Source organism: Nothobranchius furzeri, chromosome 8, assembly GCF_043380555.1.
Source record: "Nothobranchius furzeri strain GRZ-AD chromosome 8, NfurGRZ-RIMD1, whole genome shotgun sequence".
NCBI lineage: Eukaryota > Metazoa > Chordata > Actinopteri > Cyprinodontiformes > Nothobranchiidae > Nothobranchius > Nothobranchius furzeri.
The window spans coordinates 66,564,263-66,708,441 of NC_091748.1; the positions used below are offsets into that span (position 1 = coordinate 66,564,263).

General features: G+C 43.3%; 2 protein-coding genes and 2 long non-coding RNA genes across 7 annotated transcripts in view; all 4 read left to right on the forward strand.

Moving 5' to 3' along the window:
- The first annotated feature begins 10,227 nt into the window (after window positions 1-10,227).
- Window positions 10,228-11,419, forward strand: LOC139071462 (uncharacterized). The gene is made up of 3 exons (XR_011521342.1): window positions 10,228-10,357; window positions 10,429-10,500; window positions 11,204-11,419. It is a non-coding gene; the product is annotated as an uncharacterized lncRNA (long non-coding RNA).
- A 31,061-nt stretch (window positions 11,420-42,480) lies between these two features.
- Window positions 42,481-93,483, forward strand: LOC139071571 (uncharacterized). Its single transcript, XR_011521415.1, has 3 exons — window positions 42,481-42,624; window positions 42,992-43,093; window positions 91,407-93,483. It is a non-coding gene; the product is annotated as an uncharacterized lncRNA (long non-coding RNA).
- Window positions 93,484-100,685: 7,202 nt separating this feature from the next.
- On the forward strand, window positions 100,686-106,512 carry LOC139071463 (neurofilament heavy polypeptide-like). Its single transcript, XM_070553963.1, has 2 exons — window positions 100,686-102,676; window positions 105,472-106,512. Exon 1 carries the CDS (start codon window positions 100,935-100,937, stop codon window positions 101,826-101,828), a length of 894 nt encoding a protein of 297 aa, XP_070410064.1. The 5' UTR covers window positions 100,686-100,934; the 3' UTR covers window positions 101,829-102,676; window positions 105,472-106,512.
- A 30,699-nt stretch (window positions 106,513-137,211) lies between these two features.
- The window catches only part of ptprc (protein tyrosine phosphatase receptor type C), a 27,589-nt gene continuing 20,621 nt past the window's right edge, over window positions 137,212-144,179 (forward strand). The window contains exons 1-3 of one of the 4 annotated variants that reach the window (XM_070554236.1): window positions 137,212-137,530; window positions 143,725-143,742; window positions 144,081-144,098. In XM_070554236.1, the coding sequence (XP_070410337.1) occupies window positions 137,467-137,530; window positions 143,725-143,742; window positions 144,081-144,098 (100 nt within the window). In that variant the 5' untranslated portion in view covers window positions 137,212-137,466. Of the gene's footprint in view, window positions 137,531-141,783; window positions 143,463-143,724; window positions 143,743-144,080; window positions 144,099-144,179 lie in introns of those variants that run through there. The other 3 variants (XM_070554235.1, XM_070554234.1, XM_070554237.1) reach the window with 3 other exon arrangements.

Here is a 144,179-nt window from a genome sequence, read left to right on the forward strand (position 1 = left end):
AATTATGAAATAGAGAATTAAACATTAGACATAGTTATTACTGTAAAACTAAAGCTTTTAATAAAAAATGCATTTTAATTAATCAAATGTCACTGTGTGATTTGAAACAAGACCCAAATCAACTAAAATTTATAATTACAAATAGAAAACACCTGCAAAGGGTTCCTGAGCCTTTAAATAGTCTCTCTGTGTAGTTGAATGACTGAAATAAATTTGACTTTGCACCAGATTCTAATTTTTCCAGTTTCACTTGTTTGTATAATTGGGAGTTTTTATTAGCATTTCTACTCATAATGTAGTAAAAACACACACATAAATAATAATCCTTCAAAATGACAGTAGAACAGGCACAAATATGATCTAGGACTTAAATGTACTAACTTTTAACACAGGCGTGACATATTCTGAGAATGATCAGGAACACTAACTGGTTCCAGTTGGATGACTGGAGGTTGATGGGAAGATAAAAGATCATGGCGAGGAAATAATGATCTGACGAACAGGTGAGCGGACCTTCCTTACATGGGAATCCTGATGTCACGTTAAGAAGGGGATGCTGCAGACCCGCAGATTCACGCCTGCTGCAGTGAATCTGGTGTGATCTCCAGCCTGATCACAATTTTCTCGTTCCTCGCTGCCCCTGATGCACTTAAGCATCCGCCCCTTAGCTGATGACAGCTTCAACACACCTCGCTGCTTAATGATAGTAATGCATGTGATGTTTAGACAGAGACTCGTCTCAGAAACGTATAACTCCCCGACAGATTTGTTTAGAAAATCATCAGAAAAGAACTTAAACTTCTGTTTTCAACTTTAAGACACGTTGTTTGTGATTGTTTACAGAGTAGTGAGAACACGGAGCGTTCTCCCGGCGGCAGACCGCGGTCAGCGGCAGCCAGGTGCCTCTCGTTTGTCTGACTACTTTCATAAACTACTGTTAGGGCAAAGAATTATTCTGTCTGGTGCTTTCAGCGCTGCACAGATGTTACGTAAATGTTAAAAATATAGCTTACCGCAACTTTTGTAAAGTTTCCTGTGCCACCGGGCAGCTGCAGCAGCAGAGATGATCTCTGAAAAATGTCCGCGACACGGACTCCGTTGTTGTCTGGAAGTTCGTTTTTTTCAAGTTAAGAAAAGAGGCAGACGGGTTTCCTAAATCCTGCATCAGTCCAAGCAAGGCAACTTCTTTCTGTTTTTATTCCGTTAGTAGCCATTAGCACTGTGCGTTGTTGTGTGCGTCAGTGATATTCTGTCTACGAGGAAGTCGTGCAATGACAAAGGTTCCGCCGTGCTCGAAATGCAAGCTGCGATTAAATGCGTGGAATTTTTTTAACGTGTCATTTTTTTTCTAATTAATCATAATAACGCGTTAAAGTCCCAGCCCTAAAAAAACTCAAAATGATAGGGGGGCTTGTGATTATTTTAGGGGGGCTGAAGCCCCCCTAAAACGGACCTAACGACGTCAGCGGGACTAACCCATCTTGACTCACAACGGGAAAGGCTGTTGTTGGTTTAGTGTCCGTAATCAGCGAAGAACGTCTCTTTCAACAGAAGCTAACCGCTAGCATTAGCTACTCGTTCATGCGGCAGAAGCCCCTTCAAGCTTGTTATGTGTGGAGATAAAACATCCATGTCCCTGAGCAGTAAGTGGTAGTCTCGTTGCTTTTATCCAAACCGAGGCAAGACATCTAAATATCAGGAAATAAGACTCCAAATCCTCTCGTTTGAAGCACAGCTCTGTTGTTGCAGACTTGGTCCTGCTGAGCCAGGGGTTTGTGGGCTTTTTTGAACCCTGAGTACTGCCTGTAAGGCATTGTTTCATACAAGAGACCGCTGCAAATGCATTGATTAAAAGAGTAAACCACCCCTTTAAGGCAATCCTGTTAGAGCTATTGGGATTTTGAGTAACAGCCCAAATGGACAGGGGAACTCAAAGAAAGAAGACCCCTCCTTATCTCCGTAAACGGGGACAAATTGGGTACAAATGTGTTTTAACATTGGCATTTGTCTGAACCAGTAGTTGTTTTTATTTATGCAGACTTTTCATTAGTTTAGTAAAGATCCTGAGAAGTTTTGACGTTATTTCCACTTCCACAGACCAACTTAAGTTAAATTCTCTTGAACTGCTTCGTCTTCATCACATTAAGTTTTCAGTTTCTTTTTTAATTGATGGTGATATGGCATTTTGAAAGGTTGTGAATGTAGGGAAAGTGTGCAAGCACAACTCAAACCCCCAGGGTCCCTTCTCCTAGATGCCTGGTGTGTGTGTGTGTGTGTGTGTGTGTGTGTGTGTTGGGTTGGGGGGTGTTCTTCACACAGCCTGCTCATTGACACACTTAGCTGGCTCCTCGGGGATCATACAGCTGCCTTAAATGCAGCTCTGTTTTTGCATACTTTACACAGGATTTTGTCTTTCCTCATACAGTCAGCAGTTTGTCAATACGGCGTGTTTGTTCTCTGTGATTGACAGGATGAATTAGCTTTGCCTGGTAATAGGTGCAGGGAGAGAAAGAGAGAACCATGGCTGGAGGTCTCCTTTCGACTGGTACCATGGCTGTCTGTCACTCTTCTTTTATCATTGAAATTGGAGTTTATCTTTTACAAGCTTGAGTAGAATGTTTTTGTTTTTCAAGTGTTTATTAGCATCCTCCTTAGCTGCCATCTTTGGCTGATGAAACGAGCACATCAAATGGTGTTTTGCGCTAACAAAGCAGCGCGGGCTGGCTGGCTCCAACCTTTGCAGCGCGGCACCTGCTGAAGTGACAGACCTGCAACAAAAAGCCCCGTGCCACAAGAGAGCCGTCAGCCCCGCAGCAGAGAGGGTTGGACAAAAGAGCGGAGAAGTGGCCAGGGCTTTTAGCCACGTGCCAGCTTGTATCAAAAGCACAGCGGAGCAGCGGAGCATAGTGGAGCATGACGTGGAGGACGTGGGAAGGACAAGAGGAAGGGAGATGCAGAGAGAAGGAGTGTGTGTGGAGGGGGGATGACACCTGTTTGTGCTTGAGCTCTTTTCTCAACACGGAACAGCCTTGCCAACGACATTATAGAGGAGGGATCCTAACATGCAGGTGTGCATTCAGTCAGAGAAAGAATAGTGTGGTATTAATGGGACTCATCCATGGAAGGTCAGGTGGTTACACGGATGTGTTTAATAAAGGGGTGAAATCTACTCTCACTAAAACAGAATTACACCATCTTATTAGCACAGTTAGAGAGTAAATCAACCCTGGCCTCATGTTTAACCAGGGCTAATTATGCTGTGCTGTTTACTTCTACGGCAAAATAATCATGATTCTGTAAAACATCTGAAAGTGAAAAATGTCCAGAAAAGCTGTAAATAATGAGCAAGCAGCGTTACGGATTGGTGGTATTGCATTGTCTTAGTAGACTTCTGAATTTGCCTTAAACTTGTTTAATTCTTGCTTTCTTCACTCTGGAAACACACACTGAGACACTGTATATATTTCTTAGGGGTGTATCAGTACTTGTGGTCAGATTTGTTGGTACGGGACAGGGGAGCACCGAGTAACTGTCTTGCATTTTAGCTAAAATCATACGGCTGTGTCCAAAGTCAGGGCTGCATCCTTCAGAGGACCCGGTCTATTTTTATGCTTCAATTGTTCAGTCTGGTTTTTCAGTTGCAGCTGAGAAAACCAAACATACTCAAACTGTTCCCTCACTGCAGAAAATGAATGGAAACGTGAAATTAAAACCAAGGTGTGTGTCGAACCTGGATTTTACCGTTACACCCCTGATATGCATATAAGTGATTTTATGACCCGCCGCTCCTCCACATTGAGAGTAACCAGTTGAAGTGGCTCAAGCATCTAATTGGGACGCCTCCTGGACGCGTCTCTGGTGGGGTTTTCTGGGCCAGACCCAGGACACGCTGGAGGCAACATGTCTCTTGACTGGCCGGGGGACGCTTTGGGATTCCCCTGGAGGAGCTGGCCCAAGTGGCTGGGAAGAGGCTACTGCCCCAGCCACCCGACTCCGGACAAGCGGACAAAAATGGATGAACAATTTTCTGCCTTTTATTTATGTTTTTGTAGTGTTGAACATTTACTCAGTTAATTACAATCTAAATTGTGACCTGGCAGCACAGAGTGAATGCTGGGAAAAGCAATAAGCTACGCTGAGTTTCATCAGATACCTTAATGTGTTCCTCCCGTTCTCAGTAAACAGACACGTAGACACTTGGAGTCTGAAAGTGACTCAACTTTGACTCTTGCAGTGTTCAGGCTTTTCCTTTCTAATGAATTTAGTTGGTCGTTATTGTTCTGGAGGTTTTCTGACTGTTCTGTGTTAGTCGAGTTGGCCCCTGACTAACTTTGTCCCGTGTTTAGATTTTAGCGCACAAAGACTTTGGGACTTTGTGATGCGTTTTGCAAAACTTGTTTCAAAGGTTCTTCTTGTTCTTTTTTGTATTTATTGAGAGACAGTAAAACGTCCTCTCTTCATTTTCTATTCTGTCAAGTCTTGGACCATCTAACCAAAAGTCCTCCAAAACAGGCTCTCATGCTGAGTTGTAATTGGTGTCTGCCCCTCTCAGTCTCCCTCTCAGCTCACGGCCCAGTGAACACGGGTGCTTGCACATTTGGGCTAATGATTTTGAATAGTGATTAAAATGAATAGAAAAGTGTGCTGCTTCTGTAGTATCCGGACCCCGCCATCATTAGAGACTTTCTTCCTCTCTCTTCGTCCTTTTCACTTTCTGTATCATCAGCGTTAGTCGAGCAGAGCTATGGGAGAAGGCCTGGGGTAGGCTTTTATGAGCACGAGCTCAAAGGTTTCTCCATTTCTTGTAATCATGGACACCACTCTTGTAGCACTTTCTGTGTCGTCTTCTGGCTCCTCAAAGGTGCCTTTGATTCTGTCCCATAGCACACCCAGGCCAGATAGTGTCACATTGCATTTTTCCTCGCTCTTCTTCACCCCCTTTACTTGCCCTCCACTCTTTCTCCTCCTCCTAACCAGAGCTTTTCAGCTGCTTTTTTTCATATTTACTGTCATCAAATGGTGACCTGATTTAGCTCTCTCTCCTACGACCAGGATGGTTTTCCCTCTCCCCTCCACCTCACAGGTAGCCTTGATCCCCTTTTTGTGATCAACTGTTTTTTTCTTCTTCTCTTTTTTTAAATGAATATTGCAGAAGGCAGGAAACGGGGATTGAAGAGGATCTAAAGCCAGTGCCAAAGTCTGGTTCACAGCTCCACACCGTCTCTCTCAGGATCACAAACACATCAGGGCTACGGGCGAACCCCTTTTCCTCCACTGGAGGTTTTCTAAGTTGTCCATCTGTTGCCCTCTGTCCTTCACCATTCCTGCTGTGCCCTGCAACTTTTTTATTTCCAAGTGCGTTTCCTATCAAAGCAGGGAAAATTGTGTTCCGCCACCGAGTCCTGCAACTCAGAAGCTGTGAAATAACAAGTGAAATGTTACATATTTGGTGAAGTAAATATTGGAGCTTTGCTCTTTAGTTTATCTTCTTTTATAATCTTTAGTATTTATCGCAAAAAGCCAACAATTATTGGATGTTTAGCACAAAAATAATAGCAAACACTAATATTAATTTAACAAGTAATGTAATGAAAATGATCATCTTAAAGGTGTGGATCACTGGTTTAATCAAAACATTTTCAGTGGTCTCTAGTGGGAATGATTGCCTTGTAAGTCCTTCTCTGGGGGAAATAGCTCTGACGCACCATTTTCAGGAACTAGAATTGAGCCACATCAGAGTTGAGCTTCAGACGGCAGGATTCGGAGTGTTATTTCCTGATATTTGGACATGTCACCTCTGATTGGATAACAGCAACACAACTTTACCACTGACTCTGCTTGCTTTGCTACATTGCAGTTTTATCACCACCAATAACACAAGCCAGAAAGAGTTCTGCTGTGTGGTGGAGTTGCTAATTCTAACAATTAGCTTCTGCTAACAGAGACGTTCTCTGTGGTCTCCTAGATGCTACACTAACAACACCCTTCCCAATCACGAGTCAAGATGGGTGAGTCCATGAATGTTAAGTGACTGTGTGATGTAGATCTGTCCGGCTTTTCAAACCCTAGAATTTAACCGTCTATTTTCTATCAGAAGCTAAAGCAGGAAGTAGGTGTGGGAGACTATTCTCATGTTTAGCCTGCATGATGAACTTAGAGTGATCAATTTTAATCAGAAATAATCATTAAAAAATGCTTTTTTCCAGTGTAGCATACCAAAAGGCCAAGTATTTCCTCTAAATGACCATAAGTTTACTTTTAACTCACATGCCCAAACGACTTCTTCATACGGGTCAATCTGACGCCGTGGTGCCAATACGGCAAGATGAACTGGTGTGCCACAACCTATCTGTGTGGTCTTCAAACCAGAAAAGCACAGCTCAAAGACCTTGTTCCTGAATAAAGGAGCCATAATAAGCCCTTCTCCTAGCTCCTTATCTTAGCTGGAAACCCAAGGCCTCATGCAGAAGACAAGACTTTTACTCTCTGAATGAAGCTTATCTTTCTTGACATAAACGACTTTAAAACTCCATATAATCATATTATGCTGAATGAACAAGATGTTTAAAACCAAAGTGTATAAATAATGTGTGCATTAATCAATGATGGGTTGAAATGAATATTTTTTCTGTAATGATTCATTTCAGATCTTAAACTACACCAGATCAGTAATTGTTGATTCTAGTAATTTAATCTGTCAGTATGAACACAATAACATCTCTATATTACTATTAATATTTTAACATTCACTTCACAGTAATGTGTAATAACATTTTCACTTCACACTAGGAGTTAACCTCTAAGTATCTGAGTGAAGGAGGGATTCTCTGAGGTCTTTGGTAATGCCCTTTAAACCTGTCGATTTCCTATTTGTCAAAATGTGTCAACAGTAAAGTTAATAAAGGTTAGAACACTTCCTGATCCAGCCAGTTCTCCGGCCGCCTCTCGACTAGGCCGATCGGGTGAGAGAGCATTTGGAACCATTCTCTCTTTTGACCAAGGTCACAGTCGCTCTGCAACTCTTGCGGGTTGCCAGAGGTCCACTCGACCGGCAGTGACCACCTCGAACTCTTGACCCCCTGGATCGCACGGGAACCTTCAACACAAAGGGTGCGTAGACTCGGCACAAATGGCGTTGAATTTCACATAACTTTTCCTTGAGAAGTTACATGCTCAGTACAGCCTACCTATTGAGCTCACCTTCACGAGGGAGCTCAGAAAAATGGCAGGTAATATCTTCTGGAGGACTAAAACAACTGGTACGTGCCCCAACAGCACTTCAGTCCTGGCAGTGGGGCCTGCTCCCTCCACGCTGCATCTTGAAGGGACACCTGAGCCTGGGACTCATAAAGGTCACAACCGTTCCACTCAACACTTACGGCCTGGAGCAATCTCACAGGGCCAGAAGTCCAATAAGCCATTTAAGCCCCAGGGTTTCCCCAATAATAGGTCCCAAGGTTTCACCAAAGCTCAGAGCTCTCCACCAGCAGGTGACGGGTACCAAAAGTCACCTGCTCGTGGTCAATACTGAGTCTCTTTTAAAGACAAGGGGGGTTCTCAGTACTCCTCCAGGAGGGAATCGTCTCGCTCAGGTGAAGGCCGCCCTCGCCTTGAACGGTTTTCACGGCGCAATAAATGCACGGGCCACAGACCTGCCCCAAGGCCAAGATCTGATTCTGCATTTGTGTCCCTTGAAGCCCACTCCAGGTACCAATCCAATCCAATCCAATCCAATCCAATTTTATTGATAAAGCGCATTCACAAGGCATTACAACCAGACAAGGCGCTGTACACTAAAAATGTTGGTTAGTTAAACAGGCGTTATATAAACATGTCGAACACAGATAAAAGATAAAAAGGAAATACAACAAAATTCCCAAAAATAACAGCTAAAAATCAATAAGACACAGGGTGAATAAAAATTAGAAAAAACATTTTAAAAAGAACCTCAATAGTACGGAAGTCGATAATTGTGGAGTCCATTTTTAAACAGTGCAGATGTAAGTGAGGTTCATAATTATGTGGTATACGCTAGGTTGAAGTAGTGAGTTTTCAGGCGTGATTTAAAAATGCTAGCTGCTGGTGCTTGCCTCACTAGCAGTGGTAATGTGTTCCACAGCTTCGGTGCACAGACAGAGAAAGCCCTTTCTCCACGGCTTTTTAAACGAGCATTCGGAACAGCTAGGAGGAGCTTATCTTCAGACCTGAGAGCACGCGGCGGGTTGTAGTAATGGACAAGTTCACACAGATATGGAGGAGCTTGATGGTTCAAGGATTTGTAAGTCAGAAGCATAATTTTGAAGTTTATCCTGAACTGCACGGGCAACCAGTGGAGAGATTTCAGAATTGGAGAAATGTGTTGTCTTCTGTCAGCTCCAGTCAGCAACCTAGCTGCTGAATTCTGGACCAGCTGAAGTCTAGAAAGAGCTGCTTTACTGATGCTGTATAAGCAGGAGTTGGAGTAATCCAGCCTTGAAGTGATAAAAGTGTGGACCACCGATTTCAGAAGACGTACACTCAGGATGTGCTTTAGTTTCGAGATGCGTCTTAGTTGGTAAAAACATGATTTAACTGTGTTATTGACCTGGGCATCCATCTTCAGAGCCTGGTCCATTTTTACTCCAAGGTTGGAGATTACAGAGGATACATTAGGTGAGAGATAGTTGAGGTCAGGTTGATGAGTCGCCGTGGTACTGTTAGGACTGAAAACGATTAAGTCAGTTTTGGAGTCATTAAGATGGAGGAAGTTGTCAGCTAGCCATTGCTTGACCTCAAGGATACAATCAGACAGAACTTTCGTTGATTGAGTTGGCTTAAATGAAAAGTAGATTTGACAGTCGTCAGCGTAAAGATGGTATGAGACAGCATGCTTTCTGAAAATGGCTCCTAAGAGCAGTATATAGAGGTTGAACAGTAACGGGCCGAGAATTGAACCTTGTGGGACACCCCAACGTAGAGGCTGTGACTCTGATGAACAGCCGTCCAACATGACCCTAGCAGACCTGTTACAAAAGTAAGACCTAAACCAATCCAGGGCTGTGCCTGAAATGCCAGCCCAAGTGTGAAGTCTTGTGATCAAAATGTCATGATCGATCGTGTCGAATGCTGCAGATAGATCCAAAAGTACCAGAACCACATGGAAACCTGAATCTAAAGCCAGAAAAATGTCATTAAACACCCGAACGTGAGCAGTTTCAGTGCTGTGCTGTTGTCTAAAACCAGACTGACAGGTGTCCATTACCTGATATTCATTTAGATGTTTCATCAGAAGTACAGAAGTGTTTCCTCCCTGAGTTTCTCTCACTTGCTAATACCACTGGTTCTCTTTTTAATTTGGGCTTCTCATCCGTCAACTCCATCAAGATCAACACTGTTCAAGGTCATGTCGCCAAGCTCAACAGGGAATTCCCTTCCCTGCGTAAGTTGGCGCTTCACCAACGGCGTGCGTTAAAGCTGCTAGGCATCTCTGGACATGGTATTCCTCAACACGCACAGCGACATGTTACATAAAACTACTTCCACGGTGAATGCACTCTGTTCCTTCGTCTCAGTCGATTATGCTCAAATTTAGATTCTGACCACTTGGCTGTCTGACTACATTCGAGACATTAGCGCTTCTATAGCTGCCCTCCTCATGGGGAGGATCCCTCCATACCTAGTTTCCCTGGACATCGTCCGAGTCGAGCTGAACCCTCTCAGGCTCAAAATAAGTTTTAACAAAAGGAGGAACAACTAAGTCCTTCATGGGTACGTCTGAGTTAAAAAAATGCTCATGAAATACGTATGTGGAGTAACCAGGTAGGTAGGTTTTAACGTTGCTAATCTACAACGCCTGCCTCCAGAGGGCTAATAAAGCTTGGTTTATGCTTGATGCATTCACTTTCCGCGCGGTGATGCGGCTCGCGGATGGAACGCGCTTCACAACTTGCAGCGATTATGGTTCATGCGGCTTGTCTCTGCGGTGAACCAATATTCTCCCAAACTGTGGGGGGCAGCATGGAGCTCTACAGCATGCATCCAACACTACACCATAGTAGAAGTAAAAATTACTGTTTACAACATGGCATTCCAGCATTTATAACAGCGTCCTCGTCTTTTCCGACAGTGCGAGCTATTTCTCTCCAAGAATTATTAACAACAAGTTGATCGCGGTGATCTCTGAGAGCTGAATCATACAAATGTCTGTGTAACCCATGAGAAGTATTGGGCTACTAAACCTGTTTATGTTGTCTGAACTGTAATACCACAAATGCCCACCAGGGTGCAGGTTACACCTTCTGAAACCTGAGCTATAGACGTGCAACATACTCACTTTTCGCCTCCAAGCATATGCGTGGCTGTGCACTGAACGGAGCGAGTAAGTAGCAGAAAATAGTGATGTATGAATCAATATTATTGGATATTTTATTTATAATATACTGTGAACAGGCTGGAACCTTGTGAGTCATCTGTGAGCAACGGGAGTAACCGTTTGTTGAGAGCTAGCTTGTGGAGATCCCGGTGAGTGAAAAGTTAGTTGGCCTGCCTTAGCTTTCGGCTAATGTGTTATTTTGGCATAAATTACTGACTTTTATTTAAAATAAAACCAATCGGGAGTTTTATGGACACTGTCCCAATCTTTTAAATGCTTTGATGTACTCCACATCATCGTAACGTGTGAGAGATTTGTTTAAAAGAAATGCTAACGCTAATGCTAGCACTAGTGGCTACCGCTAGTTCCAGTCTTTTACAATGGAGTAATTAGCACTGTAGCAAGAGGGCTCGTGCTCTCTGCATACCAACTGATTCATTTGTTAGAACGGCAACGGTTAATTGTGAGCCGTGTTAAGTTAGGCTATACTGTTGGTTTTAGTAAATAAATGTTTGTACAAAGTTGATAAGCAATTAATTTAATCTACCAGGTTACAAGGATTAAAAAGATAAAAAATTGTTTTAAAAGTGATGAATATTGCAGTTATATCATATAAATATGATTAAGTCATAAGATGTTCAATTAATTTATGTTTAACATAAGGTTGCTGCTAAACAGCAGGAAAACTGTACACAAATTACAGTTTGAAGTTAAAGCTAAGCATTTCAGTTGTTTTGATAAGGTTTTCCTAAACCGTTGGATAACTACTAGTGATGCTCTTTTAAGTTAGATCTGAGGTCTCATAGGGATAGAAAAATGAACAGAATGATTTACTTTCTGCATTCTATGTAGATTGGTTTTATAGTGACTCTGCATTCTTGACGTGATGGCGAGCCGAGCCCAGATGGACTGCGGACAGGTGTAAACGGTGTGGCCAGCCGAGACATCCTTTCGCAGAGGAACCTTCACGAACTGGAAAAATCCATACAGATCTACAGATAAGACACAAACACTACCCGGGTAGCAACGTTGCTCAAGAACTGAATCCTAAAGATCAACATCTATATTTATTTTTATTTTTTTGGGGAAAAAGAGCTCTCTTATTTTGGGTATTGTATTTGATTTTAAAAATATTGTAACCACACATTCTCTTTTTATTTTATTTATTTTTTTTATATGCTGGGTGGAAGCAATAAATCACCGTTGTTCAACTTTCGGATGGTTTTCCTAATTCTCTTTGTAGATAGAGCCTAGTAGATGTCTAGTACCTGACTAAAACTAGTCCCCTCTATAGGTGCTACACAAATCTTGGCGAGCCAGCCAGGAGCCAAGTAGGAAATATAAATATTTCTGAACATTCTGAGCAACTGGTTTATTGCTTCACCTGTAACCTTTTGAAAGTAACCACCATCGAGAATGGAAGTTATTGAAACACAAAACATTAAAGTGCCCAACTCTGTTTTAGTGAAACCTATTACTGGTGCTGTGCTAGACAATGAGGTACTTGAGTATTTAGCACAGATTGGTTCTGTAGAAAGGGTTGTTAAAGTAACCAGTCACGATGTACTATTTAAAGATTCTGCCATTGTCGAATTCAAATCAGGTGAACCCATTGAATTCTTACTGGATACTTTACCATGTGATAGACCCAGCAGCGATCCCAATGTTTTCCATCACATTGAGTTGTTGTCGAAATGGTATACTACGGGCAGAGGTTCTAGCCTTACTAGTTACTACCTCACTGAGCTTCAAAGTATGGCTAAACGTGGTGGTGTTAGTTTTGAAGACGTCTTGCTAGAGGAGCTAGCTCGAATCCAAAAGTCTACTACTAATCCTGGGGTCATAAGTGACTCAGCTGCAGTTCAAGAACCACAGCCCTCTAACAATGTAGCTTTACTAGGACAGGACATAAATGAAAGCCTTCTTTCTAGAGGTGATGACATTTCAAACAACCTACCTTTTAACAACATGCCGCTGTCCACTACAAGCGCAGGAGCATCTGCTTCTCCTAGGAAACGGACAGTACATTTGACTTCTGAACAGCTCGTTACTCCAGAAGTCCAAAGGGTAGTCGTGGAGCATGTTATAAACAATCCAGACTCACCTTCACATGGGCATGTCAAACTTCGACCTTTTTCAGGAAAAATTCCATGTCCCTATCCTGAATCTGATTATGACACATGGCGCAGCAATGTTGCATTTTACCTTGCTGATCCCAATGTATCTAACCAGCAAAAAGTCAGAAAGATTATTGAGAGCCTTGCCCCACCCGCTGCTAACATTGTAAGACACCTTGGGCCAAATTCAACTCCTCACGAATACATATGCCTCCTCGATTCAGCATTTGAAACAGTCGACGATGGAGATGAACTTTTCGCAAAATTTTTAAACACCAATCAAAATCCAGGAGAAAAGCCATCCGAGTACTTACAACGTTTACAAATAGCCCTGAATAAAGTAGTGAAAAGAGGTGGCATGGTTGCCAGTGACTCAGATCGACAACTGCTCAAACAATTCTGCAGAGGCTGTTGGGATAACAGTATTATTACTAGTCTGCAGCTTGAGCAGAGGAAAAACAAACCCCCATCATTTCCTGACTTACTTCTAATGCTCAGAGTAGAAGAGGACAAACACGTGACTAAGTCTAACCGAATGAAACAACATTTTGGCACCTTTAAAAGCAAAGTTCAGACAAACTCACTAAAGGTAGATGAAGCAGCGCAGTGCAACCAGTGGCATAATGACGAGACAAAGCCCTCTACTCTTACTGAAAAGCCACCCACCCCTAAAGCTGACACTCAGAAACTTGAAAAACAGCTTGCCAAGCTACAAGTCCAGATGGCTTCTCTTAAAGCATCCCTGTCCGGTGCCACTAATAAGTCCTCTACGAAACCCAGTAAAAAGACCAAACATCTAGTTGATCCAAACCCTGGCTACTTACCTGGAAGTAAACCTTTAAAGAAACCCCGCCCAGGGTACTGCTTCAGATGCGGTGAGGATGGCCACATAGCGCCTTCATGTAGCAATGACCCAAACCCACAACTTGTTGGAACTAAACAGAGAGAGTTCAAGCAAAAACAACAAGCATACGAGGAACAAAGTAAACTGTCTTTAAACTGACCTCAGTTCCTGTAGAGGGACATACAGGGACTGGACCCATTCAAGAGCATCCCACCACAGATTCAGAACCAACAATGGGTACCAAAACACTCATTCACTCCTATTCTACAGATGATGATCAGATACAGCTACCAAAAAGCTTAGTAGGTCAGAAATGTACTGCTAGCGTCACAGTTGCAGGAGTTAAGTGTAACTGTCTCCTAGACTCTGGGTCTCAAGTGACCACTGTGTCATCATCGTTCTATCATGCAAACCTCTCAGATTATCCCATTCACCCCATTGCATGTTTAGAAGTAGAAGCTGCCAGTGGTCAGAACATCCCATACCTGGGTTATGTAGAGCTAAGCTTAAAATTTCCCAAAGACTTTGTCGAGGCAGAGCCTGAAGTCTCGACCTTAGCTTTGGTTGTTCCAGACGTACGATCAAACGGTGATCTACCAGTCCTTATTGGTACCAATGTACTTGATGTAGTTTATGATGAGTATTGTAATGGAAAAAATGCAAATGAACTTTCTCCAGTCTATGGCTATAGGCAAATCCTCCGAACTCTCAAACTGAGGAACACAAAGGATTCCACTGGAAGAGTTGGCTTAATGACACTGAGAGGAAAATTACAACATGTTGTCCCTGCTCAAGGGAGAATGCCCCTAGAATGCTACATCAAAGCTAATCACGCTGGCAAATGTGTGATCATCGAGCAGCCATCTTCTTCTACCCTACCGGGTGGAATCTTTGTAGAATGCTGTCTTGTGAACTTACCTGAGCAGCACCCTCAGAAGTTACCGGTCTGGGTTAGGAACGAGACAGAGCATGACATTACACTTCCCAATGGTTGTGTTATAGCAGAACTGCACACCCCAGAACATATTCATGACTTACCTGCACAAACTAGTGGGAGAGATACCATCCAATGTTGTGCTGCAACCACTCAACCTGCCAATCCGAGTTCCCAACCAAAACTAACCTTCCAATTTGGTGAGTCTCCTCTCCCAAATGAGTGGAAAGAAAGAATTACAAATAAACTGAACGAATATGGAGATGTTTTTGCCTGCCATGATCTAGATTTTGGCCATGCAACAAAAGTGAAACATCACATAAACTTGAACGACAACACACCTTTCAAACAACGATCTCGGCCAATTCACCCAAATGACTACGAGGCTGTAAGACGACACCTGCAAACCCTACTGGAGGCTAACATTATTCGGGAATCAGAATCCTCATACTCCTCCCCAATAGTAGTGGTACGGAAAAAGAATGGGGAGGTCCGCTTATGTATTGACTACCGTAAGCTGAACACCCTGACAATACGTGATGCATATGCACTCCCCAATCTTGAAGAAGCCTTTTCCGCCTTATCCGGCTCAAAATGGTTTTCAGTAATGGACCTTAAATCAGGCTATTACCAAATAGAGATGGAAGAACGTGATAAGCCGAAGACCGCCTTTGTCTGTCCATTGGGGTTTTATGAGTTTAATCGCATGCCCCAGGGCATTACCAACGCCCCTAGTACCTTCCAAAGAGTAATGGAAAAGTGTATGGGCAACCTACACCTCAAGGAAGTACTAGTCTTTTTGGATGACATCATAGTGTTTTCAAGCTCACTAGAAGAACATGAGTCCAGGCTTATACACGTCCTCCAACAACTAAGAGAAAATGGGTTAAAACTTTCACCTTCTAAATGTCGGTTCTTTCAGACCTCGGTGAGGTATTTAGGCCACATTGTTTCTAACCAAGGAGTTGAAACTGACCCCGAAAAGGTTGCTGCCATTCGCACCTGGCCAAAACCTCAGACACTCAAGGAGCTCAAGTCATTTTTGGGCTTTGCGGGGTATTATCGCCGATTTGTCCAGGACTACTCAAAAATAGTGAAGCCCCTAAATGATCTTACTGGAGGTTATCCACCATTCAGGAAGGGCAGAAAAGTTAGTCCTTGCCAGAACGAATACTACAACCCTAAAGAGCCCCTAACAAATCGGTGGACTCCTGAATGTCAACAGGCTTTTGAGTTAATCATTGAAAAACTCTGTACCGCCCCGGTACTTGGATTTGCTAACACCAAGTTACCGTATGTCCTTCACACTGATGCAAGTACCTCTGGTTTAGGGGCAGCCCTTTACCAGGAACAGGATGGTGAAATGCGAGTCATCGCTTACGCTAGCCGAGGGCTTTCACCCAGCGAAAAGCGATATCCTGCCCATAAGCTAGAATTTTTAGCTTTAAAGTGGTCAGTGGTAGAAAAGTTCCAAGACTACCTTTATGGAACAACATTCACAGTCATAACGGATAACAACCCGTTGACCTATATTCTGAAGTCAGCAAAGTTAGATGCAGCCAGTTACCGCTGGCTTGCTGCTCTCTCAACATTCAACTTCAACATCAAATACCGCACCGGCAAGAGTAACCAGGATGCCGATGGTCTTTCTAGATGTCCTCGGGAAACGCTAAGCGATGACCATGCATCTCTAGAAGAGAGGGAAAGAGTGAAGCAGTTTGCATCTCATCATTTGGCAACATCTCCCAGCCAAGAAGTTCTCTCAGCAGAGACTATCCATGTTTTGGGTCACCGACATCTTTTAAACCAAAACCAGGATGATCCACCCGCAGTTACTTTTGTAGAATCCCTTGCCATTCATTCCGATGCTGTTCCTGACCTTTATGCAAGTGAAGAAATGTTAGGTTGTACGACCTTACCTGCTTACACTGAAGCTGAACTCCAGCAGCTTCAACAATCTGATCCAATCATTAAAACTGTTGTCAATCTCCTCGAAACTCGGGAAGAACCTGTTGTTGACTCTCACTCTGACTCTCTTGAACTCAGGCTCATGCTAAAAGAGTGGACACGGCTTACCACAAGGAATGGTCTGCTTTACCACGTTCGTCAAGCTGATGGAGACCTCTGTTACCAGTTTGTGGTTCCCTCTTCTCTTAGAACTACAGTCCTCACGTGTCTCCATGATGATATGGGACACATGGGCCTTGAAAGAACAATAGACCTTGTTCGATCCAGGTTCTATTGGCCTAAGATGATGCAGAGTGTTGAACACAAAATAAAGACATGCGGGAGGTGTGTTCGAAGGAAGACACCTCCCGAGAAAAGTGCTCCTCTCATAAATATTCAAACCTCTCGGCCTATGGAACTTGTATGCATGGACTATTTGTCCCTAGAGCCAGATAGCCACAACACCAAAGACATCTTGGTCATAACAGATCACTTTACAAAATATGCTGTGGCTATACCCACCAAAGACCAAAAAGCTATAACCGTTGCAAAGAATCTATGGGAGCAGTTTTTTGTGCACTATGGGTTCCCGGAACGTCTATTAAGTGATCAAGGCAGAGACTTCGAGTCTCAACTTATTAAAGAACTGTGCATTTTGGTTGGCAGTACAAAAGTCCGCACCAGTCCTTATCACCCAAGGGGAAATCCGGTTGAAAGGTTCAACCGGACCCTTCTTTCCATGCTGGGAACCCTCAAGAACAAGGACAAAAGTCATTGGCGTGACTACGTGAAACCATTAACACACGCCTACAATTGCACAAAAAATGAAGTGACAGGGTACAGCCCCTACGAGCTGATGTTTGGGCGCCAGCCCAGGCTCCCAATTGACATCTCCTTCAACTTACCTGCCAAGGGTGGCTCTCCCAAATCTCACTCTCAATATGTGAAAAACCTGAAAGCACACCTTGAGGAGAGTTATCAAGTAGCCACCCAGAACTCAAAGAGGGTTGCTGATCGAAATAAGCGTCGCTTTGATAAGGCAGTGAGAGAATCAGTTTTGGAAACCGGTGATAAGGTCCTGGTCAGAAACCTTCGTCTCCGTAACAAACATAAACTCACAGACAAGTGGGAGTCAACAGTATACAAAGTTCTTACCAAAGTGTCAGACCTACCTGTGTACAAGGTAGAACCCATCAGTGGAGATGGTCCCATTCGAACCTTGCACAGGGATCACTTGCTTGCTTGTGGTGACCTGTGTGAAGAGGAGGAAACTAAACAACCTGAACCCAGACCTTGTAGGCCAAAAACCAGGCCTAAGCCACCTCACCCTCGTGAGGAATATTCTGACGCTGATGATGATCTACCTTACACTCATTTACCTCTTTCCCATGATGGAAGGTTTACCCATCTATGCAGTATTCCAAAACTGCTACCTGTAAGTCATCCAAGCTCTGAAACTCAGTTTTCCCGCCCCGAGTCTCAAGTCTCTAACTTACCTGATCCTATGCAAACAGCTCCTGGAATATCTGAGCGAGGGCCACACAGTCCGACAGTTAATCAAAACCTAAGTGAAGGAAATCAACGGAACATGGGAAATGAAAACCCACTGGATGTGATGAACCAAACTGGAACTGACAATCTACTGGATGTGATAAATCAAACTGGAAACGGCAACCTACCGGATACAATGAACAACAAAATGCAAGAGAACACTGAATCAGATAGTGCACTTACCTGTGAAAACAATGTGAATAAATCAGAAAGTAAAACACTTACAGATAAAGACACGGTCCGAAGGTCAGAAAGGTCACGGCGGCCACCCGACCGTTTTTACTACTCTCAGATGGGTAAACCTTTAATCTCTTTTGCCCAAAGTTTTCTTGGCAGTTTTAACGAAGCACTTGATGCATTCAGTAACAATGACAACTATCTTACTCACCAACAAGAGCATGAAGGGACTCAAGCCAAGTCAAGGGGGGAGAGTGTAACCCATGAGAAGTATTGGGCTACTAAACCTGTTTATGTTGTCTGAACTGTAATACCACAAATGCCCACCAGGGTGCAGGTTACACCTTCTGAAACCTGAGCTATAGACGTGCAACATACTCACTTTTCGCCTCCAAGCATATGCGTGGCTGTGCACTGAACGGAGCGAGTAAGTAGCAGAAAATAGTGATGTATGAATCAATATTATTGGATATTTTATTTATAATATACTGTGAACAGGCTGGAACCTTGTGAGTCATCTGTGAGCAACGGGAGTAACCGTTTGTTGAGAGCTAGCTTGTGGAGATCCCGGTGAGTGAAAAGTTAGTTGGCCTGCCTTAGCTTTCGGCTAATGTGTTATTTTGGCATAAATTACTGACTTTTATTTAAAATAAAACCAATCGGGAGTTTTATGGACACTGTCCCAATCTTTTAAATGCTTTGATGTACTCCACATCATCGTAACGTGTGAGAGATTTGTTTAAAAGAAATGCTAACGCTAATGCTAGCACTAGTGGCTACCGCTAGTTCCAGTCTTTTACAATGGAGTAATTAGCACTGTAGCAAGAGGGCTCGTGCTCTCTGCATACCAACTGATTCATTTGTTAGAACGGCAACGGTTGATTGTGAGCCGTGTTAAGTTAGGCTATACTGTTGGTTTTAGTAAATAAATGTTTGTACAAAGTTGATAAGCAATTAATTTAATCTACCAGGTTACAAGGATTAAAAAGATAAAAAATTGTTTTAAAAGTGATGAATATTGCAGTTATATCATATAAATATGATTAAGTCATAAGATGTTCAATTAATTTATGTTTAACATAAGGTTGCTGCTAAACAGCAGGAAAACTGTACACAAATTACAGTTTGAAGTTAAAGCTAAGCATTTCAGTTGTTTTGATAAGGTTTTCCTAAACCGTTGGATAACTACTAGTGATGCTCTTTTAAGTTAGATCTGAGGTCTCATAGGGATAGAAAAATGAACAGAATGATTTACTTTCTGCATTCTATGTAGATTGGTTTTATAGTGACTCTGCATTCTTGACGTGATGGCGAGCCGAGCCCAGATGGACTGCGGACAGGTGTAAACGGTGTGGCCAGCCGAGACATCCTTTCGCAGAGGAACCTTCACGAACTGGAAAAATCCATACAGATCTACAGATAAGACACAAACACTACCCGGGTAGCAACGTTGCTCAAGAACTGAATCCTAAAGATCAACATCTATATTTATTTTTATTTTTTTGGGGAAAAAGAGCTCTCTTATTTTGGGTATTGTATTTGATTTTAAAAATATTGTAACCACACATTCTCTTTTTATTTTATTTATTTTTTTTATATGCTGGGTGAAGCAATAAATCACCGTTGTTCAACTTTCGGATGGTTTTCCTAATTCTCTTTGTAGATAGAGCCTAGTAGATGTCTAGTACCTGACTAAAACTAGTCCCCTCTATAGGTGCTACATCTGTATTTACGAACCTCTGCCATACTAGTTCTTGCCGGTCCGCCATGTTTTTCCGCGTCCGACCGTCCGCGTGGTTAGAAAATTTCCTAGGTGCGCGTTGCGGACATTTTGGGCCGTGCGGAGACACGGTGGAGGGGCGTGGTTGTTAAAATGACGCACTTTTGCCGCGCGGAGCCGTGCGGACCTCGCGGACGCGTCAAGCATAAACCAACCTTAAGTCTACGAAGGGTGATGTGACTGACCTTCTGACTCGCCTAGCTTTCATTTAGGCAGTGCTATTCTGCTTCGGGTCAACCCAGCTGCTAGAGAGCTAACGTGCATCAGTGTTCCACACCTTTAAACATCTTAAACATTTCTGTCTAGAGCTTTTCATCCCAAAAATAAACAATAGAATAATTACTTTCAGTTATTAACAACATTAGGATTTTACATCAGATACCAGGAGACTGGAGCTCATGTTTGGTTATCTCAGTTGGCTGTAAAGGGTTTGTCGGTGTGAAAGTTTGGTTTTCATCCGTTTTATTGGTCAGCCGGTGTCTTTGATATTTTTTGTGTATTTTGGGCAATCGTGAGAAAAAAGTAACTGGAGGTCAGATAAAGTACAACTAGAAAACAATGCTTGTTTACACTGAGTCACTGGTGGCCGGGAAGAAATGTTTCTCCTGTTCACTTAAAATTCTTGTTTATTAGATAAATATAGAGAGGGTTTTTAAAAAGTTCAATTCCCTGTGTTGTGAAAGTGTCTGCAAGTTTTTTTTTTATTATTATTATAGAGAAGTCTGAGGATTCATTTGCATAATCTCACTGTAATGTAAAATGTGAGAATACGTGTGAGCATTGTGCATTTTTTAAATTTTGTATGTGACCCTAAAAACTGTCAGAATAATTATTTTTTACATTTGAGCTGAAAAAAGTAACAATTTCTCACCCAGATAACAGAGATTTTATTGTGTTTTTGATGCTAGAAAAAGACAGTAGGGGCAGCAGTAGCTCAACAGGTTGAGCGGGTTATCTAGTAATTGGAAGGTTGCAGGTTCGATCCCGGCTCTGCTGTTGTGTCCTTGGGCAAGACACTTAACCCACCTTGCTTGCTGGTGGTGGTCGAAGGGACTGATGGCGCCTGTGCTCGGCAGCCTCGCCTCTGTCAGTGCGCACCAGGGCAGCTGTGGCTACATTGTAGCTCATCCCCACCAGCGTGTGAATGTGTGTGTGAATGGATGAATGATGCACTGTAGTGTAAAGCGCTTTGGAGTCCTTACTCTGAGAGGTACTATACAAGTGTGGGTCATTTATCGTTTATCATAAGACATTTTTGGGAGCAGAGGCTGAGACAGCCAAGAATTAGCTAAGAAGTTTAAATGCAGGGTTACAGATTTTGTCTTTGATTTGTTTTTTAAACTAGTTTTAGAACAGGAGCCATCAGAGTTTAAGCATGTCTGCATTGCTCTTTGTTTTTGTGTTACAGAAAACATCAGGTTCACAGAGAAACCTTTTTTTTCTAACTTATTGTTAAAAATTATCCATCACTCCGAGTTCAACATACAGGCTGAATGTGAAAACAGTCCTCTACCCCCAGTCCTCAATTGCCCCTCAGGGATGATTAAAGTTATTTTGAATTGAATTGAATACCCCGATTTCCTGCATTAGCTTCCGAAAATAGATGTAAAATTGCTTTTTTCAGAAAAGCCCAACGTGACCAGGACCAATGACATGGTGGTTACATCCCTGACCAGACCAATCAAACAAACTATCGCTTATTAGTTTGAGGTGGCAGGTGTTATTTTCTGTTTGCTGGGGGAACATTTCAGAGATGCCAGCAGAATGAAGTCTTTAAAAAGTTTTATCGGGAACAAGCTGGATACGTTTGAGTCACCGAGGGACAGAAAGTCACACCACTGTCCATCAAAGATCATCCACCCACCTTCTTCAGGGCATCCTGCAGGGACAGTGGAGCTCTAACAGATTAATAAAGCTCTGTTTTCATAAAAATCATTTCAGAAAAATCTTTTATTCCATTTTCTGTCCGAGTGCGTTACATTTCATCTATAACTGATGAATGTCCCTCTGCCCAACAACTTGAAACTTGAAACCTATTCCTATTTGTAGCATCGTCTCTCTCCTTCCCTCTGTTTTTTGGATAATGCACATTTCTTTGTCTAATGTCTTAAGGGACCGACAAACATGACACATCCTGTGACACACCGTTGCTGATGCTTCTGTGTTGTTCATGATGAAATCAGTGCTGTTTGACCTTGTTTCTGTGGCATTTGCATTGCATCCTGGAATGAAACATGATTCCTGAGCACCTGTCTAAAAATACGTTATTCCCAAAGAGATACATACAGTGTAAATGGTAATTAAGTCAATTGCATGCGTAAATTTAATTTTTGCATCATGCCTCTTTCCTTAAAACATGTGAATTATTAATTTCAAGCAACATTTTATATTAGAGCACTGGCTATTTAAAGTGCTGTTGTAAAATAAGCAACTGGTTATGGCGCATAGAGTTTCCAACTAGGTCACATGTCTTAGCATGCAGTTAATAGTTTTGGCTGCTAATGACTATTTCTATATGGATTCGGTTGGCATATTTTTTAATTAAATTAAATTAAATTAAATTTAGTGGGAGGACCCAAGGGAAGACCCAGGACACGCTGGAGGGACTACGTCTCACGGCTGGCCAGGGAATGCCTTGGGATTCTCCTGGAAGAGCTGGCTCAAGTAGCTAGGGTGAAGAAAGTCTGGACATCTCGGCTTAGGCTGTTGCCCCCGCGACCCGACTCCGGATAAGCGGCTGAAAACGGATGGATGGATTAAATAAAATAATAAAACAAAATAAAATAAAATAAAATAAAAAACTAAAATTTTAATTCATTTCAATTGAATTAAATTCTTCTTTGTAACCAAGAAAAACGGAACCCTGAGACCCTGTATTGATTATCCAGGGTTAAAGCAAATAAGAGTTAAAAACAAATACCCCCTGCCACTACTCTCGCCCACATTTGAACCTGTCCAAAACACCTGTATCTTCTCCAAGCTGGATCTCCGTAATGCCTATCACCTTGTCAGAATCCGGGAGGGCGATGAATGGAAAACTGCTTTCAAAACACCCCTTGGTCACTACGAATACTTGGTCATGCCATTTGGTTTAACAAATGCCCCGCAGTATTTCAGTCACTGGTTAACTCTGTTTTGAATGATTTTCTCAACAAATTTGTTACCGTTTACTTAGATGACATCCTCATTTTCTCCAAAAACCAAGAAGATCACATCCAACACGTCCGAGCTGTACTCCAACACCTGCTAGAAAACAGACTATTTGTCAAAGCAGAAAAGCGTGAGTTCCATTCCACTTCTGTCAAATTTCTGGGTTTCATTCTAGAGAGCGGGCGACTGAAGACGGATCCCGATAAGACCAACGCAGTGCTCTCCTGGCCTACTTCATCTACCCGTAAGCAGCTTCAACGTTTCCCTGGCTTTGCCAACTTCTATCGTCGATTAATAAAAAACTACAGTCAAACGTCAGGACCCCTCACACAACTCACATCCACCAATAAACCTTTTGTTTGGTCCCCAGCTGCTGAGCAACGTTTAAATCCCCGTCAATCCCGTTGGTCCCTGTTTTTCTCCCGTTTTAACTTCACAATCTCTTACAGACCCGGTTCTAAGAATATCAAGCCTGATGCTCTCTCCAGCCAGTACTCGGCCGACAAGGACCTGGAACGTGCTACCATATTGCCTCCAGCCTGCATCGTCTGAGCTGTGACCTGGGACATTACTAGCAAGGTCCTCGAGGCACAACAGAATGAACTGGACCCAGGTAACAGCCCCCCTCACAGACTCTATGTGCCCACCAGCATGAGAGGCCAGCTCATACATTGGGCACACACGGCCAAATTCTCCATCCACCCCGGAGTGGGTAGGACTCTCAGTCTCATCCGCGGATCGTTCTGGTGGCCGTCCCTCTACAAGGATGTCCGAGAGTACGTACAATGCCTGTCAGGTTTGTGCCCGCAATAAACAATCACCCTCCTTTTCTCCGTTTGGTCTCCTCCATCCACTTCCTGTTCCCACTCGGCCCTGGTCTCACATCGCTCTAGACTTCATTACTGGTCTGCCACCTTCCAAAGGATTTACAGTAATACTAACTATTGTAGACCGTTTTTCAAAATCCTGCCACCTTGTTCCGTTCAAAGCGCTACCCTCATCTGTAAGACAGCTAGCCTGCTTATTAAACATGTGTTCCACCTCCACGGTATCCCAACAGAGATCCTCTCCGGCCGTGGTCTCCAGTTCCTGTCACGTTTCTGGAAAGAGTTCGCTGCCATCCTGGGGGCCCGAGTCGCTCTCACCTCAGGCTTCCACCCAAAATCCAACGGGCAGTGTGAAAGAATAAATCAGACCCTGGAAGCCATGCTCTGCTGCATATGCTCCTTAAACCTCTCAGTGTGGAGCTCACAACTTGCTTGGACTGAATATGCACACAATGCTCACACCTCCTCTTCCTCAGGGAAGTCTCCATTCGAAGTCACCTTGGGATACCAACCACCTTTATTCCCTTCAGATCCAGTACCCGAAACCTCTGGGCTCCAATTCATCCGCCGGGCAAGACAGCTCTGGACCCAAACCACAGCAGCTCTCCAACGAACCGCAGACCGCAATCGCCGCCTAGCGGACCGGCACAGACGCCCAGCCCCGGTCTACGCCCCGGGTCAAAAGGTTTGGCTGCCAACTAGGGATGCCAAGCTCTGCAACACCACTAGGAAACTGACCCAGGTTCATGGCCCCTACACCATCACCGATGTCATCAGTCCCATCACGGTCCACCTGTCTCTGCCTTCCTCTATGAAGATACACCCTGTTTTTCACATCTCCCTGCTCAAACTGGTCTCCTCCAGTCCTCTGTGCCCACCTCCTGTTCCGCCTCCCCCTGCCCGGCTCATCGGGGGTGGCCTGGTGTACCAGGTCCGTAGACTCCTAGACGTTCGCCGCCGGGGTGTCCAGTACCTGGTGGATTGGGAGGGGTAAGGACCCGAGGACCGGTCATGGATTCCTCGGTCCTTCATCGAGGATCCTGCCCTCATCGGGAACAGCAATTTTCTAGGGGTGGCCATGACCACCCCTGGCCACCCCTTGGGGGCGCCTTTGACAGGGAGGGCACTTAACTCCTCTGCCATCGTCACCCACATTATGATCTCAGTTCTCAAACATAACATCGTGCATCTCTAGCTATGACCGACTCTGCACTGACCCAAAGACTGAGTGGAGATGTGAAAGTGAATGAAACAAGTTCTGACATGTTCTTTATATATTATAAGACTGCTTCTGCTTATTTAAAGCACCCCAACCTCTTCACACTTCATATGAAATATTCAGTGTTAACACCCTTCCCCATGTCAGTCGAGATGTGCCCTTCAGTTCGATCGTCCGACAGCCAGAATGTGAGATGGACAGCAGTGGGTGAATGCTGAGTTGTTAGTATTGATTAGGGCCTTCCTGCATCCCTCCTCTTATTCTGTACAGTTCTAGCTTGTTGGGTGCAGAACTGGTCATTGTTGGGTTTTAATATTGCCCTCGAACATCAAGCACATTGATTTCTTTACAGAAGGATGTTTTTGCCTCCATAAGTATTGAATAGACTTTAAACAAAAAGGATTATCCATGTGCCCCAGAGTAAATACGGATTCTTTTTGGCAAAAATAAAGGAAGAAAATACAACAATGCTAAAAATATGCTGTTATTGGTTTAGTTTGTGTGTGTTTGCGGATGTGGGTAAAAGGACATGACAACATTAACATTGGAATTACCAAGGGGTTCGTTTATTCTAAGACTGTAATTGTAAAATTAAAGATAATTGGGCTGCACACAGAAGAGCTACAGATAAAAGCTCTAATAATTAATTTGACATGGGCAACACTTCCCCCACGCACGCATGCACGCATGCACACACACACACACACACAGACGCATGCATGCACGCACACACGCACGCACGCACGCACGCACACACACACACACACACACACACACACCCACACACACACACACACACACACACACACAGATCTCCCAGCAGTTATTATTATGTTTTATTGTTCTGCCTTAATGATTTCTTCCCTGGTTTTCAATCTATTTCTACCAGTTTACATCAGTGTGAATGCCAAACTCTCCTCTTTTTTTTGTCAAGGTACGGGAAGCACAGTGAACTTTCCATGTTGCATCATGGATATTTTTTTTCACCTACACAGAGCATGTTTGAACCAATTTCGCATTCAATAGGAGATCGAGAGAGAGGGAGAGAGAGAGGGAAAAAGTTAGATTATGTAGATGGCTGTCTAACCAGCATCCAGATGGGTGTCTTTCAACAAGTCCTGTATCTATTCCACATTTTTATAAGCTTCAGTTTGCTAGGCAGCCTAGACGAAGAAGAAAAAAGTGTCAGCCTCCTCCTGAGGAAATCTGAATTGTATATGTGATGAAGGATACTCCAGATCGCTTGCAATATAATTTCTCTTGGTCCCGGAGGTATGATGCATATGCATTAGTTAAACGAGATGAGATGGTAAGATGTGCATTTTTAATGGTGCATTTGCTCTGGAGTGAGTGGGAGGGTTTCTGAGAAGGCCCCTTCAGATCAGATTTCGACCGTCGCTGCACAGTTTGACAGACGCAGATCTGTCTGGAAGTACTGAGACAAGGCGGTGCGGTTGTGGAGCCGATTGGGAAGAAGAGATTGAGAAGCACCTTTGGGGTGAATCCCGCTGCTCTCGCTGCCTGGCTCACTGGCTGAGGATGAATATTGCATGGTGCCTGCTCAAGGGGGCTGGTGACTGGTGAGGGTGGGTGTTACCCCCTCCCTCGCTGCCAGTTGCTGTCTACATCTCCCCTTGTATCTGACTCTGGATCTCTTGGAAAAAATCCAAATTGATTCAAGGTTTTTTTTATTTTATTACTTTGAAAACAGCTTTGATGTAAATGCTGCCATCCCACCAGTGTTAAGATGATTTTTGTCAGAAGTAGATTTACAGTGAAAACCTGAAGCACCAGTATAAATGGTCATTTCTTGCCCCTCATTAGCTTTTGTTCACCACATAAATGCTCTCTTTATCCACGTCCTCTCGTGTAGCTGCAGCGATAGCTAGTGTCTGCAGGATCTTATTTATGCCACTGTCCCACATTAAGCAGACATTTTGCTTTTATTCTGTACTTGAAAGATTTGTGGAGAAGGTTATGAATAATTTTGAAAAGTGTAGCACACTTCTAGTTTAAACATACATATGATCTCATCAAATACATTCTTCTGATTGTGTTTCAGTGCGTTTTATGTGTTATAATCTATAGAGCTTTCATATTTTTAATAACATGTTAGGGCACAAAGTTATTTTTCCTTATATTAGATATTTTTCTGAAGTTATAGGCACATTATGAAAAACTTATTTAGTTATTTAAGGTTTTTATGTCATTTGTAAAATCAATTGCAGTGGTTTAAGAAACTTTGTTTTGTGAACGTTTTACGTATAATTTTCTTTTTGACTATGGTTTTTCTGCTGAAAACTTCATTCTTGTGCTCAACAGTAAAATCTCTGTCTTCAGCCTTTTACTTTTTTTTTACTCTGTCGCCTACCTCTTTTTTGTGTCACATTTTGTAGCCTCATAGAAACTTGAGTGGGTAGTTAGCGTTCAAATTTAGCCCCGCTTTTTTACGGCTGTGCTTTGAGTTTCTGGCCCTCCTGCACGAGACAGCGCCTCTGGTGCCGCTGGCCCCTGTGTGGCAGCCGTTGGCACTACTGGGATGTCACATCACAATCTCTCCCCTCTGGTGCATGTCTCCCAGCACCCCCCACTCCATTTCCTTTCCCCTGTCTTCTGCATCCCCCTCGTCCTCTCTCCATGTGTCTTGTCAGTTGTGTTTGGCAATGGTGTCATTATTGGGCAGCCCATATCACACTTCTACAATGAGCTGTCTGTCTGCTCCCTCTCTGTTTCCCACTATACTTATACTCGCTTTCAATCCCCCTGCCTGGGCCTTACCCACGGTGGACGTGTGTCACCTTCCTCACAGACGTTACCCACAATGCCTTGCAGAACAACCACTTAATCCTAATCCACCACAGCTTGTTCCCAACCAGAACGATGTGAAATGGATAAAAGGTAATAAATAGATGTGTCAATTAACATTAGAAGACAGTATTGTGTGTATTTTAGCTCAGCTTTTGTAAGTTTACCCAAGTACATAAACAGCAGGGAGATCAAAGCATTTTTATCAGTAATGGTTTCTCTAAGTGAGCTATTGACTCCTAAGTTCCCACCACATGTTAATGTCAACTCAAGTATTTAATTCATGCAAAGACATCTGAACATTAAAGTCCATAACTTGAGCTATGTATAATAAAAAGAATAGAGAGAGAGAGAGAGAGAGAGTGTGTGTGTGTATGCACCAAAGTATGCATGCATGTGTGTGTGTGTGTGTGTGTGTGTATGTGCACGTACAACATTTTAAACTACAACTTGGCTTTGTACTCACAGATATATAATTGCTCGTATGTCCAGTTGATGTTGTTGGTTTTAAACACATATCTGTTTTTGTGAGTTATCCAGTAATCAGAAGGTTGCAGGTTCAATCCCGGCTTCGGACAGAGAATTCTGCTGCTGTGTCCTTGGGCAAGACTTAACCCCCCTTTGCTTGCTGGTGGTGGTCGAAGGGACTGATGGCGCCTGTGCTCAGCAGTCTCGCCTCTGTCAGAGTGCCCCAGGGCAGCTGTGGCTGCATCTTAGCTCACAACCAGCGTGTGAATGTGTGTGTGTGAATGGGTGAATGATACACTTTAGTGTAAAGCGCTTTGGGGTCCTCTGACTCTGAAAGGCACTATACAAGTGCAGGTTATTTGTCATTTATCATAAAAACACTAAAAGGCATGGGATTCTGGCTGTAGTCTCTTTTTTACAACATGGCTTTTTGGGGACAAACATTTTTTGCTGGTTAGCTGGATGGTGTCCTAAGATTTACCAACCAAACAGAAACTTCTGACTAGTCTTGTGCTTGGCAGGTGTTAATTTCACACCTTGAGCAACTCCTCATCTTTGATCTCTTCCAGCATGGAGCTCAAATCATTAAAATTGGTCTGCATGCCCATCTCTTTCTGATTTATCCAGACTCTGACCCCTGCATCATTCAGGGTCATTACTCTGTGATTTCCTTTAATATGTCTTTACGTATGTGAGTGTGTGTGTTTGCCATGGCCTTGTCTTTCAGCTGGGAGCTTTTGAGTGTGTGACACTCATGTGCGACAGATGAGACGGCCTGTCACTCAGCTCTGGCCTGGCTGCCCTTTGAAGGCCAGGCCAGGGGGCGAAGAGGTGCCGCAAATGGCCTGTGAAGTTTACATACACTGCCCACTGCTAAACAGATTAGCTCTAATGAAGTGTCTAATGTCGGGGCCGCTGGCTGACATAATCCTGCCTGGCAGCTCGGCCCCTTGGCTGCCAGAAAAGCCGCCCTCCCTCCAGCCTTCTCTTCCGCCCTCGCATGGCCTCTGCTGCCACCCAGGGCGACTCCACACGGGGAGGTGCCCACTGTTAATCATGCTGGACAGTGTGCGATCTGACATGCAAATGTAGGTCATTGCATATGTAAATGTGTAATTACGAAGCTGGCATGCCAAGACACATTAGCGAGACTGTGCTCTCAGCAGGCGGTTGTCACAGCGCTTTAGAGGCTCATGCTAACATTTGTCAAGCTACCACGCAGCGAATGAAAGCAATGCCTTCTTGTCCTCTCTGTCTCGCTGTTGCCCTCTCTCTTTTCTTGCATTTCTAAATCTTGATCTGTCTATCGTGCATGGAGGTTTCCTATATATCCTCAAAAGTTATTGCAAAATATTGCTTCACCATCGTCGAGACACACTTTTTGGACCCTTGCAGACTTCTTATTTCTGTTCTACGTCATTCACGACTACGCCTTCCGTAGATTTCTTTGTGTTCTCCGTTGAAAGCCTTTCTGCGTGGCCTTGCAGTGAGACACTGCAGCTGCGATAGAGATGTAATGTAGAGGTGAACGGGGGGTTGCGGAGCAGCGTCTGATGCTGGCTGTCAGTAACTCTTACACAGCTTCAGATGATGGTGGTGTCATGCTGAAAAATGCACACACCTCGGTGGTGTTAATTGGACAGGGCATCTGATTGGTTCACGCCTCTTGGTTTGGCTGTCAAGCTTAAACAACAAGAATGCTTGCTTCAGTGTATACCCCCCCCCCCCCAACACACACACACACACACACACACACACACACACACACACACACACACACACACACACTCTTCCCCACCCCCCAGTTGTCCATCCCAACATGAACTGTGAGCTTCACCTTGCCCCACTTTCACTGCCTGTGTCTTTGCACTTTAATAGTACATTTTTATAGTTTAGTGATTATTACAGAACATAAATTGCTCTACTTCCAAGTTAATAGTTTTAACGTATCTGTTTTAAATGCTTAATGGACAATTATCCTGTAGTTTACCACTAGTCCCGAGAGAACGTTTAAATAATTAATTTGTTTATCAAGAAAAAAAAGTCCCAACTGAATCAAAATTGCAACACATTACTTCTAACTGTTTGTACAACGGCCTCCATCAGTTGACTTGACACATTTCTATCAAAAAAATCTGTTTGTACTGATTTTTTCACTCTGAATTTTATTCTAATTGTTCTTTTGACTGTAAACAACCTGAAGGAAAGAAGTAGGGCTGAACAATGTGGAAAAATGCCTAAACTGGTTGATATCGATGTATGATGACATTTTTTTTAAATCACAATTTTTGTACGTCTTTAGTGTTCCCTGGTACTAGATGATATCAGAATGTCATTTTTGATTTTAAAGAACAAGTCACCCCCCTACCAGAGTCCACCTACATTACGCTTCCTTTGCACCAAAAGGAGGCGTTGCCTGGTAGGCCGACACATTCACTGACAGCATGCCCCCCCCCCCCCCCCCCCCCGTGTGCTCTCTGTGAGTTTCTCCGTCTGAGAAATGAGCCCCCTTGCAGCAGTTCTTCTAGCAGTAATCTGAAATTACCTTCTCCAGATAGCATGCCGAACTTTTGCTTACCTGTCAAGCAGAAATCCAGCGACAGAGGTATCTGTGGGGAGCCCAACCTTCGCCTTGCGCATGTGCAGGAAGTGAAAACTACCCAGCAAAGAGCACGTACGGCGACAGTCTTGTGTGAATGGTTCGCCAGAATAATTGACAGTTATGTGGACCAATGGTTCAGATGATCCACCTGGAAGAAAAAGATCCTCCACTATACCTTTACCAACCTGAAGGCACAGTAATGATGGTCCTCTACCGGAGGCCTGGGAGCTTGAGGGTGTCATGTCCTGTGTCCTTTCCATATCCCCTCTCCCTTTGTCTCCCCAGCATGTATTTTAGCTCTGCTCGTCATGTGTCCTTGGCCTCTTAATAATAATAATAATAATAATAATAATAATAATAATACATTTTATTTAAAAGCGCCTTTCTGGTCACTCAAGGACACTGTACAGAATAAAAACACATACGTAAACATGAACAAGAAAGGCACTCTTAAATTCAAAGCTGATATGTGGTTATGAAGAGGTGAGTTTTGAGTTGTTTTTTGAATTCTGTGAATGAGTTAATGTTCTTGATGAGAGGAGGAAGGGAGTTCCAGAGTTTGTACATATATCATCTTTGAGAATATAAGCAATAATAAATTAATAAAAGAAACACAAACAGTTGTTTATAATCTCTGTGCTAAACGAAGGAAAAAAAATCCAAACGATAAAATTGACAACATTTTGTCTCAGAATGATCTTTTATTGCACCTTTTTATCAACCCTTTCTTTTTTATTGCTTCACACATCTGTGTATGCATGTTTATTGTTAATGAATTATCGTCCAGCCCTAGTCTGCAAAAATCCAGTAACAAGACCAAACGTGAGGACGCTCCTCTTCTAGATTTCCTAAATAGATGAATAGGTGACCTCCCTCCTGATCCTCCGTCCCTTACTCCTAACTTTCTTTGCCCCTGAGCTGCTCCCACGGCCATGCTGGCAGAAGTGCTGGTGACATGTGGTATTCTGATATCTGTCACCTTTTGTTTGCTCTCACCGACGCCTTTTACGAGCTAACCATTAGGCTGGAAAGGTCACAGAGTCTGCTCGCTGCACTTTTCACACATCATATCAAAAGGGCTAATTCTGGGTTATTTTGGAGTGTATTTTTAAAATAAATAATTATGGAAGGTAAGTTTCTCCTCCAGCCCAGCTACTCATGTGGCGAGGCAAACTGAGGAGACTTTTTTTTGTGGACCAGTGCCAAACTTTTGGTGATACAGGTTGGCAGCAAAGGCAGAGAGCTCTGAATCCTCCGTAAAGCTATAACTCTTACATGGGATGATTTGAAGTCTACAATCATTTGAAAAAAAAATGTTGTATACGTTTCTTTGAAAAATAGGTGTTTTTGTCAGTAAAATACATAAAAGGGAAAGAAAGGCTTGTTCCTTCAAACTTTAGTCAAATAAATGAGGATAAAACAATTTTTAAATGATTTTTCACTGTTTTTGTCACAAGTTTATATGAGATACTTTGTGTGTTTTTTTTAACAATGTAGAAGTTTTCAAATCTGTGATAAAAAGTGTGATTACTTAAGAACAAAACTTAGCTTTAGACTAAGTTGAACTATTTTTAGAAGAGGCCTGCGGACACCTTCTAGGGTTCCTGGGGGCACCAGGTCGGTGACCCCTGGATTAGACGCATCGACTGGTTGCTTGTGAGTTTTCAGCTGATCAGTAAAAATATATAAGCCTCCACCTTCTAGCTGCTGTTTGTGAGCCTGTTTTAAATAACAAAAGTGGCATCAGTATTAAGCTAGAGTTAAGTGTTGTCACATTCCTGTGGCACATCAGCCTAATGACAGTCTGATCAGCAGCAGCCTAAAGCAGCCTCTCAGCAAAACAAACCAGAGAAACCAGGCCTCATTCAGCCTCACCTGTATCCTCTAGCCCTCATCATGTCTTCAGAGATGTGGAGGTAGATGCACTTAAATACCTATATCTGGTTTGTTCCACACCTGTGTGTAAACATTTTTCCTGTTGTATAAAGTTAGGATGTGTGTTTGTGTATTTTCTGACTGTAAAGCTGCATGTTTGAGCCTGTAGGTGTTAGGGGGTTTCTTTCCATCTTTCAGAAACCACTGCAGCCAGATTTGGGTTATAATTTGTTGGCTTCCTTCATGATTGAGAAGATCGGACTTGGCCAGTTCAGTGAGGTGTACCTGCTGGAATACACGCCAGTGGCCTTGAAGAAAGTCCAGGTAATTTGCTAAAAATACAAGTTTCAGGCACGGTGAAAATATCCAAAGTTCAGATTGTCCAAAGGTCAGCAGGAGTATATTAGTAATTTGTTCTGTCAACAGCAGTGGCGGATTTAGCAATTTGGGGGCCCAAGGCGAACACAGACATGGGGCCCCCTTACACAAAATTTTCTACAATCTTATCTTTAACTGGATTTGCGAAACTCCTCTCCTGACATGAGTTATTTTCACTTTTTATTAGTCCTTCTATTTTTTCCTGTCTTCCTCTTCCTTTTAGTGCCTTCAATATTTGCTCTGCTTTCATCTTCTTGTCAGTGCTCCTGTGCTTTTGCCTTTCTTTATTTTTCTTCTATTTTCCATTTTGTTCTATGTTTTCCTCCCTTTAAACATTTTCCATTTTCTTTCCTTTTCTGCTTCCTTTTGACGTTTACATAGAAAAATTATGTCACTCTTGGAAGTGAAGACAAAAGCTTTTTTAAAGCAAGCTGCTTCTTTATCTTATTGGAGCCACTATAGGATAACTTCATTTCATGATTAATGTTTTGACTACTGCTTCGAATTTGTCACGAACGCTCCCGCCTCTCTTCTTCTTTTTCTGCGTTTTGATGCTGCGTCAATGAGGTGATACACCGCAGCACATGATGAGTGGAGCGCGTCAGGCATGATTAAAAGACAGAGTACCGGGGGATATAAACAGATATGAACGATCATGTGTTAATAATAATGTTTTGTTGCGCCACCTTGAGAATGTATTGTTCGTCGGACGCGGCGGGCGCACCAACGATCAGCGCTCTACGTCCTCTCCGCTCAACAGAATCCCGCTATGCTGAGAGTCCACAAATATTGTAATATAGGTAGAAACTGGATCTTTCCCTGAAAGATATCTAGCCCCCCCATAATTCGATCCCTGCTCCTGGATGAAAAATCTGACCTTTTGATCAATGTAGGAATTCAGATATCAGCCTAATAGCTACAATCAGTTTACTGACATTTAAACTTGAAATGTACCCCCGAAGTAGCTGCTGGCTCCAGATCCGCCATCCTTTTGAAAAAAAACGCAAAGTATTATGGGAAATCTTTGACCAAGGCTAGGCTACAAGACACCTCCCCTGATTCCTTGCTGAGCTAGCTAAACGACGGTAGAACATGAACATTGAAACACGCCTTGGTGGTTCCTGATGACGTATCTCCAAGGCAACCGGGGTGGGACCAAAACATCAAGGCAAGGTTCCTTGGCATTGAGAAACACCCCCCACGTTTCCCTCTGGCTGGCACAGTGTCCTGCACCTGTTGATAACAGCACACTAGATGATTGGCTGAATGTACGACTTACGTAAGTTTCTACTCATGCTAAAAAAACATTTAGGCAGTAAGAAACATAAATTTAATAACATAGCTGCTAAACTCTTACCAAACCCTATGTGAAAGAACAGAATAGAAAAAGAGACACAATATATCTTGACCGAGCGGTATTGCCATAGTATGATGACGTCATTGGCAAGCGCAGGACCCTGAGCAGATCCGGAAACTACAGCGCCAGAAAACTACAATCAGCACTGTGTTCTCTCAAAGTCTGAGGAGCCACGCTAGGGTCACATGCTTTCTGTTCCACAGGTAACATTTACTGTAATGTTCTTTTAAACCTAGCAACAGTCAGGGTGATATGTTAATTTACCTTGAAATGTATGTATGTACTGCCCCCTACTGGCAGAAAACTACCCACTGCCACTTTAAATAGCTCTGTTTTGATGAAAAAGAAAAACTTTTGCTGGTATTTTATCAATTCTGAGTGAACCAGATATCATACAAATAAAATGAAATATTTTATTATTTTAGTAATAAACCAGACTTAATTAGTTGCAGGTCTTTTTTTTCTTACTTTAGCATAACACAGCGAATGTTGCCATGAGCTAACAGAATACGATTCTGCACCAAACGCTGTCCTCGTCCTCCTGTACTTGATAAAACGGACTTTCTGTTATAACTGCCAATAACACACTTGAAAAGTACACAAGAACATACTAGCAAACTTAACTTAGTATTGTTATATAAAAAGCCAGTGTTAAAACAATCACCTGCTGCTAAAACTTCATTTTGCAAGAATTTTACGTGTCAGCAATATTTGTAAAAATGCGGTCAATAGAGAATCTGTTTAGTCATTAAATTTGCTTCCAACAATAACCTCTGTTAGGTTGTCCAAGAAAGGTCTATTGGGAGCATCATCATGTACACCAGGGGCATTCAATTCTGGTCCTGGATGGCTGGTACGCATCACGTTTTAGTGGGTTCTCTGCTCCAACACACGTGATTCAGTGAATCACCTGTACAGCTGTGCAGGAGGCTCTGCAGAAAACAGAGACTAGAAAGAGAGGCAGAAACCTGTCAATTACCTGCTGATTGAAATCAGGTGTGTTGAAACAGAGTTCAAACTAAAACATGCTGGAAACCAGCCTTTAAAAAATAAAAAAAAAATAAAAAAAATTATGAGTAAAAATTGTGAGTAAGGGGGATGAGAAACTGAATAAGAAAGAAGGCAAGGCAGCTTTATTTATACACCCAGAGGCAATTCTGTGTGCTTTCCATTAGTAAGAATAGCAAGAATATTAAACTCAACATGACAGAAAATCCAATTTTTAATGAAAAATTAACAAAGTTAAAGGGTGAGCGAGTACAGTGCAGAATGTGCAGCATGTAAGAAACTTTGGTTCAAAGGCTGATGAAAACATGAAGGTTTTCAACTGTGACTTAAAAGTTTCTAGAGTTGGGGCACATCCGAGGTCATAAGGAAGCTGATTCCATCTGTATGCTGCATAGTAGCCAAAAGCTTTTTCACCCAGTTTGGTTCTGACCCGGTTCTACCAGCTGACTGTTTCCTAAGGATCTCAGAGCCCTGCTGGATGTAAATACAGGAAGGAGATCCGGCATGTATTTTGCCCCCATGCCGTTGAGTGATTTATAAACTAGTAGAAGTACTTTGAAATTGATTCTGTAGTTTACTGGTAACCAGTGCAGAGCTTTGAGAACAAGAGTGATGTGCTCGGTTCTCTTGGATCTTGTTAAGACTCTAGCAGCAGCGTTCTGAATAAGCTGCAGTTGCTTCACAGCTTTTCCTTAAAAACCAGTCAAAGACCATTGCAGTAGTCCAGCCTGCAGGAGATGAACACATGAATGAGTTTCTCTAGGTCTGGTCTGGACATGAGACCCCTGAGTCGTGATATTTGATGAAGATGGTAAAACGCTGATCTAGTTATAGCCTTAATGCGACCAGTGAAGCTCAGGTCTGAATCTATTATGACACCAAGATTCCTAACCTGGGGTTTTCCCCTGAGAGCATGGTTCCCCCGATTAGTCAAAAACTTGATCATCTTCTTCTGCCGTCAAGACAAGCTTAAGGAATTTGGGTGTTGTTTTTGACCAATCAATGTCTTTGACTTTGGAATGATCTTCCTTTGCCCTTACGTAGCATCGACAGTCTGGACAATTAGAAAAACTGCTGAAGACCTTTTTATTTATGTTTATGTTTATGTATTTAGCAGGGGCTTTTGTGCAAAGCAACTTACAAGTGATAATCGTCATGTTGCCCTTGAGGCTGACAACAACAACAGTAACAACAATAACTTGACATCAATCATGGAGAAGAGGGAACAAGGAGTGGACCGTATGGGGGGGGGGGGGGGGGTGCAGGCAAGGTGCTAGTTAAGAAGATGCTCTCTGAAGAGCAGGATCTTCAGGAGTTTTTTTAAAATTGAAAAGGAAGCCACTGTTCTGGTAGTGCTTGGAAGGTCATTCCACATTTGTGGAACGATGCATGAGAAGAGTCTGGATTGTTCTGAGCGTGGTGTAGGCACCGCTAGCCGACGATCCTGTGATGACCGGAGCGCCCGGGTTGAGACGTAAGCTGTTTAAAGCTATTTTTACCTAAATCTTTAATTTTCTCATTTTAAACTCAAATTAGTAATAAACTTTCATTTGTTTAATGGTATTTTATAATTTCATGACTTTATTTTTTCTGATGTTAATCAAAGTCATTATGATTTTATGACTTTATGTTTTATGTGAAGCACTTTGTGATTCTGTGTCTGTGATTAGTTCTACATAAATAACATTTACTTACTACTTACTATGGTGTGCATAACAATTTCATGTTCAGAGCGGACATCAGAAAGGAAGAGCAAACAAGAGATTTGACATGACAATCCAGGATGAGAGCTGGGTCAAAGGTCACACCAAGATTCCTGACAGGGTTTGGCGTGAGAAGCAAGCAGAGTTTTGGCAGTAAGAAAAAGAATGGTTTCATTTATGATAGAGTACCTTCACTGAGAAACACATTTTTACTTATTATTTTTGAAAAATCACTCTGAGTTTTTCATGCAGCATGAACGTAGTCTTCTACACCAATCTGCTGCATTAGCTTCTGATTGGGAAAATCTGGGATTTGAAAATCCTGACAGAACTACGTCACACTGTCACCAAACATTCATGGACTCACCCATCTTGACTCACAACGGGGAAGGCTCTTGTTGGTTTAGCATCCAGGAAACAGCAGAGAACGTCTCAACTATAGAAGCTAACTGTTAGCATTAGCAATTTCAACACACAGCAGAACTCCTCCAGGCTTGTGTTATTTGTGGAGGTAAAATATCAGTGTAGTGTTGTGTTGCTGTTATCCAATCAGAGGTGTGATGTCCAAAAACCAGGAAATAAAAGTCCAAATCCAGCCGCCTGAAGCTACTTTCTCCTCCAGCTGATCATCCATGCTGAAACAGTCACGCCGGAGCTTTTCTCCTCACAACACGACTTATAAGGCATTCATTCCTACTGGAGACCACAGCAAAGGTATTAAGTCATAAGTATAGTTCCTCTTTAAAATCTTCTATATTTTGTTGGCTAACTGCGGCTAGAACATTTCCCGTGAGCCTTTGCTGCTGATGCTGCAGTGATGATTTGTTTACTTGTGATGAGAAACTGACTGATGGTTTATTTTTGTCAAAAGTTAAGCAGCACTAGCTTAAAACTTGATAGATTTTCCACTTTTGTTTAACAACTAATCAGGTGCGTCAGGCTGGCTGCAGTTTACCTTTAAAAATTAAGTAAATGTAAATAACCCTCTCCATGTTTATTTGCACATCATAAGACTGCCTTAATAGTAAGATCTACAGTTGTGTGTTTGCAGATGCATACAGATTCCTGCAGGATGTGCTGACTTGTGCACACCTACGTACTCTAACAGGAAGGCGTGCTTCTTATTGAGCCCATATACAGGTACACCTTACACAGGAATATGTGCGTGTAACTCAGACGTAAAACACCTGTAGTCACTCCAGTGCCACCCTCCAGATAACAGCAACCATGTTCTGTTTTGTGATTCTTTTTTCCCCTTCTAGTTTCTCCTCATTTCTCAATCTTACATTTTTTTTGAATACGTCAAAACACCCCTCTGTCCTCCCTTACTTCCTCCCCTTTTGATCTCTTGATAGATATTCGACTTGATGGATGCCAAAGCTCGGCAAGATTGCATCAAAGAGATAGATCTCCTTAAGGTAAAGAAGCAGAGAGAAGGGAGACGGCCCCGTACGCTGTGCTCTGTTCTCTTAAGGTGCCTCAGCTGAGACCCACCACCAGAGGAAAACAATTGATCTGCACCAACAGTGTGTGTGTGTGTGTGTGTGTGTGTGTGTGTGTGTGTGTGTGTGTGTGTGTGTGTCCTAGTATGGTTACAAATGCAGGGGGCTGTTGTGCACATAAATGAGAATATGAATGAGTATGGGTGTGACTGTACTGTGTGTGTGTGTGTGTGTGTGTGTGTGTGTGTGTGTGTGTGTGTGTGTGTGTGTGTGTTACACCCCTCCAGGCTCCCATTGGCTTCTTTTGGAATGCCTGAAGTATTGTTTCTTCATTTTCTCTCAACTCTTTTAAAATGTTTTAAACCAAGCATCAGTGCAGCAGCATGGAAATGTAGTAGCATCTCTCATGTGTCTCCTTCTATTCTGTTCCTGCTTTGCTTTGCCTTTTTACTTTCATTGAAGTGAATTTATTTGTTAAACTACTTTTAACGTGTCACAAGTGCTGCTTAAACACCAATAAACAAACCAGTGACAGTTTCAATATGTCTGCCTGCCTGGAAGATCCTGACTTTATATCAGAGCTATTGTCCTGGGTCTCTGTTTTTCTGAGAGTTCACTTGTGTGTGTAAACTGTCACGTGTACTTGTTATAGGTAAAAGAAGCTTTTTGCATCATTGAAACATTTCACTGAAGCTCCTAGAATTCTGAAGACCAATCAAAAACAGAGACTCGGATGCAGACAGCATCCTGCTAAGCAGGCGTGTCCTTGAGGGTCACCATCCAGGATGTTTTTGTTGTTTCTCTGCTCAAACACATCTGGTTCAATGGTTTAATCACCTGCTCAGCTGGTCATTAAGCTCTGCAGATGCAGATGCCTGTTAATCATCCACGATTAAAAATAATGAATGTTAAAGCGGAGAAACCACTTTTCTAAGCTTCGATACACCTGCTACCCCTGCATCTGAACCCAAACACACATGGTTGGTTGAGTAGAGCTCCACAGACACTGCTGCAGACAGAGGTAATGCTGGTATGAATGAACAGTTACCGTTCATAACAACCTTCCATCTCCCATTTTTGTTTTCCGTCTGCCTGAGGGTCTGGATGAGTGCTCAGAGATCATAATAATAGACTGGGGTCACGTCCACGAGACTGGCCAATGAAGAGAGGTACTTCATTACCCATCACAAGGCCCCGCCCACAAAGTTTTCATTGCAAACTAAAAATAGGTCACCGAGCATCTACTTGAGTCGCACAACCAAAATTTACAGTTTTAAAAAGATCTGTTTTTCCTTTTGGAAGCTAAACTTTTGGATTCCAATAACAAATATTATTCTGTTTGTAATGTACTGCAACATGTGGGCTGCCACCCACGCAAAATAAAACTGGAGCAATATCACGTTATAGCATCATATAATATAATATTCACATTCTTACAATATGTTATCACGTTAGTACAATATACTATCTTGTTCTAACAATACTATTTTCATAATGTAAGAACATGGTATTATATCGTTTAAACAATAAACTGATGTTATTATGTGATATTGTTGGCCTACGCTTCCATAGAAAGTCTTCCTTTTATCCTAAATCAAAGTTTTAAGTACATTTTCATGTTTTTTTTTCAGTGACCGACAACAACAAAAAAAGCTAAGATACAGAACTCGATGAGTCGTTTAATCATTGAATCAGGTGTGTTGGAGCAGGAAAACAAGTAAAACATGCTGGACAGGGGTCGTAGAGGAGCAGTGGAGTGTTCATTTGAGCAGGCGATTGTTGATGTGATGGCGTGGGACAGCAGGGTCGAAGAGTTTATACTTCTGACCCCAGAAAGAGGTCAGGACAGGGTTAAATGTCACTGACGGTTTAGAGTTTTTTTTATCCTTTAAACACATCTGCTACACTTTCCTGTCAGTATATACGGATCCTCTGCTCGTTTTATATCGCCTATTCTTCCTCCTTTACTTGTTCCTATCCTCCCTATCTGTGCTTCTTTGGACATTTTCTATGTTTTTATATCCATCTCTTCTCTGTCTTCAACCCTTTGCCTCATTTCCCCTCCTCAGAGCTTTTCTCTCCCCTTTTTCTTCCTGCAAGCTGATTGCTAGTGAACATAGAAGCTATGTCTGGCACCGCGCTGCCCAGCCAGCCTGATAATAAACGACTGAATGTGAGAGAGTCAGTCCTTCTGCCTTATCCTCCACTAGACAGGCCAACGGAAGACACAGCAAAATCAGAATAATGAGACGCACACTGGCATGGGACGACTGGAATGACACACATAGTCGCCTGTGAACACAGACACACACTCTTACACACAGGCGTACTCAGTCATGGCCACTCAACAGTATGCCTATTTGTTTGTTTGTCTGCCCGTGTTTATGTCTGCTCATTCATCTGGATTTTCTTGCCTTGGCATGATGATTTCAACTTGAGAAATCTCACTTCTCACCTCCTATTCTTGTTGGTACGGTTGTTTCTTACAGAAACGCCTTCCACATGCTAGTCTGCAAATTTTTCCGTTTTTTAAAAATCCTCTCACTCCTGGATATTATGATGCCTGTATTTTGTGACTAATTATCTCCCCTAATCAGCAGTGAAACGCTGGAATGAGATTATTTGTTTATCTGTGCTTTGTCTGTGTGAAAGTGTGTGGTAAGTGTGCGTATTTCTGTCTGTCCGTGAGTGTATCCATGCCTGGATTTTACATTCGATTAGGTTATAGCTGTGCTTTCCTGGAGAGACAGATAACTGACATGAACCAGCTTCATTTAAGCTGATACTCATACAGCATATTCAGAAGCTTTGTTTCTCTGTCTTTTCTGTGCAGGATGTTTGTTCTGTACTCACATTTAAACCACATGCTTTATTTTGCACTCCTCTTTTCTTAAAGATCATTTGAAAAAAGATCTCATGCAACACAAGGAGTTCATTTCTGCAGGGCATTGGCAGTAGATGCTGCTTTTGTTTTAATTTCTGACCCCTTCAGATTTAACAGGAAGTCTTCTGAACCATTAAGGATCATGCTTTTGCTTGCTACTTTCCCTTTTGGTAGAAGAACACAAACGCTGCAATTTACTAGTAATGCTTAATTGTGTGCCATCCAATTGCATTAGTCTGGATCTCTTTTTTCTTTGAAGCCCATCACCAGCTAAACAAATGTATCACATAGTGTCTTGCATGATTAAGTAATTACACACGCTGTTGGGTCTCAGCCAGCATGTGTAATTACATAATCATGCAAGACTCCATCCAATATTTCCTTATGAATGATTGTTGTATTTGTAGCAGGGTCCCATCCATCATTTACATAAACATCTGCATGCTAGCGTATCTCTTCGTTCCTCTGAATCTTTTGCCTGAGGTCTAAGTTGTGGAAGAGCAGTGGTGTGGTGGTGGGGGGGTTGTCATCACTCTGGCTGTGCTGCAGTGTGGAGCTGTGCAGACTGCCACTCTGAGCCAAAAATACATCTGGCAAGAAAGGACAAGGGAGGGAGAAGGAAAGATGGAGACACGAGGAGGATACACGGAGAGTGAATGAGGAAGAGGTTTGCAGAAAGATGCAGGGATGGAGTGGAGGGTGTAGTGTACTGTACTGTACTGTGCTCTCCTTTCCCCTCTCTTCTCGGCATCATCCAGTGCATGAACATTTCTTTAATCACAGCAGAGAAGGCATAGCAGCGCCGAGCGGAGGACGTGTGTCACACCCCTCCGTCTGCTCACATCACGGCTCCAACTATCCACATATCATCTCTCCACTTTCCCTTCCCCCTTCTTTCTAACTCGGGCTGTCTTATCCCTCTTCTGTTCTGTTTTCCATCCTTGCCTTTATTCCTTTCCTCTACTTCCTTCAATTTATCCTATCTCTGTTCCCTTTCCTCGTCCATGTCACTGTCACTTGTTTCCTTCATTTTCCCTTCATCGTGTCCCCCCCCCCCCCCCCCCCCCGTCTATTACTCTGGATGATAAAACTTTTTGTTTACTACAGGTAACACTGTTCCTGCCTTATTGACCAACCAATAGAGAAGAATCTCCTGAGGATGGGAAGCCTGCTTCCTGACTGCCAGCCATGTCAGCCTGTCACAAGTGTGTGTGAGTGTGTGTGTGCGCACGTTCATGCATGTGTGTCCCTCTCACTCGTTGTTGTCATCACAGACAGGGGTTTGTTGTGACATTCCACCCAGCTTTGTCATACCTGAGGACAAAACCGTCTCATTAAGCCCACCCGTAGCAGAATATACATTGCATGTATGGTTTCAGCCACTTTATTCTACCTGGTTGTGAAATTACAGAGAGATGCACACGACTTTAAGCTCTGATTTTCCGGAAAACCTTGTGTTGATAACTGTGGAAAAGCTTGAAGAAGCTGAGCAATGTTACCAAGGCTGCCCATCTGACAGCATGTCTGCTGTTTCCCCCTCCTCAGTGACACGCTTTCTTTACTTTCCAACAGCGACTGATCCACCCCAATGCGATGAAGTACCACACATCTTTTATCGAGGACCGTGAGCCGTGAGTTGGCAGATGTTGTGGACCTCTCACTCATATGATCAAGGTAATAAACGTCGAGCTTGTAGAAAGAAACAGTTGATAGGTGGTAAAATACTGAGCGTGTAATTCCATCCTTTGGTAAATGATGATGTGAGGTTGTGGTTTGGTATTTAGTTTTATTGTTTTAATTGCTGCTTTATGTGAAGACGTGGTCAAAACTGTGCAATTAAAGTTAAACTAGTTTCATACAGTGTTTTATAGAAAAATCTGCATTTTTTATCCAAGCCCATGCCCAAGAGATCTATATAAGACAAAAATCGTAGCCAGCGTGTTTCAGTTCAGCCGTTTTGAGCACACAAGCAACAAACTGGAGACATGGCCAGTGTCAGAAGCCCCAAAATAGTCAGGCCTCCTGGAGCTGAGTTATTTTTTAAATGCCATCAGCTACTGAGTTTCATATGCTGGTTGAATGAGAAAATAGTGTTCCACCCCTTTTTCCTGTATTAGCCACCAAGACAAATATGGACGGATATGGATCTACATCAAACTGAAAATATGCATTATTAGCAATAAACCCATCTTTGCTCACGATGGGGAAGGCTTAAGTTATTTAGCATCTAGGAGAGAGCAGAGAATGTCCTAGCTAGTAGAAGCTAACCATTAGCATTAGCTACCCCACCACACAGCGGAACTCCTTCAGGCTTGTGTTGGGGAGACAGTGGCACAAGAGTTAAGTGCTCGCCCCGTAATCGGAAGGTTGCAGGTTTGAGCCCCACTCAGTCTGTCGCTGTCGTTGTGTCCTTGGGCAAGACACTTAACCCACGTTGCCTGCTGGTGGTGGTCGGAGGGACCAGTGGCGCCAGTGGCACCAGTGCTCGGCAGCCTCGCCTCTGTCAGTGCGCCCCAGGGCAGCTGTGGCTACATCGTAGCTCATCCCCACCAGTGTGTGAATGTGTGTGTGAATCGATGAATGACTGATTGTGTTGTAAAGCGCCTTGGGGGGTCCCAGGACTCTAGAAGGCGCTATATCAAATACAGGCCATTTACCATTTACCATTTGTGTTATTTGTGGAGATAAAACATCCGTCACAGAGCAAACAGAGTCGGTGGTAGATTCGTGTTGCTGTCAGCCAATCAGAGGTGAGGTGTCAGAATATCAAGAAATAAAACTCCAAAAACCCGGCCGTCTGAAGCTCTCTACCTCCTGAAACAGGAGCTTGGGAGCTTTTGCCTCACAAGGCATTCATTTATAACAGAGACCACTGCAAATGTGTTCATTAAAACAGTGAAACTCAGGGCCATAAATGGTCATAAAACTCAATGTAATCACAAGCTACAAGTTATGATTAGGTTTCTGTTATAAAATGTGTTGTCAGAATTCTGCACAGAACGTTTCTTTGCCTTTTGTTGGTATTAGATTTTAAAATCAAAATAATATTAGAGCTGTCATACACTCATTTTTTCTGTTAATTTGCAGAGGTCTGCAGAATGAATGAATGCCTTGTGAGTCATTTTCTGTGGAAAAAAAGCTCTGGTGTTCTTTTTTCAGTGGGTGGAAGTTAGAGGAGAGGGTTGGCAGGAAACAACAGGATTTCTCAATAATATTCATGGTACTCAAGCATCTCGCCTCTGATTGGCTAGCAGCAACACGATTCTTTCTCCACCATTATTTGCTCTTCTTTCTTGGGTTAAAAAAATGCAGCACTGATGTTTTATCTTGCCGTATAACACAAGCTTCCACCGTGTTGTGGATTTGCAAACGGTTAGCTTCTGCTAGCCGAGACTCAGCCCCCTCCTGGCTGCTAAATCAACACAGCCAAGGTGGGCGGGGCCATAAATACTCATTTTCCCTGTGACATGGAAGAGACTAGCCTTTTCTGACCCCATCGTTTTCCTATCTTCATGCTTTCTGTGGCTAACGCAGGCAATGGGGGTGATGAACATTTTTAGCTTCAGCATGCATGTGTGACTCAGACTGAATGATTTTTAAAACAAGTCTTACACATTTTTTTCAGTGAATGAAACCTTTAAGTTGTATCTAATATATTAATGATAATTAGACAATGTATACCACCTAAATATCTCAGGGCAACCATTAAATCCCCTTTTAGTAAGTTGTTATTTCACCGATTTTGTTTAAATTGGACCAAAAATAAAAAACATGAACGTTTTTTTTACAGCAGTAGCAGTTTTTATCCGTGGCTCACTTTGTTTTTCATCTGAGTTAGACCGACACCCCGGTTATTATAAAAACCTGCCAGTATAGCAAATTAGGGGTGTGCATGTAAAAAGCCTGGTCTTCTCCCATGCATAAATGATGCTGCAGCAATGTATCAGCACAGCTCGACAAGCTGTTTCCAGTCATACTCAGCAGCTCCACATCTGCACAGTTCAACACAGCAAATTAGGAGAGGCGAGGATTAGTGGTACAAGAGAGTGAACATGGCAGGCTTGGCACGCACGCGCGTACCCCCACACACAAACACTCACACACACATACACCTTACATATACATAACGTGCACTTGGTAAGCAGAGAATGTGCAGACACAGCCATCGAAGCACACATTCAAGCAAATGTTCTGGGTTGCATTTTACAAAGATGGAACATGGCAGGTAACATGGAGGAAGGATAACAAACCTCTGAGTGTCACTGCTATCTTAGCTAAGCTACCAAAGATGCTGGGTGTATTCAGGTTGTGTCACACCCATATGGATGCTGACATACACACTCATACAGACACACACACTCCCATACACACACGCGTCATTTTCTTTTCCAGTACAACAGCGTTAATCCAGATGTTTTCACACAGTTCAATCACGCCTTTTCTATTTACAGTTTGCAGTAAATACATGTATACAGCATGTCACATGTAAAACAGAGCACCCTTAATAAATTAATTCAATGTCATTTTTATTCTTTTTGATTTCTCCTCCTCTTTTCCTCATTTTCCTCTCTGGCCATCTCAGGATTCAGATGAAATCAGATGGTCCATGATTTGCATGCGCTTACAGAATATTGCATGTGCGGTGTTTGCTGTTAAAGGCGCAATAAAGGGTGTCGGTGGGTGTCTATGTGCTTCCCCATTGACATCAAACGGTCCTCTGATATGGAAATGGGAGGGCAAAGAGAGAATGGCTCCTCACTGAGGCTTTGTTTGGATGTAGGCCAAGGTCTATTCCTCCTTTTCTTCATCTTTTGGTTGATTTCTATCCCTTTCTTTCTCTCTCACCTTCACCGTTTCCTCTTGTGCTTCTGCTGTTTAACTATTTTCTGTCTCACCTACCTGTCTCATATTTAACGTGGCTTAACCAAAAACGGTCACTCTTGGAACTACTTTAACTATTATGATTATAATAGTTTAATTTAGCTGATTTAGGATGCCTCCTGGATGCCTCCCTGATGAGGGTTTCTGGGCACGTCCAACCAGGAGAAAGCCCAAAGGAAGACCCAGGACATGCTGGAGAGACTATGTCTATCGGCTGGCCAGGGAATTTTCCCAGAGGAGCTGGCCCACATGGCTGGGGAGAGGGAAGTCTGGGCCTCCCTGCTTAAGCTTGGTTTATGCTTGACTCATTCACTTTCCGCGCGGTGATGCGGCTCGCGGATGGAACGCGCTTCACAACTCGCAACGTTTATGGTTTCTGCGGCTTGTCTCTGCGGTGAGCCAATATTCTCCCAAACTGAACGAGGCAGCATGGAGCTCTACAGCATGCATCCAACACTACACCATAGTAGAAGTAGAAATTACTGTTTACAACATGGCATTTCAGCATTTATAACAGCGTCCTCGTCTTTTCCGACAGTGCGAGCTATTTCTCTCCAAGAATTATTAACGACATGTTGATCACGGTGATCTCTGAGAGCTGAATCATACAAATGTCTGTATTTACGAACCTCTGCCATACTAGTTCTTGCAGGTCCGCCATGTTTTTCCGCGTCCGTCCGTCCGTCCGCGTGGTTAGAAATTTTCCGAGGTGCGCGTTGCGGAAATCTTGGGCCGTGCGGAGACGCGGTGGAGGGGCGTGGTTGTTAAAATGACGCAAAATGATGCAACTTTTCCGCGCGGAGCCGTGCGGACCTCGCGGACGCGTCAAGCATAAACCAACCTTTAGGCTACTGCCCCCGCGACCCGACTCCGGGTAAGTGGACGAAAATGGATGGATGATTTAATGAATATCCAGCATCGGGGAAAGCAATCCAGGATTCCTGGAGATCAAATCGTAAGAGTAGTTTAGGAATCATGAGACTAGTTTCTACATGGATGGGTCACCACAAGTCTGAGACTGAGGGTCTTTGGAATGTTCTGGAGCAGGAGTAAGCAATGCTGGTCCTGGTGTGTTTTAGTTTTTTCCCTGTTCCAACACATCTGATTTAAATCAGTAGGTGGTTAACAGGTTTCTGCAGAGCTTAACAACTTGGTGAACAGTTAAATCAACCACTCAGTTAGGTGCGATAGAGCTAAAACCGGTGTCTTGGCTGCTGCCGTGGATCTGTTGCTGCCAGGGCAGATGGCTCCGCTGATGATGTGTCGTTCATTACCTGACCCATCTGAACTCAGCCTATTGTTTACTCTGGTGTTCACGAGTGTGTGTGTGTGTGCATGGACGAGTGTGCAGGTGATTGTATTCTACTTTTGTTTTATACTTGGGGAGGGGGCCTGGGATGGGAATGTGGGATCTATGGGGCCATTTTAATCTGTAAAGCACTTTGAGTTGCATTTTTTTTTGTATGAAAAGTGCTATATAAATCAAGTTGATTTGATTTGATTTGATAAAACACACTGGATAGCGGCACTCCAGGACCAAGGTTGCTTTTCCCTGTTCTGGAGAAATCAGTTTTCTAAAAGCATGACATAAACATCATTTCACCTCTGATTAGCAATGAATGTTGCTTTATGCAGGGTTTGCAAAACAATGACAAATCAAATGTGTCATAATTAAAACTTCCAATTAGAGCTCTCAATGGGCCCAAAAACCTAACCCGAAACCAAAATGAGCCAATGGCCTTGAAGCCTGAAACCGGCTCGCCCGACATAATCACATACAACACTCGGTCTGAGACCAGCTCAAGCTGAGGTTAGTGCTTCTTTACAAAACACCATGGAGGAATAAAGATACCCTTCCTCTGCTGTCCAAGCTCGACTTGGCCATAACTTGATAGTGACGCATTTACACAATGGTCAGCTTGGTCTGGTCCTGGTAGAATCATTGCATTGGCACTGTCCATGTGTGGTCCATGCCGAGCCGACCGTTTTATCGGTCCTGCTTTGCTTCAGTTCTTTTGTGCTGAGCCAATCATACACACCTACCTATGGACTGATTAATCAGCTGATGTCATGTCACTCTTGTGCCTACCTACTAGCGGGAGCCTCTAATTGGTGCAAATCAGACAGCCTTCCTACATGGGCATTTCATTAGGAATTGGCTGTAGTGGTGTAAAGGTCTTCTCTGACTGCACCTCGGACTGGGCACGGCTGCAGGGGCAGTGCGAGGACTGACTGTCCGCTGTGCTGTTGGAAGACTCCACGGTAGCAGCGCTACACAGTGAGAGAGTAGAAAGCTGCGTGCTTTATGTCAGAGTCTCCAAAAGCAACACTGCTCATGCCCGCTTTTGATTATTAACTTGTGGTGCTTAGGAATGACACACAGGCTTCTCCATGCCACTTAAGCGAATCCCGCTTATGTCCTCAGCCATGTCCTTATCCCTAAGAAGGCTGTTTAAACACAACCTGGCCATGCGGGGCGGGCTGTCCCCACCCGGCCAAGGCCATCCTGACCAAAGTTAAATGTTGTCGCCCTAAACTGACCCGACCCGATGGGCTTACTTGGTCTGGGCTCTAGCCGAAATCGAGAACTCCAGTTTCAATAAGACACTTAAGTGTGTGACTTGTTTAATCCATTCGCTGCAGAAATGAGCTTTTATAAAAGTTTTGGCCTTTCCCTTTCTGGACCTGCCTGAAAAATACATTCATGTTTATACATGTTTATACACAGGATAGTTCATTGTATTTTAATTAAAATACAGGGAATCTTAAGTTTTGTTTGGTAGACGATGACATTTAGTTTGGACATTTGTGAGATTTAGATTGTTTGCCAGAATTGGTGGCCAGGACATTTATGTCCCCTGTGTCCAGCCAGGGTTTGTCTTTGTGGCAGATCTCCTGCTATTTGGTGCATCAGCACATGCAGTCTTTTTCTGTAATCAATTCATACATTTGAGCAGGTGTAATGCTATCTATAAATGCTACGTAAGCATAGCATGTATCGCAGTTCTGAATACACCATTAACTGCTTTAGGAATAAATCTTCTCTTAACGCCAAGAAAAAAAAAACTTGGAGAAGCAACTTCTCTGCTTGTGATTGATTATGGTCCGATATATTGTACATGCATGCATGCACCTTTGATTTAGTGAGCTGGGTAACTCCACATTTCATTACAAAGGCAAAGTCTCACCCTCTATTACATTATTTATGACTTGGAGAGTTGGACATCATTGACCACTTGTGGACAACAACAGTGGTGTACTCACTGTTTCATTTCTGATATTTGCAGCTAAGCTACTCCTAATGATTTTTATGTAGGTTCAAAGGATGTGAGAGAACACTGTACGTTGTTACACTGACACTGAAATAGTTTATAAAGAGACTTCAACTTAGACACATTTCTAATCTTTATTCACTGATGGGTGTCAAGCAGGAATGGTGCTACGGAGACATGATTTCGCTAAAACGTATCTGTGTTTCTAGATTTGCGTTGGGGTTTAATTATAGTAAAGTGTTTGATGCAGTTGTTTCATTCACTGCAGTTTAACTTGCTGTGCAGCTTCAGCCCTCTGTTGTAAAAGACTTCCTTGTAAAATACAAGTAAAGTGTCAGGAATGTTAAAAACTCCAACTGTAGTTTTTATGTGCACGGCTCTCTCCTCAGCTGGCTTCCATCCAGGCTTTTCTTTTCCTGGAACTGGAGCCTTAAGCACACCCTATAAAATCGTGTTGATAGCAATACTTGATACATTTTCCCAGACTGCACTGCTGCTATCACCAGCTACTGAATCTCAGTGTTGATCAATAAGCTTTTAGTCCTAAACTGAGTCTGCCGTCGCTCGTGGTTTTTTGGCAAATGACCACAGTCCTGATCAGGAACAACTCACTCAGCTCTCCACATAATAATAAATGTAGAAACTATGAAGAAGTGGAACCACTGTGCCACTGTAAAGTGTACATAACAGGAGTCCTGTGTGCCAGATGGGGAGGTTTTAAAGAGGCCACAGTTTTTTTTCTCTCCCTGTTGCTGAGAATGCATGTGCTTTCTATTGCAGGCTGGAGAGAAAATGAGTCTGAGCTCGGTTAGAACAGACCAGAGCGAGGTCTGGGTTGCATTAGGAGGGGAATCACACAGTGTGGAGAAGGATACTGTACACACACACACACACACACAAACACACACACACACACACACACACACGCACGCACACACACGCACGCACACACACACAAACACACACACACACACACACACACACACGCACGCACGCACACACACACACACACACACACACACACACACACACACACACACACACACACACACACACACACACACACGCACGCGCACACACACACAGAACATAGAATGAAGGTTCTATCCCATGCAGCACAAAGAATGTACGAATACAATATTTTAGTACAAATGGGAAAAAGTCCAAAGTAAACAATGCTGGTATTAAAAGTTTGTACTGTGTACATGTGTACATGTGTGTGTGTGTGTGTGTGTGTGTGCGCGTGTGTGCGTGTGTGTGTGTGTGCGTGCGCGTGCGTGCGCGTGCGTGCGTGCGTGTGTGTGTGTGTGTGCGTGCGTGTGAGTGTGTGTGTGCGCGCGTGCGTGCGTGCATGTGCTCTTGTATTTACTTACTATAGCATTTTAAAGGTGAGGGAAGCTCATCCCAGAGAGAACAGTGTGAATGTATTTTGTCCAAATCTGCAGTGCTCTTGATCACGTGCATTCTGAGCAACTCATGCACAGATACAATGTTGTGATACACACATGTTTAAAGCTGCACCAGCAAATTTGGGTAAACAAATTAGCTTAAACCATATATTCATGCCTCTTAACAGCATTCTAACACAGTGTAACTAGAAATATATTGTGGAGATTCAAACTAAAAATAATGGAGGGTCTGTCTAAAACCCTCCACCAACAACACATTTCAGACCCAAAGCAACTAATGGATCACCCAGTTGTTGGTCTCGCCAAACCACCACACTTCCCTGGTTCCTCCACTCGTCACACACTTGTGTAAACAGAATACCAATAGTGTGAGAAGTTCTCTACTCAGTAATAACAGAGAAGGAGAAACAGTCGGCTGCTACCGCTTCAACTTTAGGACAAACTACCAGAGTCCTAAAGAGAAAAACATCATTTGAAGTCATGGACAACAAAGACGTTTGGACCTAGAAAACAGCAACTGGGGTTTAGTGCTATCTTGTTTCATCTGGCAAAGAGTTTCTGGTTCCAGCAGAAGCGTCTCAGGGGATTTACCTAAGGGGAGGGGTGAGTGTTTTGTATTCGCTATAGAAGCTTTAATGTCAGTAAAGGAGTTGATTTTATTTTAGTAAATATTTACAGTTATTTGGTTAATGTGTGCCAATGTTCTATCAGCACGACAAGAAACGTGTGTATTAGGAGGATTTTATAAACCATAAGTAGCAAAGGTTTTATTAAAAAATCATATTAAACTAATATTGTTGCATTAATAACTCTGAAGATGTTTCAGTCTGCTCCATGAAACTTTAAAAAGCAACACAGAAATATTTATTTTTCTTCAGTGTTTTTATTATTGATGAAATGATTAAAATGTGGTATATTATCCTGAAAACTGTGTTTATGAGTCCTCTAGCATTCAACAGAGCCTAGTTCATTTAAGTCCTGGTTTATTAGAACAAACTTCTGTTCATTCAGACTCGTTTTGTTACAGCGGAAGTTCTTCGTTTAATGTGGACGTTGATTAGGACACAGGGACACTAACGAACCCAGAGCTCTGAGCTCTAACATCCACTTAGCAGTGAGCCTCTTTTCAAAAGTCGCTCACTTTTATACTGGAGCTGTAAATTTTAAAGAACTGCACAGGTCACATTAGCATCCCTTCAGCTTGCTAACGCCCACATTAGCTGAAATGATATTTTAATATCTGTGCAGTGCGCTACCAACACTATCTACAGTGGGGACGGTGTGCTGCTGACCTCTACTCAGGACGTTGTGGATCGGTGGGCAGAATACTTCAAAGACCTCCTCAATCCCACCGACACATCTTCCAGTGAGGAAGCAGAGTCTGGGGACTTGGAGCTGGCCTCTCAAATCTCTGGTGCTTAGGTCACTGAGGTGGTTAAAAAGCTCCTCTGTGGCAAGGCTCCGGGGGTGGATGAGATCTGCCCGGAGTTCCTTAATGCTCTGGATGTTGTGGGGCTATGTTGGCTGACGCGGCTCTGCAATATCACGTGGACATTAGGGGCAGTCCCACTGTACTGGCAGACCGGGATGATGGTTCCCTTATTTAAAAAGTGGGACCGCAGGGTGTGTTCCAACTACAGGGGGATCGATTCAATTCAATTCAATTCAATTTTATTTATATAGAGCCAAATCACAACAAGAGTCATCTCAAGGCACTTCACATAATAAACATTCCAATCCAGGCCAGTTCATTAAGCCAATCAGAAAAAATGTTTCCTATATAAGCAAATTGCATCAAGTCACTGACTAGTGTCAGTGACTTTACAGCAATTCTCACACTAAGCAAGCATATAGCAACAGTGGAGAGGAAAACTCCCTTTTAACAGGACGAAACCTCCAGAGGATCTGGCTCATATAAGCAGCCATCCACCACGACTCACTGGGGGTCGAGAAGACAGAGCACACACACCCACACACACACACACACACACACACACACACACACACACACACACACACACACACACACACACACACACACACACACACACACACACACACACACACACACACACCAAGCAATGTGTGTATGGTTACATTGTGATTTCTTAGTAAATATTCTGTTTGGCGAGAGATAAACTTTATTGTATTTATCCTACTGAATCTATAATTAAACGGGTAAACTAGCAGTAGCACATCCAACGTCAAGCAAAGCAAAAAGTTATTATCAGGAGAGGGAGAATGTTTAAGTGGTTAGCAGCAGTGTGCTAGACGATGGTGCCCTCCATGAGGCCACCACAGCTCAGCAGAACATCATTGTAGCTTCTTCTGGGGAGAAAAACACTTAGAGAAAAAATAAAGTTAACAGCTGAAATTGCAGAAAATCATACAGTTAAAGAGTTAATTGCAGAAGAAAGTAGTTGCATGTGAAAAGTGGTCAGTGTGTCCTCCAGCAGTCTAAGCCTATAGCAGCATAACTACAGAGGTAACTCTGGATAACCTAGCCTTTTTAGATGGAGGCATGTTGGAGGCAGGGCAAGGGAGAGCCGTCTTTACCGACTGTACACTCCACCTCCCTCTACTCCCCCACTTGTCCAGATCTAGGCTAACATCAGATTTTAACCATAGGCCCTATCAAATAAAAATGTTTTAAGCCTAGTCCTAAAAGTAGACAAGGTGTCTGCCTTATGGACTACGGCTGGGAGCTGGTTTCACAGGAGAGGAGCCTGATAATTAAAAGATCTGCCTCCCATCCTAATTTTAGATATTCTGGGGACCACCAGTAAACCTGCAGTCTGAGAGCGAAGTGCTCGGTTAGGAACATATGGAACAATCAGATCACTGATGTATGATGGAGCTTGATTATTTAGAGCTTTATATGTGAGAAGGAGAATCTTAAAATCTATTCTGAATTTAACAGGTAGCCAATGTAGGGAAGCTAAGACAGGAGAAATATGATCTCTCTTTTTAATTCTCATCAGAACTCTAGCTGCAGCATTTTGGACAAGCTGAAGACTTTTAACTACATTCTGTGGACTTCCTGAGAGAAATTAATTACAGTAATTGAGTCTTGATGTAATAAATGCATGAACTAGTTTTTCAGCATCACTCCTGGAAAGGTTGCTTCTAATCAGCAATATTCCGAAGGTGGAAAAAGGAAATCCTACAAACCTGTTTGACTTGGGATTTGATTGACATGTCCTGGTCAAAGATAACACCAAGGTTCCTTACTTTGTTCTCGGAGATTAATGTAATGCCATTCAGGTCAGGTGATTGACTAAGCAATTTCCTTTTCTGGATTTCTGGTCCAAAGATGAGAACTTCCGTCTTGTCTTGATTTAAAAGCAAAAAGTTTAGAGTCATCCAATTTTTTATGTCCTCAAGACAAGCCTGTAATCTACCTAACCGATTAGGTTCATCAGTGTTAATGGATAAATATAACTGAGTATCGTCAGCATAACAGTGAACATTTATCCCATGCTGTCTAATGATTTTACCAATTGGGAGCATATATATAGTAAAAAGAATTGGTCCAAGCACTGAACCCTGTGGTACTCCACAAGTAACCATAGAGTATGAAGTATGATCACACTCCTGAGCCTTCCTGGTAAGGTCTATTCTGGGGTTCTGGCGAGGAGGGTCCGTCGGATTGTTGAACCTCAGATTCAGGAGGAGCAATGTGGTTTTCGTCCTGGCCGTGGAACACTGGACCAGCTGTATACCCTTAGGGGGATCCTGGAGGGTGCGTGGGAATTTGCCCAACCAGTCTACATGTGTTTTGTGGATTTGGAGACGGCGTTTTACTGCGTCCCTCGGTGGGCCCTGTGGGGGGTACTCCGGGAGTATGGGGTGCCAGGCCCTCTGAAATGGGCTGTTAGGTCCATATATGACCGGTGTCAGAGCTTGGTCCGCATTGCCGGCAGTAAGTCGGGCTCGTTCCCAGTGAGAGTTGGACTCCGCCATGGCTGTCCTTTGTCACCGATTCTGTTCATAACCTTTATGGACAGGATTTCTAGGCGCAGTCAAGGTGTGGAGGGCATCCGTTTTGGTGGCCTGAGCATCAGGTCTCTGCTTTTTGCAGATGATGTGGTCCTGTTGGCTTCATCAGAACGTGATCTTCAGCTTTCGCTGGAGCGGTTCGCAGCAGAGTGTGAAGCAGCTGGGATGAGAATCAGCTCCTCTAAATCTGAGACCATGGTCTTGATTCGGAAAAGGGTAGAATACCTTCTCCGGGTCAGGGGTGAGGTCCTGCCCCAAGTGGAGGAGTTTAAGTATCTCGGGGTGTTGTTCACGAGTGAGGGAAAACTGGATCGTGAGGTCGATAGGAGGATTGTTGCTGCATCTGCAGTGATGCGGGCATTGTACCGGTCTGTCGTGGTGAAGAGAGAGCTGAGTTAGAAGGCAAAGCTCTCGATTTACCGGTCGATCTATGTTCCTACCCTCACCTATGGTCATGAGCTTTGGGTAGTGACTGAAAGAACGAGATCGCGGATACAAGCGGCCAAAATTAGTTTTCTCCGAAGAGTGGCTGGGCTCTCCCTTAGGGATAGGGTGAGAAGCTTGGTCATTTGGGAGGGGCTCAGAGTAGACCCGCTGCTCCTCCACATCAAGAGGAGCCAGTTGAGTTGGCTCGGGCATCTGGTCAGGATACCTCCTGGATGCCTCCCTGGTGAGGTTTTCCGGGCACGTCCAACTGGGAGTAGACCTAAAGGTAGACCCAGGACACGTTGGAGGGACTATGTCTCTCACCTGGCCAGGAAACGCCTTGGGATTCCCCCGGAGGAGCTGGCCCAAGTGGCTGGGGAGAGGGAAGTCTGGGCCTCTCGCCTTAGGCTACTGCCCCCGCGACCCGACTACAGATAAGCGGATGAAAATGGATAGATGGATGGAATATTCTGAGTAAAGCATCACTTTGTTTCAGTCATTCTGTTTTCTGCAAACGTATTCATCACAGCTATGGGGTAGTTAAGCTGGAAGGCTTGGGATGGAAAGATTCTTCAGTTTGCTGGTGAATCTTTAGACAACTCCCAACAATGCATACATGAACATGCATGCAGAGCCCTCACCATGTCTTCACACGTGCTTGGATCAGCCCTCTGTTGTCTGTTTAGCCACTTCCTGTCCCTTTAACCCTGTCACAGATAAAGTCATGCTGCTGTGATTGTGAGTGCATTCACAGTACAGGCTAAACGTTTGGACACACCTTCTCATTCAATGTGTTTTCTTTATTTTCATGACTATTTACAAAGGGGCAACAAGTGCTAAACACCTCAGGGAGCTCCTTGGAAAACCATTTCAGGTGACTACCTCTTAAAGCTTATCAAGAGAATGCCAAGAGTGTGCAAAGCAGTAATCAGAGCAAAGGGTGGCTATTTAGAAGAAAATAGAATATAAAACATGTTATCAGTTATTTGACCTTTTTTGGTTAAGTACATAACTCCGCATGTGTTCATTCATAGCTTTGATGCATTCAGTGAGAATCTACCAATGTAAATGGTCATGAAAATAAAGAAAACACATTAAACGAGACAGACTTTTGGCCTGTACTCAATATGACCTTATAAAGGTTGTTTGTTTTCACGTGGTTTTTAATTCTTGATTATTTAAAGTGCCATAGTGAGGAAACCCATTATGATCTGATCAGAAACATCAGACATCATCACTCATTTTTCTAGAATCCTGTAAAAATACCAGTTTAGTAATTTAAAAAAATCTTCCTTTAAAATTAAAGTTTTTGGATTACATCTAAACGAATCCGGTGGTTTCACTGATTTACTAAAACATTTGTGTGTCAAACATGATTAATAAAATTGGATTCGTAAGTCTGCGCCCTCTAAAGCAGGTAAAGCTGTAATCAGCACCACCAAAGCTGTTCAGCTGTACGCCATAGATCAAAAAATGGAATAAAACTTTATCAGCAGACAAATATAAGCAAAACTGTTCTCACCACCTCTCTTCTTTATGACAAACTGTTGTTACCACAAACTATTCTGAGCCCCCCGCGCTGCAGCAGCAGCTCAGATGTTCAGAGAGTGTTAGTCACATGATCAGCTCAACAGAAGCTCCATCAGCTGAACATCCTGCAGAAAGCGTCTGAGATTGTACATTAAAAGCTGAGTCCACAGCGCCCTCTTTAGGCTGCTGGGGGACATACAACCCCACAATCCTGCACGTCAGCATCATCACAGTTAAACTGAATCTGTCTAAACACTTTACAGGTTAGAAGATTGGAGGAACAGACTTAATGTGATCTAAAGAGAGACCGTAAACTGCAACATTTTGATGAAATGCCTTATTGTTTTTAAAAAAGGGGAATTTTAAAACAGCTCCCAAAACTTTTCACTAGTTTCTTCAGCTGATTTTGACGATCTCTCTGTTGAATCCATGTACGAATTTATTTACCCCATCTAGATATTCATGGATATTTTTGTAACGTAAAAGCAGGCATATGTGGGTTACCATGACCTATCGACACAAAAGACTTGGGGAGCTTCACGCTCTCTCTCTCCCTCCCTCTGGGTTCCCACCTTGACATTTCATGTGGCGTGTTTCAAATAGCAGATCTTCTCTGTCTTCCTCTGTCACCTCACCTTCTCTCCTGCTGCTGTTTCTGTGCCTTACTTGTTGTCACTTCTCCTTCCCGCTGTCCCTCCCTCTGGTGCTTTGACTTTTAGTCGGGGAAAGATGACGACGGAGGTGAGGGAGGGAGATGGAGAAGGTGTGAGAAAATCTGAGCCGGAGAAAAGAAGAAAGTGAAAAGAGAGAGGGAAGTGAGGAGGGAAGGAGAAAACAATATGTCACCAAAAGATGTGAGCATAAGAAGGGAAAGGATGGGTGACAAATATATAATAAGAGAAATGTAGAAGGCCTAAGATGGAAGGAAGGAGCAGGAGAAAGTGACTGAAAGGTTGTTAGATGGAACAGAGTAATACGAGAAAGCGACAGAGTGACAAAAAAAAGAGAGAATTGTGAAAGTGTATTTTAACTTTGATTTTTTTTTTGTGAACATTTTTGGAAAAATAAGGACATTGTGTCCATTCCCCACTCAGAGCATCTTCTAACGATGTGTTGAGAATTTGATTTTAGTGCCTGGAAGGAATGTTAGGTTTAAGGTTGGGGTTAAAGTTTCCCTCACAGTTTTTATTTCAGGATTAGCAGCAAGGGAATGCATTATGTCATGAAATGATCTCACAAGGATGTGTGTTTGAGTGTGTGTGTGTGTGTGTGTGTGTGTGCGTGCGCGCACGCGTGTGTGTGTGTGTGTGCATATGTCTGTGCGTGTGTGTACACAAACCATTACATGGGTATGTAATGAGCCCAGCCTCTCAGCTGAACAGAGGGGCTGGGTGGTGGAGCTGAGATGGAGGTCCAGGCGTACAGCCTGTCAGCTCTAAGGCTTTCAAGGCCGCTACTCCACAGTCCACACACCAACACACACACACACACACACACACACACACACACACACACACACACACACACACACACACACACACACTCACACACACACACACACACACTGAGATTCATTTTATTTTTCTCATGTACAAATATTGCACAGAGATGTGTGCATACACACGGTGTAATTCAAGTGTACACATATGCTAATGTGTCTAACTGTGCAAAATACTATATCATTTTTAGTAAATGCTTAGAAGAAACACTCAGTGAAAGTCGAGCTGTGCTAAGAACAAACGTAGTGGTCATAGTTCGCTGCAGAACGTAATGCAACACATCCACAGTTAAAACCTGAGAGTGAGATTAGTAGAGAGTCTACCGGTAGTTTGAGGTAAAGGCTCATTTAGATATCGTGAAACAAACCATCATAGAAGTTTGAGAGGAAATCCAGCAAACCTCTTATGACTCCTGTTCCAGTTCATTCTGGCTGCTGCTTCCTCGATTTCTGCATCATCAGAGGTTTCCAAACTCCAACTGTGGCTCTGAAAAAAACAACAACAAAAAAATGGTAATAGCCTTTGACTGGTGTTCAAAGCACTGCGAGCTAAAACTGGTAATAGAGCGCAGATAAGAGAATGCTTATTAATAAAAACTCCCTCTGAAACCTTTAAGTATTCCTGTAAGAGCTTTAGGTTTAAAGTTAGTGAGGGCGTTTCCGACAGGATGAGGTTTTGTTCGTTCTACTGTACGCTCAGCGGGGTTTTAAAGTGTTCAGTTCTTTTATAGCTGATGGCATCTCACCTCCCATTCAACACTTATGTCGTTGTGCAGAGAAAACAGTGTTGTCGTTGCTATTCACAATAATGGAAATCAATCCCTACATGGCTTTCAATTTATTTGCATGAATAAGTAATGCACCCTTAATTCAGCTCACTAAAGGAGCTGCAGCCCAGCGCTGCTGCCTTTTTATGCAACTATTAGCATAAGAGAGGCTGATTCTTTTAATCAACTAATAATGAATGTTAGGGGAGCCTGTTCAAACCGCACCAAGAGACCTTACAGCTCTCCCTGTCTCACAAAAAATACATTTATATATATAATATACATACACTCCCTCTAAAGCCTACAGACAGAGGAAAGAATGCTCATAAACCACAACAGCAGCCTCATAACCAATTAAAACCACAATCTCCAGTTCCCTGCATTCCTCCACTTGCTCTCCTGCTCCCTTTTGCTAAATTCGAATGCTGACTATTTTTGGAATGACAGGTAACACTTCATTATTCAGAATCACACATTTAAGATAAAAGCTTGTTTTCTCAACCCAATTAGATCTTCACCAAAATTTAAAGTGCTACCATTCATTTCAGGCCCTGTAGTCTTCAACACAAATGCCCTCCCCTCCTCTCTGTTTTATTAATGGCAATTACAATATTTGAGCTTGCTGAGACCTGCTAATGTGCAGACTGGCTCTGGAGAATACGTGAATGTGTGCACATGTCAGTAGAGTGTGCATTTATGATTTCTCCCCACCGTTTTTCTACAAGCTGACTTTTCTCCTGAGTTCTTCTCACTTGAGAGCTGTTCTCACATTCCCAGCACTTTTCAGCTGTTGTGTGTAAATGGTAAAGTCAACAGCTACGGACATAAAACTTTCCCATTTTCAGCTGCTCTATCTATATCTTTCCTAAGGCTTATGCTAGACCAATTAGGCTGATTTGAAAGGTGACATAAAAACAATGTTAATCTTGCTAAATTGGGACCTGGCTGTGAATGGGAAAGAAAGCATTGTCATGGAAGTTAAGACGTTGGATGCAGGAAAAAAAAGGGGAACGTGTAGAGTCTAGCATCTCTGACAGGAGCCAAAATGTGATGCTAAATGTGTAAAGGCTGGGTTGTAGCTTTTACACAACTGCAGTTCTGGCAGGATGTTCTTGACCTGCAGGCTTCAGAACTGATCAAGCCAAAAGTTGATCCAAAGTCCGCTCGTGGCTTTAGTTTCAGTAGAAAAACTGTAGCTTAAATTTATGAAAGCCTCTGTGTTGTTTCTTGATGGATAGCTGTCCAATCATAAAATATGCATCACAGTTTGTTGTGTGTCAGGTTCCAGAGCTGCAGGGCGTTAAAGGTGCTCATGTTGAGCTAGTTGGAGGATCATCAGAGCTGGACCACTGAACAATGAATGAAGGTGTCCTGGTTTCATGTACACCTTGTGGAAGACCAGCTGTTGTTTGCTAGGGACAAACGTGGCTACTAAATTATGAATGCTAAGAAGGTAATGCTTTGTGCAATGTTCCATCTGGAGTCTTGTCAATCATAAAGGTGTCACTATGATACGTTCCACCTGAAAATTGCTGCTTGACATCATCAGCAGGATTAACGTCTCTGGAAACGATTGAGTCTGACATTCCTCTCCAGATGTTAATCTAATTGAGGATTTGCGGGATGTTCTGGACTAAGCATGGGTAATATGGAAAACTTATTACATCACAATGTTTTTTATCTTAATATGAATATTTGCATTAATAAATTTTTTTTCACTTTTCTGCTAGTTGCCAAACAACACAGCCACACTATTCTCTTACGGAAAACTTAGCATCAGCTAATCGGAGCTAGTAACGCTAGCATGTTGCTACTGCCAAAAATGAAAAATAAAAAAATAAATAAACTGTTTAAATCAAAAACCACAGTAGAGTCATATCAACAGAAGAAGCTATTGATAATTGAGTAAAAACATTTTTAGCATTTCTTGGTTTCTTTAAACAGACGTCAAGCAGGAAGTCTTCAGGTTTAACATGTGTCACACCTAAATCAGAATAAATGTGTCTTACAGACAACACGATTCCTCTTATTTGGCAGATTAGAAGTCAGTTCCATCCATCTATTTTCATCCACTTATCCGGGGTCGGTCATGATCAATTGCATGTCACATTGCTAAATTATCAATCATGGACTCACCCTTCTGGGCTCGCGACAGGGAAAGATGCTGTTGATTTAGCTTGAAGGAGAGAGCAGAGGCCATCTCAGCTAATAGAAGCTAACTGTTAGCATTACCAACTCCACAACATGGCAGAACTCCTTCAGGCTGGTGTTATTTAATAATAATAATAATAATAATAATAATAATAATAATAATAATGATAAAAGCTGCAAGCAGCGTCGTTCGGCCCTTGCAGCTCTGTGCCGCTTCGGCCTGGCTGGCAGGCTGGTGCACCCGGGCACGTCCGCTGAACATAAACATCAACCACCCTGACACCAGATACCGTGAATGGTCTCCTCTTCTGCACCTCACCCTTACTCAGCATCTTCCCTGAGCCCACCATTAAATTACACATCTAACCACTAGGGGATACTCTATCTTTACCACACTGGTGGTGTGATGACACAGATAAAGGTTCATGCTATTCTGACCACGTTTTTTGAAGTCAACCAATGACCACAGGATTGTGTTGGGTGCCTTTGTGTGATGGCATATAGCAAGTTTGATGCAGTTGTGACCTCATCTGTACGAGTTATTACAGTTTTAAAGGTATGTAGGGTGAGCTGTGGTGATATTATACAACGTTCACCAACCGTTTGTGCCTCATTGGCTAAAGGGCATGATTGTTGATCGCCATGTTCAGTCTTGTGAAGATCAGAGGCTGTTCGCGGAAGTTACAATCAAATGTAAGGTCACGGCTTCACGCCAGAATTTGCCATGGCATCAAAGCCCCTCACTTTCTGGAAAGCTATCAGAACTGAATGGTCATTACAGCATCATGAAGTCAGTGCATGACCTTAGTGTCGTTGACTAAATTAGAGGGGACAAATATGGGCATTTCACCATAAAACTATTAACTTCCTGTTGTCAGGGGGCGGGATTTAGGTGATGTCAGCTGTCCACATTCTCACTGTCATGAGATGTGGTCAGTGATCCCACAGACAAAGTTTGATATGGATCTGATCATGCACATGGGAATTATTACGCAAAGTAATGTAATGGCGAAATGTCAAAGTTTGAGGCTTAGCCACGCCCACACCTTTCAACTTTTGAAAAATCCGACAGGTGAATTCCCCCCCCCCCCCCCCCCCCCCCCCCCCGTGTCTAAAGAGTCTATAGCAGAAGTTTGAAGGTGATCGGTGAAACGGGCGATGGGGCATCCCTTTCCAAACGACGTTTGCGAAAACCACAAATTCGAGTACTTGGACCAAAATAGCCGACTTCCTGTGCGACATTAACCTTGGCTCCAAGAGACTTTTTTGTAGGTCCTACATTAGTGTACCAAATTTTGAAGTTCTCAATTAAAGCATGGCTTGGGGCTGACAGTTTTAATGGTTCTAGGGGGCGCTATTTCAAAAAATAGGCCACACCCACCAACCTATCACATTCATTTTTATTGGGGATCAGACTAGTATCACTCACCAGAGATTTTGTGGTGATATCATGATAACTGAGGAAATGAGATGCAAACATATTTACATGGCGTGATGGCGAATTTTGCCATGCTCCCAAAGCCCTGCCTTTTTTTAAAACCTGCCAATGCTGGACACCAAGTTACCTGTACTTGTCTACTGTTATTTGCCAGAGATTGCTCGTGATTGGGTAAAAGGAGTCCAATAGGGAACTGTGAAAATAAGAGTGGTGTGGCGACAGGTCAAAGTTTGAGGCTTAGCCACGCCCACACCTTTCAACGTTTGAAAAATCCAACGGTTGAATTTTTTCTCCTTTAGCTTAAGAGTATATAACAGAAGTTTGAAGATGATCGGTGAAAAGGGCGATGGGGCATCATTCTCCAAACAACGTGTGCAAATACCACAAAATCGAGTACTTGGACCAAAATGGACGACCTCCTGTGCAACTTTGCGCTGGCTCCAAGAGACTTTTTTTGTAGGCCCTGAGACACTAGTGTACAGAATTTCGTAATCCTCAGTCAAAGCATGGCATGGGGCTGACAATTTTAATGGTACTAGGGGGCGCTATTTAAGAAAATAGGTCACGCCCACCAAATTTTCACATCAGATTTTTTGGGGGGCTGGACTAGGATCACTCACTAGAAGTTTTGTGGCGATATCTTTAGAAATGACGAAATGGGAGGCAAACGTATGGCCACGACCCCACCCTCTTTTGAAAACTCCCATAAAGTGACGCCAAGAAGCACCCACTTGTCTTGAGTTACCAGCTACAAATTTGTGGTGATTAAGTGAAATGGGGCGATTTGGGACCTATCACAGTTAAACTTGACCTTTTTGGTCCTTAGAGGGCGGGGCTTGTGTGATGTCATCATCCGACCATTCAGTTTAGTTTGTGGCTGGATGTCGAATGACCACAGAAATTTCTGTAACTCTACTCTATTCGAGTATGAAGTTATAGCCATTCATATATTTTTGGCAAGTAGTCGAAATTCGAGGCCTGGCCACGCCCCTTCAGCATGTACGAAAAGTCTGTTTTATTTTTTCTATTTGATCGCCCATCCCTTCTGAGCAATTTCCCACAACTTTCGAGACAATCGTACGAAAATTTATCGAGTAAATCAATCAGAAGCGGAGCCTAGAAACGGCCAAAACGGGGTCAAAATCACCACTTCAAACCAAAATGGCTGACTTCTTGTTTGATGTTGACCAATGGTTGCAAGAGGCTTTTCTGTGCGGACTGTTGAGTACTACAAGTGTACAAAATTTCATAACTGTACGACAAACTATGGTTTATGGAGGAGGGGGGGGGGTATTTTTCACATTCTAGGGGGCACTGTTGAGCTAATTTTATAGCGATTTTTTTGGGGCCTTTAAAATACAAAATGTTACACCACGCCTGACATCTTTGCAAAAATTCCCGAGTTTTCGGGTATGTTAAGGCCTCCAAAAAGTGAAATTACTTGGCAGAAGAAAAATAGACAGAGCAGATGCAATAGGCCTTCGCAGCGCTTTCGCTGCTCGGGCCTAAAAATAATACATTGAACTTATATAGTGCATATTTAGGACACTCAAAGATGTTTGCGTGCACTCTCACATTCACACACTGCTAGTGATGGTAAGCTACTTTGTAGCCACAGCCGCCCTGGAGAGGTCTGACAGAGGCGAGACTGCCATTTGGCGCCATCGGCCCCTCTGACCACCACTAACACAGGCAAGTTGGGTGAAGTGTCTTGCCCAAGGACACAACAGCAGAATACCCCTGGCGGGAGCTGGAACCAGACCCATGACCCTCCGATCATGAGGCAACCCGCTCTAGAGATATTTGTGGAGATAAAACATCAATGTTGCAGAGCAAACAGTCAGTGGTAGAGTCACATCGCCATTAACCAATCCAAAAGTGAGATGTCTAAATATCAGGAAATAAGACTCCAAATCCAAATCTTCAGCTCCCCTCTCCTCTGACTCACTTCTAGTTCCTGAAACAGGAGCGCCAGAGCTCCCCCCCCCCCCCCCCCCCACACACACACACACAAATCAACTCACAAGGCGTTCATTTCTACTAGAGACCAAACGAGTGAATAAATCTAACCAAAAGTATAAGCAAAGTGGAAAAGCAACTAACAAAAGGAAACTTGTCAGTCACATTGTGCAATTTTATTGCACAATCACAAATTCAATTAAATTCAGTTTATTTCTATATTTCCCAACAAAAGTTGTCTCAAAGAGCCATGCAGACAAAATAAAAAGGTTTAGTTCAAACTCAGTTAAATACTATTCAGTTCATTTATTTTCACCACATTATTCCACTAGAAAAGTGAATAAATGTGTCCATGATCAACTCCAGAGGAAGAAAACAAGAGGAGGTGGTGTCGTGTTTAATCAGACTGAAAACCTGGAAACTTTTCCGTGTTTAGAAACTGGGTTGTGGCTTTGAAAAAACAATAGACACACAGCACTGGTTTGCAATGAACAGAAGATTGTTAAGCTATAATTACAGAAAAAGACACATTTGCATAAAAGATTTTGGTGGAAAATGACGATGTTGATAGTTTTTAAGCCTAAAGCACAAATTGTGTTCTGATGTTGGAGTAATGTGACCTTTTCTGTCTCAACCTGCATTCATACTGGTGCTTGAGACGACAGGAAGTAAAGTCCTTTCAGTGCAGATCAGACTGCTGGAGAAATTCCCATCTTTAAACCATATGTGATCAATAAAACCCTCTGCTGGTTTTTCTTGAATGACTTTTACATGGAAAATCACAACAAACAGAAAGCAGATGATAAAAGCAGCCAGTCAAAGTCGGCTAAGAGAACAGCAAATCTCCCTGGCTTCCTGCAGCGTGTCATGGATGTGACGCTGTGCTGTGGCTCCTCTTTCTGTCCACTTGGGTGATGGGCTGATTTTCTGGAGCGCTGCCATTCGCCGTGGCAGCTTTGGATTCTTGAGTTTCAAAACCAGAACCATAAACGGACTAAGTAAGGCTCCAGTGCTGCTCACTGGGCATGTTCTCTGTTTCAGATCATTACGAAGCCACACTAATCAAAACTGATCCATGTGTATTGTGTTAGTGTGGGTATGTTTTCTGTACATATGTACTTAACTTTGATACTAGTGCAATTTCATGTGTGGTTTGTGTATGTATGATGATATCTAACCAGTCATGCATCTTCTTATGTCACTGGATTCAGATTTGCACTTTAAAGGCAGCTCTGCCAAAGGTCAGTGCTAAAGTATAGATAGATAGATAGATAGATAGATAGATAGATAGATAGATAGATATACAGATAGATAGATAGATGGATGGATGGATAGATGGATAGATAGATAGATATATAGATAGATAGATAGATAGATAGATAGATAGATAGATAGATAGATAGATAGATAGATAGATAGATAGATAGATAGATAGATAGATAGATAGATAGATGATAGATAGATAGATAGATAGATAGATAGATAGATGATAGATAGATAGATAGATAGATAGATAGATAGATAGATAGATAGATAGATAGATAGATAGATAGATAGATAGATAGATAGATATACAGATAGATAGATAGATGGATGGATGGATAGATGGATAGATAGATAGATATATAGATAGATAGATAGATAGATAGATAGATAGATAGATAGATAGATATGGAAGCATGAATTCAAACACACATAAACAAATAAGTCACTCTCAATCGTACATTTAACACCACGGGAATAAATCGGTCGCGGTGTGTTTTTTCTTACTGGATTACGCAGCATTTTTACATGAATTTGCCACCAGGAACGCTGTGAGAGGACTTTTCTTCATTTGCACCTTGTCTGAGCTGAGGTCTGAAGATTCTTTGACTTAATGTAGTTTGAACCTGCTAAACATTGAAAAGCTGGCCATTGAAGGGAACTGACATGGCCATGTGTTTTCCATAAGACTGCCTTCTGACACTGACTACTTTGATTAGTCAAGAGCGAAACCCTGCAGGGCTCTTTTTAAAACCACGAAGCGGAGACCACACATCAGCAAGAACAAAGAGGAACAATTAGGAAGCAGAACATTGATAGACACAGATGACAACAGTCAGTCTACATTGTTTTCAAACTTTTCGGCCTGCAGATGGCCCCAGTTTAAGAAAACAAACTCATCTGTTGAGTCGTATGAGTTGCTGATGATTTCAGTTGCATTTCAACACACTACTGACTACAACTTCTCTACCATGCCTCAGGCACCGAGGAGGAGAACATGTATGGAAGAAGTTTCAGATCAGCTTGCAGGTCAAGGTCTCTCAGAGACACCGGTCCCATGTGCCGGTTCCATCCCCTCAAAGCACCGCCGAAAATGGTTGGTGATGTGCTTCACATTCTGTATTTCAGATTAAAGAGCAGGTCAAGTGTGCCTCAGTCCTTCTCCACCCATGTATCAATTTTAAAAACTGCAACATTGTAGGCGTTGCCTGGCGGACCGAGAGGGCGGAGCCGCGGCAGTGTCGAAGACGATGGGTAACGAGACGAAGCTAGCTCCCTTCACTCTGAGCATTTATTAAAAGTGGAGGACGTTTCTCCCCCTCCTTACCAGACACTCGAGAAGAAAGGAACCAAGTCTATTTGGAGGAGACAAGCGGACCCGAGCCTTATTGTTTTGAGCTTGTGAGTTGCCTGAAACTACCGGAACCGACCCAACAGAACCAGCTCTTAATGGTAAGTAGCCGTTAGCCATAGCATTAGATTAGCTGCAGGGTTTGGCTCCACAGCCCTAGAGAGCTAGTATCCAGCATGTTTAAGAGATTTATCTGCTTCAACACACCTGGTTTTAATCAGCAACAAATAGCTGAGCTGCTTAACAGCTAATCTAACCTGTTAAAGCGGGAAAACCACTGAAACGTGCTGGATAGCAGCTCTCCAGGAGCCCTGGGCTTAAGTTAGTCTGCTGCAGAGAGTTATGAAAATACCCCATGAGAAAATTATTCTGTAATGTGTTCATTTGTTACACAATCCCAAACAGCCCACTAAAACTGCCCTGATTTCATTATTTACTGATACCAGCTGCTCTCTTGGTCATAGGTGATCCTCTGGTGTCTGCAGGTGGTCTCCTCTGCTCGTGTCGTCAGGATCAGGAGCTTCCAGAAGAATGTGCCTTTCAATGACTCTTTCCCCCTTATTTGTTATATTAATTAAATAAATCTCAATTGATATATTTCCTGTTTTTGTTCATGTTCATAAATACTTAAACATGCTTGAAATTAAAACGAGCTTTTAACAGTGAGGTGCTAGTTTAATTCATCACAATAGAGCTAGTTAAACATGCAACAATGTGATAATTCAATTAATGTATTTTATAAATATCCATTAAAAAATAAAAACTGGAATCAAAATGAGATATTTGGCAGCACAAAAAACTTGTCAAACACAATATTTATTATAATAACTGTAGGCAGACAGGAGACAGAGCTGATGGAGGTTCTCAGTCATCGAAGGATGGCTGAAGGCTTTCCAGGAACAGGAGATGTGGTGTTGTCTCTTCTCTCTATTCTGCCAGATGAGCTGATAGGTTACAGGTGTGTGAGGACATCCTCATCTGTCATAACCAGATGACATGAGTTATCAGGTGATCAGCCAGGCTGTTTAGTATTTGCTTTCTTTTGGTGCTGGGGGATTCCATGGACTGGGTCTGGAACTGTGAAGAGTTGGGAGCTTCAGCCTGCCTGCTAGTCTCACAAGCAGGAGGCGCTGATTGGACTGTGCCAACATGAGTTCCACTGTGGGGGAAGATGACACTTATTTGTTATAATTTCTGTATGATTTATGCAGACTTGTAGTTTCTTTTCATAACTTTATATTTAATTTAGGATTTCAGGTTAACTCTTAAACTGTGTTTAGTCCCTTTTGTTAATTAGGTAGATGAGTGTTGTTGAACCCTAGAAGGTGCTATAGGTTATGTACACTGCTCACATAAATTAAAGGAACGCTTTAAAGAAACACTTTAGATACATCAGATCTCAATATGAAGTTGGATATCTATACAAATAACGACAGGGCGATGTCTTAGGAACAAAAGGATGCCAAGTCGTTTAATGGAAATAAAAGTTATCAGCCTACAGAGGGCTCAATTGTGTAGACACCCTAAAATCGGAGTGAAATGAAGATGTGGCAGGCTAGTCCATTGTTTCAAAATCGTAGTTTCTGCAACTCAAATTGCTTTTCAGTATCTTGTGTGGCCCCCACGAGCTTGTGTGCATGCTTGACAACGTTGGGGCATGCTCCTGATGAGACAACGGATGGTGTCTTGTGGCATTTCCTCCCAGATCTGTGTGAGGGCATCCCTGAGCTCTTGTACAGTCTGAGGAGCAACCTGGTGCCGCCTAATGGACTGAAACATAATGTCCCACAGATGTTCTATTGGGTTTAAGTCAGGGGATCGTGAAGGCCATTCAATTGTTTCAATTCCTTCATCCTCCAGGTGCTGCCTGCATACTCTTGCCACACGAGGCCGGGCATTGTTGTGCATTAGGAGAAAACCAGGACCTACTGCATCAGCGTAGGGTCTGACAAAGGGTTCAAGGATTTCATCTCGATACCTTATGGCAGTCAGAGCACCATTTCTAGGCAGTAGAGGTCTGTGTGTCCCTCCATCGATATGCCTTCCCAGACCATCACCTACCCACCACCAAACCTGTCATGTTGAACGACGTTGCAGGCAGCATAATGTTCTCCTTGTCTTCTCCAGACTTTCACCTCTATCACAGGTGCTCAGGGTGAAACGGCTCTCGTCTGTAAAAAGTACAGGGCGCCAGTGGCGGACTTGCCAATTCTGGTGTTCATGAGCAAATGCCAGTCCAGCTCTACGGTGCTGGGCAGTGAGCGCAGGGCCCACTACAGGACGTCGGGCCCTCAGGCCATCTTCATGAAGTCTGTTCCTGATTGTTTGGGTAGAGACATTCACACCAGTGGCCCTCTGGAGGTCATTCTGTAGGGTACAAGCAGTGCTCAGCCTGTTCCGCCTTGCACAAAGGAGCAGGTATCGGTCCTGCTGATGGGTTGTGGACCTTCTACGGTCCTGTCCAGCTCTCCGAGAATAACCGCCAGTCTGCTGAAATCTCCTCCATGTTCTGGAGATTGTGCTGGGAGACACATTAAACCTTCTAGCTGCAGCTCATGTGGATGTGCCATCCTGGAGAAGTTGGACAACCGGTGCAACTTCTGTAGGGTTAAGGAATCGCCTCATACTGCCAGTAGAGAGCCAAAACTAGCACAAGTGGAAAATCAGCCGAAAAAGATCAAGAGGGAGAAACTTGAAATGACCTCTACATGTTAAACCAGTCCTGTTTTGAGGGTTTTGTAATTGTTGCCACTTTAGTGCACCTGTCGTTAAGCCCATGAACACCAATACAGCTGAAAGTGATTAACAATGCCCTCAGCTGCTTAATCCACCAGGAAATTATCAGACAGGTTTAACTGATTTCATGCCAGGCCCAATAAAAACATGTTCCTTTAATTCTTGTGAGCAGTGTACTAGTAAAATACATTTAAAGTTTTATTTTCATTCTGCCTAATGAAAATAATGCTAAAGTTAATTTTAAGGAATGTAATGACGTGTATTAGTACTCTTATTGGTACTGAACTGTAAGTACTCCTATTCTAGTCTTTAATGAATCTGATTGTAGGATTTCAGTCAAACCCCTGACCAGTCACCCAGTCGTCAGTTTCTACTCTTTATAAAATGTCTACATTGAGCTTTTTGTGGTGAGGGTTTAGCTTTTAGTCAAGTCATTGACAATATAAAACTTAGGCTTAAATACTTCAGAGTTATACTCTAAAGTGTGTGTTTCACAACCGGTGTTCACTTGCTAAATACCTATTTTTTATGTTATTTGTTTATTATTTCCGTCACAGTTTGGACTAAATGGTGTAAAATCAAAGTGGATGCCAGACAAGAGTGGGAAATGATCTGGACAACAAATGTGATAAAAGTAGTTGAGACCAGAGGAGGCCAAATAACAGAAAATAAAAATGGTGAAAGAAAAGTTTGAAAACCTGTGAAGTAAACTAGAGAAAGGGTGGTCTTATGAGAATGAGGTGAAATAGATAGAAGATGAGGAAAGTGTGGGGTTTTTCATTCAGAGAGAGCGTTACAGGTAAGAACTCCAGCCATCGGGTCAAGGTGAGTCATGCAGGGCGCCTGCGGAGATGAAAATTTTACAACCTTATTGTTACCAGAGCGCTGCTCACCACGCCATGCATATTCTCTTTGAAGAACACGCTCATGTTTTCCTCTTTTCTTTGTAAGAGGGCCCCATTTTCCATTCAGCATCTGAAAACCCATTTCTTTCTCAGAACTTTCTTCTCCATTCCTTTTCTGCTCTACTCTGCTAACTTTGGGAATGTTCCCCCTCTCCATATGCCTTCCTTTTCCTCACTTAACCTTCAGGCGAATGGAATTCACATAGAAATCCACGTCTGATCCTTTTGTTTCGCATTGATTTCACTCCGAAAATACAGTAGGGGATGAGGATTGTGCCCCATCCCCCCCCCCCCCCCCCCTTTTTTTTTACGCGGTGTTTTCTCATCTATGAACACGTACGTTTGTATCTCTGGGAGTTTTGTTCCTTATGTATGAAGCGTCTCCATTTGAGAGAGCCTGTATTTTTCATTCTTATGCCCGGGGGTTGAGTTAAGGTCCGAAGGGTCTGCCCGTCAATACCTGGTCATTGTATCTGCGTCCATCTTCATCTACCATTCTGTTTGATCCCTTTTTCAACTTGTCCAACCTCATTACATCCCCTGACCCTGCTTCTTCTGCTCTTCATCCAAACCCACTACGGCGTGGTAAACAGGGATGCTGGCCAGTCCGTCTCCCGTGGAGACCAGTAAAATAAATCATTGGTTTGGTCACAGTCCGGTGACTGAGACCGCTGTCTCCTGTCCTCTCTGCGGTTCTTAGAGTCAAAACCACCTTACATTTGAATTAAAGATTGAAAACTCAGTAAAGGAGATGTCTCCAGCTCGTGCAGACATGTTGTGGTTGCTGTGTTTGGTGTGAGCTTAAAGAGGGATTTAATCTTGAATAACGTTACAGGAATGTGCCTCCTTCCTGTATGGAGACCAGTCATCCATACCTCTGACTGTGCTCGTGTCTCATGTCTCCCGCTTCATTCCTTTCCCTTCCGTCTTGTTTTTGCTCTCCATTTTATGAGACCCCAAAAAGCCGGGTTCTCAGCATCTGGTGTTTGCATGTGATGAGCTGCCCCTGTGGCTATTTCTTTGTGCGGCTCTTAAAGAGATTTCTTCTTTTTTCTTTTTTTTTACCTGCCTGGAGAACCTGTGTCGGTTCTTTTCTTCAGTCAAATTTAGCTCATTTTTCCTTTTTTTAATTTATTAAATGTTTACAGGTATTTCTTCTTTGGTCTTAAATTATGTTTTAATTTAAACACTTTAGGTGTGTTTCCATTGTCGGAACTTCAGGGTAAATTCTGGGAGAGGAAAACTGATAAGGAGATTCGATGGCCCGGCCCTCCCAGCTGTGTCTTCATAGAAATTCAGCCCTTTAGGGACTTTGCACAGACGTCAGCTTCGGCAGGGAGTGATGTCACTGATCAGTGCCAAAAAGCGTCCACAGCAACGGTAATAACAGTAAAAGTTTTGTTCTGTCAAAGCACGACGTAATTGAATCCATTCGGAGGCCGAGAGCAGCTGTGTGATGTAAAATGTGGCATTCAACGACCAGAATAAGCTCCGTTTTTATGGCGCTCTGTGAGACAGCAAAGCCCCGTTAATTGCGTCGTTGTGGGGGATTCACTGTGTTTTCTGGTGTTGGGAGTTCAGCAATGGTGGCTCAATCGGTGTTTATTTGCTTGTGCTTCCATTCTGCTTCACCGGTAACTCTTCTAATTTATCTAATGCTAGTTGTTGTGGACGATGTCTGCTGAAGTCATTTCCTACTGAGTTCCAACCAATCAGCGTAAGTGAACCAAAAGTTCTGCTCAGCTACTCCACTGGGCCATCCAGGTTTTTGTATGATGACCATCACTACCTTCTCCTCTTTCAGCCCTTTCTACCAATTCTGCCTTTCCTCTTTTTCTCTTTCCTCACATTTTTTATCACAATTGGAACTTTTCCCATTTTTAGTATCGTTTAATCATTTTAAAATCCTTTACTTTATAATTTTTGTTCTTGTGAAGCACCTTATGATTTTCATCTTTTTTACGGATTTAAAGTTTTTTTTAGTGAAACAAACAACACAAACAGGAACACATCAAACAATACAAACTGTGTCTTACATAGAAACATTTTTTTCTTTTTTTCATTAACAAAACACCATAAAAAGAGAAAGGGAAAATAAATAAAAGTAAATAAATATAAAAATTTAAAGGGGTGGGGGAAGGGGGGCTGGTATCTCCTTCAGTGATTTACAATCATCTAAAACGGGTCCATATGTAGTTAAACTTCACAGAAGCACTTCCCACCGTAGGCCCACCTTTTCTAACTTAAGGACATTTAAAACAGTTTGGAACCAAAATGAAAACAAAGGTAGCTTCGAGGACTTCCAAGATGCCAACTGGAAGCCCAAAGATGGCCACAAAACGGTTGGTGCAGCTCTGAGATTGGAGGGCCTCAGTGAGGAAAGCCGAATATTGGTTCCAGAAATGATTGAGTCTTGGGCACAGATAAAACCTATGGCTTAAGTCACATGGGGTGCCCTGACATCTCTCCCATTGGTCAACCACATATTGGTACATTTTTGACAAACGAGACTTTGAATAATGTACCCAATAAAACCTTCAACTGAGCTGCAGCCTAGTGCAAGCTGTGCAGCAATGGACGTCAGACACTGCAGCCTCCTATCATTGGTCTGAAAAGGTTATGGCTAATTCTTCCTTCCAACTGCTACTACCGAATACACGTCCGAGTCCATCATGATTTTTATCTTAACAGGTGCTAAATAAATGATTGTATCTTCTTCTTCATTCCGAGTACCCACCCTTGATCAGGTAATCTGAAAGCTCCCGAAAACGTCCGTTCAGCCGGAGACGCGCCTGCCGGGAAATTCTAGTAAAATTACCCTGAAGTTCCGGCAAGTATAGCTGCAGGTTTGTGCTTTTTTAAATCAGAGCTAAGAAAGTTGTCTTTCTGTCTTTTTACAGCAAAGTTCATTTCAAAGGTGATAAGATTTTTTCTCTAATTTCAGAATCCAGATGTTCCCACTCAGTGCTGTGAGATTGGCACATGAAAACATATTCTCCAAAAAAATAAAAATAACCTTCAAAGGTTCCTGCCACTGTTACAATTTGATGCTTTCAAGTCCCTCACCCCTTTCCTTCTTTCTTCCTTCCCCTTTTGCTCTTTTTAGCATTGAGCTGAGGCAGTGACGACTCTGCTGTGTGTAAGTTCATGTCTAATGGCTGTCCATACATTGTGACGTATTACTTTGATTAATATATCATCATAAAGTCTCATGAAAGCCAATCAGCACTAAGCCACATTTATCGATCCGCTTCCGGTCGGCAACAAGATGGCGCCTGTGCTTGGCTTAGCCGCAGTCACCGGCCACTTTTTCAAACTTTTCTCCACTAACCTCTTCTTTTCCACCTTGCTCCTGCCTGCAATCCTCTTCAGTAGTGTCTCTGCTACCATCTCCAATGATCGCCAGACTCCTTTGTCCTTCCGTTCGTTCACGATCGCCCAAGACGCACCGAGGACGTACCTCCCTCTTTGTTTAACTGAGCTGCGCACTGGCCCGGAGCCAAACTACGGTCCCGAGCTGCGCACCTCCAGCTATGTTTGTCCGGTCCCGGGACAACGTCAGAGGAAAAGAGGTAAACGAGCAGGAATCCAGGTGAGAGTAAGACTTCTCTTAAAGTGTGGTTTATCTAGTAAACATCGGCACGATCTTCTAGCTTCTTGTCCTTTGTTTGGTGACCTGAGCGCCACTTCCACATTCCCGCCAGGCCGCGTTGGGACCTGGGACGCGGTTCATCCGTCCAAGTTTTTTAAGGTCGGTTTATCCTCATTCCTCAGTGGTATCTCTTCCTGTTCCCTCCATAAGTGGTTTTTATAATCACCGTGGATCTAACCCTGCTAATTTACGTCCACTAACTCTAGCTGTTTCTGTAGTTTCTGATTCCTCCACCTCACTCAACATGGCTCTATTAAATACCCGCTCTGTTAACAATAAGTCTTTCCTGCTCAATGATTTAATTCTCTCTAAAAACCTGGATTTTCTGTTTCTGACTGAAGTTTGGCAGCAAACATCTGATTATTCTGGTCTGATTGAACTCTGCCCGAGTGGTTATTCTTTTCTTAGCCAGCCCCGGGGTTCTGGTCATGGTGGAGGCCTAGCTGTTGTTTTCAGAGACCATCTTCCATGTAGCTCTACAACCTCTGGTCACTTTGCTTCCTTTGAACTGCAGCTGATTAAAGTCGGGCGTAAGGACCCGTTCTACTGTGATGTGGTTTATCGTCCACCTGGTCCAAACAGTTCTTTCCTTCAGGAGTTTAGTGACTTTCTATCCTCCACTGTGAAGAAGTCCAGACTGGTGATTGTTGGTGATTTTAACATCCACATTGATGATCCCTCTGATCACTTTGCCATGAAATTCTCCAGCCTTATGGACACCTTTGGCTTTACCCAGCATGTTTCTGGCCCCACAAACACCAGGGGGCACACTGTGGATCTTGTTTTTACCCTGGGTCTAAATGCTGACAGTGTTTGTCCTGAGGACGTTTATATTTCACCATTGCATTTTCTTTAACTTGTCTGTTTCTGCGTCCCCACCTCCTGCTCGCCATATGGTTAGTTCTCGTTTTCTTAACCCTTTGATGCATGAATTATGAAATCTTCAACCATGATTTTTTTAAACATTTTTTTCATTCATCTTTAGGTGTGAATGAAACAAATTTCAGCAAATATTATTTGTAATATTTTGTTAATTTACAAATAATTTATTACATGTCCAACTCAGTGGACAGCGTGCATTCTGAACATGAAATATGTTGGCTTGACTTACTGAAGTCCAAATGGAGGGGCTCAAATGCAATAAAGTCTTCAACAGCTGTGCTTAATAGCAAAAATAAATAAATAACAATTTTGAGTACCTGTCCACTGTAGTGACCATTATGCATCAAAGGGTTAATGAGAGCACAGTTAGCAATTTTTCTGCTGCTTTTGATCCACCCTGTTCTTCTGATAACGACCCAGATTGCTTAACTTCTCAGTTCGACGAGCACTGCCTCTCCATTCTGGACAACATCTGTCCTGTCAGAACCAGATCAGTTCCTGCAGTGAACCCTACTCCCTGGTTTAATGACAGCCTTCGCAGCCTGAAGCGCCAATGCAGAAAAATTTTGCGTTTGTGGAAGAAAACCCATCTCCACGTCCATCTGCTGCACCTAAAGGATCTTCTGACATCCTTTAACTCTGCAGTCAGAGATGCTAGGGTTTCCTATTTCTCCAACCTTGTGTCCCAGAGCAAAGGGAACCCCAAGGTGCTGTTTAACACCATCAGCAGCATCGTCTCTCCTGCCTCTCCTACAGCCTCCATCCACTCTGTTGCAGACTGTGAGAACTTTCTGTCTTTCTTTGTGGACAAAGTCAATAAGGTTAAATCTAGCATCTCTCCTTCAGCCTTATCGCTGCCTCTTCCAACTCCAACCAGGCCCATCATCCTAGATAGCTTTGCTCCTGTTTCTTTGCCTGAGTTAACCAAACTAGTTAACTCTATGAAGATCTCTGTATGCCCCGTCGACATCTTACCCTAATCTTTGTTTAAAAGTGCTTTTCAGTCCATCGGTCCCAGCGTGCTCTCTATAATTAATGCTTCTCTGGTCTCTGGTCAGGTCCCTGCTTACTTTAAGAATGCTGTAATCCACCCGCTTCTTAAAAAACCAAGTCTCGACCCCTCTCTCCATAGCAGCTTCAGACCCATCTCTAAACTTCCGTTCATCTCCAAGATCTTGGAAAAGGTTGTAGCTTAACAACTCACAGCTGCTCTTGATGAACATAACATCTATGATAGCTTCCAGTCAGGTTTTCGTGACAGCTCTTCTTAGGGTCTCTAATGACCTTCTGACTCACAGTGATGCAGGGGACTGTTCTGTTCTGGTCCTGTTGGACCTGACTGCAGCCTTTGACACTTGACCATCACCTGCTACTGGAGAGGCTGAGAGACTGGGTAGGCTTATCAGGAACTGCCCTGGAGTGGTTCTCCTCTTATCTTTCTGAGCGCTCCTTTTCTGTGGCCATCTCCAAGTTTAGGTCCTCCACCACCTCTCTTACCCATGGTGTCCCACAAGGTTCTGTGCTGGGGCCTCTACTCTTCCTCCTCTATCTGCTTCCTCTTCAGCACATCCTGAGCTCATTCAAAGGAATCTCCTACCATCTTTATGCAGATGACATCCAACTGTACATCTCCTTTAAGCCCCATGAGATGTCTAAGCTTCAGCTGTTACACACCTGCTTAGACTCTATCAAAACCTGGGTGGCTAGGAACTTTCTTCAGCTGAATGAAGATAAGACTGAGATCCTCATCTGTGTTCCGGAGAAGCTGGTTCCCAAAGTCAGAGACTCTCTTGGTCAGCTTGCTTCCCACACAAAACCTTCCGTCAAGAATCTTGGTGTGACCTTTGACCCAGCTCTCACCCTGGATTCTCATGTCAGTTCTCTTGTTCGCTCTTCCTTCTTCCATCTCAGGAACATTGCTAAGCTGAGACCCATTCTGTCTCGCTCTGAACTTGAGACAGTTCTCCACACCTTCATCTCCTCACGCTTAGACTACTGTAACTCTCTTTTCACGTGTCTGAGCAGAACCTCCCTGAACCGTCTACAGGTGGTTCAGAATGCCTGTGCTCAGCTTCTGACCAAGTCCTCCAAACACACCCACATCACCCCGCTTCTCCTCCAGCTTCACTGGCTGCCAGTCAACTTCAGGGTTCATTTCAAGATCCTGGTTCTGGTCTTTAGGGACTTACATGGACAAGCACCATTTTACATTGGTGATCTTCTCAGTCCCTACACCCCCAGCAGGTCCCTGAGGTCCAGTGATCAAAGCCTACTGGTTGTGCAGCACCAGGCTAAAGACCAAAGGTGACAGATCATTTGCTGCTGTGGCCCCCAGACTCTGGACCTCTCTCCCCCTGAGCCTGAGATCAGTGGACTCAGAGGTCTCCTTTAAAAATCACTTGAAAACTCACTTGTTCAAGCTGGCTTTTGTATGACCTTCTTCACCACTCTCTCTTTATTCTGCTCTCCCCACCTATTCCACCTTCCTCAGATCCACTGATTTCCCTCTTTCCTATTCACTCTCTCTTTCTTAACATTTTTTTATCACAATTGTCTATTTTTTGCTCATTTTAAAATAATTTTTAACCATTTTCTAAATAGTTTTTTATTTTTACATTTTTTGTTTTTGTGAAGCGCCTCGTGATTTCTATCTTGAGAGGCGCTATAGAAATGATACTTTCTTCTTCTTCTTCTTGTGTGTCTGTGTGAGGAAAAGCAAGAAAAACATTTTTGGGGGTGAAGCCACGGTTCCCCCAATCCCAATTTTTACAGGTGGTTGTTTTCTTATCATTATGTTTTATTTTATGCAAGAGAATTTATTCAAGACTACTAGAGGAAGTGACACGGCAAGGACAGGAAGTGAAACTTTAAACACAACCTGTCAGGATTTTTCCGATCTTTGAACGTTGCGCTGGTTTCACTGTTAGCGACGCATCTCAAGAAATTTTCTGCCCTGTTGGTTGTTGCTAAATGTCACAACGGACATAAGAGTTTTTCAGACTGTTTTCCACATTTCTAATATTAACCCTGTCAGGCTCAAAATAAGTTTAGATAAAAGGACGAACAACTAAGTCCTTCAGGGGTACTTCTGAGTTAAAAAAATGCATGGAGTAACCAGGTAGGTAGGTTTTAACTGTTGCAAATCTGCAACGCCTGCCTCCAGAGGGTTAAAAAGAGCTTTTTTCTCTCTCCTCTCTTGTCAGTGAAATGGTACATTAAATGAGATAATATGCAACTTTTTCACATTTTTAAATAATTCTATTCAGCCAATATGTTCTAAAACGACCCGTTACAGGGTTAATGAAAGGCCACCCAGCCCCTATCGCCGCCTGTGGTCAGAATATCACACTTGCAACTTCAGAGTCTGTTGGACTTAGAAAAAAACTGAGCTGACAAACATGGCGCTGCATTCTGCTTCCAGCATGTTTCCTGCATGTTTTAGATCATGAACACAGCCGATATGTTTAATTTAGTGACAAACTGCTCCTGTAGACTCTAAGGAAGGCTGGGGAGACAATTGAGCTGTTAGATTCATTGGTAAACAGCCTTTAGTTGATATAGCCCCTTCTAGAGTCACAATCAGTCATTCACCCATTCACACACACATTCACACCCTGGTGGTGATGAGCTACTTTGTAGCCACAGCTGACCAGGGGCACACTGACAGAGGCAAGTCTGTCCTAAACAGGTGCCAACGACTGAGCGGGGTTCGAACCTGCAACCTTCAGGGCGAGCGCTTAAATCCCCTTAAGGTGTTAAAAAGATGAATGCACAGCGAGGAGATGCTTTTGGTACAAACGGACACTAGGGGGTGCTAAATGCAAGCCAGGACCGCCTGGTCTCGAGTCCAGACTGATTAATTTATTTGAGCCGTTAATGCTTAGTGATTTGCCGGCATTGTTCCTCATCCGCTTGTAGAATCTTGATGTGTTTTGCAGTAACGTGGTATCAGGTTCATCCTATCGCAGTAGTAACAATATATTCAGTTTTGGACAAATAGGTGGAAATTGTATAAAATTGCATCAGCACAACATCTGATGTCTGAGAGTGAAGATCTGGGTTTAAGGCTTCTATTAGAAGTCAGTTAAGGTTTAAAGCAGCAGTCTGGAGTTTCTAGCTTTCGGGATTTTTACATTAATCTGTAAAAGTGATAGCTGTACCCTGTAATGTGACAAAATGTGGGCATGTATTTTAGTCTTCTAGCTAAGCCTGCCCTTCTCTCCTGTAGAGTCCCGTGCAATTCTTTAGCGCCACTCAGCTAATGCCAATAGTGTTTAGCGCTAGACATACAGATGTCAATTACAGTGTGTTAGAGCGCTTGAGGATGCACCTAGATAGACCCTAACCCTAACCCTTCTTGTGGACAAGTAAATCAATGAAATATAAACACATATGATTAAACAGCATAAAGTGAGAATAATTGTAAAACAATGTGTTTTAGCTCTGTTGGCTGGCTAGAGGGTTACGAACAAGAGGTGTTGCTTTTGGCTGTATACGGAGGTAGAAAGACAGGCATAAGGAGCTGTACATTTGTCAGCCTCTAGATCGTGCCATCGGGTAAAAAACTCCAGATTTCTGCCTTAAAGACCTATTCTGGGTCAGGTCTTAGTAGTCATGGAGGGAAGCTAGTAATGCATGAGCAAGGGTCCTCACATGAACAACTGAAAATGTGTCCTGGGTTGTGTGTGTGTGTGTGTGTGTGTGTGTGTGTGTGTGTGTGTGTGTGTGTGTGTGTGCGTGTGTGTGTTCTGCCACCAGAGCAGCTCAAACCCCTCAGACAGACAGCAGGCATGCGTGTGCAGTGTGTGTCTCACGAATATCAATGAACCACACACACTCACCAATAGTTTCACACACACATGCACACAAGTGCGCACACACACACACACACACACACACACACACACACACACACACACCACACTGAGACCTCAGAGGTCAGAGTAAGTCAATCATCTAAACCGCTGCGATGACACAGGCTGAAGAAAGGAGCAAGTGTGTATTTTCATTTTGTGTGTTCGTGTGTGTGTGTGTGTGTGTGTGTGTGCATGCGTGCACGCACAAGTGTGTGTGTGTGTGTGTGTGTGTGTGTGTGTGTGTGTCTACTCACTGAGAGCAGGGGGCCGGCAGCTGTCAGGGGCTGGGAGCAGCAGGCACTAATGAAGCAGATGAATAGTGCAAAAACTCGCAAATACAAACAGGACAGTTGACATTTTTCATCTGTCAAAAGCAGAAGATGCATGAAAATACGAGGGGGTCTTGTTTAACCCTTTGCCTCCTGGTGTCTGCAGATGCCTGTTTTTTCCCCGTCCTTTTTTCAGACTGTTTCTGTATCTCTTTCTTTCTTTTTTAGTCTTCCTCTGGTTTTCTGGAGCACAGCAGCACTTGGACACCTCTAAATATTCACTGTGTGATGGTTTGTTACAAAACAATTAGAAGTATTTTCCACATGGTCCTCTGAACACTCACTTTGTAGCAAGAAGTATTTTCTTTAAAGGATGCCAGCAGAGTCAGAGTCTGTCTTAGATATTTTAGTTTATATTTTGGGCCTGCTACTCTGTGGCTGTTACATATATAATAATATAATATAACTGTTATTTTGTGATAAAATGTTAGAACGTCCATTCATTTGGTGCCAAATCACCTAATCCTGTTGTATGTGGTATGCATTTACAGGCTGCAATTAATGACCTAAATTATCTTTCATAAATGAATACATAATATGTTGTGCTACATCCATTCCTATTTTTACAAATATGATACCAAAGAGCTTTTATGTGAGTTTTGTCCGTGAATATCAACCAATAACTGCAGTCACTGACTTAGAGATTCTGAGCCACAGAATAGCTTCCTCGCTGGACTCGCAAAATCACAAGATCCCTCAAGACTTCAAAGTTCATGGTTTGTTTATGCCATCCACCAGTAACTCATTTACTGCCATTGACGACTAAAGTCATCAATTGCATTTTTTAACGGGGTGGGCAAGGGAACGGGCCCCCGCAACGTGAGAATAAACATCACGTCTCTAAAACTGATCTTCATCCACGTATATGTCACATGTCATGTGATCAGGAAACAAAAAAATCTATGAAAAGAAAGATTGTTTTGGGACGCTTCGGTGAAAAAAAACGAGGCACTAACCATGGACTTGTCCAAGGAGCGGCTCACGGCAAAAATAGAACTTGATCAGATCTTCAGATGTCTAGCCATCAGAGCTTCTCAGCTCATAGCAACCTGAGCAAGGGAAGAGTGGGCGTGGCCAGATCAGCCCTGAAACAGCTTATTGTGGAAGGTGCTGAAATTGTCGAATTGAATTGCTGAAATTGCTTTATCTGAGAGGGACTATTACGATTTATAGACTATTTTAAATATTACATACTGTTAGAAACTATTATGATTTCGGTCATAATTTGTCTCCTTAAAGCTTTGCCCCATCCACGTAAAAAATAGAACATTTCCATGATTAAAAAATAACCACATATTTTTTAAGCTATCCACTCTTTTCTTGCTGCTTCATGTAATCATATGTCAAATATTTCTTTCTCTGTAACTATAATTCATTATTTGAAGCCTAAAAAAAGGCCATGATTGTTTTCTGGTTGGGTCAGCGGGGCTTTCAGCCTTGTATTCCAGGTCCCAAATGATAAATGACCCGCACTTGTATGACACCTTTCAGAGTCAGAGGACTCCAGAGCTCTTTACACTACAGTATAACATTCATCCATTCACACACACACATTCACACACTGATGGTGATGAGTTACTATGTAGCCACAGCTGCCCTGGGGCACACTCACAGAGGCGAGGCCATCGAGCACATGCCATCACTGGTCCCTCCGACCACCAACAGCAGGCAAGGTTGGTTAAGTGTCTTGCCCAAGGACACAACAGCAGAATTCTCTGTCTGGAGCCAGGATTGAACCTGCAACCTTCCAATTACTGGACAACCCGCTCAACCTCCTGAGCTCCTGCTGCCCAACACAACCTGACACTGCCTGTAAACATTTTACGGTGGCGAAGCAAAAGACCTTTTATCCTCCGTCTTCCTCAGCGGCATTTACGGCTTTTTGCAACTTGTGATTATCTCATGTTTAATGTTTGAAACAGACGTTTAAAGAGTCGTGAAGTGCTTTCTGAAATGATATGGTGTTTTACTGGAGTGTGTGTTTTCACTGACCTTATGTGCTTTTCTTCCCTTGCTGATATAGACCACATGTCATCCACTTAAATCCTGTGGAATCAGTTTTCCAAATCCTCAGCCGCAGATACAAAGCTTCCTGACTAATGTATGTGTCAGCAATGATACGATTATGGGAAATGTGTTTATCCAAACACATCTCATCACTGTCAACCACCCGCTGTTCCACCCTCAGTAGAGGGTAATTCATTTTCCTAATCTTGTTGTGTGTTTTCTGAGGACGTGGCGCATTAACGTGCGAGTTTGATTCGGCATATCGGCGGATGCCTAATTGTGTCCAGAAGAGAGATGGCTCTGTGAGATTCTGCTGTCGTCATCTTGACCTCCTGCTGGAAACTGTGACGGAGACTCTGTCAAACCCACCCCGCAGAACACTTTCAGCTTGTTTGACACATCTGTCACTGAAAACTGAAATAATAAAGCTGCGTAGAAGTTGGTCATGTGGTAGGGACTTTTTATGGAGTGTCAGGAGGTGACTATAGTTGCTGCTTACTCTTTCACATCAGATTTTTGTGACTTTCAAGGTGAGTTGAAGAGTTAACTAGGGCTGCCGTTTTTAAGTATTCTACTGGAAAGTTGGATGATACACAAGTATAAAATTAAGTAACTGGAAAAAATGTATGCGGTAAAATCCATGACATTCAGTGCTCGGAGGCTCTGTCTCCTTGTTCTAGCAGAACATATCCTCTGTTTTGAAGCCCATATTTCTTTTTGGTCCACTCACACAGATATTTTCTCTGTATAATTCCTGACATGTAAAATATGGCACTTTTTCTTTAAGGTTTCCATTTCCATTTTGGACTCCTGTAGAGACTTTCTTTTCATCTGCTTTCACACTCCTAATTAGCAAGCTGTCAGACACCTCCTGTACCCCCAAAACAATACTGGGACAGCTGAAAACTAGTCGAGGAAATAACGTTTTAAACCTCATCTGCCCACTAGTAAACTTGTGATTATTATCTATTTTTATAGCTCCTCTTTCCAGCTTTTCACTACTTTCTTTTTTCCTATTTCTGCGACACATGGAGATCATATAGAAACTGGATCTCATCTCAGAAATAGAATCTTTAAATAACAAAGTGTGATAAACCTTTAGTGATTTGTCATAAAGTGCCCTTGGATTCAAACTTGCATTTACCTTGTTGTTGAATATTGAGGCTCAAATGTACCACTCCAAAGTCTTTGCCATCTCCGACCTGCGCCAGTTAGTAATTTCTGTAAGGACCACGAAGAAACGGTTTGTTCTGATAAAAGCTGGTGTAACATAGGCTTAGACACATCCCTTTAATTTAGCATGTCCCAACCCACTTCAGCATCAGCAATATATGAGCGTTGGTGGCAGTAACGCTAACTGCTAAACAATGCTAGCCCGAGCTACAGCTAACATCCCAGTTGGATGAGAGGAAAACCAAAAAAGAACGTCAGCGCTCCACTAGATACAGAATACGTGTCAGATAGCCTTCCGGTTCACGCCCGGCAGGGCTCCGAGATCCTTAGGAAACAGTCAGCTGGTAGAACCTCGGGTCAGAACCAAACAGGGTAAAGCTGCTTTTAGTTGCAATGCTGCACACAAATGGAATCAGCTTCCGTAGGACCTCAAATGTGCCCCAACACTAGTAACTTTAAAATAAAAAAATCTACCTTTGAATTCTTTCTTTCTTATGCTGCATGTTCTGCACTGTAACTGCTCACCCTTTAACTTTAACTTTGTTTCTTTTTAATTTTTAAATAGTATTTTCTGTCACATGGATTTTTATAAGCTTGCTATTTTTGCCAGTTGGAAAGCACGTTAAATTGCCTTTGTGTATGAAATGTGCTATATAAATTAAGCTTCCTTGCCTTACCTTTTACCAACCAATAAGGGTGGACCCACATGATTAGGTGACACAGGTGCAAAGGGTCAATACAGGCTTTGAATGCATGCCAGATAAGGCCCGTCTCCATTTCACGGAGTCGGCCTAAAAGAACCACCCTCTGGGCCATTTTAGTGACCAGCAGAGTCCCTGTACTACCATTTTAGGTTTAACGTGTCAAGTTTACTGTCAGACTGGTCGGCTGGATACGGGAGTTGAGCTTGTAGAGAGCGTGGTTTTACAGACGCGGGAGTGATAGCGTCGGTGAAACGCCGGCTCACGGTTTAATCTAGGAATCCCGAGCGTTCGAGCGTCAATGAAGTGACACGGAAATGCTGGGTTTTCCAGAAGTAAGTAAGAGCACTTAGTGTGAGCAGATAGTTCGTAAGATGGATCGGTTGATTGGAAACTCTGATCATGGATCTGAAGAAACGATGACTGAGTGGTGAGCTGGGGAGGCGACTTCCGTATATAGTCGTGGTTAGTGAAGTAGGTGTGACGTTTATGTTTATGTTTATTCACTTAGCAGACACTTTTATTCAAAGCGACTTACAATTTAAAACCTGTAGGGCATGTGACGTGGAGGGAATCCCCGCGAGGAGCATGCTGGGAGATGTGGTCCATGGTGGAGATCGGCTAGCTGGGAGAGGCTGGTTTGGGGACTTGGGTTCTGACATTTATCGTCATGACAACCCTGATGGGGGTGAATTTCTTTGTAATTCATCCATTTGGATATAGTTAATTCTTGAAATTATGAATACTTCAAGGGGCATTATGGAAGTTTGACAGCCAAAACATGTATAGAAATAATACATTTCTTCTTCATACATTCTCCTGCAATGCCCTGGTCCTGTAGAATGAGCCCTGGCATTTTTACTTTGATTGCCTGTTTTTCTGTAAAATCACAGAAAAAGAGAGCTGCTCGGGTCGAGCAGGCTGCTTCACGCGCGTTCACGCTCAGGCATCGCCCGTAGCATTTGCTATCTGTAGCTTTAGCAGCAGAGTGAGGCAGTGCCAACTCAGCGACTTTGTCGCTGTTCCTAACGCCTAGTGATGAACCTAGCTACATTTCTGAGGACCCTTAGCTACTTTCTTCCAGATATTTCTGGCAAATTAGCAACAAAATAGCCATTTTCGCTCCGAACCATTCTTTGAACGTTGTTACAGCTGTCATCAAGGATATAAAAGTTACAGATACAAAAGATGTCACTGTTGCTATAGCTCACCTAGTAACAACGGTCTCTCATGCGGAAGATCTGGGTTTGATTCTGGATGTGAACATAGTTTATTTAGAGTTTCTTTTTTACATTGATGGTATATTTTTTTACAGTAAGATGCCCAAATTTTTATTTGAGACTCGCTGAACGGCACTGAATTCACAGATAAAAAAGATGTGGGTTCAACTTTCATTTTGGAACAATTTTTCAAGCAAGGGAAGGGAATTATCTGAGCATGCAGGAGGACTGACCCATCTTAAACCTTTGTCGGCTGTGCTGAAGAGAAAGGTACAGAACCAAATTATTTAATTAATTGGCTGCGCGTTCTCCTGTCCTCCGGGCTACACACACACACACACACACACACACACACACACACACACACACACAGGACTGTCTCAGCTGTTATTTTCATTAAGGAGTGTGCACGTACAGCATGCGCGCCTCGTGCACGGGCCTACTATTGAAGCTGTCGTTACGCTTTTGGCCTGAGGGGGCAATCGCAAGCATAAAAATTCAAAACTCCGTAAAGTCCCTTTAAGGGTGTGTCTATTTGATTAAAAGATAGCAGATAAGACGACAGCGCTAGCACCTGGTAGACACACGTTAGCTCCAGGGAAGGCCTCAGGTCAAAACTGTTGTGGCCTATAAGGTGGAAAACTTAGGTTTTCTGGCCCAAAACACCCACCAACCTCTTTTGTTTAGCTCAGGTAGCTTGTACCTGCATCGGCTCAGAGTTTGATGGGTGTCGGTCATCTGCCCTTACCCTTACAGCCTCACTTTCAGCAACATTTTTTTATTTTTCCAGGAGTGATGAGATAGCAGTGATGGGCACTGCCCATTGGGCTTCCATTCAGCCCTTCAGAAACCTATGGTCGACAGTGCTGAGGGTTCGTCCATATTATATGCATAGTCAATGGTTTTCACACAAAACCTAAAGTAATTTTTGCCACCTGCCAAAAATAAGTGCTTTCTTTGCATCTAAACGTGTCTTTAATTGTCCATAAACTCCCATTCATTTTGTTTGGGCAATGGGGGACCCACGGTCCAGAAGCAGATGGACGATTGACACAAAGCTTGCCTGTTGAGTTATCTGGATATGATATGGTACATAGCCGTATACAGTTGCTAGCTTTAGGCAGTCATAGAGCAATCCAGGAAAAACAGCCAATCAGCATACAGCTAATTTTATATTCTTTTCTTGGCCGAGGGGGCGTGGCAAACAATTTTTGTGGTTGTGGGACTTTATGATGGGCTGCATGGTGGCGCAGTGGTTAGCACTGTTGCCTCGCAGCACGAAGGTTGCAGGTTCGAAACTCGGCTGCGGCCTTTCTGCGTGGATTTGCGTGTTCTCCACATGCGTGCGTGGGTTTCCTCTGGGTACTCCAGTTTCCCCCACAGATCACAACATGCCCTATAGGTTATAAATTGTAAGTCGCTTTGGATAAAAGCGTCTGCTAAATGAATAAACATAAACATGATGGGGTTCGTAGGCATTCATCAGGGCTATAGGCCATTTTGAGCCCCAACCCTCAAAGGGGCAGTTTACAATTTATAAAACAGTTGTCCTAAGACACCATTAACCCTTTAAGACTTAACACATTAAATAATATTCAAAGACTGAAATTTATTAAAATGTTTATCATTTGATTAATAATGATATAACTATTATTAACTTCCATATTAAATTTATCAAGCAATTCTATAATAATACAACAATAATCATACAAAATAAAAATCCCACTTGATGCTTAAGTACATAAATTATCCATGAACAGGCAGAAAACCCTTAAAAGATTTAAGACTGCAGATTCGTCTTCGTCTTCGTCTTCCTCCGCTTATCCGGGACCGGGTCGCGGGGGCAGCATCCCAATTAGGGAGCTCCAGGCCGTCCTCTCCCCGGCCTTGTCCACCAGCTCCTCCGGCAGGACCCCAAGGCGTTCCCGGACCAGATTGGAGATGTAACCTCTCCAACGTGTCCTGGGTCGACCCGGGGGCCTTCTGCCGGCAGGACATGCCCGAAACACCTCCCCAGGGAGGCGTCCAGGAGGCATCCTGACCAGATGCCCAAACCACCTCAACTGGCTCCTTTCGATCCGGAGGAGCAGCGGTTCTACTCCGAGTCCCTCCCGAATGTCCGAGCTCCTCACCTCATCTCCTCATCTCTAAGGCTGAGCCCGGCCACCCTACGGAGGAAACTCATTTCGGCCGCTTGTATCCGCGATCTCGTTCTTTCGGTCATTACCCAAAGCTCATGACCATAGGTGAGGATTGGGACGTAGATCGACCGGTAAATCGAGAGCCTGGCTTTCTGGCTCAGCTCCCTCTTCCCCACGACAGATCGGCTCAGCGTCCGCATCACTGCAGACGCCGAACCAATCCGCCTGTCGATCTCCCGATCCCTCCTACCCTCACTCGTGAACAAGACCCCAAGATACTTAAACTCCTCCACTTGAGGTAGGACCTCTCCCCCGACCCGGAGGTGGCAAGCCACCCTTTTCCGGTCGAGAACCATGGTCTCAGATTTGGAGGTGCTGATCCTCATCCCAGCCGCTTCACATTCGGCCGCGAACCTACCCAGCAAGAGCTGAAGGTCAGAGCTGGATGAAGCTAGGAGGACCACATCATCCGCAAAAAGCAGAGACGAGATTCTCCTGCCACCAAACTCGACACACTCCACACCACGGCTGCGTCTAGAAATTCTGTCCATAAAAGTGATGAACAGAACCGGTGACAAAGGGCAGCCCTGGCGGAGTCCAACCCTCACTGGGAACAGGTCCGACTTACTACCGGCTATGCGGACCAAACTCACGCTCCTCTGGTAAAGGGACTGAATGGCCCTTAACAGAAAGCCACCCACCCCATACTCCTGGAGCGTCCCCCACAGGGTGCCCCTGGGGACACGGTCATAAGCCTTCTCCAAATCCACAAAGCACATGTGGATTGGTTGGGCAAACTCCCATGCCCCCTCCATCACCCTTGCAAGGGTATAGAGCTGGTCCACAGTTCCACGGCCAGGACGAAAACCACATTGCTCCTCCTCTATCTGAGATTCAACTATCGATCGGACCCTCCTCTCCAGTACCTTGGCGTAGACCTTTCCAGGGAGGCTGAGAAGTGTGATCCCCCTATAGTTGGAACACACCCTCAGGTCACCCTTCTTAAAGATGGGGACCACCACCCTGGTCTGCCACTCCCTAGGAACTGCCCCCGATGACCACGCAATGTTGTAGAGACGTGTCAACCATGACAGCCCTACAACATCCATAGCCTTGAGATACCCAGGACGAACCTCATCCGCCCCCGGGGCTCCGCCGCTGTGTAGTTGTTTGACTACCTCAGCAACTTCTGCCCCCGAGATCGGACAGTCCATCCCCAGGCCTCCCAGCTCTGGTTCCTCCTCGGAATGCGCATTGGTGGGATTGAGGAGCTCCTCAAAGTATTCCTTCCACCGTCCGACTATAGCCTCAGTTGACGTCAGCAGCTCCCCATCCCCACTGTAAACAGTGTGAGCGAGTTGCTGCCTTCCTCTCCTGAGGCGCCGGACAGTTTGCCAGACCCTCTTTGGAGCCGATCGATAGTCTTTCTCCATGGCCTCACCAAACTCCTCCCACACCCGAGATTTTGCCTCGGCAACTGCCACTGCTGCACCCCGCTTGGCTATCCGGTACCTGTCTGCTGCCGCCGGAGACCCACAGACCAGCCACGCCCTGTAGGCCTCCTTCTTCAGCCTGACGGCTCCCCGAACCTCTGGTGTCCACCAGCGGGTACGGGGGTTGCCACCACGACTGGCACCGGCCACCTTACGACCACAGCTAGCAACAGCCGCCTCGACAATCGCAGAGTGGAACAAGGCCCACTCGGACTCAATGTCCCCCACTGCTCTCGGGACGTGGTCAAAGCTCTGCTGGAGGTGGGAGTTGAAGACCGTCTTGACAGGTTCTTCTGCCAGGCGTTCCCAGCAGACCCTCACTATGCGTTTGGATCTGCCAGGTCTATGCGGCATGTTCCCTTGCCATCTGATCCAACTCACCACCAGGTGGTGATCAGTTGACAGCTCCGCCCCTCTCTTCACTCGGGTGTCCAAAACATACGGCCGCAGGTCAGATGATACGACTACAAAATCTATCATCGACCTGTGACCTAGGCTGCCCTGGTACCAAGTGTACCGGTGGGCATCCTTATGTTCGAACATGGTGTTCGTTATGGCCAAACTGCGGCTTGCACAGAAGTCCAATAACAAAACACCGCTCGAGTTCAGATTAGGTGGGCCGTTCCTCCCAATCACACCCCTCCAGGTCAAGCTGTCATTGCCCACGTGAGCATTGAAGTTCCCCAGCAGGACAATGGAGTCCCCTGATGGAGCACTATCTAGCACTCGTCCCAGGGACTCCAAAAAGGGTGGGTACTCTGAACTGATATTTAGCCCATAAGCACAAACAACAGTCAGGACCAGTTCCCCGACCCGAAGGCGCAAGGAAGCTACCCTCTTGTCCCCCGGGGTAAACCCCAACACACAGGCAGAGAGTCTCGGGGCTAACAAAAAGCCAACCCCAGCCCTCCGCCTCTCACCCGGAGCAACTCCAGCAAAGTAGAGTGTCCAACCCCTCTCCAGGTCTCGGGTTCCAGAGCCAATGCAATGTGTCGAGGTGAGTCCGACTATATCTAGCCGGTACCGCTCAACCTCTGTCACAAGCTCCGGCTCCTTCCCCGCCAGCGAGGTGACGTTCCATGTCCCAAAAACTAGTTTTCTTGTCCGGGGATTGGACCGCCAAGGCTCCCGCCTTGGTCTGCCACCCGATTCGCATTGCACCGGACCCTTCATGTTCCTCCTGCGGGTGGTGGGTCCACAGTTGGACGAGCCCATGTATCCGGTTCGGGCTGGGCCCGGCCGGGCCCCATGGGCGAAAGCCCGGCCACCAGGCGCTCGCTCACGGGCTCCAACCCCAGGCCTGGCTCCAGGGTGGGACCCCGGTAACCCTCCGGGCCGGGTACTCCGACTCTTCGTTTTAATCGCCATGAAAGATCCTTCGAACCGTTCTTTGTCTAACCCTTCACCTAAGACCAATTTGTCATGGGAGACCCTACCAGGGGCACTAAGTGCCCCAGACAACATAGCTCCTAGGATCATTAGGGCACTCAAACTCCTCCACCACGATAAGGTGACGGTTCAAGGAGGAGTAAGAGATTGTTTTGGAAAATGCTAATCTCACATACGATACAGTGGGCCTTATAGGGTAAATGGTGCAGTATTCATTCCTGGGAAAAGCTGTTCAAGTAAACATCCTTTTGGAAAAATAAAAACATGCAACAAACTATTCAAAGGTTTTTTCCATTTCTTCAGACTCCCGCCTAGATTCACAGAATCCGTTGGGTGCAGAACATGATGCAGCACCGCCTTGCACGAGCAGACTTAAAACAACAAAAACCAAACATATTGACCTCAGACCTGCTTTAATTTCACACATCAGGGTTAAGATGAGCAGAATCTGAGCTCAACACACAATTCAGCTCCTTCTGTTTACCACCTGTTGAGTTTAAATGTTGGACCTCATTTTTGTCCCTCCATGTCCTCTTGTCCTTTTTCTCTTTCCCTCTAGATGTCTCATGTGTTTCTTCACGCATGCAGATGGCAGCCTTGTAGAGTCCCATCTAAGAGATAATATGAACCTCTACCCTCTGGTCACTACTCAGAAGGAGTAAGTTGTCTTATTTGTTTCCTTTTATCTGTAGGCAGGGGACTTCAAATTTTAACAGAAGCCACAACATTACTGACACAAACATGGCGATCTGTGGCTCTTGGCTCTTAGTCAGCTGCCTGACAATCCATCCAACCAATGGCTGGATGCTCGTAACATTGTCTGATTTTACTCTGATTAAAAGACTGGCTTTAATTATAATTATTTGAAAATAAATGCACAAACCAAAGGCATGCGGTCTCGATCGGGAGGTGAATCAAAGTGGGCTAGGGTGTCGTGTTTCCCTAAATTAATGTAAAATCCTCTCCTGTAATTCTGTGAAGATTTCTCCTTACAACTAAATGTAATTTAGTCCGACTTTGGTGAAATAAATCCCCGCTGCTGATTGGCGATGGCATGCGTATGTGTGTGCTTTGTGTGGGTGGTGTCTTTTTCTTTCAGATGTATTTAGTAAAGTTCTGAAACACCAAAGGCCTCTGACATGTGGACTTGGTCCTTTGTTTTGAGATTGTTTGATTGTTCATTCACGTTCATTATCAGTTAAAATATTCAAAGCCTTTTGCCTTGTTAGCCCAGGGAGGCTCTTTTAAGTCAGCAGATATGTTATTATTTTACTTATCTAATGCAGAACACCATTAATATTAAATATAAAAATCTGCCAGTGTCACTGGTCACAAATAAGCATTAAAGAAATCGGCTGACACTTTACTTTTTATGAATCAATATGAAATTACTTGGTAAAAATAATGTTTGGTTAATTGGAATTATCAGCACACGGAGCGTCTTTTTTTAAAAACAATGAATCCAAATGTGAAAGATTTCTGTTTTATTGCTTCCCACTTAAAAAAAATAGTATTCTTGTTTGTTGGTGTTTTATTCAGACTTTCTGGATTTATGATCACAGATCAACACAGAAGCTCCAGTTTATTTGTTCTATTTTGAATTTGTTTCTGCATGTTATGTTGATGAACTTTGTGTTTCTGTTAAATGCCTGTATTTGAAATAGCACCTTTTAGAGTCCTGAAACCCCCCAAGGCGCTTTACAACACAATCAGTCACACACACATTCACACGCTGGTGGGGATGAGCTATGATGTAGCCACAGTAGCCCTGGAGCACACTGGAAATAAGTGTCTTGCCCAAGGACACAACAACAAACTGAGCGGGGCTCAAGGCTGCAACCTTCTGATTACAGGGCGAGCAGCACCTAACACCTGTGCCACCGTCACCCCACGACAGTGTCTGTGTTTGAATCAGGTCTTTGAACACAACAATCAGTATTTTAGCATGTTAATAGGAGCAGTTTTTACGCCTTTTGCCAGATTTCATATGTACTCGTCAGACTCAAAGGTCATGCATTCATCTCTTCCAATGTGTTGCAATAAAATTAGAATGAGCATTCAGCACTTTTAGCTCCATTTTATACATAAATCCTCAAAAAAAAGGTGACTGAAACTCATTTGCCATCTTGAGTTTTTAGTTTTTTTTATTTCAGATTGAAAATAAACAACATTGCACAGAATAAACTCAAATTCCCTTTCTTCCTTTTTTATACCAGCATTACAATATTATTATCAGTTGTTTGTTGAATGAAACAGCTAGCTAAGGTTGGGAAAAGCTGTGTGTAAAACAGCTAAAGTGTGTATTTTGCAGTCAGTTTCATCAGACTCACTCAAGTTCAGGGTTTCACTCCTCAGTGTGTTCCTGTTGTTTAATAGCAAACCCTGCAGAGAGAATATTTTATTATATCACAGATTTGACTTCATTAGGCTGATGGAGGCTAATTCTGAGGCATTTCAAACCTCTGTGTGTCTGAATTTGTGGGTGCAAGAGAAAAATTGTGCAAATGTATATTTGTAACAGGAGCACACTTTCCACACATCCACACACCACGCCGAGCTTCAGCGTTACCGCACATGTCACCCCCATCTTGGAGAAAAGAAGACAAAGCGAAGAGAGCAGGAATGATAGAGCGAGAGACAGGGCGATGGAGAGATGGAGATGAGGGGGGTGCCTGCAGCGCCTGTCTGGATGTAAACAATGCTCCTGAAGGATCGGCAGCAAACTGTCAGCTGCTCATCTTTGTTGTGTCATTTAACCATCTTCGTCTACGCACCCCCCCCCCCCCCCACACACACACACACACTTTTCTTCACTCGCTCCCACCCCCTCCACCTGACACTCCCCCACCCCACTCGCCATGCAAAGAAGCACATGAATATTTTACATATCTGCATCTCTGCACGCCCTCTGTCTCCATTCTGTGCGACTAATTCTCAGACCGTCTGAATTTGCATCTTTCTCTCACTTTTTCCCCCCTCCACACACACATGCACATTTGCACATCCACACTCAGCAGCAGCCAGGAAGTCTGCAGACAGTTACCATAGCGACCTCATATAGATGGTTTTTTTTTTTGTAACTTTTTTACTTTTCTTTCCATCTTTTATTATTCTATCTTCTAATGATGGAAGTGGCTGTTTGCCTGTCTGTCTTCTCCGATCAGCCGCTTCGCTCGGTTTCACCGTAAGTGATGTGTCTGGGTGTCAGCGGAGTGGCAGGGTGCATCTATGAGGGCGAGTCCAAAAGTAAAAGTGAATCCAAAAGACCAAGTCATAGAATAGAATAGAATAGATTAGAATAGATTTTATTGATCCCACAGTGGGGAAATGTGCTTGTTACAGCAGCACCAACACTTAAGATAATCATTTGAAGAAAAATAATAACCAAGGTACATGTATTTATACACATAGGCAGTAGTCTAGTATTATAACCTTCAACCGCTAAAAACCACAAATAAAAAGGAAAAAAACTTGGGTTCCAATACTATGCAGCATACTGCAATAGACACGAACATACTATGTAAATCCGGTATTGAACAAGTATTGAACACACAATGGTGTTATTGTGTACCCGGATAATGCCAGTAGCGCTGAGGAGTTCTACACCTGCTGAGGAGTTCTACACCCTTACTACAGAGAGGGTGAATGACCTACGGTATAGTTCTGTTTTACATTTGGGATGTCTCATTCTGCCTCTGAAGGAGTTGTCCATGGTCTCCACAGTGGAATACAGTGGGTGGAAGGTTTTTTTTTTTTTAAGATGGAGGTCATCCTCCCCAGCATCCTTCTTTCCCATGTCTCCTCAACTGAATCCAGTGGGCAGCTCAGAACCGAGTTAACTTTGTGAACTAGCTTGTTCAGACTCTTCTTATCTCGGTTAGAGCTGCCTGCACCCTAACAGACCACAGCAGAGTGGGTAACAGATCCAACCACAAGATAAAGGATGTAAGCAGCTGGGAATGAACTCCAAAGGACCTCAGCCTCCTCAGTAGGTGGAGGCAGCTTTGGCTCTTCTTCCGCAGAGGATCAGTGTTGGTGGACCAGTTTACTGTTGAGGTGAACACCCAGGTACTTAAAGGTATCCACCACCTCAATGTCTGCTTCCTGGATGTTTACTGGTGAGTGAGGAGGAGTGTTTCTCTGGAAACCAATCACAAATTCCTTTGTCTTGCTGGAGTTCAAGTGAAGGTGGTTCAATCACACAAGTCCACAAAGTCCATCACGACTGACCTGTACTCCAGGTCCTTCCCTTCAGACACACAGCCGACAACGGCCGAGTCATCAGAGAACTCCTGGAGGTGACAGCTGCTGGTGTTGTAGGTGAAGTTTGAGGTGCAGAGGGTGAAGAGAAAGGGTGAGAGCACCTTACCCTGTGGAGCTGCACACAACCACGTCAGACATACAGTTGTGCAGCGTCACCCACTGTGGCCTGTTGGTGAAGTAAATGACGGTCCATGCAGTCAGATGGTCATCTGCACCCCTCATCTTCTGCTGCAGTAGATACAGCTGGATGGTTTTGAAGGCACTTAAGTAGAAGAACATAATTCTCACAGTGTTATTTTGTATCTCGAGGTGAGTCAGAGCCTGGTGCTGCAGGTATGAACGCATCCTCATTCCGCATGTTTGGTTTATATGCAAATTGCAGTGTCCATTTCTGGGGTCACCACTGAACGTAGATGGGTGAGGATGAGTCACTCCATAGTCTTCATCAGATGGGAGGTCAAGGCGACAGGTCTGTAGTGGTCTGGTTCCCTGGGGTGTGATGTTTTGGAAACTGGAACCACACAGGAGATCTTCCACAGGATGGCGACCTGCTCCAGCTGAAGGCTCAGGTTAAATGTGCATGACCACTTCACAAAGCTGGTCAGCACAGCCTTTGAGCAGTCTGGGGCTGATCCTGTCAGGACCTGCTGTTTCTCTGCACTTAAAGAAACAATGTGTAGTGTTTGCCATTACTTTAAGGAAATATTCATCAAAATGTTGTTGAAAATGAATGAAATGATGCCCAGCTGTTGAAAAATATTGGTGCCTTCGTAACATATAACCATAAAAATATTCAGTGGCTATGGCTTTTTGTTCCAGGCCTTCAATGAAGAACTCACAAAGAGTGGTTGATAGTAGTTTACCCATGGCAAAGCCTTCTGGTTGTGTGTATATGGTTCCGTTGTAAGTGAATTAGGTGGAGTTAGCAACCAGTTTCGTCAATCGTGCTATGTCGTCTGCTGTGAGGTTTGTCCTTTAATGTTAACTTTTGTCTTGTCTGATCCTGTTAACTGCTACGATGATGGTTGTCTGGGTTGGTGTTTTTGTGAACAGTGATGTAACATCATGTGAGATCAGTGTGTCGTAACCTTTTTAAATTTTTTGCAAGTTCCATACTGTTTTTACAGTGTTGATCTGTGTTATGTGTCTGTGTTCCCATGCTGTCAACTACTGGTCTCAGTGGAGTATTCTGTTTATGTATTTTCGGGATTCCATGAATTCTTGGAATTATGTTTGCTGTTGGAAACCATTGTTTATACATTTTTCTGTTATTTAGCCTTTTTCCTGCAGTGGTTTTAATAATTATTTCATGTTTTTCTTGATTTCTTCTGTTGGGTCTTTTTTAAATGTTTTGTATGTGTTTCTGCTTTATCTGTTGTGTGTATTTTCTTTGTCCATTCTTGCTGTGGTTCTTCCTTCATCTGCTGGTAAAATTATGATGTGTTTGTTTCTGGTTAGTGATGTTATGGCTGCTCTTTCCTCTTTCGTGATAATGCTGTGCTGTGTTTTGCCATTTTATAAATCCCAACTGCATTATTTCTTAACTCTGCTTTTTTACTTTCATCTGTGACTTGATGGCACGCCAGTTCTGTTGCTACGATGAATTCTTCATATGGTATATTTTGTGGTGTTATGGCAAAGATGAATCCTTGCTTTAGTATGCTTTCTTCTGCTTCTGTTAGCTTGTGTTGTGAAAGGTTACACACCAGGAGTTTTGTGTGGTGTCATCCTGTTGTTCCTTTCCTTTTTCTTGCCTTAAATTGTCTTTGCTTATCTTTGTTCAACTCTTTTTCTTGATGCTCCATCATGTGACGTTTTGTTTGTTCATTTGTTTACCTTCTCAGTGGCCTAGTGGTAGAGTCCTTCCTGGGACTGGGAGATTGGCGTTCAGATCCTAGTCAGGTCATACCAAAGACTTTAACAACTGGACCCAATGCCTTCCTGCTATACACTCAGTTTTAAAGGGGTTGGGTTGGGGGATAAACCACCAAATAGTTCCCGAGCGCAGCCACAGCTGTCGCTCACCACTCCCCATAGGATGGGTCACACGCAGAGATGAATTTCACCGTGTGTGTTGACTAATGGGAACTTTACCTTTAACTTTTCTCATCAAGTTTGTAAATCCTTTTTAAGTCCAGGTGTCTTCTTTCCAGTTTGTTTTCCACTTGTTTCTGTTTGGTTATGGTGTTTCTAATCCTCTCTTTGAGTGATGCTCTTCTGGTTCTTTCCATTATGTGTTGTGCTGTCTTAGTTTTGATCGGCGTTTTTAGCTGTAGGCTTTTTGGTGTTATATCCTCATCCCGGCATCTTAAGTTAAAGCGAAGGTGGTTTCTTAGACTTGCTAGCTTTAGATGTAATCATTCCAAATGTCCGAAGTCCTTTGTTGCTTGCTCTCCTTATTTTACACTGAAAAAACAAACTTGTAGGATTTACTTAATTCAGTTATGGAAAGTGGTTGCACACAATTGTTTTTGCTTTAGTTGCAAGTAAAACGTTTAAGTAGAATTAACAGAAGTTTTTCATTTTAAACAAACATGTATATTCTGTGTTAATACAAATTGATAGAAACATGTTGTCATTAAGTAATTTGAGCTCGTACTTAGAAATTCTTTTGTACGCCAATTCTGTGATTTTATTCGTAATCAGTTCTTGGTCTTTTTTTACAGTTTAGTAAAAAATAAAAGGAAGTAGTAAATTTTATTTATATAGCAATTATCACAGACATAGAATCACAAAGTGCTTCACATAGATCAAAATAAAATAAAACAAAATCATTAAATCATAATGATCTCTAAACAGAAATAGATTAACATCAGGAAAAAAATAATGTCATAAAATTATAAAATTTAATAAACAGATGAAAGATTAAAAAAATGAGTTAAAAATAAGAAAATAAAAGCAGCTTTAAATAAAAGAGGCTTTAGATGTTTTTTTAAAAGTGTCCAGACTGTCAATACAACGTAAGGATAAAGGAAAATCATTCCAAAGTTGGGACATCTGGTCTTTGGTAGGGATGAGTACCGAATTCGGTACTTTTTAAGGTACCGACCGAATTCCATAGTACCGACCGAACACCGATTCACGTAATTTCAAACGGTGCCTCGTTTCGGTACTGCCAAGACAGTTGCGCATGCGCAAGAGCGTTATGTCGCCGGTCCCTGCGAGCCCGTTGTAAACAGAGCAGCATGGTAGAAAGAACGCACGCTAAAGCTTGGGTCCACTTCACTAAATGTGATGGGTAACTGGGTGATGAAACTAGCGACAGACAACGATCTAAGTGAGACATCCTCATCTTAATCTGCTCCGGTAGGTAAATAAAATGTTTAAGATAACGTTACCTTGATTTGTTAGCTTCCGTTTCGCTAATGGTGCGTTCGCTTTCTCCTCGGAACTCCGAATTTCCGACTAGAAGAACATGAACGCACTCTAAAGTTTGGCTTTACTTTACTAAATGCGACAGGTGATTGGGTGAAGGTAAAACCAGTGACAACGATCTAAGTTTGAGGCATCATCGTTTTAATCTGCTCCAGCAGCTAAATAAACTGTTAAAGATAACGTTAGCTTGATATGTTAGCTTCCATTGCCACCGTTGTTATCAGCTAATGGTGCATTCGCTTTCTCCTCGGAAATTCTAACTTCCCAGTAGGAAAAATCAAATGAAAAAGGACGGCAAAAGGAATGAAGATACACAGTAAATTTAGTTCACAGTAAAGATGTTTGCTTCAGTTTAATTATCAGCTTATAAAACTACAAGGACGATGTTAAAATACAAACTTGTATGTTATTTATCGTGATATTTATCAAATATGGTTATATATTGAGAAAAATATATATTTAATTATAAAAGAGAATTTAAATAATAAACACTCAAAAGTATCGAAAATTGGTACCGTTAAGTACCGGTATCGACTCGTAGGTACCGGGAATTAGTACCGGATCGATTCAAATGTCAAAGGTACCCATCCCTAGTCTTTGGTGTCATGGTCTGCGTCAGCCCCCTTCCTTTATGTTCCTCCTGGTGTCCTCCATCCCTCTCTAGATTCCCTCTTGTGTCCCTTTGTTCCCCCAGCTCCCCTTGTGCTCTCTTAGCGCCCTCATGTGTCCTTGTCTGCATCCCTGTTATGTGTCTTATGTTGTAGCCCTTTGGCGCCCTCTTGTGTCCTTTTTCTGTGTCAGTTTCTGTGTGTCAGTTTGTGTGTCAGTCTAGTGTCTGATGTTATCTTTTACTGTTTCCTCCCAGGTCAGCTCCAGCCTCGTTGTCCCCAGCTCAGTGTGTGTGTATGTACCATGTCCTCCTCCAGCTAGTTTGTGTTAGTCCTTCCCTCTGTCTTTAGGAAATTGTTGTTTAGTTTTGTGTTAAGGTATTTGCCATCCTCTGTTTCTGTTTTCCCCATTGAGTTGATTAGTGTCACCTGCCTTCCCTCCAGCAGCTCACCACACACCTGCTTCCTGTTTCCCTGATTGCTCCTCCCAGTGTATTTAAGCCCTGTCTGTCTCTGTGTTCTGGTCGGTCCATTGTTGCTTGTCAGCGTTATTTGTTCTGTCAGTCTGCTCGTCCCTCTTGTGCTTTTGACTCCCTGGATTTTTGGATTTTGGCTCCCTGCCGTTTGGATTTATTTTTGTTCTTCCTCCAAATAAAGGATTTTACTTACAATTCCACTCCTGCCTCTTGTCATCCTGGGTTCTGCATCTTGGGTCCTAACCTCCTGCTCCTAAACGTGACAGAATGGACCGAACACCAACACAGGACCCAGCGGGAACTCCAGGTACACAGGAGATCTATTACGATGGTGATCCAGACCTTTGTGTGGAGTTCATTCGGAACTGTGCCCGTTGTTTGGACTTGAAATCCTCAGAGTTCGACAAGGTGTCGTATATGGTGCTTTGGTTGAGGGGTAAGGCCTTGCAGTGGGTTGCTGACCACTTTGACATAGAGGATCTTAGGGCGGTGTCGTTTTGGGACTTTGCTGCATTGCTCCTCCGCACTTTTGGCCGAGATCCTCCTCCACTAGTCGCTCATGCCACCTCAGCATCTCAGATGGGTTACACCGCCACACCCTCACCAGGTCCTGACAGCGCCACCACTTACTCTCCGGTGGGCTGTCATTCCTCCTCAGTTCCTGCCAGTGTCCTCTCCATACCTCAGCTGAGCCAAAAAAAACCACGCCGACGACGCCGCAACCGTCCTGCTCCAGCGGTGGTCCCGGTGGACGCATCGCCTCCTGCTCCAGCGGTGGTCCCGGTGGACGCATCGCCTCCTGCTCCAGCGGTGGTCCCGGTGGACGCATCGCCTCCTGCTCCAGCGGTGGTCCCGGTGGACGCATCGCCTCCTGCTCCAGCGGTGGTCCCGGTGGACGCATCGCCTCCTGCTCCGGCGGTGGTCCAAGGGGACGCATCGCACCTCGCTCCGGCGGTGGTCCCGGTGGACGCATCGCCTCCTGCTCCGGCGGTGGTCCCGGTGGACGCATCGCCTCCTGCTCCGGCGGTGGTCCCGGTGGACGCATCGCCTCCTGCTCCGGCGGTGGTCCTGGTGGACGCATCGCCTCCTGCTCCGGCGGTGGTCCCGAGGGTTGCATCGCCTCCTGCTCCGGCGGTGGTCCCGAGGGTCGCATCGCGTCCTGCTCTGGCGGTGGTCCCGAGGGTCGCATCGCGTCCTGCTCCGGTGGTGGTCCCGAGGGTCGCATCGCGTCCTGCTCCAGCGGTGGTCCCGAGGGTCGCATCGCGTCCTGCTCCAGCGGTGGTCCTGAGGGTCGCATCGCGTCCTGCTTTGACTGATGAGGTCCAAGAGGCTCCGGTCCAGCCCATCCATCTGGACCCGAAGTCGATGGTGGTCAACGGCCCTTCCTGTTCCGAAGTCGACGCCCCTTCCTGTTCCGAAGTCGTCGCCTCTGATGACGACATGTCCAAAGTCATCGCCTCTGATGACGTCCCCTCTGACGACGTCGCCGCCGCCCCTGATGACGCCGCCGCCCCTGATGACGCCGCCGCCCCTGATGACGCCGCCGCCCCTGATGACGCCGCCGCCCCTGATGACGCCGCCGCCCCTGATGACGCCGCCTCCCCTGATGACGTCGCCTCCCCTGATGACGTCGCCTCCCCTGATGACGTCGCCTCCCCTGACGTCGGCTCGCCTGACGTCGGCTCGCCTGACGACGTCGCCTCCCCTGACGTCGGCTCGCCTGACGACGTTGCCTCCCCTGATGTCGGCTCGTCTGACGACGTCGCCTCCCCTGATGTCGGCTCGTCTGACGACGTCGCCTCTGGTCTGATGTCTCTTCTGTCTCTAGTTCCAGTGGTGATTCTGAAGGTCGCACCGGTCCAGCCTGTGTCCCCAGCCCAGCCTGCAGGGCGCCTCTACAGCAGGCGCCGCCCTCCAAGGGACTGTCGTCACCTCCTCATCTGCCCCAGGCGCAGGCCCCCAAGGGTTCATCCTCGTCTCCTCATCTGCCCCAGGCGCCGACCCCCAAGGGTCCATCCTCGTCTCCTCATCTGCCCCAGGCGCCGACCCCCAAGGGTCCATCCTCGTCTCCTCATCTGCCCCAGGCGCCAGCCTTCCAGGGCCCGTTGCCTCCTCATCTGCTGCAGGGGCAGGCCTCCTCACTCTGCTGATCCCTGCCGCCTCTCCTGTGGTCCCTCGGTTCCTCTGGGCCCTCCCTCCGGGTCCCCCTCCTCCCGCCCTGCTCCTGGTTCCTGTGGGCGTCTGGGATCCGCCCTTTGAGGGGGGGGGTACTGTCATGGTCTGCGTCAGCCCCCTTCCTTTATGTTCCTCCTGGTGTCCTCCATCCCTCTCTAGATTCCCTCTTGTGTCCCTTTGTTCCCCCAGCTCCCCTTGTGCTCTCTTAGCGCCCTCATGTGTCCTTGTCTGCATCCCTGTTATGTGTCTTATGTTGTAGCCCTTTGGCGCCCTCTTGTGTCCTTTTTCTGTGTCAGTTTCTGTGTGTCAGTTTGTGTGTCAGTCTAGTGTCTGATGTTATCTTTTACTGTTTCCTCCCAGGTCAGCTCCAGCCTCGTTGTCCCCAGCTCAGTGTGTGTGTATGTACCATGTCCTCCTCCAGCTAGTTTGTGTTAGTCCTTCCCTCTGTCTTTAGGAAATTGTTGTTTAGTTTTGTGTTAAGGTATTTGCCATCCTCTGTTTCTGTTTTCCCCATTGAGTTGATTAGTGTCACCTGCCTTCCCTCCAGCAGCTCACCCCACACACCTGCTTCCTGTTTCCCTGATTGCTCCTCCCAGTGTATTTAAGCCCTGTCTGTCTCTGTGTTCTGGTCGGTCCATTGTTGCTTGTCAGCGTTATTTGTTCTGTCAGTCTGCTCGTCCCTCTTGTGCTTTTGACTCCCTGGATTTTTGGATTTTGGCTCCCTGCCGTTTGGATTTATTTTTGTTCTTCCTCCAAATAAAGGATTTTACTTACAATTCCACTCCTGCCTCTTGTCATCCTGGGTTCTGCATCTTGGGTCCTAACCTCCTGCTCCTAAACGTGACATTTGGAACTTCTAGAAAGTTCTGGAAATGACGCCACCAACAGCAGCGATCTCTGATGATGGCAGAGATATAGCTGAAACATGTCAGGTAAAAAACTATTTTTTTACTAAACTGCATTAGAAAACAAGAAATGGATTACAAATAAAAACAGAATGAACGTATAAAAGAGCTTCAAAGTAAAATACTGTTAATGTTCAGTTTGAAACCAGGATGCAGATATTTTGAATTTTTCACTTTAACATTTGGAGTTTTTATTTTTTGTTTAAAATTTTTGTGTTTCCTTTTCTTTAACTGACGACTATTTCACTCACAGCTGTGAACATCAACCTTCAGCTGACCTCAGTTTATCTCAGACCCGTTTTGGGTCATCAACAATAATGATGCACCAACCCTGACTAAAACCCTAAATTTCTCTCTCACATACGACATTTTTTAAATAGTTTTATATAGTATGAGTATCCCCCTTTTTTTTTAATTAATAACTCAAATATTTGATTTAAAAATGTAATTAAGCTGAAAATCTATGAATTGTAGCTCCTTATTATGTTGCTGTGACTTAAAAAAACAAATGCCGCTGCTAGCTGGAGCTATTTAACACAGATTCACTCAGAGCAAACCACTTCAAAAATAACACAGTTAAATTTTCACCTGCTTTTAGGGCATCACAAGTTTGCAAGAAAAAACTTTTATCTAAAATCCAATTGGAGAGTTGTATTCATTGTCAACAGCAAATCTGAGACAAAACAGAGTAATTGATGGTTGAAATGTTGTTGTGTTGCACATTTTTTGCTGGTACTGGAAGGCTGGTAAGGTTATGTCAAACGTATCAGAACAGAAAACATCATTTAAATGATAGACTGGAGACGTGCTCAAGGGGAACATGGGAAAATGTCTCCTCAACACTTTGAATGTTAGTCTTTTTGACACATTTATGTTGTCTGAAAACTTCACAATGTCTCTTTTGACAGCCTCTTAGTTGTTGATGCTGCAACAAACGCAGTCCTATATCTGCTGTTTACTCTACTCATAACACCATATTTTTTTCTTCACTCAGTTCAAGTAACGTAAAACGCTGGAAGAAAGTTTAAGATTTCATAGAGTCTGTAAAGTCATACAAATCAAAGTGAATAATAAAATAGTCACCTTCCACTAGTGTCCAGTGCATTAACTTTGTGTTTTAATGAGATAAAATAAAAACGTTTAGTAAAAAATTGCCATACATACTGAATTTCTTTACTGTTTATATTTAAATGTTAAACTATTGTAACTCTCATATTCATCTTGTGAAGGGGTGTTTAACAGAACTATACTACTCCACCCCTAAGTGAAATTTACAGGTCCTTCTCAAAAAATTTGCAGATTGTGATAAAGTTCATTATTATCTTTAATGTACTGATAAACATTAGACTTTCATATATATTAGATTCATTACACACAACTGAAGTAGTCCAAGCCTTTTATGGTTTCTAATATTGATGATTTTGGCATTCAGCTCATGAAAACACAAAATTCCTATCTCAAAAAATGTGTCCCCCAAGGGACGCGTTCAAACACCTTCTCCAAATCCACAAAACACATGTAGACTGGTTGGGCAAATTCCCACGCACCCTCCAGGATCCCCCTAAGGGTACAGAGCTGGTCCAGTGTTCCACAGCCAGGACGAAAACCACATTGGTCCTCCTGAATCTGAGGGTCAACAATCCGATGGACCCTCCTCTCCAGAACCGCTGAATAAACCTTACCAGGAAGGCTCAGGAGTGTGATCCCTGTAGTTGGAACACACCCTGTGGTCCCCCTTTTTAAATAAGGGAACCACCACCCCGGTCTGCCAGTCCAGTGGGACTGCCCCCGATGTCCATGCGATATTGCAGAGCTGTGTCAGCCAACACAGCCCCACAACATCCAGAGCCTTAAGGAACTCCGGGCGGATCTCATCCACACCTGGAGCCTTGCCATAGAGGAGCTTTTTAACCACCTCAGCACCAGAGATTTGAGAGGCCAGCTCAAAGTCCCCAGACTCTGCTTCCTCACTGGAAGATGTGTCGGTGGGATTGAGGAGGTCTTCGAAGTATTCTGCCCACTGATCCACAACGTCCTGAGTAGAGGTAAGCAGCACATTGTCCCCACTATAGATAGTGTTGGTAGCGCACTGCTTCCACTCGCCAAGGTCTCCAAAAAGGGTGGGTAGTCTGAACTGTAGTTTGGTGCATAAGCACAGACCAGAGTCAGAACCCGTCCCCCACACGTAGGCGGAGGGAGGCTACCCTCTCATTCACTGGGGTAAACCCCAACGTACAGGCACCAAGATGGGGGGCAACTAGTATGCACACCCCTGCTCGACGCCTCCCAGTGGGGGCAACTGCAGAGTGGTAGAAAGTCCAACCCCTCTCAAGGAAACTGGTTCCGGAGCCAGAGCCATGCGTTGAGGTGAGTCCGAATATATCTAGTCGGAACCTCTCAACCTCACACACCAACTCAGGCTGCTTCCCCACCAAAGAGGTGGGCTGCTTTTTGTCTGATCCCTCACCTGGGACCTGTTTGCCATGGGTGACTCTACCAGAGGCATTAAGCCTCAGACAACTTAGCTCCTAGGATTGTTGGGACACTCAGACCCCTCCTCCACAGTAATGTGGCAACCCAGGGAGAGGTTATGGATTTCATTGTAACATAAATATTACATAATACAGCTTTAAGAACATTAAATTGAGTCAGCTACCATTTTTTTATACAATCAAAAATTTCAGAGAGCTGAGCTGGAAGGCAGAGCTCTGAATTCACCATTCGATCTACGTTCCTACCCTCACCTAAGGTCATGAGCTTTGGGTAGTGACCGAAAGAATGAGATTGCGGGTACAAGCAGCTAAAATTTGTTTTCCCCGCAGGGCATCTGAGCATGTTCTAGAAGCTCAGTCATCTGGGAGGAGCTCAGAGTAGACCCGCTGCTTTTCCACATCAAGAGGAGTCAGGAGGAGAACTGAAGGAAGACCCAGGACACGCTGGAGGGACTATGTCTCCTGGCTGGCCAGGAAACACCTCAGGATTCTCTCATAAGAACTGGCCCAAGTGGCTGGGGAGAGGGAAGTCTGGGCCTCTCGACTTAGGCTGTTGCGTCGGCGACCCGACTCCAGATGAACGGAAGAAAATGGATGGATGGATGCACAATCAAAAATGTTTTCCTAGCTTGAATGCGTGATTTCCAAAAAATGCCTCACTTTTAAAGGTGTGGTTCATTCATTTAATCAATAAAGCAAGTTGTACTCTGGGGGGGAAAAACTCGGGTACTCCTGTTCAAAGTTCAAAGTTCAAAGTCATTTATTGTCATATTCTCCACATGTGCAGGACATACAGAGGAATGAAATTCAGTTTCAGCACACACAATTCAAAGATCAGACATACGTGGGTAAGACACATAACAAGAATTGGTGACTGCGGTCATTCGCAACATGAGTCGCGCTACCTTAATAGTTAGATGAAAAGGGTGTTACATGAGGGAAGTTCAGGGAGGGAGAAAAAAAGGCATTAACAGGGTTAACACCAGTTAAGTACCAGAGGAAAAAAAGTACAAACATCAGGTTTGAAAAAATACCAACAAAATATGGATACTGAAAGTCAGACTGGTTTTTGTAATGTTTAGAATGCTAGTTCATCACAGATGGCTCTGTTCATAGCTTCACAGAGTCACTGTACTAATAACTTTGTTTTTCACCTGTCCAGTTCCAGCTTTTTCATATCTTAAGTTGCAGGGAAGACCACTGCTCATTTCCCACAGGAGGAAGGTTGTACACCGTGGACAGCACACCTAATTCTGAGTGTGTATCTGCATCAGACCTAATAATGGAACCAGCATCCTTCTCAGAAACTGATCTGAGAGCTGCTGTGTCAGGTGCTGTTTGCTGTGAGAACAAAAAATAAATTATTTAATTAACCACAGGACTTGCTACCGTTTCTAGCTTCATTTATCAGGTTAGTCGAGATATTCCTGGAGTTTGACCAACAAGGAGGTGTAATGTTAATAAATAGTTTGTTGGGTTATGTAAATTGCTTTAAGAGCTATTTATATTATTAACACCACTTGAGACCAGTAAGCTGTAATACTCCATTTAAATATAGAATATCACCTTGCCTGGTCTTTATTTGTGTTGTCAGAAGATTCTGGGATTCTTTTATTCGTTAGGGAATTGTACACACTTCGTTTTGATTCAAGAAACAGTCAGGTTCATAAAAATAAGAATTTATTTTACAAACAATTAAGACTTGACAAATTGTTTAAACTATTATTTACTGAGTGGATGTGAACTAAAGGATGGTGTCCAGAACTTATGTGAAAATATAACGTAATCAGAATGTCCATATCACAGAGAGCTGAGTTCTGGATTTAAAAGAATTTGGTTTGCAAATAAGCTAAGTTGTTTCTTATTAAAAGCATCAAGACGCAATCTGTCTGAAGTATCTACCTCGCCCGTTCTGGAGACCCCCGTCTGGATGCAAGATGTCAGGAGAAGTGATGACCCCAAGCACGAGATGGGTAGAGCAACCTTAGTGCGACCAGGTTGGTCCTGAGATGTCTCCGGGTCACAGCTACTGATGAAACTAGTTGCATCTTACAAATAACTCTGAAGGAGTTTTGCAATATCAGCTTTGTTCTGCAGGAAACTATCTTGTTGTTATCAGCTTCGCAGGTGCGAAAAAGTTTTAAAAGGTTTGACAATGTGTCAAAATCTTTGCTTGTTAAAGAGGTTTTGCTCAGATGGCCGGTCTGAAGCTCGCTCTCGAACTGACAAATCACTCAAAGTGATTTAATTTTAAAGATTTGATGTTATGGTTTTGTAGCCAACCAAAAGTTGGCAAGTTTGAGGATATTACCAAGAATCTCAGAAACACGCCTTCCTTGATCTGGAGTCTCTGAACTGGGTGAAAGGTTAACTATGTGTCATGCGTTAACTTAACTTTCCTCTGTCCTTGTGTGAGTGCAAATGGTGATGACTTTGTCCAGTGAATGTGCTAAGCATATATCATTAAGCACAGATTAATGAATATTTCATTGTTTTATAATTATTATAAGTAGCAATAAACAAACGTTTATTTAATGATTATCTTTAATTATGAAAATCTTCTTTTCTTCTGATCTTCTGTGAATTGAGGAGTTTATTTCATGAGTTCCTCTGTAATGGACCTTGGAGGAGAGAATGTTATTGTTTAGTTTTTATTATCTGTCAGGCTCTGACTCCAGCTGGTGTGAGGAAGGCAGGCTCTGATTTAAAGGGACTACGTGCAGACTTTCAGTCTACCGGGAGGGAAAATAATGTAGGTTGGAGTCATAGCCAGGGCAAAATGACCTGGCTGTGGACTTGACCTGCGGGTCTCAAAATCAGGCCATTTCGTGACGTTACATCGCTGTGCACAGAGAAATCTAATTCCTCTCCTGGGACTCGTTTGATTGAATCAAAACGAAGTGTGCACAGTTCCCCAAAAAGGTGAGCAGCAACATGGAGTACGCACAACTGCACGCAATCTCCGCTTCATAAATCGGAGACTATCGAGAGTGTTTCTCAGCTGCTTTTTAGTCACATCCCACCCTCACCACGCCCACTTACTGCCATAAATAGTCAATGCAAAGTGCATTGTGGATCTCATGCATTTACATAAGCTGGCTGTTGCAGCGCTCTGCCAATGACGATGGCGACCGTAGATCAAGGCAGATCAAGGAAGCGCAATTTCACAGAAGCAGAAATTGAGGTACTTGTGGGTGAGGTGGAGACATGAAAGGAAGTGCTTTTGCAAAACAAATAAGAGAAAATCCACGGAGTGGCACAGCGTTGCTGAAGCCGTCAATGTTGTGAATTCTTCAGAGAGATCTGTGGCAGATATAAAAAAAATGGTCCAATCGAAATTCGATCCATGGACTCCCAGGTGAAAGTCACACGCTAACCAGTCACCTAAATGGAGATCTCCCCTGTACAAGTAGCCAGGGCGCATGATCAATCGGGTTACAGTGACAGGACACACACTGTCACAGACGCATGACATTCTGTCTGAATCTGTCCCCCTGTCCGTATTTTGCGCTTCAGGCTGTGTGTGTGTGAGTGTGCGCGCATGTGTGTGTACACGTGTGTGTATGTGCGTGTGGGGGGTCTTGTTCTGTGTGAAAACGAAGCAGTACAAGTGATAATGCTGCAGGATTTCATAATTTTATCCTTCTCAGCAGCAGCACTGCAGGTGCTCTCCATGTCTAAAATGTGCATAAGCCAGGTCCTTAGTCAACTTAATGTTGTGCATATTTTTCTGCTAAGTTTTCTTTCATAAATCCCAAAGTTTGCGTGGAAAGTTGCTTACGCAGTTTTCCGACCCCGTTTTGTGCGTAAGCAAGCTTGATAAATGAGGCCCCTGGTGCTTTAGTGTGAGTAGTTTTTCATAAAAAAAATTTACTTCATGAGCTTTTGAGTTAATAAGCACTGTTATGGTTGGATTAGGGATGTCGATATTATCAGTCTCCCATTAATATTGAATATCAGCGTTAAAATATTATATCAGAAACTATCTGTATCAGTTGTCTTTTGATGACACAACCTTTACATACCATACACATATTATACATCAAACTCTTCAGCTACTTCTCCTCTCTCTCTAAATGTCTAAATGTGACAGATTTGAGGCAAGGTTTTGAGTTATTTTAGTTTATTTGGCACAACTTGTGAATCACAAATGTGCCCTTTTGTAGCTAATGTATACACAGGGTGAGTAGAAACTATCAAAACGTGTGAATTTGTGCTTGTATTCAATGTGGGGTTTCAGATGATTTTAGGAACTTCAGATAAAATGTTAAATTTCTTTTTAAAAAGCAGATTGTCTTTCCTCAGTAGTGCCTATAGATACCATTGGGATTGTTTTTCATGTCAACATTGAAGCCCGGTTCATAAAGAGCACCCGCGTACAAACCTGCATAAACAAGTTTCATAACTTGGGTCCGCTTGGGTCTCATGCAACTGAAATTGTAAACAGCAAAAAAAAACAGATTTAAAAAAAGTTTTTGCATGTCTTATAAAATCACAATTATTGTATTTAGCATTTAAAAAGGAATAGAAAATGACAAGTCTGATAATTGTTTTTAAGCTCAGATTTGTAGATTTAAATTTGGGATAACAAAATTAAAATATTACAATACTTTTATGTAACTTGAGCACAAAAACATCTGTTGAATCCACCTTGCATATAATTTAAAGGTGTTTGCAGAGAACAATCTTTTTAAAGCCCAAGAAAAACACATTTGACCGATTTGTGTTTGTGAAAGGCTTTGATACTGACTTTATTTTCAGTGTGGAAATGTTCACACGTTGCATTTGAGGAATGCAGCAAAAAAGTGAATAAAATAATCGGACTGGATTGGTATCCAGGGTGCAGGGTGACCAGCCTTGCCAAGTCAAGGACCAAAATCATGAAGTTAAAGCTAGCTCCTGAATGCAAACGCAGTCAGGGAACACTCAACCCTACATGGGGAGGGTTGCCAGAGGAACCAAGACATTGCTAAACACCAGCCACCGCCTTCTATGTCCAAACATCATTTATTGTCTGTGACTTTAAATGGCATTTTTCTTTTTGGGACTCTGGTAGTTTGTCCTACAGTTGAAGTGGTAGCAGCCGGCTGTTTCTCCTTCTCTGATATTATTGAGCAGAGAACCTCTCATACCAGTGGTGTTCTGTTGCTAAATACACAAGTTCCTAATGAATGGATTACCCAAGGAAGTCCTTTATAGCATTGTTGCTTTTTACAGTTAGCTTAGCATTCAAACATTTTATGGTTTCGAACATTGCGTCAAACTTGAAGAGTTTTGAGTTTGTGTTGTTCTGGTGGGCAGAATTTCACTCCTGCTTGTGTTAAATAGCGATCAGCTTGGTTGCTTTACCTGATCTTCCAGGTAAAGCGCTGCACAGAACCCCAATTCAAATTATCTTGAATATCCCTAAAAAAAACACCAAGACAATAAAAGGTTCTGCCTTTCCTTCAGTGAGCAGTAGCAGTGAGCTTTTTTGTTTGCTTAATTACTGCTCTGCTGTTAGTGTATTTCAGGTCATTAGCTCAGTGTTTACAGTCTCCCTACTCTCTGGGCAGCCCTCCCCTACACCCCCCATCCCTCCAGCCACCCTTTCACTCAGTTATGTATGTTCACTCCACTCCACCCAACAAGCAAACCCCGTCCCTCTGGGTTCTCCGATTCCCTCTTGGCCAGCGAGCAGTGGGGGTGGGCACTGGCTTTTTCACTGTAATGAACTCCACAGAGACTGCTGTTCAGATTCATCACAGTTGAAATTGCTCCCATGGAGCCCTCAACAGTGTGAAAACAAACAAAAGTAAATATCTGGAATTAATACTCAAGTTGTTTGGATTTTTCCCAGCATGCATGACCCCAACCACACAGACTGTCACTTCAAAGCATCACTAAAACTAACTGTTGGTTCTGAACTTTTAGCTAAATTCCTTTCCTTTTGTTTCGGGCACACCTCAAATTGAGTCTTGTTGTATTTATGCGCAGTTGTTTGCTACACGTTGGAGATGCATGGACTCCTTACGTCCATCTTGTGGTGAAAACTTCTCACTGCACAAAAAAACTATCAAGGCAGATGACAACGACAAGAGGAAATAATGGAAAAATAAATGCAGATTTGCAATACCCTAACCCTAACCCTAAGCCTTTGTTAATCAACATTTCAAGTTGTTGAATAGAAGCAAACAATTCTTGCAGAGGAAATGGCTGGAAATCAGGTTTTAAGCACTGATTTCCAGAGCTTTTATAACAATGCTTGGCATTTACAGGTGTGGAACACTGAAAAACTATTTTAATGATTGTTTCTGATTACAATCAGTCAATGAGTTTTTCATGCAGGCTGAACATGAAAATGGCCTCCTACACCTATCTCCTGCATTAGCTTCTGATAGAAAACAGACAGTGAAACTCTAGGATTAGAAAAGCCTGACAGATCTACGTCACACCATCACTTAACATTCAGTGAGTGTGTTTACATGCAGCCAGTAACCCTTTTAAAACCCGAATATTCACAATAACCCGGTTCCGCACGGCCATGTAAACACCGCCAAAAACCTGGATATGCTCATAACCGGGTCTTTAAAAACCCGGTTACTACACCTGGGGTAACCCTTTTCTAACCCGAATGTTTGGTCGTGTAAACGCATATCGGGATATCCCCGTCAAAGCGTGTGTTCTGCGCATGCTCTGTTCACAAGGAATCTTGGTCTTTTGAGTAGTGAGACGTCTTGTATGCGCCAGAACACCGGAAGTAAACAACAAGTTGGGAGCAACATGGCGAGTCGCGGCACAGCACCACACTTTTGGAGTGACGAGGAAACGTCTGTCTTCATCGATCTGGTGAAAAGTATGAACATTATGTCTTTTGTTGACGGCCGAAAGTACAGAGACAGCATATTGCGTCTGGACGTAGTCCATACGTCCTGACGCTACCCCAACGTCCGCATTTAAATCGGGTTATGCAAGTTAGGGGTAACTCTTTCTATTTATGCTTGTAAACGGGTTATTCTGATCAACTCAGAAACCCGAATACCGACCTTAACCCGATCATAACCCGGATATATGCTGCATGTAAACGTAGTCATTGACTCACTCATCTTGAATCACAATGGGAAAGGCTGTTGTTGGTTTAGCGTTCAGGAGACAGCAGAGCCTGGCTTGACAAGTAGAAGCGAACTGTTAGCATTAGCAACTCCACAACATGGCAGAAGCTCTCCTCTGACAGGGATCACTTCCTAAAACTGGTGCACCAAATCTTTTTTTCCCAAAGTACGACTTACAAGGCATTCATTCCTACTAGAGACCACTGCAAATGTGCTGATTAAACAAGTGATCCACACCTTTAAACAAGAGCAGAAACTTTCTAGCTTCTGCATTTTGATTCCCTGGAAGCACACCAGTACGAGGTCAAAGTAAGTGAATGAGGCTCACCCATCCGAGCAACAAAGGACACAGGAGCAGCTCATGGTCGGCGGGTAAATCAGTAGAGCTACATTGCACAAAGTTCTGAGTTCAAAGACAAGTTCAGATGTGTCAAAAATTCCAGAAAAATCTTTCTGAGATGAAACACTGATCGTAATCTTGAGGAATGTTTCATTGATGATAAATGGTAAATGGTAAATGGCCTGTATTTGATATAGCGCCTTCTAGAGTCCTGGAACCCCCCAAGGTGCTTAACAACACAATCAGTCATTCACTCATTCACACACACATAAAATCACAACAAGAGACCTTTGTAAGCCTTAAGATGTGTTGTGTGTGTTGACAATATCGGGCTTAGACAATTCAACGTGTTGAATATCCCTCCTGATGTCTGAGCAGAAAGGAGCGCTCTTTAAACACCACACAAGGTAGGAATATCTGATGAGATAGTCTTTTGAACTAATTTGGTGATTGGATACGTCCTCAAGGTGGTTGTAAGGTAAAAATTGGGCATTGATTGTCTTGCCGTGTCAACCGGGCTTTCGCACCAAAAAATGGTGTTCTGATATTTGAACACAGAAGAAGATCAAACCTAATAACGTTTCTCAGAATTTGTGACATTTGCGTAAAAAAAAACAACCGTCCTCATTTCTATTCAGCTGAACACAAAGCTTGAACACCTGACTTTACAGATTTACGCTTGTGCTTGTTTCAGTCTGTTCTGCATGTCTTTGTTTTTTCTGTTTTTATAGAATTTATATTTAGGGATTTATTCCCTTTGTTTTTGTTATCTTTCTCTTTTTTCTTTGTGTAGTGCTTTATGAATAAAGTCAACTGAAGCATCATTATTAAAACCCAGAATGAGTTCATCTGAAAGGATGGTGCTCTATCCCTTCATTAGATTTGAACAGCTTTGTCAAATCAACTCAAGGTGAACAGAGCTGATCTGGGGCACTAAAAGTGTTTTTTCACACATTCGTCTTCTGCTTGCTCATGTGTGCCTTTCAAGCTACTCTAGAATTTGTGAGTATTCAAATTCAACCTTCCAACATGGATTTAAAAAAATCTGTATGCCCATTCTATAAATAGAGCCTGAGCTGAAAGATAATTTTAAAATGTCAGGAGCGGTGTCGGGTGTGTGTACATTTAAAAAAAATGGAAGTTCATAATTTCTTCCCAGGTGATCTCAAACCGTTCTGAGGGAGAAAAACGAGGCCGTTCCAGGGGACATTGACTTGATTTTCTTTCCTCCTCTCTCTTCGTTTGTTTTGTTTTTAGAAGCCAAGAATATCAATATGTTTTGCACATTTGAAATAGCTCTTGGCGCATACTTGGCAGTGGCAGCTTTGGCTTCAAACATATTAGTTTGCTGGGAGATGAGATTCACGAGGGACGTCTCCAAACGCATGCGGGAACAGCAGCACAATCCCGCTCATCATTTGAAGGCAGCTATTGTTTGAACTTCAGTAACTTTAAACAGGTTAAAGTCATATTTAGAATGAAACACTTGTCTTGTAGGCCCGCTCGGTTTTCAGGTTAGAATATTTGTCAGTGGCTGCTCTCCAGGGAGGACATTGTGAGGTTCAGGCAAAGGAAGATGGTCCCTGCAGTCGTTTATCAGTAGGAAGCTTCACCCAGCAGGCCGCAACCGGCGTCACTCATCACCAGCGCTGCTGACACACTAACGCGTGTGAAGGCAGGCGCACACGCAACACTGCACAAAATGAGCACGTGCACACACAAAAGCACCCGCTGTAATGACTGACTCTTGCTCTGCACGTCCTTAATCTGCAACCACCAGGCCAGCACGGAGGGGGCACAATAAAGAACAAGGAGCCTGCAGTGAGCTGAGCCGAAATAAAAAGCCAAGTGGCTCACTAAACCCGTCAGGGGCTTTAAAAAGGCACGCACTGCTTCTCCCCCTGTCCGTCCTGCAAGCCTGCGGGAGGTTCATAAAACGCCGCCCTGAGAAAACTTAACTCGGAAGCGGCAGCTCAGCCTTCCGGAGCAGGGTTTCTCAAAAAACTGTAAACTATTGGGAACAAATGTCGTCTTAAACATGTTCAAAAGAAACCCGATCCTTTACAGGTGGCCAGGGGTGTGTGAGTGCGGAGAGTCCTCCTCGACTCACTACTTCTGCTATTTCCATTTCCTGTTTCAGACTTGGTGTCTCCATCGCTTCCTCTTTGTGCTGACCAGCCAACAGCCTATAAACAAAAGTAGAAGATGCTTTGTAAGATCATGTGTATTTATACATTTTAAAGGCACAAATGTGATGCTCTAGGTGCACAAACTCAGAGGAAGCTACGAGACTCACTGAATGCTTCAGTGTGTTGCTGCAGCAACCAAGAAGCTGCAGGCTGTAAATAATCCTGCATTTCACAAGGATAAATAAACTAATATCCTGCCAAAATTGAAAAACATTACTGTCAAACATTTACAATGTCACAAATATTTAAAAACGTATGCAAAGTCAAAGATTACACAATTCAGCACAGTCTGAAAGTTTTTGAATATTTGCTTTGATGTGGAAAAATATAGTAAGGCAAATACAGGAAGATTAAAAATATATTTTTAAAGATTCCCTGATTTTATTTGAAATATATTGTTTAATCTGTTTTTAATCCATTTCAAATGAGTGAAATCAGTCGTTTATTTTAAAATGTCACTTTTACCGGATGTTTTTTCTTAATCATTGTCATTTGGTCAAATCTCCTGTATTTAAACCACATTGCAGACCTGTAAAAGGATCTCTTTTACTGTCACATGCACATGTGTTGAGCTGCAGTAAAATAACCACTCTGACCATAAACGTGCCAATGAGCTGTCCCCAAATAACCACGTGTGTGTGCTCAACCTGAGCGGCCTCTGAAGAGACGCTCCTGAAGACGAGGGGAAAAGGCACTCACCTCCACCATCAATGTGCTGAAGCAGCCATCAGAACAATGCCGCTCCAGCGGTTTCATTCACTCCACGCAGTTGTGCTTCATTACATATCTTCTACAGGGAATGACTGTTTATTACCAGCAAGTTTGGCTTTTAATGTGATGCACTTGAGTTTAGAGGCAGGTTTGCTTCTCACCTCATAAAGGAGAAGCTTTGAACAGGAAACGAATCACCAGTCTCAGATTTAGGCCATGCTGTTTGCAGTTCTGGCGTGATCTGAGCATGTGTTGCGGCCATGTTGTGTTTCTGTGTTCCTCAGGACCGCATCTCTTTGAGAACGCTTGCTTTGGTAACGTTGACTTTATTATTGTCCACTTATAAATGGTTCAAACTCATATTTTTAATACATTTGCAATAGTTACTAGAAGGGTAAGCGGAGAAAGTAGCCTCAGACGTCAGGATCTGGAGCCTTATTTCCTGATATTTGGGCATCTCGCCTCTGATTGGCTAACAGCAATGTGACTCTACCACTGACTCAGTTTGCTCTGCAATGTTAAAGTTTTATCTCCACAAATAACACAAGCCTGGAGGAGCTTCTGCTGTGTGGTGAAGTTGCTAATGCTAACGATTAGCTTCCACTATTTGAGATGGTCTCTGCTGTTTCCTGGATGTTAAACCAACAACGTCCTTCCCTGTTGCGAGTTAAGATGGGTGAGTCCATGAATGTTAAGTGACAGTGTATTTTCTATCAGAAGCTAAAGCAGGATAGATGTAGGAGACTATTTTCATGTTCAGCCTACATGAAAAAGTCAGAGTGACCGATCATTTTCAAAAATAATAACAAAAAAGGTTTTTGGTTGAAGGACTTCTTTAATGAAAATGTTGTAGGTGTCCAGTGGACGTTTTTGAAGACTACTGAAGAAGTTTTAAGTGTCAGCTCTAAGAGGCGAGAGGAAAATGAGACTTGAGACGAAGCATTGTCTGGTAAAATAATGTTACAGAGCTGCACCTGACAGACAGACTGCCAAGGAGCCAGACACAGTGTTGGGGGGAAAAAATGAAAGGGGATAAAATAAAAACTTGGATCATGGTGAAATGCTGTCTTTTCTGGATACAATCAATAGCAAAAGAAGAATGAAGTTCAGGGTTGTCTCTCATATTTCAATCCCTGCTCTTGTGTGATCAATAAAAGTGAGCTGAAATCAAAGCGAGCCCTCTTTACTATTGTCTATTCAACGTTAGCAGACAAAGACTGAGGAGCCTTTGATCGCCCTGTCTGCAGGGCCCACAGCTAAACACAGACCCCATCCTCCCACTCCCACCCACCACCTCCAGGTGAGCCGTGTGTTTGCGTGTCAGTGTGTGTTTGCAGGCTCCACAAAATCTTTCTGTACACTTCCATCAACGTGCACAAACAACAAAAGCACTTTTTTTATAGAAATCACTGAAAGGTGAAGCTGCTGTCAGCTGGCAGGTCATCACACCAGAGTCGTGTCTTCTACTCTCTTCATCGGACAGTTTTGTGCTCTTTTGTTGTTTTTGGTGGTTTTATCAGAATTTTTTTTAATTTCCAGTTTGTTCACTTCCTTTCTTCGTGTCTCTGTCTCCTCAGATTTGTCCTTCTGTCCTCTCATTTTCTGTTTTACTCGGTCCGTTTTGTTCTCTTCTGTTTTCCTTGTCCTCCTTTTCCTCCGTCCCAATTACACTTCATGTATTCTGTCTACCTCTAAGTCTTTTCATCTTCTTGTATATTTTCTGCCCTAATTTTGTTCTTTAATCTTTCAGTTTTAACATTTTATTGGAGTCTCATCTTCCTTTGTCCCTTCTTGTTCTCTTACATCCCTTCCTTTTCAGCCTGTTTGATCTTTCCTTTCCTGTTTTCTGAGATTGGTCTTATAGTTTATTTAACCTAATTTCATCTCTGAGGCCTTTTTGTCCTCTAATTTCTGTCTTGTTTCCTCCAGTTTGATGCATTTGAATGTTTATTGACTTTCTTGGGACATTTTTCTCTTTTCCAAGTTGACCTTCTGAAAATTTGGCTTAATTTATTCAGTTTTAGTGTCCTTTCTTGTTCATACACCTTTTGTCCATCTGGTCCTCCTGTCTCTGTCCACTCTTCTTATGTGCACACATTTTTTTTCAATCATCTTTTTTCATGCTGCTGCTTTTCTCCATCAAGTCCATTTTGTCTCTTCTCTTGACTCGTCTTGTTTTGTTTGTGCATAATTTAGTAAAAGTTTTTGACTACAGTTCTCTTTGCTGTTCTTTCCTTAAGTTCGTACGACATCCTGTTCTGTCCTGTTCTCCGTTTGTCCTCTTCTGTCTTCCTCTGTGTTTCATCTCCCATATTCCTTGTATTCCCTCCCCATGCATCCCCTCTCCTCATACGTCTGCTTCTGTCTTGTCTCGTCCTCTTCCATCTTTCCTTGTCCTTTTTTTTTCCCTGCAGTTCTGCCGTAGAGCATGTTCCCTGACAGCAGACAGGAGACACCAAAGCAGCAGGACCCTTCGACTCTCGACATGCACCTTGTTTACGAGTCCTAAACGACAGACAGCCCCGCTGGAGCCTCCTGTGTCAGAGGAGGGGAGCCGGGGATTTGCTGGCTTTGAACACAGACACGATCTCACGATGACAGCCCACACAAAGGCACTCAGAGACAACTTATTATATCAAGGTGCACCAATGCATGCAGGTGCTGATTAAAAGGATGCTCTCTCCATCTGGCCATCATTGCATTGCTGCAGCGAGGAGGTCTTCAGCACATGTAGACATTAGCGGGCTGTTCATTTAGAGACGCTCTGGATTCTAATGAAGGAGAGAGACACAACTATTAGCCGCAATAAAGGGTCATCCAGACAGAGTGAAGGATTGTGGGGATTCAGGCCATCTTGAGCCAAAAAGCTAAATATGCAGTTCCTTAAAAAATCAACAGGTTTGATCAGAAAGAGCAAAAAGGAAAATAAAGCAGCACCTGTAGAATTGATTAAAACTGCCTTTTGATTCCCCCATAACTCAGAAAGAAGCTTCAATATAGCACCAGCCTTCAAATATGTCCAGCTATTCATGATTTTAGGCTCTTAGAAAGAAATGAGAAGCTGTTTTTCTTTACTTTAAACTGGAAGTGAAATATTTTAGGTTCAGTTATGATTTGAAAAGTCTTCTTGTGTCATCATCGTGTTTCATTTATCAGCAAAAGGCAAAAGGTGGTCTAATGTGTGTGTGTGTGTGTGTGTGTGTGTGTGTGTGTGTGTGTGTGTGTGTGTGTGTGTGTGTGTGTGTTTTAGAATATTATTCCACAAATCACTGGACAGATTATGATGAATCAGGAAAGAAGTAATAGTAGGATTTTATGTCTACTCGACATCACTCCGGTGCTGGAGATCATTCACTGGCTCCCGGTGGAGTAACGAGCCAAGTTTAAGATCCTCCTACTGGTACAGGGCTCTTCAAGGGACTGCTCCCTCCTGTCAGCACTACACCACAGACATGTCCCATCTCGGTCTCTTTGCTTGGCTGAGCGAGAGCTGTTGGTGGACCCTCGCTATAAATACAGATCGAGAAGGGATTGTGCGTTTCTGATTCTGGCTCGGACACTCTGGAACAAGCTACCTTTGACTGTTAGTCAGGCGCCATCACTTCTGGTTTTTATGTCTCGCTTGAAGACTCATTTTTATGTGATGGCGTTTCAGCATTAGGGATCACAACACCGCCTCTTATTGTTTTCTTATTGTTTTTCATTTTGTTTAACAGTTGTTTTTCTGATAGTTTCCTGCTTTTATTAAACTTTCTCTCAGTGATTTTATAATTGCTTTTATTTTAATGATCCACAACACCGTTGCTCTTACAGCGTGTTTTGTGGTTGTGTTCAGCCCCTTAGTCTGCTGATAAGGTTGTGGAAGATGTTTTATAATAAATGAACTAAACTGAACAACTGATTATCTTTTGTAATCAACTCCAAACAAGATGGCTGCCACCACAGCATCAATGATACAAATTGCCCATAACTGTCTCAATTTTGCAGATATTGAGCTACAATTGTATGAGATATAATAGTAGAGTCATAACTGGATCATGCATAAAGTTATTTTTTAAAACTTGACTATAACAACAACTCCATCATTTGGGCCTTTAATTTATGTTGCATAAACCTTCAAAACTGGCTCTTTCTTCCAATAAATGTTCTTTAAAAATCTTCATTTCTCTTATATTTATGACACCATCTTGACCTGTAGGAAGATGTGTTGTAATTCTGTTTCCCTAGCAGCAATAAAACCCCATAAGTCGATTACTGGCTGCACTAGATCATAGAAATGATCTGGAACGGTTAGTTTTGTCCACCCTAGCTTCTGCATCTTCACTGCAGGAAGGGAGGAAGATGCAGAGGGCAACAACACCAGCGGTGTTGTGACTTCATGTCACCATGATCCTGCTGTTTTGAAGGCTGCCCCCAAGTGGCAGCTCACAACTGCAACGGGTGATTTTGTGTGGCTAGGTCCAACCACTCAGACACACCCACCTTTACTGTGGCTGAAGCGCACAAGACCATGTTGTTGATGGTAACAATGAAGAGATTCTGAGCGAGCTTTTAAAGAAGATGCGTTCAAAGTAGAGAATAAAACCCCAAACAACCCGGAGAGTCATGACATTAATGTTAATTATTTCAGCTGAAGTCTTAGATTATTTACAAGCTTTACTTCGACGAGCAGATTTCAGAAACTGACAGGAATCATAACGTGACAAGAGCAGAAAATGCCTGATTTATTTGTGTTTTGTCCATTTTTAAAGAACAATTTACTTCATTATTCAAACTCCAATAGATCTGTAAGAAAGACTAAAATTCCTCAAGTGTTATTTTTAATTGAGCACTTTTACTCCGAGGAGTTCTGGAGGGTTTTATTTAGAGACCGGGTGAGTCATCAGACATTTCATCTGATAAAATACAAAAATGTTTTCTTGCCTTTTTTGTCTCTGACTGTTTTTATAATGCACTGAACTCCAGACCTTTCACTGAAATGTGAGTCTGAGACGAGACCTTGTGTTTAAGAAGCCTCTTTAGTGAAAATGTAATGTATTTAATGATATATATTGTTATCAGGATTAATTATGAATGTATTAATGACTTAGAAAAGTTCATTTCATGCATTGCCACAAATGTAGAAAAATAAGTATGAAAATAGATTAAGACTGCTGAGATTTATCCAAAACGATTTAAGCAACATCAGCGTTAACATTCAAAATGAGCTACTAATAATGGGTGCAATTAAAATTATAATCCTCTGACTTGTCCTCTGCCCTTCTATAGGCGCACACACCTATTTGAAAGCAAAGCCATTCCTCGTGACTGTGACTGAATGTGTTTTGCTTGTGCAGCTGCAGAAACTCTCAGAGTATTTTTAAACGCACACGGAGGCTGATGATGGTGACAGATCTGCCAGAAATTGCTTTTGTGTCCCATTCCATCTCCAGCATTTCCACAAAATTCTTAATTAATACTTTTGTCTGCAGAAGAAGGTAACTCTCCCACTTCTCGATTGCTTTTCTCACCAGTCATCCGGCTTGTTTGCTGCTTGGTTCCCGGCTTGCTAATGTTGCCACATTTCAGCGCAAGCGTGTGTTCTTTCAGACGGCTTGTTAAATGTTGCTGAGAGGAGTACATGGATGGACGGAAAGCCAAATTGAGCACAAAAGGTTGAACAGTGAGAAATTGCACCAAAGAAAGTCATGAGCAGTTTTTTCAGAAAGTAAACAAAACCAAAAGGGTTATTTATTTCATTATTTAGAAGACTGAAGTCAGGTCTAATAAACACTGAGATGTTATTCAGGTGCCTCAAAATTAATAGACATTGTGAACTTTCTAACACCGCGTCGTCGTGTTGCTGTGTAAGTCAGCAGATGTTCGGTGCAGAATAAGAATCATATGCATTTATGCAACTGAACAAACATGAAGCTTGAAGTGTGTTTTGTGAATTTGTTTAAAGGCCAGTATTTGCATACAGCAACAGGCAGGCGGAGGTCTGACTTCAATTCAGAATCCCCAGGCCTCGCCGGGCTCTCCGGAGCCAGTCAATCACCGCACACCTCTGAAACGGACCAAAGCTGACATGAAGCGGACCTTTCAAACCTGGGTGAAAGGTTACAACCTTTCTGCTGCAGACTCCCCCTGTTTTGTGGCTGGAGAGTTTTGTGAGCACAAAATAAAAGGAGATGAAAAGTTAAGAGTTTAGATGCAGAGCAAGTTTTCTTTCCTCTGTCTGCCTAACCTTTTCGCCGAGTGTCCCCCCGTGACTTCTGGATTCCTGATTAGTTTACAGTAAACTCCCAAATCAGCATAATAAAGTGTGTGATGAGGCTGATGAGATCTAACAGCCTGCACTTGTTTACCCTGCTGCAGCACCAGCTCTCTCTCTCTCTCTCTCTCTCTGCGTACGTGTGTGTCTGACCCTGAGGCACCGAGTCACTTGATGCATCTCTGTCTAACACACACACACGCACACACACACGAGACCCCCGCTGGTAGAAATCCTGGTTGTGCTGCTGCATCTCAGCGGCGGCCGGGAATCCACATCCCCTTTAGGCTACTCCTGAGGTGCAGTTATTCCACACACAGCAAACACAAGCCCACACGCATTTGCACATGCACACACACACACACACACACACACACACACACACACACACATACACACACACACACACACACACACACACACACACACACTATATCTTAATGAGAGAAGGAGATGGCACTAAGAAGGTGACAGCAGAATGAAACCTACTCACCAAGGACTGACCTGTGGTTCAGGGGCGGCAGCAGCTCGGCGGGGAGCTCATCTCCCAGCACTGATCAGAGGGCTGCACCGCCGAGGCTGCTCACGCTGACGGCGCTGCAAAAACCAACTGATTAAACGCCACTGTCGCCTCAGCTCCGCTGCTATATGGAAAGAAAGCTTCCTCTCTTTTATATTTTTTTCACTCACTGTTTGTTTGTCAGTCTCCTTTGTTTTCTTTGTCCTCTGCTGAGACAGCAGTGCCGGTGGATTGGAACAGTGAGCGTGAGGGATTTGTGCGTAATTAGCTGAAACGCTCACCCAAGCAAACACAAAAAGTTGAATTTTAAACTTTTTGAACTGTACTCCCTTTTTTTACGCATTTTCACTGACACTCTGCTTCACTTCCAAGATCAAAACCTTCCTTTGCGGTGGAAATATATTTTATATGAGGCTTTGGAGTATGTGGACGGCAAAACAGTGCTGCCAACTTGCAAGTCCTATTAACAAGTTGTGCAAAGTTCAGACTGAGCAGTGTGTGTGAGCAGGAATAATAATGACTGTGAGAATATATGAATATAGAGAAGAAATGTTAACAGAGTGACAGACAGTGATAGGATGTACTGACCATTGTTTTGAACTTGTGCAACAACACCCTACCTATTATCTGCTGCTTTGAAGCCTGTTTTGAATCCACCAGCGTGTTCACGAGTGTGTGGAACCTTGAGAAGGCGTTAGCAAGACCATTAGTTACACACGAAGAGGAAAAACAAAGAGAAACTAGCTATTTTCTGCATTTTTCTCGAATTCCTTTGACCTTATGGGGACAGGAGATGAAACCACGGAGAGAAATTGTTCATTAGAGATGACAGTTGGTCCACCGGTGATGATGCAGCTGAGGCCAGAGGTCAGGGATGGTGTGATCCGGCCTGCCGAACGCAACCCTCCAACGGCAGCCAATTCACAGTTTCCTGGACTAAAGAGCGGCAGCTGCGTCTGTCTGACCTTATAAGGTGCGGATGTGACCTTGTTGAGCATTTTGGCACAAACAGAGGGTTAGAAGACTCTGCCCGTTATCCGTACCCTCTGGCCCTGTTGGACAAGTCATCCAAGGATGGGAAGCGACTCTGCCAGGCGTCTCTTACTGCCAGGCCTCTTGGTTTCTGCACTACTGTGTGATGGAGTTGAGCTTTTTCTGCTGCAGATCTATCGTCTTATATTTAAATTTTTGCTAAATAGCAGAATTTTAAATGATTTGAAACTGCTGCCAAGATAAAAGATAAAAGCTGTGTGCTGAGACCAGAGTTTGGTCGTCTGTCCTCCACCTGACTGGCTGGTTTTGGACCAGGGTCTCCTCTGGCCGGAGTCGACAGATTATGAAGGAGAGATGAGACGAGGTCAAACAGGGAACTAAAGTCTGCGCCATGGCCTTGAATGAATGTGAGGTGGAGTGACAGACAATAGCCAAACATGGGCCAAATCAACTTTTTTTTTTGTGTCCTCCGGTTGGGTCATCTTTTTTTAATATTGAAAAGTTTTATTTTCATGTCACAGTCACCACCCGCCCTCTGGCCCCACGGTGACAACCAGGAGAGGAGAGAATAACTCTGAGAGAGAGAGAGAGAGAGAGAGAGAGAGAGAGAGAGAGAGAGAGAGAGAGAGAGAGAGAGAGAGAGAGAGAGAGAGAGAGAGAGAGAGAGAGAGCTTTGTTTCATGTCGGCTCACTCGCAGTCGAAGGAAGAGGAGCGGCGGAAAGGCCAGGTAAGGAGAAGGGGTGATCGGGGCAGGGGCAGCTTCAGGGGCGTAAAGAGGAAATGGCTGGCAGCACAAAGGATGGCTCTCCTTCTGTTTTTCAGCTCCATTAATATCTGAGCTGCAGCCTGCATATATCCTCATTCATTATTCATGAACCGGCCAGGAGAGGAGGCAAGCAGGGAGGAAGGAGGGAAAGCAAAGGCCAGAGCGAGTTTCAATCAGTCTGGTTTAAATGACACTGAGTGACAGAGCCTAGGGTTTTATGGCTCGCTCTTCCAATGAGACGCCTCGTCCCAGTAAAAGGTCCACCACGGCCCACCGGTAATGACCAGCAGCTCAGACGCTGCACGCTGGCTACCACTCTGCATGGCTAATTTACCAAAAACCAACTCATCCTGGTTCTAGAGAGAAACCTGCAGCTGACCTGAACCAAGAAGGTCCTGAATCCATGCTGAAGGTCTACGTAGAGCTAAATGATGCCATTGTCCACTTTCCAGACCATCTAGGACCTGAAGCTTGAGTTTTTGCCACTAGTGAAAAAACAATTTTTCTAGACATTAAAGGTAAAATGCTCCTAGTTAGCAAAACAAAGAACACTATCTGGGACTAAACTTCCGGTTTGAACCATTTGTGACCTCAGTGACGTGATAACACACTACGGATGACTGTCCTTTGTACGTTCGTTCTGTGCAATCCATCACGTTCCATTGTTTGGTTCTGGTCTAAACACAGATTAACGATTTGCTTTTACCTTTTTTGGCTGACAAGTTGTGGCTAACACTGCAGCCATCCCCAGAGCACTGTGGTGGTGGTCCTTCTCCGTTTATGCTCTCCCCGCCGATGACACAGTCTCATGCGTGATCCAATGTGAACCCATCTTCTCTGTTCCCGGTTGTGTGTCCACGTCTCCTTATTTCTATGGCTTCCTTGATCCGTCTTTTGTACTTTGGTTGTTTGGTGTTTCTGATCCTTGTTCTGTCCCAGTCTATTATATGGTTTTCCCTTGTGCAGTGGTCTGCTGATTTACGGCTGATTTCTTTGTTGTCTTTTCTGCTTCTTGTTTCGCTGCTCTTGAAAAGATAAGATATCAGCAGCTAAAAAATGTGGAGTCATAAACGAAATACCGTGCAAACTCTGCAATAAAACATACACAGGAGAAACCAGACGCCAACTCAAAACATGAACAACAGAACATAGAAAAGAATGTGAGAACAAAACAAGAAGCAGAAAGCACAAAAAAGAAACAGACCACTGCACAAGAGGAAACCATATGATGGACTGGGACAGAACAAGGATCATAACCGAACAACAAAAATGCAAAAGATGGATTAAGGAAGTCGTAGATGGGGTTGACACGTTGGATCACACATGGGACTGTGTCATCGGGAGGAGGGTGCGGGCAGCAGAGGGCGACACTGTCCTCTGCTGCCCGCTCATAAATGGAGAAGGAAGTGACGCCACCAACATCAGTGGTGCTCTGAGGCAGGCTACAGTGTTACCTCAGACTTGTCAGCTAAAAAAAAGGTAAAAACAAATCAATACTCTGTGTTTAGAATAGAATCAAACAGTTTACTTTGTGTTGCTGGCTCACCAAAGCCCTCAAACACACCTTCAAAATGTCCGTAATCAACATATTTGACACAATCTGCAAAGACGCAGTGCACACATCTCATCATCCTTCACATGAGGAGCAGAGTGAGACACTAACTGTTCTTAAATGATCAGTAGCATTTGCTGAATTGTCCTGTTGATGCATTAAAGAACGTTTTTAGATAAATGTAGGTCTGTAACTCTCCAGGTTTTGTTAATTTTAAGGTTTTCTGGTTCAGAACACATTTAAACAGAAGATAAATAACTTATGGATAAGACCTGTTCCCTGATGTAGAGTCACATGACTAAACAAAATGAATTGTTTAACTATAGGTTATTTAGTGGTCAGTTATTTTTAACAGCAAAAATGCCACCAGGATCTATTTAAATGCTTAAAAACACCTTTAACACGTTATTTCGAGGAGTCAGAAGCCCCATTTTTATTTTAGTTCAGTAAAAATTTTTATAAAAAGCAACATGTCCTTAAATGGGAGGGTTGTAATGTGTGTTTTAGCTCTAACTGGAGCCAAATCATTCAAACCAGCAGTTTTATTTCAAATCTGTTATCTTTTTTTAACAATTACGCCCTCCCCACGGCTAACACGAGCACAATTCCCCCCTGTGTCTTTGTTCTTGAGCGTTCTCAAGTTGAACTGGATCTGGAGCTCCATCAGATCAGTGCTACCACTGTCCCTCAGGCACTGGTGTCACTTTAAAAGTGGCAGACTCCCTCCATGATCATTGTTCGGAGATTAGTGAACAAAACTGAAAACAAGCCTTCAATGAATATGTTACAGTAAAAGGGAATTTTTGAGCAGGATGTACAGTAAGCACTACGCAAAGGAACTCAAAAATATCTTATCATCTCAGTGTGTGTGTGTGTGTGTGTGTGTGTGTATGTGTGTGTGTTTTCCTGGAGTCTCAGAAATGGTAATGCCCCTCACCCCAATGCAGAGGAGACTTAACAGTTGGTATTGACTTTGTGAACATTTACCACCGAGGATTCAGACTATTCAATTCTTTTTCAGCTGAGGGTTGCAGACGGAGAGGGAGAAAGTCCCTCGGCTCCACGCACACACACACACACACACACACACACACACACACACACACACACACACACACACACACACACACACACACACACACACACACACAACCTGTACACACACTCAGACTGCACACTGCATGTGCTATTCTCCAGTGATATCGACTCAATTGGATTTAACCCCTCTCTGCTGTACACAGACAAATGCTCTCAACATAACAAAGGCTGTGTTTGTGCTTCTGCATGAACGTGAGCGCTTTTTAGATTCTCGTCTAATATGTGTGGTTCTTTGAATAGTTTCCACTCTGGGGAGAAAAATGACATTTCGATTCATGAAAATTAGAATAAAACTACTACTTTCTATTTACAGGGTCACCGATATCTTTATTTTGCTCTTACTTAACAATAAAATAAAAGAATGAGATCAATTATTAAATGCATAATGAAAACAGCTGGTGTGTAAATGATCCAAGGGTACAAAGAGGGAAATGAGGGTAATCAATAACCTTGTTGTCAACTACAGCACAATTAGTCCTTTCTTACCAAGGTTTATGTCTTCATTTTTTACACTAATAAATTTCTCTCTGAGTATTTTTAATGAAGAGACATCTGAAGGGTTCATTGTTATAAAATCAGGCTAAATCTGGTCCAAAATAGAATGTTTTAGATGTTTTATTCAAACTTATCTAGCAACAATTAAAAAGACCTCCGATCCGAGTGCTTCCTGCCTCCTTCTGTCATTTTTGTTTAACAAACACAGGTTTTGTCTCTTTGATGTCCTGAGGGATCTTGTTATCAGCTACAGCTGATTAAATTATCACAATATAGTCAACTGGAAAAAGGAAAAGTTCTCAAATCAACCTTTTCAGCCATGGCAGAAATGCAGATTTCTGTTTTCTGGTACATTTCTACATGGTCTACAGACCTGAGTTGGACATATTTTATATATTTACAAATGCTGGTTAAATAAATGAAGTTATTTAGACTAAAATGAACCCAGATATGAGCGGATACAAGGCCTTCGACTAACGACGGCACTGGTCGCTGGGTTTATTTGTGAGATTTCTGTGGAGTTGAATCCTTGGTCAAAGACAAAGGAAACAAAAGAAGTCATCATTTTGATCCTTGCAAACCCCCCCCCCCCCCCCCCCCCCCCAAAAACAGCATCCAACAGGTATTTTTAGAACAGAAAGGCATACCTGCAACGCTGCTACTGCTTTAGCTAAACTACACTAAGTTTCTGCAACATTTGACAAAAGGCAGAAATGATCTGCATGTTTATTTAATCCTCTTAAAAAAGAGAAAAACAAAATATGTAATAAGATAGACTAAGTTTCCTAAAATGTGCCTGAGGGTTGAGAAGAAACGCAAGGCTAGCTGCGCTGCTTCATTTTGAGTAAATGAGCTGAGCTCAGACTTCCTCAGAACATTTGAAAAACAAATGTTTGCCCTCATCTTCATTCTCCAACCTGAAAACAAAAGTATTTCCAAAAATGTACCTTAGCATTTCCTAGAGCCGGGTAAAAATGCTAAACTAAGCTTAGCTAGCTCCCTGCCTGATAAGAAAGACTCTCGGGCTGCAGTGACGTCCAGTTTTCTCACAGAAAAACCAACATATTTGCCATAATGGACCACAGTGTTTCCTTAATGTCCTGCTAATCCCACTTAGCTGTTATTGTGTAGTTGTGGTTTTTAGCCTTTATTAAAGATATCATTCATTTCTAACTGTAACATTTGCTGCCTCTTGGCCAAGATTCCCTTAAAAATTAGGTTTTTAATCTCAATGGGACCTTCCTGGTTAAATAAAGAATACATAAATAAAATAATATATTTTCCAGCTGTCACTCTTTGGTATTAATAATATTCTATAGTTTGTCATTTTCTTGCCTCTTCCCAAACAACACCCAGGTTCTCCCAGGATGATCATTTCCACCGCGAGCACCCCCCCCCCCCCCCTGCACACACACACACACACACACACACACACACACACACACACACACACACACACACACACACACACACCCTTCAGCCACCCACCCACATCATTTATACATGTGAGCATTAGGACTTGTCACAGCCTCTCAGTCAGGCCCTTTATCAGTCGAGGTCATAGATTCTCATTAAACGAGTGAATCCCCAGTCCCTGACACTTAGGCCATCAAATGCCCACCCTGCCATCTCTCAACTTCTGACCATTTATCCGATCTCACTTGACAGGAAGTAATAGAGTAACTGCACTGTTGTTTGTGCTTCTGAACACAAGTCAGGAATTAGGAGGCTGGCAAATATGCACAACAGCGTACCCCACGCTGCTCAATTTGGATGAAAACTTCCTCAAAATGTTCCCGATTGTGTTCCTGCTTTCTGTAGCTTGAGTGGACGACAGGCTAATCAGTTAGAGCAGTGGTCAAACCCGGTCAGGAGCTAGCCAGCTCTGTGCGTTGGCTAGATAAGAGACGCTACTCCTCAAAGGCCGGGATCACTGGCTCGTTAGTGCTGGGTCAGTGAACTGCCGTGCAGATTTCTAAATGGCCACTCAAAGCTCACGACTGGATCTGTATGCGTGCCTGTCTGCGGGTTTGGTAATGCCGCTGTCTCTCTGGACTTTCTCACTGAGGGGAGCTCTGTTTACTGCAGTTTTCAAATCCCTTAAGCATTTCTTCACAGGAGAGGCGTGTTTAATAGGAACGTTTGTATACCTCTTCCCTCAGGGTCCAACTGCAGAGTTTTATCCTTTTTTTTCTTGCATCCTGCAGCTGAGGACATACGCACCATCCCAGGGTGCTTTGTTACAATATCGAAGCAGGTAAATATCAGCAGCATATAGAATTTCACAGAGCTTGTTATAGAGGAATCCTCCACATTTGTCCAGCTCCTTGACCCCGTGTTTTTCTCTGTGCAGGCACACGTTCACACAAATACCTCCAGCCCCTGACCCCCGCAACGGTGAAGCACTGAGGTCTGTACTGGGCTGGTGCTGCTGGATTGACAGGCAATTCATGTGCCCACAGAGAGAGACAGCCAGTCAAAGTGTAAAGTGTGTGTGTGTGCGTGTGTGTGTGTGTGTGTGTGTGCGTGCGTGTGTGTGTGTGTGTGTGTGTGTGTGTGTGTGTGTGTGCGTGCGTGCGTGTGTGTGTGTGTGTGTGTGTGTGTGTGTATGTGCAGGCCCAGTCTGGTAGCAGAATACAGGATCTCCTGGGAGGACCGGATGTTGGGTCAGCACGAGAGGAAAACAAGAGCGGAGAGAGAGAAGTGGGGGAGGAAAGGGGGTGATGCACATGGAAGACCTAAATCTGTTTCAGTGTGTGTGTGTGTGTGTGTGTGTGTGTGTGTGTGTGTGTGTGTGTGTTTGTAAAATAAAAAAATAGATACATGCTGCACCTCCTGCTGCATCAGGAATTTGTTTAGAATGCGGGAATCTCTCCTACAACAGCATCCAGTATGCATGTCTGAATGGAATGTGCAGCAGATATTTTTGGTATTACTATTATTCTTGGTGTAAGTAATGTTTTCGATAATACACGTCAACATTTAATGGCAGCAGTCGGCTGGACGCCTGCCCATGTCTCTCCTTTTCAATGCACCAGATCTGTCACCTCCTGGGGGTAGAGAGAATGTCACAGAGGAGGCACGCCTTTCTTCGTCGTATCCATCCACATAGTATTTTAATTGGGTTTTCTCTCTTTCACAGGAAAAAGAGAGGAAACGGAGGTGAGAGGAGGGATGAATCTCGAAGGGGGAGGTGGTGCTGCTCCGGGTTTCCATCTTCACCTCCCCAGCTATGCCATCTCATCATCGTGGCCCTCACGGTACCTCCACACATTCATGCATCTGGACTTCAGCTTGCCCTTTGTGGTATTGTGTGGTGCTGTAGCATGTTTGTATTTAGCTGTACTGAACGTCGGTGCAGCTGGCATTCTTTCTGTGCTGCTTAAGACTTCCTCATAGAAACATAATAATCCTGCAAAAACCCGAACGTCTCCTAATGATGGTCAAACATTTCCTCAGCAATGGACCGAGCCTTGGAGATGGGACGAAGAATGTCTGCAGAAACAGAGAGCAAGAGGACCAGTGTGTGTGTGTGTGTGTGTGTGTGTGTGTGTGTGTGTGTGTGTGTGTGTGTGTGTGTGTGTGTGTGTGTGTGTGTGTGTGTGTGTGTGTGTGTGTGTGTGTGTGTGTATAAATATGGTAGTGAGCGTGCATGTGCGTGCGTTGTATGTTGATGGTTGATGTACAGGCCTGGAGGGCAAACGCTCGAGGCTGCTCTCGTTAAGAACCTGTCAGTCATCGGTAGAGAGGAACCAAAAGGAGTCCAAATCGCAACACTGAGCGTGTGTGTGTGTGTGTGTGTGTGTGTGTGTGTGTGTGTGTGTGTGTGTGTGTGTGTGTGTGTAAAATGCATTCGACTGCTTGGCTATTCCCCAAAACAAAACAGAAGAGAAATATATTTGAAAAGGGGAACAGATGTGCAACGTGAAGCCACACTGCCCTCCAGTGGTTTCTCTGTTGCTTCACCACCAGAAGACAGATGTGAAACTTTGAAGCTGGAAGCTGATTTTGTTGGTTATCAACACAACGTGAGGCCCACCGGTGCACCATGGAGATTTCAGAAGTTGAAGAACTGTAAAACGTTCTTCTCAAGTTTGGCCTTGTGGGTGGAGCACTAAGCGGGGGGGATAAAGTAACTCAGCAGAACCAAAGTGAGTGAAGACTCTACAGTAAAGCGAGCAGACGGGAAGAAGAAAGGGGAAGTGTAAAAGAGGTTGTTCCAACACTCTGCACCGCTCTTCTGAAGCCTCGTCATCATTTAACCCCCAAACTGAAGAGAAGCTGACTGAAAGGGATTTTAGGATCTAGTGAACAACTTTATTCATCTTCTTTCTTTCACTTACCTAAGAATTTTGTTATTAAATGTTGGAATAATCTTTTTTTATATATATATGAAACTGGGATTTTTCTAGTCCAATAACCATTACCAATAGCCAAAAAGTCATCTGACTCAAACACCAACTAAAAAGGATCAGTTTCATGTTCAGAAATGTTACACAATCCCACAGAAAGCATTATAACCCGGAGCATTTCCATCAAACCTGCCTTGATCAGGATTTTACCAACGTTCCTGTTTGCGTAAAATCTAAAAATGTTCTCAAATCCATGCCAAGTTGTGTTCAATCTTCAGTTGATTAAGTATTGCTGACAGCAGGAAAGCAGTGAAAAGCATCAATTGTTTTTGACAATGACTGAAACTTTTCACCCACATACAAAGTGTAGGTGCAGCTTTGCAAAAGGGAGGACTGTTTGCATCAGGGTGTAGTGCACGCGTGCATCGGCTGCAATCCATTTTTATCTCACCGCCATGTGGTCACAGCTGTGAGTGCAGAGAGGAACTGGCAGCACATTTCAATGAGAAGTCTTCTTCCACCTGCTTCTGTTTCATGAAGCTCATGCCAGAAATCTGATTAGGAGAGGAGAAGAAAGGGCAACGGAAGGAAAAGGAGAGAGGAGGATAGAAGATGTGTGGGAGAAAAAATGCACGAAGCTACAAATTCAAAGATGTAAAAAAAAAAACTGGAGTTAAAAATGGAAATTGAGGAAGCTCCCCAAGCCCCGCCCTCCTCCTCAGCCCCTACTTAAACATCCACAGCTCAGAATAGAGAGGTCAAGTTTACTGTTAACAACAAAACTTTTGTACATTTCCACAGAACAGTTTCTGAGAATCAGCTGATGATACTGATTGATAATAGAGATGTTGCACCTACACTTTTAGACTCGTCTCAGGAGCATCAGGACTGTCTCACCTCTCCAGCGAGATCAGTGTTTCCCCTAACATATTTTTAAACCGGGGGTGTTCTGTCGTGTGGGAGGAAGGACAGAATCTCGTCCCTGCAGCTTTGTGGGTTTTTCTCTGGTTGGATGTGAAACAAAGCAGCTAAAGTTCACCGAGCCAAACTTGGAATCAAGTGAATTGAATAGTGACTCTGATTCAAATAATTACAACAATGAACCTTTTCTGCATGGTGGTTTTTCACAAGCAAACATAAAAGTCTCATGTTATAGAGCCAGTTATATGTAGTCTTTGTTATGACACGACCTACAGCAGACTAGCTGAATGAGTAGCTTTGCTGTTGAAGTTTCCCACTTTTATTCTGATGTGAAACTATTCAGTGTATTTGAGCTTGTTTTAATGATGGAGAAATGTCCCAATTTTGACTCAAAGGAAAGTTTGTCATGCCTAACAGCAGGGATGTCCAATCCCAGTCCTCGAAGGCTCATGTCCAGCATGTTTCTGTTTTTTTTTCCCTGAGCCAATGGTCTAATCACCTGTTCAGCAAGTCACAAAGCTGTGCTAATCACCTACTGATTAAATTCAGGTGTGCTGAAGCAGAAAAACCTTTTAAAACCTGCAGGACGGTGGCTCTAGAGGACCAGACATGGACACTAATACTATACAGTTTAAGTAATAATAGATACCTTATTGATCCCTTTAGGAAATTCTTTCTCTATTTGATCCATCTCCAAGGAACAGTGGGCTGCCATTTGCCCGGCGCCTAGGGGGCATCTGCTTCAACACATGGCCTACAGGGACCTAGGATCGAACCGCCCATCAGTGGACAACCGCTGTCCTCATTCTACCACTGCTGGCCCAAAGTAAGCTTTGTTTCTGACTCATAGAGAAGTTGGACAACAAGTCTAAACTGGACATCAGAGCAGGATGGCCTGTAATTCACCCCTCTTCTTTCCACTTGCAGCTATTTTTCAGAGTGGAAATTTCACAGTGTGTGTGCATAAAAGGAAGCTAGCCTAAAATAAAGCAGGCAGCTAAAACAAGCAGGACATGAGAAGATAACCAAACCACAGATGCACCACTGATCCTAGAAGATTATAGAATCTGTGCTGAGCAAATAAAATGTCAAAACGCAGAATACAGATTTAAACTATAAAAATACATTTAATGTTCTCACATGACCCAATCTCTTCGTTAGACCCCATTTTGTGCAGGATTTACGTTTCAAAGTCCAGAGAAAATGAAGCACTCAGAAGCTCGTAGGAGTAAGTTTAAAGTGATCAAATACAAAACACCGTTCAATAACCAAAGAGTAAAAACATTGTTTTTTGTTAAATTATAGAGCTTTTGAGAAAGTCAAACAAAAAACTTGGCCTTGTCCTTTTATGTCAAAACCTTAGACAAAGGTTTGAATCCAAATGTTCATCCATCCATCCATCTTCTTCCGCTAATTCGGAGTCGGGGTGCGGGGGCAGTAGCCTAAGTTGAAATCCCTCTCCCCAGCCTATTGGGCTAGCGCTTTCATGGTAATCTCAAGGCATTCCCTGGCCAGGCAAGAGACATAGTCCCTCCAATGTGTCCTGGGTCTCCCTTTAGGTGTTCTCCTTGTTGGACGTGCCCAGAAAACCTCACCAGGGAGGCGTCCAGGAGGCCTCATAATCAGATGCCCAAGTCACCTCAACTCGCTCCTCTCGACATGGAGGAGCAGCAGGTCTACTTCATCACAAGTAACAATTTCAGAACGCATGACATGAAAAGTGGGCGGCGCAGTGGTTAGAGCTGTTGCCTTGCAGCGAGAAGGTCCTGGATTCGATTCCCGGCCTGGGATCTTTCTGCATGGAGTTTGCATGTTCTCCCTGTGCATGCGTGGGTTCTCTCCGGGTACTCCGGCTTCCTCCCACCGTCCAAAACATGACTGTTAGGTTGATTGGTCTGTCTCAATTGTCCTTAGGTGTGTGTGTGTGTGTGTGTGTGTGTGTGTGTGTGTGTGTGTGTGTGTGTGTGTGTGTGTGTGTGTGCGCGCGCGCGCATGATTGTTTGTCCTGTGTGTCTCTGTGTTGCCCTGCGATGGACTGGCTCTCTGTCCAGGGTGTACCCCGCCTGATTGCCCGTTGACTGCTGGAGATACCCCACACACACACACACACACACACACACCCTGCGTGGCCAAAGCGGGTTCAGAAGATGGATGGATGACATGAAAAGTTTATAAAAGACAAAAATAGAATAGAACAAAGAAAAAAAGTGATCTGATCAAGTCACAAAATAGTCAGAGCACATTTAGCTGCTTTTAACCCCCAATATTCATTTCTAGTTAAAAGTGATGACATAGCAGGTCAAAGGTCACACCATGATTCTTGACTGAGGGTTTGGTGTGTGAAGCAAGCTGACCAAGAGGGTCTGACTTTGGGAACCAGCTTTTCTGGCGCATAGATGAGGATCTCAGTCTTATCTTCACACAGCTGTAGAAAGTTCCCAGCCGCAGTCGAATGTCATCTGCATAAAGATGGTTGGAGATTCTTTTAAAAAAAAAAAGCTCATGATGTTCTGGAGAGGGATCAGACAGAAGAGGAACAGTAGCCAAGAACCTTGTGGTACACTCTGGGTGAGGGAGGTGGAGGAGGACAGAAACATGGACAGCCACAGAGAAGGAGCCCTGAGACAGATGAGAGAAGAACCACTCCAGGTCGTTTCCTGATAGGTCTACCCAGTCTCTCAGCTTCTCCAGTAGCAGATGATGGTCAACAGTGTCAAAGGCTGCAGTCAGGTCCAGCAGGACCAGAACAGAACAGTCCCCTGCATGACTGTGAGTCAGAAGGTCATTAGGTCAGTACAGTGAACCATTCATTCATTCATTCATTCACACACTGATGTTGCTGATCTACACTGACAGAAGCTAGGCTACTGTACACAGTAGCCACGGGTCCTTCCGGCCCACCACCAGCAGGAAATGAGGTTGGAGCGTCTTGTTTAAGAGCACAATGACTGGCGCCAACAAAGCCTGGGCTCGAACCAGCAACCCATCAATTACAGGGTGAACTCCCAAGCTCTGAGCCACCATCACCTCATAAGAATAAGGTGTGGCGTCTGACCTTTGTGTTGAAAAAGGAAACAGGAGGAACAAAAGAGATCATGATAAAAGAAGTAATTAAGTATGGGCAACTCAATCAATAAGGTGTCAAACTGACTGAATACTTAAAAAACCTTTTTTGTTAGATAAAAATACCAGAGCTGCTATGTGGTGAGCACATGTGAGTCATAAAAGCAGAGAAAGTGGTGGTCCCACCGTGATGCACGGACTCTGGATGTTTAACTTCTTCATGTAAAAGAGTCCAAAAAACTGTAGAAGAGCTGTTTTTTGTATTTTTATGTCACCATAGCAACACCTTGTGACAATGACACACGTGCTAATTGTCACGCAAGGATTAAAATACACCAAAGCCATGAAAATTTACATTTGTGTCCGTCTGCAAACCTTTGGCTGCTGCCGTGAGCTGAAAGCTGAACTGACTGAAGGGGTTTTTGTGATTGCATCATGCAGTGAAACCATTGAGTTTGTCTTCTGTTTTTTCAAACCACACATAGTTCACCAAAGCCACGCTGGATCACAAGTCTGCTAACTTTCTCTAGCGAAGAAAACAGCAGCAGGTGTGGAAAAATGGTTTTACATTTGGACTCATTTGTATATTTTAGACTGAAAGTCTGTGAATCCAGCGAATCTACCGACAAAACCCATTCAACAACTAACAAATAACTTCCTTTTGGGTGCAAGAACACAGTCCTGTTTGCTCAAGAACCACTTCCTGATTACAAGAATGTATTCTTTCAGAAGGGGAATTAACAGAATATGGTGCGTATCACAGTTCTCAAAGGAAATGCATATTTAGATATTCACAACAAAAAAGTCATTTGCATGACAGAAACGTGGTATGTTCATATTTGCTTGGAGCTCGGAGTGCTTTTTCCACGGATTTTTAGCTTTTCTTTTCAAAATGAGCAAAAACAGTATTAAAGTATGATGAGACATGCACCGATGATTCAAATCATCCTGCCGCCACGCAGAGTCGAGTTTAAAACCAACGCAGGATCAAAAAAAAATCCTGTCAGCTCAACAGCAATTATCTAAACTCTAAAAAAGACTGCGCAGTCCCATGTATTATTCCAATAAACCACATGAAAAAGGAAAAAGTTGTATTTTATCTGGATTCACATCAGCTCAACACCCGGTGTGAGAGTTTTACCCCCCTGGAGAGTATTTTTTTCTCCTCGTCTTCCTCTTTTATCCCCTGTTTTCTTGTGAATGTAAACAGAATTAAAGCTGTTTGGCCTTCAAGGCAGAGCGCCACGATCAAACGCCGTGCACGATCAATGACTCTGAAAACATCTAACAACACTCATACATGTAGCTGTGTCACGCTGAAATGAAGACGTTCACTTCTGGAGCCGGTGGCCACATGTTCTCCCTCTCTTGATGGAAAGAGAGCGGGAAATCTAAACAGGGTGGGAAAACGTCGGAGCAGAGAGGCCGTGGCTAGAGTGGTCAGCGCCTTACGAACGTGGTTGAAATGCTTCAACGCAAGGTGCACCACTTCAGGTTTCACAAGAGTTTGATGTAAAGAAAAGCTGATTTTACTCTAGATCTCACATCTTTACATCCTTGATTCATCGCTTTGGTTTAAAGATGCTAATTAAATAAGACACTGCAGAAGTTTGCCTCCCTTTTCATAAGTCTGAAGGTTTTTCACACTTGAGTGAAGATCAGACAAGAGATGGCTTCCTGTTCTTGGTGGCGTAGCTGAAATGAAGCTTCCTGTCACTGAGACTCAAGGTGAAGGCAGGCTTCTGGGGGGGGGTGACATCACTGTTTCTGACTGGACTCAGAACCAGAAGCGAGGGTTTAGGGAACAAGTTCAGGAAGCTGCTCTGGCAGATAAGACAGAAAAACGCATGTAGTTTTAAATAAGGTCCACGTTTAGGCGTTAGGATTAGAGTTGGAAACAGGAGTTTTGCTCCAGTATCTGTGAGGTGGTCATCTCGAGGACTTTACCATCAAGTGTGTGTCCGCACACATCTCCCAGATATGGCGGGTCTCCGTGGTCCCCAGACTGTGCTGCTCTGGGTCATGGTCATCGGTTTGGCCAGCTGTAAGTAAAATGTTTCTTTATGGAAGGATTGTTCAGTGTTTTGTTCTAATGTAAAAAACAAAAAAGTTTTTAAAAACTTTATTTCATGCAACGCATTAAGGTGCTGACGCCTAACCTCCTAGCTCGTGCATCTGATGTTTTTGTTTGAGTGTGGGATTTGTCAGAAAAGGTGATTTTTTTATGTGAGATGGAGACATGAATCTGTCAGCAAACAAGCTTGACAATATCTTTTTTTTAATTTTTTTTAAGTGGAAAACATCACCGCTCACAAATGTAATCATTTAAACTGAGGGCAGAAATGACAAGCTACAGTATATCAAGCCTTTGACTTGCTGCTGCTTTTGTGCTGCTTCACGTTTCTTAAACTTTCCAAACCAAAGACACGGCAGACGGCACGCCGGCGCGTCTCTGATGTGAGAATCTGAGAAGTGACAGGTTTTATGAGACCCTTTGGCAAAAGAATCAACTCTTGTGTTCAATCAAAGAACGCCGTTAATAAGACGACGCTCCTAAAACACCTTTCATTCGCTACAAAGAGAAGGGAGCTTTTGCAATCATGTTTCTGTTCTGCTTTGACGTGTGTGTGTGTGTGTGTGTGTGTGTGTGTGTGTGTGTGTGTGTGTGTGTGTGTGTGTGTGTGTGTGTGTGTGTGTGTGTGTGTGTGTGTGTGTGTGTGTGTGTGTGTGTGTGTGTGTGTGTGTGTGTAGGATGAAGAGGCATGTCTATCTAAGATGAGAGGATTTTATGGGGTGTGTCCCTGCAACCCCTAGTCATTGTGGGTGTTGAATCAAGATAAGCATCTCTCTCTGTGTGTGTGTGTGTGTGTGTGTGTGTGTGTGTGTGTGTGTGTGTGTGTGTGTGTGTGTGTGTGTGTGTGTGTGTGTGTGTTGCTTCTAGCATCACTCGGTGTTCTGCTATAAGCACGTTAATCTTCCTGTCTTTATCTCGACTCCGGGTCCATGTTACTCTTGTATTTCTAACGACCTGTACAGGTTTTATTTGTCAGGTGACTCCTTTTGTCGTTTGCATACATTTTATTATAAATACTAACATATCGGGCACCATTTCTAAAGGATACACACACTTCAGTTTTTGTTTGTGCTTTCTCTGCCTTAGCTGGAGCTAAATTGGCCTAATGAACTGAGTTAATAAAAATAGTTTTTGCTCTGCTTTCTTTTCTTTCATCTCATCCTTTCATGCTTTTACAGCGGTTTGAGGCCTCCTGTGTTTCAATGCCCCCAGCAAAAGTGCGCCATTCCTCTGCATCTTGCTGCTGCAGGACAGAGTCGTGACCACTTCCGTGTTCCATTCTGAGCCGCCTTCATTTCCTGTCGAGAGCTGAGTCGAGCAGCTCGCAACAAACGCCACAAATGACTCGAGATTTCATGACAAAAATTAGGAACTGCTTAAAATGAAGAACTGAGGTCAGTGTGATTAAAGCAGGAGTGGGGGCGACGATAATGAATGAGGATGAAATAAGGCGGCATGCCAACTCCATCCTGATGCTGAGAGGCTCAAACATGTGTTACTCAGAGATTTTAGCAAAATGTCAGGTTAAAAAAAGACAAGTAGTCAGGAGTGTAGTGGTGGAGTTTTAATCCAAGGCTCAGTTTTTGTTTTGTTCTTCATCTTCCTGCTTCTGCCTCCGCCTTAACAAGCCCGCCTAAACGTGTGAACATCACACCTTCATTTCACACTTTGCCCCGATGACGGTGAAGACAGAAGTACCTGAAAGATGACAAAAAAAACATCAAACTACCTCCCTAAAAACACTTCTAACTGGTTTGGCTTTTTGCTAATTAAATATATAAGAAATTCAACAAAAAGTCTAAAAAGAAGAGAGACCAGATTCTGTCACCTTTACAGTGTTTTACATCGTGGTGCATCAGTGATGAAGCTGTTTCTATAAATCAATAAGAGTAAAGGAGCAAACATGTTCAGCGAACACCTGCAGCAAGTTAAACATTTAATAACTTTACCTATTAGTGCTTAATTAGCTCATTTAAAGAAGGATAAATATTCTTCAATTACTTTAATTGCTGGTGCCTTTTTCTACAGCTCCATTTAACCCTCCCACTGTCCTAATGGGTGTGACCCCGCGAGGAAAGTTGTCCATTGAGCAGGGTTGATGGTTCATCCCTTGGGTCCACGTGGCGGGGTGAGGAGTGAACACCACCTCACCCCTGCCACGTGGACCTCAAGGGATAAACCATCAATCCTGCTCAATGGACAACTTTCCTCGCGGGGTCACACCCATTAGGACAGTGGGAGGGTTAAACCTATAATCTACATGAATAATTAGAAATTGGTGAATTTAATGTTGATCATCAAAAATACAGATTAGAGGCTTTTCTCTCAAGTAAAGATAAAACTACAAACATGAGCAATTTCTTAGCTTGTTCAGTCCGATAAATTTTTTTGTAGTTTGTTTAAATTATGAAAAATAAACTATTAATTCTCTGATTATTTATCTTTATTGGGTGTATTTAGGCGTAGCGCTGCATCAGTAATTCATGTTCATAAACATTTATGTATTTTGATTATTCATGCTAAACACAGGAAAAGGTTTCACACACAGAGTGTGACTGTCGGTGTTTAAACGGTTTTCTGGTTTATTATGAAAAATATTTGCATTTGATGAATTTCAGATCAATTTGTGTATTTTTATATTCCACTAAAATTCAGTAAGTAGAGCCGACTACTTTTATAATAATAAAGATGATTAAATATTAAACCCATAATCTGTGTTTCTATGACAACACAAACACAAAAACAGACATGCAGTTATCATTTATGTGTTTACCAGCTGGTTTGCAGCAAGTAAGAAAGGCAGCTTGAGGTAGAGCGGGTTGTCCAGCAATCGCAGGGTTGTGGGTTCGATCCTGGAATTCTGCCGTTGTGTCCTTGGGCAAGACACTTTACCCGCCCTGCCTTCTGGTGGTGGTCGGGGGGACCGGTGGCACCAGCGCTTAGGAGCTTCACCTCTGTCAGTGTGCCCCAGGGCAGCTGTGGCTACACCGTAGCTCATCATCACCAGTGTGTGAATGAGTGTGTGTGAATGGATGAATGTAGTGTAAAGCACTTTGGAGTCCTCTGACTCTAAAAGGTGCTATATAAGTCATTTACCATTAAAAACAGTTATCAGCTATTACCTGTTGATATTTCATAATACCTCTAACAGCTCATTAATATTCATGATGTAAACGTCCAATAAGAACTAGAGTGGGGTATTTATCATCACTTCGGCCGTTTTTAGGCCTTTTCTGATTTACGTCTCTCTGGCTTTGATTAACCCTAACCCATAAACATCTGGTTAATATCAGTTCATTCTGCGTTTGCTTTCTGGTAACTGTTTCATCCTCCATTGTCATGTGTGACCAATACTTTCCTCATTAATGAGTTGGGCCCGAGCTAGTTCACATCGTGGCTTCTATTAACAGACACGGTGAGTGTGAACTGTTTGGTGAAATGTCAGTGCACGGAGCGTGCATCTCTGCTCGCACCAAACCACATCCTGCCTCACTTTTAGTCTGACTGTCCCTGATCAACCCTTTTGTTCACTTCTCTTCTGGTTGGAGGCCCTGAAAGCCACCATCCTACGTTTTTACTGTGTGGATCTGCAAATTAAACTCCTCCGATTATAGTGTTTTATTGTGATAATACAGTAAAAAAGCCAAAGAAATATAAAACGTTAGTCAAACTAAAATAAATTCTCCTTAAACAAAGTTTAAGTAATATTTATGTAACGATTTGAAAGAAAAATATTTGTTTCGCTTTAGTTTTATTAAACTTAAGCCGCAGTTGCAGCCAGAAGCTCTGCGTGAGTTTAAGGCGGCTCTGGGTTTTAGTGCAAGGCAGGAAGTGGTGGTTCACTTACTGAAATGGCAGGAGTAGCTCTGTCCTGTTGTCATGGCAACCAGGTTTAAGAGCGCTGCCTCATCCGGGAAGTGCAGCCCTTCAACCTGATGCTGATTTACTTTAATGGGAGGTTAAATACGATGTGTGAAGAAACATGTTTTAAAAACACTGAACTTTTGTGCAGCTTGAGGTCGTTTTTATTTTTCTTATGAGACGTCGAGGCAAACTGGAGAGAGATTTACAATCAACTGTGCATTAAAATCTTTGCCTCATGTGACCTGTACCTGATTTACCTGTGCAACTCGCTCTCTCTTTCTCCACGTGTGTGTGTGTGTGTGTGTGTGTGTGTGTGTGTGTGTGTGTGTGTGTGTGTGTGTGTGTGTGTGTGTGTGTGTGTGTGTGTGTGTGTGTGTGTGTGTGTGTGTGTGTGTGTGTGTGTCAGGAAGCACGCATCACCGCTGTTGGGTAAAAGTCTCGTATCTCCAAATCTCAACTTTGCACGAAGTTTATAATAATAAAAAACTTGAGTCACAAGCTTATTTTTTCATTACTAAACGTATCAAGAAAACCTGAAAAACGACCAAAGGAGCAGATTTAAGTGCAGCAGTAGCTCAGGAGGTTGAGCGGGTTGTCCAGTAATCGGAAGGTTGCAGGTTCGATCCCGGCTCCAGACAGAGAATTCTGCTGTTGTGTCCTTGGGCAAGACAATTAACCCACCTTGCCTGCTGGTGGTGGTCGGAGGGACCGGTGGCGCCTGTGCTCGCCAGCCTCGCCTCTGTCAGTGCACCCCAGGGCAGCTGTGGCTACATCGTAGCTCATCACCACCAGTGTGTGAATGTGTGTGTGTGAATGGATGAATGATGCACTGTAGTGTAAAGCGCTTTGGAGTCCTGACTCTGAGAGGCGCTATACAAGTGCGGGTCATTTATCATTTGTGTAAAAACATGGGAGTGATGGAAAGTGGAGAAATGCATCGATGTTTAACAGAAACTTTTAAGTTTGTTTCATTTAACTTTGTTTTGGTTTTGGTTTTATCGCACAAGAGTCAATGTAAATGACACAGCACTCATAAAAATCTTCTATTATAAAATATTTCATTTGATTTTCATTTTCTAACGATAAGTAAGTGAAACCAGAATTTGCAGCTCATTTACATGTTTCTTTTATTTTAGCTTATTTTAGGAAGTGGTTACAAGTTTTGAGGAAGAGAACTTTTTTTTTTTACCAGTTTGAGTTTCACTGCTGAATAATTTCTGCTCATCTTTCTAACGTGACTGGTTTTAAATTGCTCCGAAACCCATTTTCTGTATAAAAACTTATAAGCAGCAAAAGTAAAAAAAAAAATACTATGTTGACACAAACAACAAAAACAATAATTAAACCAAGTTTTTGGTGTTATGATTTCATTTGGGTGAATTAGAGTTCAGCTCTGTGGTGGTAATGTTAATAATAGTTATAATCTTTCAGTTATATTTAGTGAGATTTTCCCACTTATCCTACACAGGAGCAGGTGTTGCTGATGTTCTTGTCACTAAATGTTTATTCTTGTATTTAAGTTTCCTATCAGAAGCAGTGATTCAGGTCTCATCTGTTGATGCTGAAAGTGGATAGCATTGAAGCCCAACGATGAAGGTTTAAAAACGTTTTCTTCTCTAGGAAAAAACAGAAGAAACTTGTTTTTGGTATAAATGTATTATTCTGGTTTATTTTTAGATTTCTAGAGTTTGTTGTTGATAGAATCTAGCACTGACTGGATTTTCTGCTGATTTTAGTCACTTTTCAGCTTTTTAAACAAAAGTCTGTTTTCTATCATGACATGAGGGGATAAAAAAGGGACAAACATGTTTATTAATTTCACTACAACAGAAACCAGCATGGTGACATGTTGATTATACTTTTTAGACCCTCCACCTCCTCTCTTCCAGGCAGCTGTCACCCCTGATACCCAAGCCTCCAAATACCACCTTAAACTCAATCTTTAGCCAACTCACAGTGTAATTTATTCAGTTTATACTTCCACCTTAACAACTTTATTTAGATCAACAAAACCCTAAAAGGTCCAGACTCACATCAGGTAAGATACGTTACAGATGAGTGTTTGAGTATTAAGGTCTCTCTCTCTCTCTCTCTCTCTCTCTCTCTCTCTCTCTCTCTCTCTCTCTCTCTCTCTCTCTCTCTCTCTCACACACACACACACACACACACACACACACACACACACACACACACACACTGACTCTTTTCTGTGTTTTGATGTCATTTTGATTTCCCTCCTGATGATATGTAGCCTGATGCTTTGGTATAAAAAGCTAATTTCCTTACATTTTCTATTCCAGGTCAAAGCAAAACAACAGGTGAGAGATTATTTATAATCAACTTAATAAAAAACTGCTTTGTTCTCTCTCTCTCTCTCTCTCTCTCTCTCTCTCTCTCTCTCTCTCTCTCTCTCTGTCTATCTCTCTCTCACTCACACACACACACACACACACACTCAGGACGTGTGAATCACTCTCAGGAAACCCTTTGTATTTAAACATTGGAATTTTTCAGAAAATGTTTAAATAAACTTGGGTCACAAACTTATTTTGACACTTTCATTATAAACATCCATTAAACCACTGACCCTTTTCTGTGTTTTGATGTCATTTTGATTTTCATTAGAGTTTGATTTGCTTTTGATTTTCTATTCCAGGTGAAAACAAAACAACAGGTGAGAGATTATTTATAATCAACTTAATAAAAAACAGCTTTGTTCTCTCTCTCTCTCTCTCTCTCTTGCTCTCTCTCTCTC

Bases quoted from the DNA above. Each gene is read 5' to 3' on its own strand.
- LOC139071463 (XM_070553963.1), top strand. From the start codon at position 100,935: ATGGTGGTCAACGGCCCTTCCTGTTCCGAAGTCGACGCCCCTTCCTGT.